The following is a 132,385-nucleotide window of genomic DNA, read 5'->3' as shown; positions in this document are numbered from 1 at the left end:
TGGAAGAATGGTCAAAAATTCTCATAAACACTCCTAAACCTTGAGGACAGCCTCCACAGGAGAGTTGAAGCTATTATAGCTGCAAAGGGTGGTCCGACGACACATTAAACCCTATGGATTAAGATGAGCATTCCTGTGAAGGCAGATGAGCGAACACTTCTGGCAATATAGTGTATGAGCATGGACGAGTAACAGAGCAAATATATCACAGAAAATAAGGAAAAAGCATAATGGAGGCTCATTATGGTTTATTTACTTTGTTTTAACATGCAATATATCTGTCTGGCTAATGATGTAAAAATAAAAAAAAAGATCTTTTCAATGAAGTAAGATGTGCCGTTGGAATCATTCAGTACTGACTGAATGACATCGTACAGTATGATGTGAGCGCGGAGCGTGACCTTAACCATTAGGAAACTTAAGTGCTGGGTTAATGTGATCCTGCCAATAATGTTCATTAAAGAGATGAACAAATTAGTAACGCTCAGTATGAAACATGATCAGAAAGCAAATCTGAAATCAGCACAACCCTGTTCTCATTTGGTGCTCACTGTATGTTTGCAAGCTTTCTGCTAGAGCTTCACGCAGTGCGCCTGAGTGACACCACACCCATAAGTCTGGGTTTGAATGTGTCCATGAGTGATCCACCAAATATCGGGGTATGTGTGAGGCTGTGCGGTATGGCTCCTTTATCAGCAGGTGGTTAATTGCCCCACTTCCTCCCCCTGGTGTAAGAGGAGGTTCTGGCACTGGCTCTGAGTTGAGCAAGCTGTGTGACAGGGCGAGGCGGGACTGAACAGACAGTACTAGGACACTGACAAGACCACCATTAACACTGCAGGAGAGCGTGTAGACAAGCATGATGAATACATTTGTGATCACTGACCTGAATGTTCTCGACTTGTTGCATCTCTTTCACAGCATCTTGATCGCCCAGTGCTTTTGTAATTATCCCGCTAAACTTGGTAGATGTGGAGCAGCCATGCTGTGGCTCTGTCTTTAGAGCCAAGGCTCGCTTCAACCCACATCTCTCTTACCAGATTTGGCACAGGTAGCCTAATCACACCACAGGGTTGCAAACAAACCACCTTGACAGATGTCCAAATTACAAGAAAACAGCATAGCAGGGGAGGCAAACAAATGACCAAAGCAGGGAGGGGAGAGGCTACAGAAAGGCTTGGCTTGCCAGCAGCCATACTGAAATAGCACAGCAGCGTGACTCACGGTGTGTCAATGTCAGGGAGCCAGTTGGGCACACATATTCCTCTTTTTAAGGTGGAACGCCACTGGGACAAGGATGGCGCTTCTGGCAGAGGGGAGCAGTCACTCAACCCCTCAAAGAGCAACGTGAGTGGAATACAGCCAGCACAATCTGGGCCACACACTTTATTCATGACCTCCTGAAACTCAGCAATTAAATGTCCACTCTGACAGTGAAATTGATTTTTTTTTTTGGTCTTTTTCTTTTATACCAATCAGTCTGTATTTGCAGATGTCCTGCAGATCATAAATACACTCTACAGCCCGGCTGGTGTTCGTTAGGCTGTGCAGTAATGGGACCAGAGCTAGCATTGCTTTTAAGGTTTCCAGTCGTCATCCAATTCTAACTGTTGTCTTGTTATGCTGTGAAACTGGCATGATTAGTCCCGCTCTCCAAGCAGTTTTTTTCCCCCTGTTGCTCCAGCACCGCATGCTTTCCTTGTGCCATGCTGCCGAATAAATAATAAAAAGGGAAATGCAAGGATTCCTCCCAGCATCTGTGATTCATCCTCTCAATAAGTAACTCACTAAGGAAAGGGCATATCTACCATCAGAGCGTACTTGAATGGCATTATACACAGCAGGATGAAATCCCATCAGTTATCTGCTATGCTTTCATTCTCATATATTTATGATTTTGAAACTGGTGCAGACAGTATTACCATTATTTTTATGTCTCTTGCATTTGTTATGGCCCTCTGCAACCTGTACTGGCTGTGCAGTGGTACTGCATATCTTTCTGTGGTGCATGGGTTTCATTGCCTAAGGCCTCAGTCATACAGGCCTAGAAACCAGCTGGCAATTCTCTGGAAACCTCCAGTCACTAGAAAAAAAAAATTATAATCTCCAAGAGGTCGGTGAGTGATTGCTGGAGTTTGGTGGCTGGGTGAAATCTATCAGGGGATATACCAAAAACCTCTTTGTGATTGCTTTGGTTGCTGAAGTTGACAGTACTTTGCATGGAAATATGCCAGTTTGTCTGCAAACACTTGTCATTGGCTATCCAAGCAAATAGTGAACATTGAAAAAGTGACTCAAACCACTTACAGAGAACATTCACCTGCAAGGTATTTGGAAACCTTGTACTCCCCACAAACACTCACTTTCTTTGTGATCAATTTCATACTAACAACTGCTAGCAACAAATCAGTGAATCCACATCTTTCTTGGTACCATACGTGCAGTAAATATACATAAATTTCACATAAGCAACTACTAGCAACTTCCTGAAACCACCTCCCACTGCCAACTATTTGAGGAAATGGGATAGATGGTATCAAAATGTAGGGAAAATCTAGATACATTTTGATACTATGATCATGGCCTTGCCACGCTGTCTCTGTTGCTGCTTACACTGATCATCCTCTGGTTGTGTTTTTCTTATGTCTTCCCTGCATTTGAACTTTTATGGAGCTGTGAGCGAGGTCATGACACACTGAAAGAGGATATAAAGCAGAAAGTGGTTTAGAGCAAAAGAGAAAAAAAATAAGATTAGGATTAACTTCAGCCTTAATGATACAAAATCCCTACCTAGGCTGTAATCTGTTAAAGCAGAGCAGGGTTACTACACTGAATAAGCACCATAACTCTCTTCATAACTAGATAGACATAGGTCAGTTCCTTAGCAACATTGTTTTACTCTGATGTGCCCGTGCCTTATTCACACTGTGGGAACTGTATTTAAGAATGAGCACAGCGCTGCTAATACGTTAAGACGATATTAGTGCAGTTTCAAAACATACAATAACTCACTGTGTTATCATAGAATGTAATGCACATTACAGCAATTAACCATAAAGATGATTTACTGGAGATTTACTGGGAATCTTGTGGTATATAACTAATTTTTATAGCAGTCTAAAAGGATGCAGTTCCATCTATGCATCAACTAGTGATACAGTGCACAGCATGAAAACAAAAAAGATGAATCAACCATGAAACAAAAGGCATTCTACAAGTAGAACAAAAGTATTTTATAGATCTATTTATTAGATAAAATTATGGACTCATTTATCAAGCAGGCATCATAAACACAGAACATTTATGCAATGCGATGCTACAGCAATTACAGGCACCACAGACACAGAGAGTGTACCAGTAAATCACTTCCACTGCAAATCTGCATGTGCACAATTATGCAGCATTCTATCAGCAGCCCCAGAGTCTATCTAACTGAGGACGAGTGCCAAAAACCTTATCCTGTCCAGGCAGACACAAAACTTCTCGAGGAATGAAATTAGACAGGTGCGGTTAAATCCACGTGAAACAAGAAAAGCCTTAACAGTCCCGTTTCATTTACAGTACGGCCCCCCTCTGGATTGTTTACCGGCTAACCTGTGAACATGAAAAGGCAGGGCTCCATAAAGAAATCCCACCTATAAAATGGGAAAGTAAACGGGAGTTTGTCGTGTATTTACTGTTCCATCTCTATCTTCACAAGCTGCCCACCCACATACAGCAATGGCGTGCGCACACACACACACACACACACACACACACACACACACACACACACACACACACACACACACACACAGCCTCTAGCAATATGAGCATAAACGCTGGACACCATAATCCAATAAGTTGTGCTTCTTGTGCTAAACCCAGTGAAGTCTGGCACACAGAGAAAGTCCACAGAGACCAGAGTCCCCTAAGCCTCGCTTGCAGGAGTAGGATGGAAACTGTATTCTCTGATAAAGAACTTCAGATCTGTCTCTGCCCTCTTTGCTTCTGTGATAGCTCATTTTCCCCGCACACACTGGGGAATTATGATATAATGATGTACTTTAATCCTGAAATTTCCTTTTCTCTAAAATGACCAATTAAGGGAAATGTTCCTCGAATAACAGCCTCATATAACAACTGTGTTGGAAGGAAGGCTGTTGAGAATGATGTTATGCTGTTGTATCTTCAGTCAGTGGTGTACTAGCCTCCAGGCATACTTGGAAAATCCCAGTGGACCGTTGCATTGGTGGACTGTCAAAAAATCCATAAAGTTTTCACCAGCCCTGTCCGTCTCTTACCGGCCCCCTCTGTGTGTGTGTGCTCCTGCATTCATATGAAATCATCCCTTACTGACCTGACCTGGGCTCATCCCAGCAGATACGACCAGGCCTCAATTTCTTTCATGTGCACCCTTTCCCTGGGTCAAATAAAGAAAAGAAATGTATTCATTTGGGAAAAAAATGCTTTCTGCTGAAATGAATATCATTTGAATGGATTTATATACACATTCTGCAAATGTTTAAAATGAGAAAACAACTGCAATGGCAATTTTCTGTTAAACAGCTAACAGTTTGAGGAGTAAAATTTGCATCCGTTTGATGCTGTTTGCCCTCGTTCCCTGTCACAGCTACAAACGAGTGAACCCGGCTTTGTTCGGTTGCTTGGTAGTAATACAAGCGTGCTTTAGAAAACACAAGACTCATGCAACGATTACACAAGTGCTCATGCATATATTTCACAATTTGGTAGGACACTCTATCCACTGTTATCATCTACAAACTGCTTCTGTGCAACTTAACCTTCCGTATTACAAATTCAATCTTAGACCTGATCTAAAACAAGTTTGGCCTTAGACATTATAACAGCTTAACACACACACACACACACACACACACACACACACACACACACACACACACACACACACGGACATGCCATCAGTGGCAACGAACCATGCAAGACCTGACCATCAGGAGCAATTTGGGGTTCGGTCTCTCGCCCAAGGACACTTTGACATGTGGAAAGGAGGAGCTGCAGATTAAACCCCCAACTCTGTGATTAATGAACAACCTGCTCTAACTCCTAACCAGACAGCCACCCTCTATTAACTTACATGCCTTCAGAGTCTAAAACAAAAGTAATCCCTCATAAATCCACAAATTCTTCTCCTACGCTTTGATTTCAGATCTAATAAGATATTAAGTGTTTATTGGTGATTTTTTTTGGAGGTGTCAGTCTTTGTGCATAGCTGAGCTAACTGACTGCTGGCTTTGGTTTGATATTTATGAGACAGGAAATTACTTACCTACCTACTTTACCACAGACATGAAATAGGTATTACCATAATCCTGTCATCTAATGCTCACCAGCAAAATGCAAATTCCTCACTATCGCTATCACCGTCCTCTGTCACACCAGCCCTCTGTGTGTCCTCTTTCATTCCATCCATGAATCTTCTCTGTAGTCTTCCTCTTTTTTCCCTGCTTGGCAGCTTCATATCCAGCATTGTATGTTTAGTTCATCCACTATCACTCCTCTGCACACGTTCAAACCATCTCAGTCTTGCCTCTCCAACTCTGTCTCCTCTGATGTACTCCTTTCTACCAGTGTTCATTCTGGTCACTGCCAGTTAAAATTGAAACATCTTCAGCTTTGCCACCTGTCTTCTTGTTAGTGCTACCATCTTGTAAACCTTCCCTTTCAGTCTGTCACAAATCACCCAGACTCTCGTTTCCGCCCACTCTCTTTTCTTTACCTTGTCTGGCCACAGATATTTAAACTCATCTATTTTCACTACTTTTACTCCTTCACCTTTCCACTTCTCTCTCTCTCTCTTTCACTGACTGTCATTCCTCTTCCCAGCAATGTATACCTCCAACTCTCGAGGCTCTCTTCTACTTGCTCCCTACTTTCACTACAGATGTCGTCTGCAAACGTCACAGTCCACGGACAATTCTGCCTGACCTCATCTGCCTGTGGTATCTGTCCACCACCACTGCAAACAAGAAAGGGCTCAGAGCAGATTCCAATGACCCGTTCTCAACCTACTCCTACATCCTACTCAACGAACTCTCTTCACTCTTTAGTACATTTCCATCTCTACCCTTAATCACCATAATCTGCTGCACATCCTTTCCAGCTCGATCTCTCTGTGCAGCCAATTAATACAGGTCCATTTCTCCTTCTTTAGTGTCCAGTCTAACATACAACTCACTATATGCCCTTTCATTAGCGTTTGCCACATCTCTCTTTGCTGTATGCCTAGCCTCCCAGCACGTCCTTCTACTTTCTTCATCTACCCGATTATCCCACTTTTCTTTGCTGACCTCTTCCTTTGAAAACTTTCCCGTACTTTGTAATTCCACCAAGTCTCCTTGTCTGCTTGCCTCTGTCTAGAGGATACACCTCAGCTCATCTCCATTTGCATTTGGCCAACAGTAGCACAGTTTCCACTGGTACTCTGTTGGCCAACAGCACCAGAAGTGGTCAGTGTTCATTATGGATAGCAAGAAATTTCCACAATTTCATTGTAAATGTACAATGACAATAAAGGGGATATGCTTCCTGACACAGCCCTCCTCATTTAACCAAGCTTGGGACCAGCACCAGGAGCACACTGGCTTGTGGGACCCACTATGACTGGGTTATCACAAGACATCAGCGCATTAAGCTCTGCATGTGTTCTCCGACTTCATTAAATCCACCAGTGGTACAGTTGTTAGCACTGTCACCTCACAGCAAGAAGGTTCCTGGCTCGAACCCTCTCTGTGCCAGCATGGCTGTGGTCCTGCTTCTTCCTGTATGTGAGGAGGTACACAATGCACTGTCTGAATGTGCAGTTAAAATGTGACTATGTAAATGTTGATCCATTACCAGTCAGAGGTTGGGTTTGGCTTCCTGAATTGAATTGTTTTCAACTAAAACCGATTTAAATGATATCATGAATGATCTACTGTTTCCTGTCTTCTGGTGCTGTATTACATTGCAGTTTGCACATTGTGTAGTTGTCTGAATACAGTTTTTTTTTTTAGTGTATAACTTGTGAATCCTACTAGCGCTAGTGTAAGTGCTGCTCAGTTGTATGCATTTTAAAAGCTCATCTAGGGATGGGCTTTGCAAATGAGTCTAACCTATAAAAGCTGTGGCGTGTGGTGTGGTTCATGTTATCTTATCCCTATACAAATAAATGCTATTAATATCAAAAATCTAGCCTGCAACCACACAACTGATTTAAATGTCTGAAGAATCCTGGATTGATGCAGGTACAGGTTTTTGGAGCTGTTTTCAGAGTAGCTGTGGCTGTTTTGATAATTATGGTGGGAATGACCCAAAACAGTGAAGTTGCACTTTGTAAAATGAAAGCAGTGACCTTAAAGATGCTAACAATGGAAGCCTGGAGAGAAGCCAAGTCCGGTGATAATTCTGTGTTTGTTTAGTTTGTTACACAGAAAGTAACCTTTGCCATTACACATAATGATTTCATCCGTTGCTATTATAAAATATTGATCAGAAGCCTATCCATTTGTCCGCCATGGCCCTTAATCTGAACCAAGCCTAACCCTGGCTCTAACTGATGATCTATAAACGAGCTTGTTAAGAAGAAATGACATATATAGAATGGCCTCACATTACGCTTGTGTGAAGATCAGGACTCTCTCACATACGTGTACACTCCCCCACAGGGCTTTCCAGATGAAAGTGTGATGAGTGAGATTGCCCACTCGGAACTGAGCAGCTCATTTCCGCAGAAAAGAGAGAAAAGAGGGAAAAAAAGTGTTTTGACACCAGCTATTGCTTTTTAAGACACACAGATGCCGAATTGCACACAATTCGATAAAGATTAAGTGAGCTGCACCATCTGGTCTGAGCAGTTTCTCTGTGCTGTTCTGATAAATTAGAAACAACAATGCGGGCTAACAATAAGAGACACAAAAAAATATGGCAAGAAGTTTCTCAAGATGTTAGCTTGTTCTCCAAAGTTACAAAATCAACAACAATGCCTGAAGATAAATATGCAGACACATACACACACAAAAAAATCCCCCCTTCCTAATAGCTGTGCTCTTTGTCATTAATATCAGACTATAGACTATCATCTGCACCACAATTAATAGTCTGGCTGTGTCTTGCTTCAAATAAAGCAGGTTCCGGTAAGAATACGAGCTCTTATTTATTATCTGGCTCTATAAACATTGTTGCAATGAAGTTCAATATCCACTGTGGTGGTGTGATAAAGTACTGTACACTCGCATTTGCATGGGTCGGTCCTCATCAAGAGTTTTAATGAGCGTTTTAATGATTCACGGCACAAAATGAGCTGAGAGGATGTGATAAGGTTATCGACTTATAGAGACGTCCTGTTGAATGTCACAGTGTTTATCCCACTGAAAAACTTTGATCCTTCAACTTTTGCTAATATAGACTCGATAAACGATGCTCAAATTTTAATCTGAGCAAGAAGTTACATACTTTAGGACCCCAGGTACCTTTCAGCTTATAAGTATATGGAGTATTTTTTTTTTTACATTTTTAATTTCGGCTCCATACTACCACAGTGGAATTTAAATCAAACAATCAGGATGCGATTGAAGTGCTGACTTTCAGCTTTAATTCAAGGAGTTTAGCATTCATTTTGCAACAACTGTTTAGGAATTAAAGACGTTTTTATACATCGTCCCCCAGTTTCAGAGGCTCGAAAGTAATCAGAAAAACTAACATTATTTTAAATGTAAGAATTGCTTTTAATACTCCGATGTAAATCCTTTGCAGTCAGTGACTACCTGAAGAATAGCCTACATGGACATCACCAAATGCTGTGTTTCCTCCCTTGAGATCCTCTTCTAGGCCTTTACTCCAGCCATCATTTGCTGCTTGTCTGTGGATCTTTCTGCCTCCAGTTTTGTATTTACTAAATGAAAAGCACGCTCTACTGGGCTGAGTTCAGGTAACTGACTTGGCCATTGAAGAATATCCTATTTTTTTTGTCTTAAGTAACTCTTGGGCTCTTTTGGCTCATTATCCATTTGGATGGTGAAGCACTGTCTGATTTTTCAGCGTGTAGCTGAATCTGAGCAGAGAGTACGGCCACGTACACTTCACAGTTCATCCTCTTACATCAGTCCTCTGTCACATTAGCAGTCAATTGTCCAATTACTTTTGAGGCTCTGAAAATGGGAAATTACGTACAAAAATACCTGTATAATTCCTGTATAATGGTTCATTTTTGTGAAACCCCACTTAACTTATTTAAACATGGGTGCTGTGGTTTATTTTGAGTCAGTCATACATACACAATCTTCTTGGCACAGAGCTCTGAATCTGCAGCAAAAAATAGTTTCCAATAAGAAGTAACATTTAATAGAAAATTGACAGTGCCAAGCAGATTAAGGTAATTATTTGGCCTTTTTAGCTATGCTACAGGCATGGGTGTCTCTTGGTCAATTTGTCAGACAGCAAGTGAATAAATTACAGGAAATAGGGGATCAATGTTAACGAGTTTTGTGATTTTTCTTCTTGTGCCTGGTTATTTCTGCTTTTGGGTAAAATGTCTTAACATGATTTGCCATAAAACTGAGTACAGATCTTTTTATCTGGTCCGTCATCAGATGCAGATTGAATTTTGTCAGATATTTTGTTTAACTTCATGAAAAAAAAGAGTCAACTCTGCTAACCTCAGCTTTGCACACAACAAAAATGTAAATATCACCAGCCAAAAAACATCTATTAAACATCTTCTAATTATTAATAAGACACTTCTGTAAACATGCAGATTAGTTTGCTTGCAGTGGATTACTACATGAGCGTGTTTTAGGTGGTAGCATGTTGGTTTTGAAATTCAAATGCACACTGCACATGTCATATAGATGTTTCCACAATTCCACAAAACTCACAGACACCATAGTCTTCTTTTGGTGCCACTGACATGTGAAACACACATTTCCAGCTACAATCTCTAAGTGAGCTCAGTCTAATTCTCTTCCGGCATGCATGCATGCATTTTTCCAAGCACGGTTTAAAATAAATAAATAAATAAAGTCTGTTTAAAATGTTAAACATTTCCTCCTGGTCAACCAGGCAAAGCTATTTGCTATGACAACACCCGTTGTACATGGCTACATAAATTATCATAACATCACAGAGCTGACTGCACTGAGAATAGGGTGCATGAATATTACAGTCATGTATTTTATTAAAGATATTTACATATTTCATAAGATATTAAAATGGAAATCATGATAATTGCACCCTACCAAAAAAATAATAATTCTTTAACACTGAAGAAATATATTATTTCAAGAACAATCATGGCTCTGAGGCCAACAAAAATATATTCTCATCAGCTAGCCGCTAATGAATTGAAGCTGCAGTAATCACTACACGTGGCGATCTGCAGAGGTTTGCTTCTGTGACACAGGAATGTCACTCACAAGCTGTAGACTAGACTGCAGAAACGCAGAAGCATTACTTCCGATCATTATTGCTACCAGACTGGATGCAAATAAACTACTGAAGTGAAAAGAAGTCATTGTACTCTACGGATGACATACGGTGACATCTCTTTTTGTGCGTGTGACATTTTGAAACAGACCAGAACAAAATCTGTGTTGTCAACTGATGACTGGAGCTCTTTACATGTACCCGAACCAAAAAAGATCAATATTTGAAGCATGTTCTGCCCTTACCAAGAGAATCTAAAAACAGCAGCAGGTAATTTAAATCAGCTCCAAGAGGGTGGGTCTTTGACAACAATGCCTGTGATGCATGATGACTGGGAGTGTTTGATTGGACTGTCACGCCAACGGTTTCAATCGAGACTGCATTCGGAGGATGTATTAACATAGACTTGTGGGTAATGTGCTATGTAGATTCAGGTTGTGGACAAATGGTGAAAAAACAAACCAAAACAAAAAAAACCCATCATCTCATGTCTTCTGTGAAATGCTTTTCTCTGACCTTAATAGAAAACATCAGATCCCTGAGATAAGAGAAAAGATGCTAGGGAGAATTCAATGACCCGTGCTCTTTTACCATGTGGCTGGAATGTAAAATAAAATGGCTGCATTCATATTCATTCTTATTTTCTGCTCCTGCTGAGTTTAACTCTTGCTTTGATTACTGCTTGGCCTGAAGTAAAGTTAATTAGTGATGATCCTAAAGGGTTATAATATGTGAGAACATAACCAGTACAATCTGACTTAAGCTACAGTCCTGCTGACTTTGATCGTTTCAGGGTCACTTGTAGCTTTATAACTTGCACATTATGCAGCAGGATTTCCCAGTGTGATTGATTCATTGTTGAAAGTCCAAAATGTATCAGCATATTAGCAAGTTATAGCGTAAGATGAGAAATGCAATCATTCATATCACATCCATGGCATCAATTTCAAAATCCCGTGTCACCTCGTTCTCACGTTATCGCATTCACAAGATTATCAGAGAACTTGACCTCTTGACATCAAGACCACCGGGATTTGAACTCATCTGAGATCTTTTGTAGATCCACCTTTGGTGTGAATTTGCCTCGTTCTCAACTTATTGCATTCACAAACCTTGGTGTCCCCGCCAACCGCGCACCTGCCCGGTGGGTTGACGACAATACCCCATCAGCCTTTTACAGCTGAGGAGTAAAAAAGTAAGAAATGACATACTCAGGCACCTTTCCTTAGTGTTTAGAGGGGCCAGCCTGTTCTTATCATGGCTGCCACTTTGATGCGGGTCATTTCACATTCTCAGCTGTAGTGGCGTGGGGGTGTCATGCAGGAACAGCAGCACTAATGTGAACCGGGCTAAAGTAAAGACGACATTTTGAAATTCAGGAAAAACTAATTGTAAAATCAGTGAGAAAGAGTTCACATCTCATCCTATAACGACAAATATGAAGGGACCTATGTGGGAATATGTTGGCAAGTTCAGGTGTTTCTTAGCGGGCAGCATGGATTTAATTAGCCTCATTCTAAGTTAATGGTTAAGTTACAAGTTTCAGGCTATAAAAGATAAAAAAAATGGCAATCCATTTGTTTCTGGCATTTTGAAGCTTCAACTTTGGTGTTTTGGAAACTGCCATGCTGCTTTTCTTGGAGCCAGGAGTTACCATATTTGGGTCAGAGTGTTATCTAACAATGCTAGCAAGCTTGGTTAGCAGGATCCATCCACAGAATAAATCGGTGCAATTACCTGACACACATAGTTTGTCAGTAGATAGACTGTCAGTTCTAAGTAAGTTTAAAAAAAAGAACTAGAATTTTACTCCAAGCTACAGCTGCCCAATCGCAACATACTCCTAACTTTAAGCCATAACCCCAAAAAGTTGATTCTGTTCATCTGGACGAAGTGTTTTCAGTGGGAGAAATGTTTCATGACTCATCCAAGTGACTTCTTCAGTCTCAGCCGATTGAAGGTTTCCCCAACCTTATAGTACATTTGCACAATAACTGAAACCAGCTCACTGAATGAACAATGGGCTGTGAGGTCAGTTCCTTGATCATTAATATGCAAATTCTCATGACCATTGATCAACAACCACTGATCAAAGCCCACTGATCAATGGCCATGAAGACCATTCACATAGAGTTGGGGAATGGCTGCGGTCACAGCATCGTAAGATGGCAAAAGATGTACCCTCCTTGATTCAGAGATGGTCTTTCCCTTTTCACATAAATGACCCCCTTGACTCAAACCAGCATTCCTCCCTGTCCAGGATGTGTACATCCTCATCATTGAAAGAGTGTCCATTGACCTGTAAGTGTAAATAGACTGCAGAGTCCTGACGAGTTAGCTCTTCTGTGTTGTGCCATCCACTTTGCCAGAGGTTGTTTGGTTTCCCCGATGTAAAAATCATGGCAATCCTCCTGGCACTTAACAGCTTGCCTCCACCAGTGTGTGAATGTGAGAGTGAATGAATAGTGGAATTGTAATGTGCTTTGAGGGCCTTGAAAAGCGCTATATAAATGCAATCCATTATTATTATTATTACACTATATTACTCTGTTTGTGTCAGCGGACCTGATGCTTGGGGTGGACCAATTTTTGGCACAGCGTGTTTTGGGGTTTAAAAGCCACAGAGACGTGGTATTTAGAAAAAAAAACGAGTCTCAACTGTTCCGATACTCCTGACACATACGGGATCACTACGGGTTTTCGCTTAGGCAGCAGTTGTCCTTCTCTCCTGGATCGGCTGGAGCTTTCTTTAGGTGCCTTCCCAGCTTTGACAAATGTCCAGCTGGGATAACCATATTTATTCGTGTCTTTACTTGTTTGTTGTGAAACTGGAAATTAGCTTTAGAAATGAAAACTGCATTTTTTTGCTACCAGGTAGTTTGATCATTAATTGTGGATAATACGACATGGGAGTCTTTAGGGATTTTCTAATTTTGGCGCCGGCCTTAAGGGACAATTAAAGAAACTGCCGTTTTTTGCCCCAGAGGTTGGCTCCTAATTTAATCTTAAATTAAAATAAAAGCTTGATTTAAACAGACATACTCGTGTGCTACCTGGCTTATTATGTAAAACAAATCTCTATATTAGCCAAAACATATGCTGTCTACAAGTAAAGAGTACAAAAATTCTTATTGTTGTGTTCAGTGACAGTCGATTTTCATTCTGTGGAAGGCTGAGATGTATTTTTGGCCAAAATCAGCAATACCTTAACAGATGGATAATTGGAAGACGCTGTTTACAACCCAGAGGTTTGATTCATAAGCCAAAAAAATGTCACATTAAATACAGGATTATGATGGTACTTCTTTCTATTGTACATATTGTAATACACATCCACTTCTGCTGATGGATCTTTGCTCTAATTAGTCAACAAGCTCTGCTGCAAATGTGGCTTTATTTTTTATGCCACAATGTGAGCTGTGCCAGGCCAATGCTGATGTTGTCACAGCTCTGTGGCTGCCAAGAGAGGTCGATAGTTGCCACAGATTACTTAATGACACTTTATAAACAAGTGAAGAAGAATCTGCTGCAGTGAAAACAAGGAGGGACCTCTGAGTAAAGAACTCCAGTTGATTTAAAGCTGAGGTAGGCAACATATTTTTGTCTCATTGGACAAAAATCTATAATTGTAGCATCCTCAGCTAGAAAGATGGCCAACTTTTAAACTGATGCTCCATAAAGAAGTGCTCTATTCATAAATGCACCATAAGAGCTGAGAAATCAATGAAAGGCTGTCATGATACTGCCCATTTCCACTTTGACACACACACAAAAATTAACTTTATTTGTAGACAATAAACACAGGTAGATTTATACGATAAGCATGAAACTATCTAACAGTATATACTACGAAGTTAATATTGTGAACATTTTATATCTACTAGATACCTTAAACAGGAAGATATGTTATTTAAGTTAGTATTTAATAACTGTTTATTTAATATATAGCCACAAAAGCAAGCAGGCAGCCTGAGACAAGTAGCCAAAGAATGCTATAACATGCCAGCTAACCTTAGCATTATTCTAGCTTCAGTAAGAAAGACCTGGGCTAGGCTAATAACACAGTTTTATATTCAAACAAAACTGCATACTGAAACAAAACTATACTTTTTATACCCACCAAAAACAATCCTTTATTTGCAGCAAGCAAACATTTTGTTCACTTTCCAGCGCTCACGAGGATTTTCACCACAAAACACTTGAATTGTTTGCCCTTGTTTGCCTAGCAAATTAGCTCACTTTGAGGTCTTCAAATAGAATACACAATAAATAAATAAAAATCACCTAAGAAAAAAAAGACCAACATAGACAGCAAATAGGAAATGTTCAAACCTCATAGAAGATAATACGGAAGACACCATCCAGAGTCTTAAGAGCTGCTGTGCACATATTTCAAGGTATATAGCTTGTCAGCTTTGATCAATGACACAGATATCAAATATGAAATGGTTAAACTAGATCAAAAGTAAACGCTGTAATTTGAAAGTCATCTTGGATGATTGTAACTTATGTATGTATTTATGTATCTCCTTCATAAGAAGTGGACCAATCCATGAACATCCTGACACATACAGCAATTATTAACATCTCTATATTTAAAAACAACAACAACAAAAAAAAACCCATTTATTATACATCCCAGTTCTTTTGATTTTAGTATATTATATTACTGGTCTATAATTGCGAAGGGATTTTGTTCAACTCACCACTAAATATAGAATGAAGAATCAGAACTACAGTCCTTAAATATCAGAGACATTGTAGCTTAACAATTAATTCTGGTGAAGCTGAAAGCTTAAGACGCTTTTTATCGACTGTTAGGACGGCCAAAATTTTTATATAAAAACTTTAGAAAACTTTTTCCAAATTAAATTAGTTTTTGAGTGTTGTTCGTCATTTCTATATTATATACAGTGTATACAGATATATAGATCGAGCGATTAATTGAATTTATAGATATATTACTATTAAAGCTGTAATTTGAGGTTAAATGATCAGCCTGTAGGTAAATTTAGGCAACGAAGATGAGAATCTACTAGGATACAATCTGCATTACAATTAAGATCTTAAATTAATGACCTTAGAAATCAGCGTATGTACTATGTCCCATTAATGTCGCTCTTAAAATAACAAGTTAAAGACACATATAAGTGTATATATTTAAGAATTTATAAACAATGATGTTTTTTTTTCTGGCTACACACAGTGGCAAAAAAAATCTTAAGAATAACAAGATAAATGAACCTTATATGTCTGTGCTACACATGAGTGAAGTGCAAAAGTGCTGCTGTTTTATAATAATAACCTTTCATAACATTTTATTAAGAGTGACCTGACCAGAAGAACTAGTTATCTCTGGGTTTGGTTTTCAGGCTTTAGCTCCTTTAAAACCTAATTAGTTGAGTGTATAAAGTAGTAAGGAAAGCACAAAACTCCACATAGGTTAGTGGCGGTTCAGTGGTTTAATAAGGGGACTGTATAGAAGCCTTAGCAGGTCTGGTGGGAGGGGCCTAGTACAAAAGGGGGAGGTGGGGGGAGTTATTTCTGCCTACTGCAGCTTTAAAGTTCAAGTTGTTAAAGGCAGTCAAACTTCATAAGGACAATCCGCTGCCCATTCGTTTCTATGTAACTTGTTTCTTTCCTCCCTTTAACAGCCTTCACTGTGAAGCCTCTGTAGAGATAAAGATGGGCTCGGTAGCTACTTTTTTATCTTTATTAGGATGTTTTAAAGTGTCATGGCACTGTAGTATGCCTCTGCTGCACTAATGCTGCCATCATTCATGCAGTAGCAGAGAAGCCCACAGCACTGAGCTTGAGGGTAAGAGCTAAATACGAACCTTTCCATCAAACACACAGACTAATTTAGTCGACAGGTGTATAGGTGTAGGCCGAAGGTCAGGCCTCACTTTTCCGTATCCCTGCGTCTGTATTAAGCATTCTGTGCTCTAGATTATCCTCATGAGACAATGTTCCCCACACTAAATTGTACTGTACTACAGCGCTGGGGTACAGCTTACACCGTACATATGCAGGAGGCCATAAAGCTCAGCCTAGTTCTGTCTGTAACATGCACAAACATGACTCTGATTATGTTTTTCCCCTAAAAGAGAAGACTGACGATACTGAGGTTGTGCCAACGATAAAGCAGTACTGTACGACTCTATACTTGTGAGGACTTTATCATCCATCCATCCATCTATTGTCTTGTACTTATCCAATTCAGGGTCTTGCAGGGCCTGGAGCCTATCTCAGCTGCCATAGGGTGGAGAGGAGCAGGATACCCCCTGGACAGGACTTTATCATTTAAAAAAAATATAATAAATAACGAGTTAGGCGCTGGCCTTTTTACATAGACCTGTCAGCTTAACTAGTCACTGCATTTGCTGAAAATGTGCATTTGGTATTTGGAATTCTTCAGGGACTTTGGCTAAAATTACTTCCTGCACAGAAAATATTTTTTATTAGAAGCAAAATTTTACAGCTGCCAGGCATTGTTTGCAGCTCTGCTGTCATACTCAGTATGCTGGATTCAGTGAACTTGGAAATTTGAATATGACCTGTTTTCACACAGTTTAATACCTAACCTGCTTCCACATAACCAGTCAGACTGCATTTACTTTCAGCTCCTCTCCTTTCCAGTAACAGTAGCAATGACAGTGAAGGGAAGATGGACAGGCAGGATGTGTACGTATGTCACATATTTTATTTATGATTGTCATTTTTTGTTTTTGTTTGAGTTTTGTTAAGTCAGCTTGTCTGTCAGTCACATAAGCAGCTGCCGTATCACCACGGTCTTGAAAAGGAGGGTTTGAATCATGCGTACGGTGTGTGTGTGTGTGTGTGTGTGTGTGTGTGTGTGTGTGTGTGTGTGTGTGTGTGTGTGTGCTCTCATGCAAGGCTACCTGAAAGTGAAAATTTCTTTCACAATTCTAAGTGACATTTTTTTAGCCCCAAAATGAATCCTCTGTGGCCACTGCTTCTTTATTAGAGTTTCCATGGTGATGTTGGATTTCTCAGGGAACAATAATATGACTAGGCCCGGCGCTTATAAATCTTATACATTTAATTGTTGTTGGCTTTTGGTTGATTTCCCCCGGTGTGGGAGGAAGAACTGGTGGAGAATCAGGGGAAATAAATCAGTGAAACAATGAGGTGACACCTCAAAAGAATGCGCTATATTACTGTTACATCATACAGTCTGTATGTACAGCATGTTAGATACAAAATAATTGAATCTGAGTTCTAAGTATGTGGCAACAAGATGTATAAATACTGCTTCAGACTCTAAATGAAGCAGACGTGTTGTCAAAGGGAAGTGGAAATGCAGCTATAAAGGTCAGGCTGTTAATTGGGTTTCTGCCTGAAATGATTTCCTAATGTTATGTAAACTAAAGCTGCTCTGGGATCACTTTCCATGGATAAGAAAGTAACTCGTAAAACGTAATATACTATACTCCGTGCCTGGAACAACATTTTCACTTCAAGCGTCTCTAATATCAAAACTCACTGCTGGAAAGATTTTACTGTACTGACTAACTGTTTAGTATACATGGGAATGATTAGGAGCACAGATCAGTGCTCATATACAAGTACACTTACCAGTCACTTTATTAGGTACCCTTTGCTAGTACTGGGTTAATTCTTTATACTCCGGTCGGATGTAATGTTTAAACAATGCCCAGTTGGGTCAAAGAGGCTTCCAGGAAAAAATCCCCCAGCAGCCCGAGCTGTTGATACGAGGCAGGATGGAACTATTTTTTCAGGTCGTTTACACCAAATTGTTAGCTCACAATCTGAATGTAACGTCAGAAATCAAGACCCCACCATCGCATCAGGGAACATTTTTCCAGTCTTCTTTCATCTGATTTTGTTGAGCTGCTTGCAGCGTGGTCTTCTGCTACTGCTTCTTTAGACCTGGTTGTAACAAATAGCGGTCTGACTTACTGTCGCCTTCCTATCAGCTTAAAGCAGTCTGCCCATTCTTCTCTGAACTCTAACATCAACAAGGTATTTTCCTCCAGAGAACTGCCCCTGACTGGATATTTGCTCTTTTTTTTAGACCACGCTAGAGATAGTTGTGTGAGGAAATCCTGTTAGATCACCAGTTTGTGAATTACTCAGACCAGCCCATCTACCAACAAGAACCATCCCACATTTAATGTCACTTAAATCACCTTCCTTCTCCATTCAGATGCTCGGTTTGAACTTCAGCAGGTTGTACTGACCATGTCTACATGCCTAAATGAGTTGAGTTGCTTCCATGTGACTGACTGATGAGATATTTATAATCTGTACTTAATAAAGAGGCCGTTAGTCTACACTGTTCAGAGAAGATCACACAATGAATATATCTGTGTCTATATCTGCGAAGAAAGTTTCTACGTCCTACTGCTTCAGGACAAACGGCAGAGAAAATCAAAATTTTGTGATTTTTTTCATTAAATTTCCAGTATATGTTTAAGTTTACATTGAGTGATGAAGCGGAAAGATGAAAGTGAGGGAAAAGATTATGGCAAAAAGTCATTTTCTCTGAAGTTATCTTAAAATTCTTTGCAGCAATTCGCTCAGTAATGTCGTCTTGTTTGAACGAAAAACAGCGTGCCTTTACTGAACGCTGAAAGGTCTCTCTGACTATCACCACTTTCACATGATCACATAAAAAATAAAAAGCAGCAACGAGAGAATTTTTTTTTTGGGGGGGGGGCCTCAAAGCACCTACTGGGACATGTGACAAAAGCTGTTAGGCATTAGTATTGAAATGAATTTTACAGGTGACATACAGTGCACAAAAGGTGAAGTAACAAAGGAATCTAGTTGTGGCACACTAGAGACAGGGCAATTCTGTCTCCCCAGAGTGTGACAACTGCCTTTGAAGCCTTTCATACTTCAGTGACTCTATTTTGGACTGATTGTAATCATTTGAATATATTAGCGTAAAAGTCTCGACATGCTAGCTTAAAGGTCCTGAGCCTTGGTCCTAAATTGCATGTAGGAGTGGATGTGATGCTCGCTGTTTTAAAGGAGAAAGAAATAAAGGAAATTCCCTGTCTGCTGAGCACATTTGTCCAATAAAAGACTTGGATGACTCAATCATCCTTGAAGAAATCCTTTCCACTGGATGGAAGCCTGGCACAAATGCAATAGAAAACACAATATTGAATGAAAGACCCTTTTGCAATGGGACCCTACAGCTGTGGCACCCATTGACATGTTAATATTCTAAACTGCGCGCACTCAGCAGTCATTACTGCATTATCATATGAGTAGCCAATAGTTTCACCGCACTCATCCTCTGGACTTGACCTTGATTTTGAAGTCAAATACACACATTTGAAGCCTCACAGCTGCATTCAGCTGACAAAATATGTCTGCAGAAATCCTAAATGCATTTGCGGTTGTTCCCATTAGACAGTCACCACGACACACACAAATACACAAGGTGAAAGCAGAAACAGCCATGCTATTAAAGATGGTAAATATGCTTAAGGAAAAGAGAAAGAATTTATCAGTCATTTGCATATATAAATAACTTGTAGTTGTTTTTTCATGTCTTTGATTTAATTGAGAAATTCACTTGCTTGCCGAGAGGTGGATTAAAAGATGTCACTTTTTTTCTGCCTGTACCCTCAATATCAAGATCATGCCTGTTTTTAAATACTGGAATTTCCCACCTGGGCCCAACGTAAAAACCTCCCACTGCTTTGTCAAAAGGAAAACAAAGTCGACAAACCAGCACATATTACTATCAGTACTTTCAGACACTCCTTTACTTCCTATAAGAGGTTGCCACAACAGATTTTCAATTTCAGTTCATTTCAGTTTATATAGCACAACATAATCATGACCACAGCCATCATATGGTGCTTTGTATTGTAAGGTAAAGACCCTGCAGTAATACAGAGACGACCCCCTATGAGCAAGCCCTTGGCAACAGTGGGAAGGAAAAAAATCCCTTTAACAAGAACAAACCTCTGGCAGAACCTGGCTCAGGAGGGCTGCACTGTAATTTTACACTGGATTCCCTTCCTGACACAACAACACCATTTATCTAGGCTTTGGACCAGCACTGGGAATACACTAGCTTGTGACTTCTCTGAGACCGGGTTGGTATTTCCTTCTGGTCTCTAACCAGGGAGTTTTTATATGTTCGGCAACCTCTACACCATGTAGCTAACGGTACACAGGTTGATAATGTAGCCACGATCAGTAAAAACACACACCATGTATCTTAGATATGTACAAAACAACAACAATTAAAAACAATGAGATAAAGCCTTAACTATACGAGGTGTCAGCTAACCACCTGATCCTTCAGGAAGTTACATCAGCGATGTAACCCACTACATATGACAGTCTTAATCCTTTGGCTTGTTTAAGGATTAAACAAATGGGATGTTAACTACCGAGCTTTAGCGATGACGTTGGGTGGCGATTGTTACCTTTGGACAAACCAAGGCTAGTTTCCTCATTTTCATTCTTCATGCAAAGTTGAGCTAACTGGCTGCTGGCTGTTGCCTTATATTTACCAGAAAAACACAGGAGTGTTATCAATTTTCTCATCAAACTCTTGGCACGAATGCTAATATGCTATTGCCCAAATTTTGAGTGATTACTTTAAATTACCTCCCTCGAAAATAGAAATCAGGCAGCCAGATAAAAAGAAAATTATGTGTTTGAGGGGATAAAATACCATCACTGCTGCGTTAGGATTAGTGTGCTTACCTTTCAAATAACCAGCATACACCTTGTGCAAAGAGTTACATGCATTACCTTGGAAAAATCCCCAGTGACTGCTGTAAATCAAAACTTCATGACCACCAGGGAGGGGCGAGCAAGTGAGCATTTCTGGCCTTGTTGAGCTGAACTTCACAGAGGTATTAGATATTTAGTATGTAAAGGTTTAGCTTTTTACAGAGTTCACCAGCGAAATGTGATTCTACTTGTGCAATGTTGCTTGAAGCTGAAGCAGCGCATTCCTAGCATCTTTCATCCGCACAGATATCCTCCAATAGCGATCTGAAGGATGCAGGCCGCAGCTCTCTAATCAGTATTCCTTTCTTAGCCACACAACACCAAAACATTTCAAAACACAAGGAATTGCTTTTCATCAATCACTACACGACAAATCAAACACTAATTACAATAGCTGCGGAAATTAGATCAACAAATCGTTTGTCCTGTTCATATTATGTATTTTTTCTTTGTGCGGCCTCACATTTTTCCCACAGGCCCACAAGAAGAAATTCATCATATATGCAAGCTAGAAACCAGATTTATGGATATAAATTCTGTTGGCAGCGTGCCTCGACGCCTGCCTGGAGGATAAGGAAAGTGGATTTTGAGCGATCATAAATCCACATCTAAACAACCTTTGACCTGTCAGAAAGTTTCCACGTATAGCACACGACACATGCGAACGGGCTAATAGCAGATAATAAGAGGGATTCAAGCGTGCATTTACTTCAAAACACAACAGGTGGAAAGAAAAAAAGCAGACAGCAAAAAAAATGTGACAGCTGCGAGGGAGAGACTGTAGGATGCCGTTTTTCAGCGGAATCTCTCGCGTTGGGACGAATACCCCTTTTTATTGCTCATATATGCTAACACTAGTGCTGCCTGTGTGTCTTGCTCAACGTGTGAACATTTGCATGTCTCCTGGCACAGGTTCATTTTTCTGTCAACACAGTAAACAAACCACACACACACACACACACACACACACACACACACACACACACAAAGAGAATACGTAAGGGAGGAGATGGGGAAAAAAGCAGACCAGTGCAGCTGATAGCTTCATAATAGCATAACTGCCTTGACCTGTAACACCCACTGTCCCTCAGTGGCCTGCCTCTATTCTGTCCTTCCTTTCACTGCACCAGAGCTGTATTTTCAAACTGACAGTGAATACATGGTTATATAAAGCAGAGATTCTTAATCTCTTTCTGGTTTCAGGGACCAAAAATGTCTCTTTGTCTCAAAGAATGGCATCGCCTACTTGGGCTCCACTTAAACCAAACCTTTCCGCAGTAAAACAGAGTATAATACTCCTCTCCTCTTTTTTTTTTAAAACAAGATCAGCTATATCCCAGGGACTGACACGGTCCCCCTACCCTCTGTTTGAGGTGTTAACCCAGATACAATCAATGCTGTAGTGCCGGGAGAGGGTGTAAGAGAAGACAGCAGGAAAACGAGACACGTGGAAATATGTCAGCTCCCCCTCGCGTGCAGCTGCAAATCCAATGAGATGTGAAACATCCACATCACAATGCATGGATTTCAAGAGATTTTTTTTTCGCCATGCGCCGCGTCAGATGTCAGCGTTCTCATCACACACACATTTTCTTCTCTCTTTTTTTTCATCAGTTGTCAGTGTTTCTTTTAATTATACAGTCACATAGAATTCCTAGTATCCACATTATTACGTCTTTACACAAACAGTCCATACAATGACAGCGGTAATCAATACAAAATATGTTGAAAGTCAACATTGTTACTTCTTAACACACACACACAAGGCCTTCTGTTGGACCTGACAGATTTGTACAGCTTGGAAAACGTCAGTCCTGAGATTCAGACTCATGGGTATTTAAATACTGTTCATCTGTGTGGCTTTTCTCACAGCAAACCAAATTGCACACATATTTTTTCTCTTTTTTTCTGTAGTCAGGACGGATCCTTTTACAGGAGAAAGAAACATCTAAAGTAAAGAGAACGGCCTCATGCATATGATCTCAGGACAAGATTGTTCTCTGTGATTGCCCCCCACCCTCGTCCATTTTTATGGTAGTGCTACTGCTATACTGTGGGGCCCAATGCAAAAATAATTTAACTGGACAAAAACTATCTGTGAGAATAAGGTGCAGTCCTATTAGTTCATCCCCATAGTACACTCATATACACACATACACTCAAAGGTACTGACATTTATCCAAAATGCTTTACAAGCTATATAATAGTAATAAATAAAAAAACAAAAACAAAACAGTTGCAAGTAAAAAGTGGCTTTGTTGGCTCGTATGTTCTATGGCAATATACTCTGACTAAGAATAAGGTCAGTCTCTCTGTGGAGCTGACTTTCGCGTTAGCAAAGATCCAGTCTTTTTGTAAGGTCAGACACAGCTAACCCGACTGACCCTGCCACTGTTCTTGTGTCAGTCAGGGCGATAATTAACTCTCCAAATATATTTCTCCATTCCAATCTTCTTTTCTCTGCATATAATTATATTGTACTATGCCCCCCAGTATTTTATTCACTGCTGCAGAATCTATCATCTCATATTAGAGATAAAAACCACTTAATCTTTTTTTTTGGAGGGGAAACAAAGCCTATCTACCTCTGCTTAGCAATTGCACTTTATATCTCGTGTTTTAGTGGGCAGCTCAGACCTCGCATTCTATTGATCCTGATATAGTGCACGTGCACGGCCTTGGCTCGTTCACCAAGGAGTCCATTGTCTCCGAGTTTGAGTGGTAGCTCAGATAGTACTCTTGCAACTGAGAGTTAAGGTCCTGTTCCTGCTTGCGGGCCTTTTTTCTGCGCTTATGGTTGACTGAGTGCTGCTGCAGCTGCCTCATGGTGTTGGGGTAGCGCCTCCACGAGACATAAATAACCAGCAGAATCAATGACACTGACAAGAACAGGGCTACGCTGCCCGCAATGATTTTATGGAAAGCCATATGTTCAAACTGTAGCTCAGGGATAAATGATGTAGGTGTTTCGGGGGAATTGTGAACTGTAGAGCTCATAGTTATGGACTCTGTTGTCTCTCTGTCTGTCCTGCCAGGCTGGTCAGGTGAAGCAGTGGATGTCTGTGCAGCCAGGTCTGTAACATCAGAGGGAGACGGGGGAGCTGTGATGTTCACAATTTCAGCTGAACCCCTAATGATGAAAGTGGTCGAGAACACATTTAACATGTCTATGCATACTGAGTGGTTTCTCACTACGTCCACCACTCTTTCGCCCTGCACAGACTTGGGACTGCTGCATATCATGCTGATTTCTTTGGAGTCTTTGAAGGTTCTCAGCCATGTCATGAGAGGGCAGATGCTGGGGCTGCAGTCCCAGGCGTTACCTGCCAGGCTGATGGTGGTCAGCGAAGTCCATGCTGCCACAGCCTCCACAGGCACGCTACTCAGCTTGTTTGATTCGAGGTTCAGTATCTGTAAGTTTGGCATGCACTGGAAAACAGCGGGATCCAAGATTTGGATTTCATTCCCCGAGAGGTCCAGTTTCTGAAGTTTCTGCCAAGTCCACGGCACACCTTGATTGATGAATCGTATGCGGTTCCATTGCAAATAAAGAGCCTGGAGGTTGCTGAGGCGTGGGAAAATAAAGAAATTAATCCTGGTAAATTGATTGTGCTCTAAATGAAGTTCCCTCAACTTGAACAGCCCCAAAAACGCGGTGCGGGTGAGGCTCCGCAAGCGGTTATAACCCAGGTCGAGGAACTCCAGGCTGCGGCAATCCAAAAAAGTACGAACGAGGATCTGTTTCAGTCCATTGGACCTGAAGTGGAGATTCTGTAGCTTGCGCAGCCCGTAGAAATGTCCGGGATGGAGAGACTGCAGCTGATTATAGGATAAGTCCAGATTCCTCAGGTTTGGTATGGCACTGAATGTGTTGTTGTGCAGATGGGATATTTTGTTTGAGCTCAGGATCAGTTCTTTCAGCCTGCGCACCCCGTGGAAAGCTAAAGCATCTATGGCATTGATTGAGTTGTGGTCCAAGTAAAGCCACACAAGCTGACCAAGATGAGCGAAGTGGTACGGCAGCAGAACCTGCAGGTTGTTGTAACGCAGAGACAGACCTTGGCATCCCGTGGTGATGTTTTCTGGAACGTCGTGGAAGATGCCCGACTCACAATAAACGATCTTTCCCTCGCAGCGACAACTCACGGGGCACATCCTCTCCCCCTTGCTGAGCAGCAGCAAAACGGCTGCCTGCAGAAGAAGACATGATAACCGCCAGTCCAACATCACAGAACCTGTTGGGGGTAGAGTGGAGCACAAGCAATCAAAGAGATGACATGGTTTAAGAAAATGCCTGCTCAAGGACGCTCAAATAAGTAAAGGCAAAGAATTCATCCTTCAAACAGGAGATCATGGAGAGAGGAGCAGCTTGAGGTCTGATGTCTCAGACTCCAGACCTGCTTCATGAAGAATTGATAACAGTCTGACGTCAGCTATTTTTAAGGTATGCATATGTGATCATATTCACATAAAGAGAAAAGCAAATAACAGTAATTATTATTAGCTTTTCAAAGACCAGACACGTAAAATCCTCCTCCATCATTAGGTAATAATTAAATAAATAAATAAATAAATAAATAAATAAAAGCAAAATTCAGTTTAGGAACTAAACAGAAATAATAATAATTAATAATAATGATCTGCCATTAAAAACTGATCACTGCCGTCGTCTTGGCTACGAGGAGCCTCAGGAGGGAGAAACTGTGTCACTAAATTGTGAGGAACATAATGACTTACCCATGGTTACCGAGGGAAGGAGTAATCCTCTAGGGGGGGTTAAAAAAAAGAACGATAAGAGACGCGTTAAACTGCTCTCAGTCGCAGTTTATGCGGCTTCAGAGTTGCACATTGAGCATGACTTGAGCAGCAGAAGCAAGTTTTCCGTAGCGGTCCAAACCCCCTGATCCCTGCATGCCGCTCAGAAATAGGACGCCTTCACACCTGGGTCGTACTTGGAGTCGCCACTATAGTCCAGTCGGCTGTGTGCGCAATTACCCATTTGAGCGCCAACAGACTGATGCACAATCCTCCACTCTGTGCTCTCTCTCTCCCCCCCCCTCTCTCTCCCCTCAGAGGCGTAGGCGTCTCCAAACACACATACAGTATATAAACTCACCTCCAGCCACGCATGCCTAAACCAGCTATTAATTAATGAATTAATTAAAGCAAAGTATTAGTATTTTTTATCTATTAATTGCTCGTATTTTTTTTTAACCTGGGTTGAATTAAAAGCTACCTAAAATTAATTCTAAAAATTAGCTTTGAAACCAAGCTTCGCATTTTTTTTAATTTTAGGTATTTTATTTGTATTTATTTATAGTAAGATTTCACCTCGTTTACTTGCACCGGTGTCCTGAGGAGTGCCGAACATGATGATGACAGAGATAACAAACGGGGGCGGGGGTGCGGGTAATCAAAACAACAAACTCTGGGCTGGTGGTGGAGGTGGGGGGCTGTGATCCACATCCACCATTCATTCAGCACTTGCAATCATTCATTCAGGAAAACAGAAAAAAACCCAAGTAGTGACAGAAAACGTGTGATGAGTAGCTTGTCAAAAATGCTAATTATTCTAACAGCTTAAGTGTGATGTTGACACTTTAACGCAGATAAACAGTCAGCACCTCTTGCTGGCTAGAAATGTTCCAGACAGCGGGATTATAAATGGCCTTTATGAAGTGTGCACTCAACAGACGGCAGAGGAACAAAAGGGGAAACAAAACATACTGGAAGTGGGAGGGGATGAGGGTACCTCTAATTTTGTGGTTGTTTCACGCTCATCTTTCATACTCTGCTAAATCTGCTTAGAGCACGCACTCACCTCATTGGACACAACAGCGTGGAAAATGCACAGCAGTCAGAGAGTCTTGAGTTGTAAGGTGTGGTAACAGCAACCCCTTGTGCACGCGGAGGGAAGCGTATGGCTTGCAGAGACCTGGAAATTCACCAGTTCAGCGAAGACTGGAGAGAGATAGGTAACCAACCAGATCACTTGTGGGTAACCAGAGCAAGCTGATGAATTCATATTCATATTTGTAATATTACTGGGAAAGCAATATTTCCTGCCATCCCTGTGGAGCGCATTAAAGAGAAATGTATTTCTGCTCTTTAAAGAGAGGGTTGATTATGTCTATAGTGGCACACTTTGTAATTAAATGTCATTTAAATGCATTTATTCAACTCATAGATTACTTTTCATTTAGGGGGCAAACTGCTTGCTTGACAATTTGTAACATTAAGGTGGAAGAAGTGCCAGTTTCTACATAAATACTATAGAGAAAACGAAACCTGCTCTCAGCTAAGGGTGTGAGCTGTGCTGTTTGTCAGTGATGGTGTCAGCTTCCACAAACAGGTTATCAACCGGAACTCACTTTGTATATGGCAAATGACTCCGTATGCACGCCGACTCCATCTTCTGTATTGACAGTATAATTGTGGATGTCATCAGATGTGACAACCGCTATCTCTTAACTGCCAGTGACAGCAGACGAATCCTCCTCTGGGCCATTTTCAAACCCATTCTCAGAGATCAAAAATGCGAGCCCGCCTTTTCAAAATGATGCTAATAAACAGGATGTTACAGCGTGGAAGATGAAGAAAAGTTGGGCTTTACAGGCATAAGTTTGTGTCTGAACTGACTTGTTAAGAGCCTGCACTGTGCCACATGTGGACTGCACAGCGAGTTGCATGCAGTCACATATTGTTGTCAATATAACGCACATCTGGTGCTCACAGGTGGATGGATTTAATCACCCACTCAGTCAACTTTCTCTGACATTTCACTCTTCTCACTAGGCCACAAATTATCAACCATGTTTATATTCTCAAAATTGCCTCTCATGATAATTTTGTGCCCTTCAGCAGATTGGCAACCTGTCCAGGGTGCACCCCTCATAACTCGTCCTATGACAGATGGGAGGAATTCCCCCCCAAGACCTGGAACTGGATAAGCAGAAGTAGATGGGTAGATGTTTGAATGTAGTTGCCTTCTGTTACAGCATCACATGCATCACAGAGATAACTTGATGGCTAATTTGCCTTTACGTGACTGCTGCTGTACATATTGAAATCCACAGGAGGGAGACTCTGCAGAAAGAAACTGAGTTTCTGTTGTACTTTTCAGGCCTTCTTTTAGTATTTGACAGCTTTTACTGCTATATCTCAAACTGCATTGAAATGAATTTGATGCCCAGGTATTCAGCGGTTGCGCGAAGAGGTAGGCCACAACGTCTCATTGCTCATGCAAACAAATGACTCTCAGTCACTCTAAAGCAGCAGGTTCATTAAAATTTTATTTGCACGTAAGGTTTAAACAACTATATAGCACTTTTATCGCAATTGGGAACAAAATGAAAAAGGTAAACAGTACACAGTGGAAAAACAAACATCTAAGTGACTGAGATCCTCAACTGCTCATTATTTACAGACATTTTCTCATTTTATCTTTTTTATTTGTTTAGAGAATACATACTCGAAATAGAATCTGGTCCTGCCAACCCTGACAAATACAGATATTGAGCATATTGTCATTTGAGACATGCCTGAAAAGCTGTAAAGCTCAGCCGCAATCCCGCCAAATCAGCTAACCTCGATGCTTGGCCACATCTGGTGATGGCTCAGCTGATGCCCTTCAGCACATCCAGCCAGAAAATTTTAACTGCTTTAGCCTGTCCACGTATGCAAACTTCTTTGCAACCTGTCTCCACCATTCATACCAGTCATATTGCCAAATATAGACCACATATTGAAATACCAAGCTTCTTTTACTGAAATATCTTGTTTTAAAATGGTCACCCTGGTTTTACTCTATGATTAAGTATATGAGGAAGAATTGCTGTTGTAGGGAGATCAGCTGTTCGGCTGGCCTCTACAGGTCCCTGATAAGATGATAAACAGGAACAGAGTCACTGTTTCTCCTCACTGACTGGATTTGCTTTGTCGCATCACCTACAATAACACAAATCATTTGTGAGCTAGAGCACAGCCCTTTGTTTTCTTTTATATTTATATTAATACTTTATAAAACAGCGAAGCCTGTTGCCTACTCAAGTTGTCTTTTCAGTCCCCAGTTGGAAGTAGGACCGTTACATTGTCGGCTTTTTTTGTTGTGGTTGTTGATGATAGGGAATCCTTGTTGCCCAGCTGTCTCGTGTGTGCAGAGCTTTTCTATGTACGCTGCATTATGTATGAGGAAATACACAAATGAAAGCAACATAAACCATTTTTAAAAGCAGCACCTTGATATTTGCGGTGCAAGGAAAGGCTCATTTGGAACATTATGGTTGTTTGACTCAGGATTCGAATGCACAAGCCCATTACCATCATCTCTATAATGCATTACCAACCGATCCTCACAGGCCTCCTCGCAGAAGGAGAAGTTTATCTTATGCATGAGAGCAGAGTTTGAAAAGGTAGACTTAGAATATAGAGAGATGCTTTAATGATCTTTTGCTGGAGAAACGAAGCCGAAGAGTTTTGTTTTAAGCATTTTAACGACTGTTTAACCAGCTTCCCCGCCCCCTCGTTAAATGCATCAGTGTTACAGCTGCTGACGTTTCAGCTTGAGAAAGATGTAAAAGTGAGTATAAGCCCAGGTGAGATGAATGACTTTGCAACTTCAAATCAGCACGTAACTTCAAAACTGTTAATGAAAAGTGGCTGCACGATGGTGCGACCAGTGAGCTGTGTTAGGATGAGGATCGGTTTTGGAGGAATCAGCTTTCGTATACAGCAATCAGTCGGCACACGCTCTCTCTGGTGTATTAAATGGCAGAAACAAGCATGCTGTTTGAGTCACAGGAGCAGCAGGGGGTAGAGTGGCAGATGTTTTGGGACCAGGCTTCTTTCTCAGAAATATTTACTTGCTGCTAGGATGTTTTTTTAATGTTCAGGAGGTAATTAAAACTTCAAATTTAGAAGTCAGGGTCAGCGCAAATTAAATCTGTTTGAATCTGCTTTGTGCTAATTATTTTACTATACATTTCTAAATCCCGTTTCAGTGGGATTCATTATGCTGCAAAAAAGCAGTTCCGCCCATGCTCTATTATTCAGGGTTCAGTCAGTCACAGACAGTCATTAAAGTTTCATAGTAAGCAGTTTGGTGGCTGAGGCATTTGCAAAGTGAGGTGAGTGCATATACCTTTTTGTTGTTTATGCCCCTGCTCTCTGTGCTGTTTAAAGTCAAAAGAAAGCCATTCTTCTGGTCTCTTATGGTGTTAACTTGTTCCCGATGACTCCTGAGGTGCCATTATCCAGCAGCAGAGAAACCCACGTGATTGTCTCAGTTTGGCAAGCAGATGGATTTCAGCTTGAAAGCAAGAATAAGCACAAAGCAAACATGCAAGTGAGAAAGGCTTAAAGGAGTTGAGGTAGACTCGTTCCTTTCAGTGTAAAAGTTGCCTATAAATGTACTGTGAAACTCAATTATTCCTTGCATATGCCAGTTCTCGCAGATTCCAGAAAAAGCTGAATGAAATGTGAAAGTGGGTCATGTTAGATTTGTTCAACAACATAAATAAGAAGTGATGCACAGACCACAGGGGATTTAAAGGAACCCGGCTTGGGATGGTTATACAGCAGGGACGTGCTGTGATTTAAAAAAAATAAAAAATAGGGATAGGAATACAGGATATAACAGCTTTTTCCACCATAAACATCAAAATTTCTTCCTATTCCATACATCCATATGTGGAAAAAACTTTTGAGATGTTTGTGTATGAGGACAAAAGAGACCCCAAGGGGATCGACCTCACAGACCAACTAGAACGGTGCGGTACATTTCACCTCAGACACGTGCAGTTTTACTCTGGATTTAAATTACTTGACACGAAAGTGGGCCACCAACAATGGGGAGAGATCTTGTGATATTATATTGCTAATATTACTCTTCTCCACTTTATTTCCATCCACCATAAAATAGATATTAAAAATCAATGTGTCTTTTAATTTTGTCTTTATAATGTATAGAAGTGAATAAATGGATGACAGGGAATCACTCTTTTCATGTCCTTACTGCTTCTCTTAGCAGACTTTCATGGCCAATCTCAAGGGATAGACGTAGTTCCACATTCTTATTCATGCACTGCAGTCTGCTAAGAAAACAATGTTCCTAATCTTAAAGTTACTGTACACTCATTGGCCACTTTGTTAGCTAACAACTGCTTGTTAATACAAATATCTAATAAACCAATTGCATGGCAACAACTTGATGCATTTAGGCATGCAGACATGGGGAAGATGACCTGCTAACTGCAAACTGAATGGGATGATGAAGGTTGTTGGTGCCTGGCTGTTGGCTGGTTGGAGTTTTCCAGAAAGTGCTGATATGTTGGGATTTTCCCTCACAACCATCCCTAGAGTTTACAGAGGATGGTCTGAGAAGAGAAGATATCCAGTGAGTGGCAGTTCTCTGGGAAAAATGTCTCGTTGATGACTGAGGTCAGAGGAGAATGACTGCTTCGAGCTGATAGGAAGGCAACAGTAACTCAAATAACCACTTGTTACAACCAACAGATGCAGAAGAGAATCTCTGAACACACAAAATGTCTCAATTTCTGCTGTGACATTTGGATGGTAGGGTCAGAATTAGGCATAAACAACATAAAAACATGTATCCGTCCTGCCTTATATCAACTGTTCTGGCTGCTAGTGGTGGTGTAATACTGTTTGGGATATTTTTCTGGCATACTTTGGTGCCAAATATGCATTGTTAAAACATACAGCCTGTCTGAGTATTGTTGCCCGTGTCCATCCCTTTATAACCACAGTCATCTCCAGCAGAACAACATGTCACAAAGCTCAGATCATCTCAAACTGGTATTTTGAACACTGTACTCAAATGGCCTCCATAGTCACCAGATCTCAATCCAATAGAGAACATTTGAGATTCACATCATTCACAACAGGAGATTCACATCATGTATGTGCAACTGTGTGATGCTGTCATGTCAATATGGACTAAAATCTCATGCACCACCTTATTTAAAAGATTGCAACTGTAAAAAAGATATAACTAATACAGTGACCAGTTAGAGTACGTCTAAAACCTCCAAGAAGCAGACTTCATATAAGCTGAAAGGATATATTTGCTCTTATTATGCACAATATATATTCAAGATAAATACATTTAAGTAAATCCAAGAGCATAAAAACTATATAACAGAAAAAGTTGGTAATCCATAATAAAAAAAGCACCAAGTCTGAACATTACTGGTGTGTAAAAAATGCATACACACAAAAGTTTTTGATTTAAGTTTATTTCCATCCTTTTAAATTCAAATTACTGCAAAACTGGGTCAGTGCTGCTGCACTAATCAAATAAATAGAACCACTGCTGTCACAAATCATTCCCCAGATAACAAACCCTACGTATAACCCTGCTTTACACGTGTACACGTTCGAGAGCTGTCTGCTTATATTACTGTTTTGCACCACACGGTGTTACACGTCTGCTTAAGAATACATAAACATTTCAGAAATGAAAGTTTGGAAGCACCATCAGATGGTTCTAAACACACAGATGATTGTGAGGTGACTGCACAGCACACTGAAGGGTAAAAGCTCTGCTACCGTCACTGCCACTCCTTCAGTTACATATGTGCCCATGCCAGAGAAAGTGATTGTGTATGTGTGTGTGTGTGTGTCTTTAGATTAATGCCCTGCCCTTCACCTCCAGTTAGCTTATCGATCTAACACTGGAAATTAAATCAGTGACTGATGGCGAAGTGCTACATGCATCCGTTTTATTTTAGTTTAAGCAATTTCTTTGTCACAAACTATTTGTGATTTGAGCTCAAATATTCATTAATGTCCATTACTGGTAATTACGCTGCTCATTAAGTGCAGGGGCAGAGGGACCCATTAGAAATGATGACTTTGACCCGGACTCAAAGTCCCATTATGAAGCCTTGAGAGCATCCTTTGTTTACGCATGATGTATTTCAGTATCACTACCAATAAAGAGTTCCTAGTGAGCTCCTACTTAATTTTTTACACTTTTTCTTGCTCATAAATGTATCATAAGACTAAAAGAGAGCATTTGGAATGCTAATGTAGCAAATGTCAACAAAACCTTCATTGCAAAATACATTAATTCAGAAAATAAATAACAAAAGTGATATGGAGATTGAGAAATGTTTAACAGATATGATCTAAAACCTGCATCCTACCTGTACAAGGCAGACTGCAGGCTGCATGTGTGATTTATTTTACCACCAACTCCTTAACAACTTCTTAACAAGCTGACCTTTTTGTTACAGGCCCACCTGCCGAAGTCCTAATTAAAAACCCACATTAACAGATTTTGCCAATAGACCCTTCGATGCAGGCTCAGATAGAGTAAAACTCACTGCATAATTCCACTTAATTACCGGTGAGGAAAACAATCTGTGCGTGGACTTCGCCAAAATAATGAAGTTTGCGTTTGAGGTCCTCGCATTTTCCTTGGATATTTATCCCAGAACCCCTCCTGCTCCTCCGTCCTCTGTTTCTTAATCATCTACTTGAAAGAAACACACGTGGCGAACCTCAAAATATGTGCAGACTTACAAAGAAAACTAAGTAGTATAAAGGTTTAAATTAACTACCTCCAGCGGCCAAATGGTTCTTAAATAGCAATAATATTCAAGCAAAAGATAATGGAATATTAAACAGGACTGTGCTGTATAATGACTGCCTCTGCCTATGCCTCTTAAGATTCATATGTGCCCCCCAAAAAAGAGAAAGAAAATCAGGGCATTAAAGTTACATAATATTTCTTCGCTCATTATAATCTTAAATTTGGTGGGGTTTAATTCTAATGAACGCACATCTTGCGGCACATCTTCACAAATATCCACACAAAAAGCTAACAGGCTTCCCATTCCCTCTATAATTGATATGCAGGCTGCGTTTGTGATAACAATGAAGTCTACTTTAGGTTTTTCCGGTTGCGGAGTGCCACTCTGCGACCAGAAGAGGGCATCTCAAGTCCTGAAACCGAGCACCGGCGAGCTCCGTAATAATCTAACACCAACATCATTCCTGTTGCTGTACAATTGATTTATTTTTAATGCGACGGTTAACGGCTCTAATCCACAGCAGCCTGCTTCTTTCCCCCCCCCACTCTCTCTCCACTGTCCACGCCTGAAGCGGGATATAACCAACTTATCGGCTTTGGACCACAGTTTATCCCTCTCAGATTTCTTCACTTGGTCGTTTTCCAGTGTTTTTTCTCCCCGTCTCTCTCGCTCTGCCACTTAACCTAGATTCAACAATTGGCGACTCGGTGTTTAGACTGTTTTTTTAATAGCCTCCCACGACAGGCGCTAAACTGTCACTCTCTCATGAGGATACGAGCTTGAGCGCATCCATCCGAGGGCTTTCGGGAGAAAAAAAAATACGCGTTATCGAGCTGATGTTGTGCGGTAATGTAGGAAACTACAGACAGGGAGGCTGATGCACACCTTTTGGAGCTGCTCTTATCTCCGACAGGTGTGCGATTGCAAGTAGAGCGGATCCGGCTTCGGCGCAAAGTGTCCGTTTTATCCGCGCAGACGGGCGTCCTGGTTAAGTGTCCAACTATTTGGGCAAAACGCCGAGTGCGTCTAAACATGTGCACCGGAGACGCATGCAACAGAGATCCCTGAGCAAGAGGAAGAGCCGACACCGAGCAAATATGGGTATGTATAGCCAAAATCTGTTCCGCAGGGTGCTTAAAGGGTTCATTCCTGCGCAGTCTTTTTTGTCTTTTGCCTAACTACAATTCACTTAGAGCTGGTGTCGCTGGCGTCTGTGCCCCCCCTGCGGTTTATGACTGATGACTGCAGGCAGGGGAATCCGAAAGGAGGCTTTTCTCTCAGCAACTGTTTGTCACATTGTGCATCATGCGTGTGGTTTATCAATCACCTTTCCAAGAGCATGACTTTGGCTGAACATAAGTGTGTGTGTGTGTGTGTGTGTGTGTGTGTGTGTGTGTGTGTGTGTGTGTGTGCGCGCGCCATGAATGCTCCAGTGCAAATTAAGTAGGCAGGAAAATCCCCCCCTGCAAATGTCTCAGAACATATTCAGTTGCTCGACTCAAAAATTGTGCACATTCTATTTTCCTCTCTTTTATTCCCTTCTAGTCCGTGTAGTCTACATGGTTCTGTGTGATACATGTTCTGTACTCATAAACCTCTCACTTTCCTGTGTGTCTGCAGGACTTTTTGTGCTTTTCAGATGGCTTGTGTTCACTGTGGTGGTGCCCTCCTGGCTGCTTGCTGTTCCAAGCGGCATCCGTGAGCGTCCCTGCCCCCAGAGCTGTCGATGTGATGGGAAAATAATATACTGCGAGTCCAATGCCTTCCGTGACGTGCCAAACAACGTGTCTGTCGGCACACAGGGCCTGTCTTTGCGTTATAACAGCCTGGTGAGCCTTAGAGCCCACCAGTTTGCGGGCCTCAGTCAACTAGTTTGGCTCTATCTTGACCACAACTACATCAATGCCGTGGATGGCCAGGCTTTCCACGGGATAAGGAGGCTCAAAGAACTGATTCTCAGCTCCAATAAGATCACGCAGCTGAAAAACAACACTTTCCACGACGTCCCGAATTTGCGTAACCTAGACCTTTCCTACAACAAACTGCAGGTCCTCCAGCCTAATCAGTTCTGGGGTTTACGGAAGCTACTCAGTTTACACTTGAGGTCAAACTCCCTAAAAACAGTCCCGATGCGCGTTTTCCTCGACTGCCGTAACCTGGAGTTCCTCGATATTGGCTACAACAGGTTGAGAAGCCTCACACGTAATGCCTTTGCGGGACTCCTGAAGCTCATCGAGCTCCATTTGGAGCACAACCAGTTTTCTAAGATAAATTTCGCTCATTTCCCTCGCCTGACTAACCTGCGGGCTCTCTATCTGCAGTGGAACCGCATCAAACTGCTAACGCAGGGCCTGCCATGGATGTGGACTTCCTTGCAGAAGTTGGACCTCTCAGGAAATGAGCTCCAAGTGTTGGATCCAAGCACATTTCAATGCCTGCCTAACCTTCAGACTCTCAACCTGGACTCCAACAAGCTCACTAATGTCTCTCAGCAGACAGTGGATGCTTGGATCTCCCTCACAACCATCAGTTTGGCCGGTAATTTGTGGTACTGTAACCCCAACGTTTGCCCTCTGGTGTCCTGGCTCAAAGCCTTCAAGGGTAACAAGGAGTTTACAATGATATGTACCAGCCCTAAGGAGGCACAAGGAGAGAAAGTTACAGATGTGGTGGAGACCTACAACATCTGTACTGCAACTCCGACCCCTATCCCCTCAACGACATTGCCCCTCACAACGGCGTTTCAGCCTGAGCTGAAACCTCTCCCCACGCAGTCTGCGGTGGATAAAAAGCTAACCTGGAACAGGACAGCCTCTCCAACTCCTTCCGAGGCCTCCCCCACTATCCCATTACCAGACACCGAGTATGTGTCCTTCCACAAGATCATAGCCGGTAGCGTGGCCCTCTTCTTATCTGTGGCTATAATTCTGCTGGTTATCTATGTGTCGTGGAAGCGCTATCCCAGCAGCATCAAACAGCTTCAGCAGCGCTCTGCGGTTAAGAAGCGCCAGAAAAAGGCACGGGAGACCGAGCGCTCCTTTAATTCACCACTGCAAGAGTACTATGTGGACTACAAGCCTTCACACTCAGAGACTATGGATGTGCTGGTTAATGGGACAGGACCTTACACATACACCATCTCAGGCTCCAGGGAATGTGAGGTATGACCGTTGCCCTCCAAAAATCCATTTCCACTGCGAGGCATAAGAGGTAAATTTTCTAATGATCTGCAGGGTGAAAAAAAATTGTTTTCTCCTCTGCTTCTGTCTGTAATAGGATAAGGACGCAAAGGGCAGTGCATGGTGACTTGTTTTGCATTATGCTGGGTTTGTTCAGTTCCATTCGATTACCCAGCTGTTGTTTTGAGTCATGCAATATTATTGCTAAAATATGATACCCATTAGCTGCGAGTGCAGCGGCAGCTCCTCCTCATTGGTAACTTACAGTAAGATGCATTACACGCAAAGTGGCTCCATCTTTCACTCCTGACACAAAACATCTCATTGATGAATCTGTGTATTCTCAGACTTTTTATTTTCCCAAAACTGCTTGCCGTCCTGAACGAACCGGTGTAAACCGATTGGATCAAGTCACTGTGCAGATGGTCCTCTCCTATCCTGTGTGCTTGCTGCCACAGCTGTAGCGGCAAACGTGCAAATCGTGTGAGTCTTGATGTTTGTTTGCGAATGTCTGAAGTGTGCCAATATTTACAATCACACCAGCTGATTGTAAATCTCATTTTCTTTGCTTTTTTCGCCCCTAGCCTTTAGCAATTGTGTGCTTAGGTTTTTTTCCTCATTAGTTTAACTTACAAAGTTCAAACAGTCACCACAGGCTGGGGAACACTATGAAGGCCTGCAGCCAAATAAAAGATAAATTATGCATTTGGGCTTGCATTTTTCCCGGTTTTTGTGTAACGCTGCAGGAGGGGACTGCATTATGCTACTTTTGTTTAATCTCAGCATTATAAAGAAACTGTTTACTCCTGTGAAACTTTTACTCATGGAATTGGCTTTAAAATTCTTGCACTAAAACCAGACTTCCTCCACGTGACAGATTGTGAGCCCCCTGCGTGGCACTAAGGGATCGAGACAGAAAGGCTAATCAATTTGCTCGTGTTTAATTAGGCACTTTTTTTGCCCATGTATTCTTTATTTTCTCTCCAAATGCTCTGTATCTGTCTTCTTTTGTCCAGCAGCTTTTCTTTTTTCTTCTTTTTCATTTGGCAGTGTGGTTAAGTGTGATTAACAGAACATGTTGTGCTGGGAAAGATGTGGAGTCGCTGGAATCTTTGCGAGCACCTTTTTGTCAGAATAACCAGACATGCTGTTTAGTACGGGAGACATCTTTCTTCTCCGTTGTCTGTGTCAGCGCAGCTCAGAGACAAAGTTTTATCTCGCTGCAGCACAGCTCATTTTCTATACTCTACATACACCATGTAAAGCATTTTATAAGATGTTTCATGTCAGTGGATTGTGCTGTAGCACCAGTTAGGTTCTTGCTGTGCCCTTTACTCAAGTCACTGTAAAAAGGCCTGCACACATATGTTTCATTGTTTTCAGAAATGTCACTTGGTACAAGGTGCGCGGGTAGCTAAATCAGCTCTTTGTCAGATTATCTGTGGCAGAGCATTTCTCAAGCGCAAGGGAAGCTGGAGGTGAGATGGTCGGCTTATCAATCTTGTAGCTTTCATGTGCGAATGTGGCGTGGGAGCATTAAATGGCAGACCTAATGGGGCTTCTGCTAGCTGGAATAACTAATAGCCCATCAGAGGTAAGGAGCCGAGACTTCCCTCAGCTTTGTTATTCCTTGCCCTCTACAGCTCAAGGGAGCAGCATGAGTTGTTAAAAATGTAATGGGATTTTTTTTCTTTTCCATTTTTTTGTTACCTCTGTGCGTGTTACATTTCATGCCAAACACAGCAATGCAATGTAAGAACACATGCTAGAGCCGGACACCTGTGAAACCACCTGCAGGTTTGTCGTGCTTGTTTAAGTTGCTGTAAAAATGTGCCCACTAGATCGTCGTGTGCATTAGCTATGAACGTTGCTGCCATCGTGCTCATCAATAGTGTCTTGGGCTATTTGCATCACAGTGCAGGCAAAGTCTCTTCTGACACACGAGAATTCATTTTTCAGTTTTTATTAAGAGCCACAGAGTGCAAAGTGGCAAGTGAGATGAACGTGGGAGAGATGCTGTAAAAGGCTGCCCGAGGGCTCAAACCTTCTTCTCAGGAGTGTATTGTAAACGCCAGAATCCGCTGCACTCCCCGCACATTATTTTAGCTATTCCAGATAGCAAGCACTTAAGCTATTAGCTGCATTTTCAATTAGGAGAAAGAGCTTTGTAATTGAAGCCTGTTATCTTCTGCACATGCCCAGACCAACAGACGTGGAGTTAATTTGTTTCTATAGATTTACTCCAGCACAGCTCAGCAGGTTGGCTTCGACACTGCGAACTGAACTCGCAGGCTGTGAATTTTGATGAACACTTTGAACCGTGCGATTCTGTGGTCTTCCTGTGGCACACTATTTAAAAATTTAAAAAAATAAATAAAAACCCTCTCTCTTCCTTGTATGCTATCCACTTCTGAGCTCATAGAGCAGCTGCAGTGGTAGCTGTCCACCCACAGATAATCCCCTGCAAAGTTATTTCAGAAAATATTATGGTGAGAATCCCACCGTCTCAGCCAAAGGCAATTCTTGTACTAGGGTGGAATCTGCAAGCCTTAATAAGGTGAGGAGATCCTGCTCAGAGATAATTAATGTGGCCTGTGAAAAAGGCGAGTGAAGTGAGGAAAAAGAACTTGCCGGTGCGACGGACTGACACCACTGTTGTCCAAAAGACAAGCCTAAATAATTACTTTTAAAAATCAACTAATTTTCCAGCTGGCAGGGTTTGTCAACATTCTGATGCGTTCGAGGCCAGCACAAGCTTCATTCATGCATGAAGTTGTTCCTTTTTCCTTTCCTCGCATTTGCAGTTAGAGTGTCCCCCTCCTGGTTATATTAAAAACTAATGGCTCCTGTGGACCTAATCAGTGTTTTCCTGGGACGAACTCTGTATCTGGGGGCGCATTTTGTTCAGCAAACATTTGTTTAATTTGTGGACACCATAATACGAGCCTGGCCTTCGAAATGTCAGAAATAAGTATCAAGCATGATGGATGATAAACATACACTGTCTCTACTTGCCAAGATGGCAGCTTGCACTTCATCTCTGCGTAAATGCACAGAAGGCTGGCTGCCGTCAAGTGAAGAGAGTTTTGACAGTCTTTGGTATTTGTTTCCAAATAAAGGCTACAGACATCAGTAAAATGGACCAGTAAAAAAAAAGTGTGTGTCATTTTTTTTAACACATCACTTAGCAAACTACAGGTGCAAGAAATCCTTTGGATTCCTGCATTGATTAGTCATGAAATAAGGTGTTCACTTCATCTAAGTCACAGTTACAGACAAATGAAATTTGACTACTTAACTAATATGACTGGAACGCTTTTCCTGTCTTTATTGAACACACAGAAAAATCCTCTACAGTGTTGGGTGAAAAAGTGAGTGTGCAGAGGTTCATTTAGCAATAACAAGTTCCATTAGACCTTTGTGATTAATGCTGATGAGAGTTGCTCCACAGTGAGGATGACGTTGGGTGATTCCACCTGTTTTAAAAACTGTTTCAGTTCATCTGATTACACGGCCCTATTCAAGTCATGCGTACTTGGGGACACAGTGTCTTAATTTTACAGCGTCTTCTTTAAAAATCCTTAATTTTGTTGATCCATACAATCACACATGCAGCCAAAAAAAGTTTCAACTTTTGTGTTATTTGTCCAGACAACAAAAAGTGTGTAACAAACTACAGCTTTGTAGATCAGTGGTTTCATTCTGTGGTGTGTTTCATTCTTATTCAGTGTTTTTCCTATAGTGGACACATGAATAAAGACCTTGCCACTTGTAAACAATTCTGCAGGTGCTTTGCTTTTAACCTTAGATCTCTTTTCACATCTTTCAGGATTGCATGTTGTGCTCTTGCTGTGATCTTTGCAGGACCCTTAGCGAGAGCCAAAAAAGTCCTGACTTTCCTCCATTATCTAGACAATTTGTCTGTCTGTGGATTGATGACCACCCAGGTCTTTAGAATTGGTTTTGTAACCTTTTAACGGCTTCGTGCATCTTTATAATGCTTCTTCTAAGATCCACTGAAAGTTGTTGTGATCGAGGAACAGCTCACACCAACCAGTCTGTCTTCAGTGCAGACTTTGTCAGTAAGCAGTCTTAGAATGGCCATATTTTTAGAGATAGGAACCTCCACAACCCACACTTCAAATCCAATCTCCTTAATGGAAGTGGAGGAGTCATTAATAACGAGGTTACTTATTGTTTCTAGTGAATTATTCCCGAATGTGTTCCTTAAAGACTTTGATTTTGTGCGTTATTAGTTTAGTCAAATTGTGTTTGTTTATAATTGTGATTTAGATGAAGATCAGGCCATATTTAGTGAGTAATCAATGCATACATTATTATAATCCTAAGGGATAAAGAACTTTGAGGGTTTACATCAGTGAGTGCACACCCGACTGTGCACACTGATCTAAACCTCTCACACAATAGACAACACAATACAACACTGAAAAATAAGGCACGTGCAGTATAGCAAATGAAATGTGTTTTGGGGGGGGGTCTTTTCCTTAAAAAAAAGTCTCTTTATGCCATTAATTTTTATTTTGCTCAGTTGTCTTCTTGTTTGGTAGAATTGAAAATTACTGTACCTGCAAGACTGGGTGGCAATGATCCACGGACACACAGAAGTACACTGCTTCGCTTTTATCATACCTGATGATTTTGTGAAAAATGGACTCCAGTCAGCTCCATTAAAACTCAACTGCAGCAAAATGCAGGAAGAAACAGACTATTAAGTGAATTGGCTGTAATGGCTATTATACAACATAATTTTTCAGTGGCCTGTGGTGATGTTAAAAAAAGAAAGAAAGACTTCTGTGTATGATCAAGAATATTAAGCAGATTTGAGGTGTTACATTTTAATACTGTATACATATACACATTGCATGTTTATCTCGTGTGCATATAAGGAATATAATTACATATAATTCTATAAAAATACATAGGGTTTTTAAATTTTTTAAAAATATTTTTATTGCTAAGATAAGACAAATTAATTGCATTGAAACACAACAGAATACAAATATTTTCATGTTTAAAGGATACTTGACATCAGGGAGCTTCATAATATGGATGGTACCGCTGCATACGCTTTCATTTTCATATTTCAGAATGATCTCCGAACATTGTTTCTGTCATAGTCTGAGTCACTTGTAGTTTCGCTGTGCTTAAAGCAATAAGGTTAGCAAGCAGATGTAGACTTTCTCTATCATGCTTCTACCCTTTCAGGCTGCGTACAGGCAGCCCTACTTTATTATTGAAGGCTGTTAGGACTGTGCAGTGTGAGCTCAGGATGAAAAAGGGTACAGTGGCTTTTAATCTTTGTTACATTTAATAGTCTCCTAAAATCAAGCTGGAACTAAACACCAGTGTTTTTTCTTAAAAAGTAATGCTTTACCTTACTTAATTACTCCCCGGCGAAAAAAAAAATGTGTTACACTTCTCATTACTTTACTTTCATGTTACTCCATAAGATGGTCTGAAATACACTGTCACATAATCACTAGTTAACAATATAACCCTTAGGCTACAGTCCCACACACTGACACAAATCTCTTTCCTAATGAGGACATACATACGACCTTTCTTTCAATGTTTCAGCATTTGAACACAAAGCCGACAACACAAAGAAAAGTTGAAAACCAGCTCAAAGAGAGACTTTAAAGAAAGCTCCACTGACATTCTACTATAGGAACACGCACAGGCTTCAATCCTACAAGCTTGACTGCCCCTCACTGCCTTTGTTACCTGCTGAAGGTCAGGCTCTGGCTGCTATGCAATGCATGACATTACTGTGTTACGAAAAATATAATGTGATTACAGTAACAGTAATCAGTAAACAATAAAAGTTACAGTAATATAAAGTACTAGTCAGAGCTATTCCAGATCAACCAAACCTTCTCATTTAATGTACTGTGTGGTGGTGTGATTGAGAGACCGTATCGCCTGCGGGAAGAAGCTCCTCCTCAGTCTCTCTGTGTTGGTCTTCAGGGAGCGGAATCGCTTTCCTGACCTCAACAGAGAGAACAGTCCGTTGTTGGGATGGCTGAGGTCCTTCACGATCTTCCTGGCCTTGGTCCAGCACCGCCTGCTGTAGATTGAGTGCAGGTCAGGGAGCTCGGAGCGGATGGTGCGCTCAGCTGACCGCACAACCCTCTGTAGAGCTCATCTGTCCTGCATGGTGCTGTTCCCGAACCAGGTTAAGATGTTTCCCGCCAGGATGCTCTCTATGGTGCACGAGTAAAAGTTCCTGAGCACCTTGGAGGGCAGTTGGAAGTCTCTCAAGCGTCTGAGGTGGTAGAGACGCCGACGGGCCTTTTTCACCACGGTGTTGATGTGACAGGACCATGACAGGTCCTGCGTGATGTGAACTCCGAGGTATTTGAAGCTGTCCGCTCTCTCCACTGGGCACTCGTTGATGACGGGGGGTCTGGTAGTTCCTCTCCTGCTTAGTGCTGAAGTCCACTATCAGCTCCTTTGTCTTACTGACGTTTAGAAGGAGGTTGTTCCTCTGGCACCAGTTCTCCAGATTCCTAATCTCCTTCAGGTAGGCCGTCTCGTTGTTATCAGAGATCAGGCCCACCACAACGGTGTCGTCAGCAAACTTGATGATGGTGGTGGAGCTGGTAGTGGCCACATGGTCATATGTGTACAAAGAGTACAGCAGGGGGCTCAGAACACACCCCTGGGGGGCTCCAGTGCTGAGAGTGGTGGAGGCTGAGACATGTCCGCCCGCCCATCCTTACTGCCTGTGGTCTGCCAGTTAGGAAGTTGGAGATCCACTGACACATAGATGAGCTGAGTCCCAGATGCTCCAGCTTGGTGGTGAGGTGGAGGGAATTATGGTATTAAATGCAGAGCTGTAGTCTATGAAGAGCATTTTAACATAATTCCCCCTTCTAGTGTCCAAGTCAGTGAGTGATGTGTGGAGGAGATGAGAGATGGCATCGTCTGTGGAACGATTTGGACGGTAAGCGAACTGTAGTGGGTCCAGTGTGTCTGGTAGTGAAGAAATGATGAAGTCTCTGACCAGGCGTTCAAAGCACTTCATCACTACTGAGGTGAGGGCTACAGGGCGATAGTCATTGAGAGAAGCAGGGTGGGGTTTCTTCGGGACAGGAACAATGATGGACTCTTTAAAGCATGTGGGGATGACCGACTGAGATAAAGAGATGTTGAATATCTCAGTGAACACAGGAGCTAGCTGGTATGTGCAGTCTCTGAGGATACGACCTGGGATGCCGTCGGGTCCTGCTGCGAGATGTGTCTGCTACTGGAATTCTGTGTGGCATTTATCTGGCCTCTAATCTGAGGTGCTGTTAACTTTCTGAGGCTGGTGACTCGGATGAATTTATCCTCGGCAGCAGAGGTGACTCTTAGTCTTCCTTTCCTGGGGCGGTTCTCATGTGAGACAGTTTTGTCGTAGTGCTTGATGGTTTTTGCAACTGCACTTGGGAACACATTCAAAGTTTTAGACTGACTGACCTTCAGTCCTTAAAGTAATGATGGACTCTCGTTTCTCTTTACTTAGCTGATTGGTTCTTGCCATAATAGGAAATCTAACAGTTGTCAAATAGGGCTGTCAGCTGTGTACCAGCCTGACTTCTGCACAACACAACTAATGGTCCCAACCATTAAGAAGGTAAGAAAATCCACAAATGAACCCTGACAAGGCACAGCTGTGAATCTACAATATAAAAATCTTTAGAGTTATTTATCAATTTTTTCTTTGTAACATAATTCCATATATCTTGCTTCATATATTTGATGTTTTCTGTTTGTTTCTACAATGTAGATATAAAAAAAACCCAAGAATTTATAATATAGATGAAAATATAGATGTTAATAATGGTAAATAATCTATGTATGGCAATGTTTGTGCAAACTTTTGTTCAGATTGGCCCACCTGTTAAGGTGAGAGTACATACAGACTTATATAGATACACTACAATCATTATAGCAAAGAAGGTAAGGTGTCAGATATCTATAAATGAAACAAAGTAAATACAGATCATTTTTAATTTTTCTTTTGCTAAAAAGACTATACCAGACTACATATTTACATATACATATATTTCCAAACTCTGGATGCTTGACAAACGTAGAGTCCCAACAAATAATACTCAGTGTTTATGCTAAACCAAGCCATCATCAAAACAAATGTCTGCCTAAAACGTTAAAAGCATTTCTCAAACGAACCCGTTCTTACTTCACTGTTAGCTGCAAACGTACCTCATTCTGCATTTACTTAGAGACTTCATACCAGCCTCAAATATGCAGCATATCCCACCTCGTTCCAGTCAAGGTTGTGATTTCAAACCGAGTTACAATGTTGCAGTGGGATTCATTAGCAAAAATGCACATAATCAGACCTCAGACTTATCTTTAGTAAAGCACCTCTCAGGCTGCTGTGTGTGTGGGGTGAGATCTCCAAATAAACATACTCTGCGATATGTATGATTCAGACTTTTGACAGATGTTCCTCTTGGAGGTGTGATGTCTGCTCGGGTGAGGAGGTGGAATACATTACAAAAAAAAAAAGAAGAATACTTAGCAGCAAGTCGAGGCAACGTGAGATCTGTGTAATAATAGCTTGCAGTCTAACATGGACTGTTAAAATGAATACGGCAGTTGTGTTGTTTCATAATTAATCTTAGCATCTCTTCTTTCATCCGATTGATGTTTTCGTGATTTTATTACTCTCATTATGATGTGCTAATAGCACATGTCTCAGCCAGCTAATAGCTTAAGCTGGCACAAGCGGAAAATATGGTGTTCCTCCTCCACGCTCCAACACAGACAATATTGAATTTCACTCTGGGTTAGATGTACTTATTTACAGAACACATGCGACGAACTGCTGTTTGTGTCTCTGGCTAATCATTAAAGATCCCTGCAAAAGCTTTAAAGCCAGAGAAGTGGGAGTCTCCTCTGAGCCCACATCGTTCTGCCGAGGAAAACTAAATGAAAGCCATCATTTTGTTGACCTTCACACCTTCATTTTTAATTGAGGCCAGCGCTGATTGACAACATCATTAATTGTGATATGCACTTGATATTACATGATAACCTAGTCCTTCATTTAACCCTAAGATGAAATGTCTTGTGTGAGCAAATTGGTTGATTTGGTACTACTTTGGCATGACTGAGACGTATGTTGTAATGAAACAAAGAATGGGAAGTTTTGAAATGGAATTAGAAGCCCCCCTTTTTTTGCACAAACTAATTTGGGAGTAAATGAAAAGACCACAGAGATAAATCAGACTAATTCATCCCTCCCCATCACACAATCTCCAGTGGTCCTCCCCTCCTGGAGCCACACACAAACCATGATGAATATTTAATGCGATATTAAACTTCTTCTTTTTTTTTTTTGTTCAAGACCATTTTTTCCATTAAGTAGTGATTAATTAGAAGTATGTTTTGATCAGAGGAGTCTCTTTCCATGGAGGCAGAGGATCTTGCGCCTCCTCCTCTGCTTTTGAGATTCATGGGGGAGCCCAAAATATAAACGAGTAATTGGTTGGAAAAAGAATATTACTAAATCTTAACATCATTTCTAACATATTTCCCCTCTCTTCTCTGGAAAGAAAAAATCCATTATTGCAACTCTGATTAAAATTCTTCAACAGCAAAACCTGCAGGGCAGGAAAAAGGTGAAAGATCAGTCTGTGTGAAGAGTTGGTGGGTGGCGGAGGAGGAAAAACAGGCTCCTGTTGATGCTCCCTAAGGCCGCGCCTCTTATATCAATTTAATGTACTTTGTCTTTTTTTTAATGCTCACGCTGTTGTTGACCAAATGAATGTTTCAAATAAACAATTTCACATTCTTTTTTTTAAATTATTCACGATTTTTGTGTTAAATTCATGCTGTTACATAGTGGATGCTGCTATACATGTTCTAATATACAGCCTACTGTGTGTTTTTGTGTGTGTTTCTCTAAGATACAGTATCTTGTACGCCACTGTGTTGCTACCTCACCCACCCAAAATAACAAATTCCTGTAATAAAATAATAGCAGAGTCAATTTCTTGTGAGCAAAGCTCTTTCTCAGCTAAAGTCTTACTGACAGAATAACATAATTTGTCATTTCTTTTTTTTTGTTGTTGTTGCTTTCTTTGTACTTCACTTGTACCCCACGCATAAGCCCGAGCTGTGTCCTTCTGTCTTTGAGTGTTGTGTGCTGGGTTATTCTTTACGCTTCCTTGCTGGCTACAGCTGAGGCATTGCATTTGTGGCTCATCCGTCTGTGTCATTCTCTTGAACACCTTGAGGGTTTCTTTAAATTTGGAACAAACGTCCTGTTGGACTCGAGGGTGATCTGTTTAGAATTGGGTGGTGAAAGGTAACTGTGACCCAACAAAACAATGTTTTTGTCTACAAAATATGCTAATTGTGAACTCATTTTTCATCAAATATCTAACAGAATTTAAAAAAAAAAGGCATTTCCTGTCCACAAGATCAAAGGTCACCTTTTCCGTGATATTATGATGTTGAATAAAATGGCACAGCTCTGGATTAGACGACTTGCCTCACTGTACAGCCAACACCCATTCCAGACTTTCATCCTGGGGAGGCTGTGGCTCAGGAGGTAGAGCCGGTCACCTACTAATTGGGCAAGACGCTAACCTCAAGTTGCTCTCTCCAATGGTGTGAATGTTACATAGAAAGCACTTACATAGAAAAAAAAGTGCTAGTATGAATGGGTGAATGAGGCAAGTTGTAGAAAAGCACTTTGAGTGCTCAGTTGGAGTAAAAAAGCGCTTTATAACAACCAGTCCATTTACCAAGAAGGATTCACACTGTGCAGTTCTGTCATTGTAAGAGTGCTAACTGGCTGCTGTCTGTTGATTCATATTCAGTACAGGTGTGGCAGATAAATCCTCCTCAAAAACATCTCTGTGTCTGAAAAATTACTTAATCAGGCGCTCTGTCCGAGTGTTTTTGTTCTGACACGGTCAATTTCATCTGGATGTGATCAACATAGTTCAGCTATCTGGGTTTATTATGAGGTGTAGCATTAGCTGCTTTAGTTAAAATTGATTTCTTAGTCAATTTGAGTCTAACTGTGCGTGAAAGTGTTTACTATGCTCGTCATCTTAGCTTAGCTTGTTAGCTGTCAGCTTTTGCTAGCAAAACGAAGCTAAAGCATTTCTGTAATTTACCTAGTATTCGTTTCTTCCAGTGTTATCAGTCCCATCCACTAGCTGCTTACATGCTTCATGATCCAGCAAACCTCTTCGCACACCATTTACACATTTGTTCTCAGTGTAAACCAGTTGTAATCCTGTGTCTATTAACAGCACCGATCAGTAGCACAATGTTGTTTTGGTGCCTCGGCTGTAGTCATGCTCCGGTGTTTCATCAGAGGACAATCATTTTTCTTGCAAGGCCAGCCTAATAAACCGAAGGCTGTGTCTCTTTTCAGCCTTATCTGAGCAATTAATACAAACGCCTTGAAGGATTTACTTCCTAAAGTAGGTGTAATACTCTGGTATTGAGGAATGTACTTTTCTTTTCAGGACTCATTTTGTTTGAACTCTTTCATGTGCTTCAACGTTTCCACATTGCTATAACTCCAGGGGGGTACATCTAGTTTTGGTGTCAGACACTGTGAAAGATTGGCCCACAATTTTACACAGGCATTCAACAATCCATCATAAAAGAGAAATTCATTTTAGAAGAAGCAGAGAAACCAATTTCTCCAGTTGACAGCCGCCTCAATAGACCACAATGCAATGCAGCGTCATGACAAGTCATGTCTTGTTTTTTATTATTTTTATTTTTACTCTCCACCTACCTACTGCAGCTGAATCAAGCAACCTGACCCTCAACTCCCTGGCGCTCGTCAAAAGGCATACAGGGAAATGCAGGAAATCACTAGCTGATGTCAAAGCAGATGTGGCAATTTGAGGGAAGTTCGGTACCCGAAAGACAATTTACATCAGATCTGCGCTTCTGGCATCCACAAAACATTACAGACTGATGATACATATCAGTGTAAGTCTATCCAAGGGTGGATTTTTCCATCAAGTCTTCAGTCTGAGTCAGAGTTGAGGAACAAAAGAACTACTTGAATTCCCAAGGAGTCCAGATCAATGTCTCTTTTCAAAGAAAAAAAAAGTATTTGCACATATCAGTAAACTTCTAATAACTTCTCAAAAAATCTGAATCCCATATCGAGTGTCCTATTATCATGGCGTATCTATCAATCAGCAATCACACGCCCTGGATTCCCTCAGTTTAAGCTTCTCCTCACTCAGTCAGCGACACTTCTGCTTTAATAGGATTTGACAGCTTATCTAGCACTTTATGAAAAGTCGGGCACCGCAGAGAGAATGAATAATATAACATGAAAATATTAGACATAACATTTTATGCCGTTTTATGGTCACAGCAGCCACGTTAATTTTTCATCGCAGCTTGAAGCAGTTACTGCGTGTTTAGCCCTTCATTTTATTATGATTCATTTAATTAGAGCTATTAAGACAGTTTGACGGAGACGCTGTAGTTCTGCCTTCTGTGTCACTTTGATTCCCTTGAAAAGAATTTGAAAGTGATATTTAAAAGAGAATGAAATGATGAAATGTTGACTAGGCACATTAGTGCTTGCCCTTGTAAGTTGTTGGACTGCAATTTGTATCTCCACGCTTCTCTGTAGAGTGACACTACAGTTTCTTTCATCATTTCTCCTCAGAAGAATTTTGATGTAACGTTCACGTCTACCTCAAAAATAGTGTTTTCCCAGAAACGAAAACCTCTACATCGTGTAGCTACAGCATACCAGTATGTTCTCACTCTGTCTGATGGGACACGGTGTGTCAGTCAGCACAAACTGAAAATGATGCCACACTTCTGCCATCTTCCTCACTTATAGTGAAATATAAATATCAGAACACTCACAGTGGCTGTGCTGATGTTCAGCAGGTAGGTTTGTCGTGTTTACCGCCTGAGTTACTGTTGCGTTTAATGCATATATGTACGCAGTTTTTAGCCAAAGCTAGTTAGTGAAAACAAAAAAAAAGAACAAGATCCAAGAGTCATTAAAATTAATTAGCAGGGTTAAGGTATGAAGACACGCTCCCTAGCAAGCAAGTCAAACTTTATTCATACAACACATTTCAGTGTGCTGTGCAAAGCATGAGCTGCCACACACTACATACTAAGTAATATCTAAGTACAAATAAGTAAGATAGATTCTATTAGATAGAAATTGTTAAATAATTAGGACTACAATAAGATCATACAACCTGTAGGTCCAAAAGATAAACAAAATAATTCAAATAAATTTATGCTGAAGCGCCAAATCACAACAGCAGTTGCCTCAAGGTGCTTTATATTGTAAATTAAAGAACCCAGTTTGAGCAAGCACTTGGTAACAGTGGGAAGGGAAAATGTCCTTTTAACAGGAAGAAACCTCTGGCAGAACCAGGCTCAGGGTGGAGTAGCTATCTGCTGCCACCGGCTGTGGATGAGGGAAGGACAGCAGGGTAAAAGACACACTGTGGAGGTGAACCAGAGATTAATAATAAGTATTGATTAAATGCAGAGTTCAAACATAAGAAAAGTTATGGTATCTGGACTTAATGCAAGCCATCATGAGGAGGGATATCTGCATTTTATTTACATTTTAATTGCAACCCAACATAAAAGTTTCACTAAAAAAACAGGAATGTCATTTGACCTATTAGGGGCCCTTCTAAAGATGGAAATTAAGCACTTTTAACCATTGGTTGTTTTGGTTCTTTGAAACGTGACTTCCCAAGCAAGGGGTGGACCTACCCAAGGATAAAAAGACAGAGCAAGCTAACTTGTTAATCACAGGTTAGCCACAGACTAAAGAACAGTCTCATTTATTATCTATTTCTGTCCAAATGGAAGAAACAAAAGTAACATCACACTAGATTCAGTAAGACTTTAAAACCCATTGAAAAAGTGTTTACTTGTCGAGGATGCGGTGTTCTCTGACCATATGCCTATTTTATGTGATATTGTTCTTTTTAATCCTGTTCTTAAGCTTGCTGTACCTGCTCGATGTTATCGTGCTTTTGGCTCAGATACTGCCGAGCGGTTTTCCATATTGTTTGACCAATTTATTTCTTATCCTCCTGAGTTGTCCACCTCAGATGGATTAGTTTCTTGTTTGGATTCTGCTTGTAAATCTGTCCTCGACGCTGTCACTCCTTTTATATTCAGACAATGCAAGCCAAAGGCTAGTCCTTGGCTAACTGATTTTACCAGAGCCGCTAGAAAAGAATGTAGAAGATGTGAAAGACAGTGGAAAAAAGATAGGCTGTGCGTCTCTATGGAAGCTCTTAAGACTAGCTGGAAAGTCTATCAGAGAGCAGTAAAGGCTGCCAAGCACTCCTATTTTTCTCAACTTATTGCTGCCAGCTCGCATAACCCTCATGTTCTATATAACACTATAAATTCTGTACTTAATCCGGAAGGCTATATTCTTTTGCACTCTTCTGCGGTTATGTGCAATAAGTTTCTTAATTATTTTGTGGATAAGGTTGCTAGTTTGAGACTCTACCTATTGCTGACCCAGCCATGCATGGTTCTTGCTCAAGTCTGTTCTCTGCTTTTCTACCAATTGTTTTATCTGATTTAGAGAAACTTGTGTTGAATGCTAAACCGTGTGGCTCTCCAAATGACGTTGTTCCTCCCCGTTTTCTTAAAAAGGTATATCCTATCATCGGACCACATATTCTGAACATTATTAATACTAGTCTTTTGTCTGGTCAAGTACCTAGGGAATTTAAGCATGCAGTCATACATCCTTTACTTAAGAAACCAGGCTTAGACAGTTCAGTCATATCAAATTTTAGACCCATCTCTAAGCTTCCCTTTCTTAGTAAGATTCTGGAAAGAATTGTTTATACTCAGTTGATAGACTACTTGAATGACTCTAAATTGTCAGAAATCTTTCAGTCCGGCTTTAAGCCATTCCACAGCACGGAGACAGCCCTCGTAAAAGTTATGAATGACATCCTGATAGCGACAGACCGTGGTAAATATGCAGTGCTGGTCTTGTTGGACATGACAGCTGCATTTGACACTGTGGATCACGATTTGCTGATCTCCCGCCTACAGCACTGTGTGGGAATTTCTGGTTCGGCACTTTTGTGGTTAAAGTCCTATCTTTTAAATAGGACCTTTTGTGTTAAGTTGGGGTCGGCTTCATCCTCTGTGGCCCCTCTGCTTTGGGGTGTGCCACAGGGATCTATTCTTGGGGCGTTATTGTTTTCATTGTACCTCTTGCCTCTTGGCGCGATTTTCCGAAAGCATAAAGTGCCATTCCATCTATACGCAGATGACTGCCAGCTCTACTTACCTTTTAGTCATTCTGATAGTCTCCCAACTGGACCTCTGCTTGACTGCCTTACTGATGTCAAAGCATGGATGGCAAAAAACGTTTTAAATTTTAATGATCGGAAGACTGAAGCTATTTTATTTGGCCCAAATCGTTCTTCTCATACTCTGGATGTTGATCTTGCAGCTTTGACTTCCCAACTAAAGAGTTCGATCACAAATCTCGGAGTTAAAATTGATTCTGCACTCACCTTTGATGACCATGTAAACGGGGTGGTAAAATTAGCATTTTATCACCTCAGGCGTTTATCAAAGGTTAAGCCCTTTCTTTCCAAGCGTGACTTGGAAAGCGTTATTCATGCCTTTATTACCTCACGTTTAGATTATTGTAATTCTCTTTTAACAGGGGTTGGGCAGGGCACTTTATCACACTTGCAATTAGTGTAAAATGCTGCGGCACGATTTTTAACTGGCAGAAGAAAATTTGATCACATCACTCCGATTTTGGCCTCTTTACACTGGCTTCCAATTGAATTCAGGATCCGTTTTAAAGTCCTTTTATTGGCTTTTAAATCTCTAAGTGGTCTGGCACCTGTTTATTTGTCTGACTTGTTGAAGCCCCACGTCCCCACTCGTTCCCTTCGGTCAGCTGAGCAGTTGCTGCTTTCGGTCCCAAAGTCACGGCTGAAACTTAGAGGAGACCGAGCGTTCTCTGTTGCCGCGCCGATGCTTTGGAATAACCTTCCTCTCCATATTAGACAGGCTGCATCAGTGCCAGTTTTTAAGTCTTTATTAAAAACCTACTTTTATTCCCTGGCTTTTAACTCTGTGGGTAACTGATATTTTTATTGTTTTTTAACTTTATTGCTATGTCTGGTTTTATTACTATGTGCATATTAGTACTGTACAGCACTTTGGTCTACCAGGTGTGTTTTTAAAGTGCTATATAAATAAATAAATGATGATGATGATGATGATACTGAGGTCATGAATGAAATGGAACGATTTTCTCATAGACTGCTACCTCCTGCTGGCCATGGGAAAGAATGCTAGTTTAAAGCACCTCTGCTTTGCTTCACTTTTCAGACCCACACGTATATAAACACACACAGATACATCTCTTACATAAGGTGTATCAGCACACTGCTAGAGTGGGCGTAGCATGTCTGTATAGAGCAGGGGAGCAAGAACCAGCCTTATTAAACAAATCAAACTTTTGATCAAACTCATATGAAATTTTGCCGAAGCGCACAGCTGTTGGAGCACATGGAACAAATTGACTCAAGGAATGAAATGTGTCAGATTTCATTTCGTGTGTAATATTGATGTTAAATGCTATGGAGATGTTTAAATATTTGCTGCCGTATAATCTGCTTTGACATGTATTGTGAACAGGTGGAGGGAACGGAGGGATTCATCTCTCCGTTTTCACTCTGGCTGCCAATGCTTCTTTTCAAATCAAACAAATGGGTCAGCCCTTTGTTCCGGCAGAATATTTTTACTTGCCTTATCTAAAAGGGATATAATACACTCTGATCAGCGGGCTGTTTCAGCACTCTAAATTTAAAATGCTTTCTGGATTTGTGTAGGCAGACAGCAGTCAAACATTAACCAAAAAAAAAAAATTTACTCCATGCTGGGCAAAATTGTAGTTAATTTTGGTCATTCACAGAAACGAAAAAACAACGCTGTCTACACAATGCAGGATGTGGGGCAGATATTCCTGTTGGGATTACGTGTGCTCCGAGTGAACAGAATTTAAACATACCTCAGCTGATTTCTGGATTTCTTTTCTTTCAGTTCGACATTCCCCAGGTACCTTACTCCATGTTTTTGTACCGTGTTTTTTTTTTACCAACATCCTTTCCCAGCTATGTTTCTCCATACAGCGAAAAGTAAACAAGCCAAACTTAAAGTAGGAAGACAAACTGACAGAAAGAACTTATACTTTTATAAAATTATATAGGCTGAAACTGCAAGGCCATGTGCTGGAAAACAAAATAAAGGCAATAAACTGGGAAAAAGCGTAATTAGCCAGTTTCCTTGGAGATGAGCCAGTTTTTCCATGCCAATAAATTCAGCAATCAAATTAACTTGTGAACGACACATTGACATAAAAATTCAATTCTGTTGTAACGTAGGTAGATGGGAGAGATTATGAGAAGAATATTTAGAGCCAGTGGAACTTGGTTTCTAAAGTGAAGCCATCATTTATGCCAATCAGCCAACGAACTGAATGCAATTAATGGAACTAATTCAGTTTTGTCAAATGAGCCAATTTAAAGAAGGAAAGCTGAACAATGTTATCTCCTTGTCCACTTTCTGAAAATGTTGAGCTGATTTTGTACAGCCAGTTTGTGTCCATGCACAGAAAACCTATTTGCTAGTTCATTTAAACTCATCTACTTTGGTAGACGGCTAAAAATGTTGTATTATGACAAAAAAGGTTGAAAGATCACCAGATGTCCATTGTTTGTGCCTTTGACGGAGTGTGTTTTACGCCCAAACCACAATCCTTTCCTAAATACAAGTTTAAAGTGACAAGAATGGAAAATAGTTGAGGCCATCATGTAGCATCCCCTACATGTTTTCTGATGTAGGACTTTAGGTACTCAACAGTCCTGGATGCTGCTTGCTGTTTTCCTTATTTCATCATGTGCTAAATGTTTACAGTTGGTGAAATGTCTGGACTGCAGGTAGGTGAGTTCCTGGACTCTTCTCCTACAAAGCCATGCTGCTGTAATAGCTGCAGTATGAGCTTTAGCATTGTCTTGGTGAAATATGCAAGGTCTTCCCTGAAAAAGACGCCATCTGGTTTGTAAATCTGTTGCTCTAAAGCTCCATAGGCACTAGTGCACTTTCATACCTTTAGCAATGCAGGCATTTGTAGTGAGGGCTGATAAAAAGTCGGATGCTCCCTCTCCTCTTTAATGCAGGAGAAGTGGTGTTCATCTTATGCAAAAAAAAAAAGAAAGAAAAAAGAGTCAAATTTCTATTTGTCTGACCACAGGACACGTTTCCACTTTACCTCAGTCCACTTTAAATGAGCTTTGGCCCAGAGAAGACATTTCTGGATCATGTTCACACACGACTTCTTTGCACGAAAGAGCTTTAACCTGCCGCCTTGTAGATGACACGGTGAACTATGTTCACAGACTGTGATCTCTGGAAGTGTTCCTGAGCCCATGCAGTGATTTCCATGCCAGGATCATGCTGTTTTTAATGCAGTGCCCCCGAGGGCTCGAAGATCACAGGCATCCAATATTGAATTTTAGCCTTGTCTCTTGCACAGAGTTTTCTCCAGATTCCCTGGATTTTTCATGATATTATGCACTGTAAATGATGAGATATTCAAAATCTTCACAATTTTGTAGACACAATTTTGGGGGAATTGATGAACATCTGCTCATCTTTATTTTTGACTCTAACTCTCTAAATTCTCTAATCACATTACTGACCTGTTGCCAATTATCCTAATTAGTTCAAAACGTCCCTCCAGCTGATTCTTTTTAGTACTACTTACTCTTTTTGCACTGGCCCATTTCTTTTTAGAGATCTGTTGCTTCCATCAAATTCAAACTAAGCTACTATTTTCCTTGAAACAGTACATGTTCCCATTTGATGTGTTTTCAATGCTTGATTGTGAATAAAGTCATTGCATGTAATTGGCTATACATTCTAGCAAAAGAATGAATAATAACAGAAGTAAACAGCAACATAAGACACAGCTATGTCTAAAATTGTGATCTAAATGTGTGAAAGTCCTGTCCTACTGAGGTTTGTTTCTGATCCATTATCACGCAGGCCATCGACATGATTTTATGTGGCATTACCATAAATTCAATAGCTGCTGATTATAAACTGCTCAGGAAGTGTCCTTAACCTCTTTTATAAATGATACATATATTAATACAAATCATTCAGTGACCATGGTAACACATATGGCTGTCAGCATGTGAGCACGTGGATTCACTCAGATCAATCAAGACAGTCAAAGGTTGTTAAAACGGTCGTGAGCGTGCATCCTGCTCTGTTCACTTTGATAACTTCATCAGCTCCAGTCAGCAAAGCAGCCGCATGGAGATCCTCTGTGCATGGAAATCCTCTATGTGCTCACCTCATTTTCTTCTAATTATTTAGTTTTATCAGTTCAATTGTTGCTCACAATGAGTTACTCATGAGCTCCTAGTATCACCATGGAACACAAATTAGAGCCTTCCAGTGCTGCATGATCCGCTTTCAAACCATTTTATTACCGGTCAGCATTACAGCAGCTGTTATAATGTTATGATGGTTATAATGTGATTTTGAAATGTTTCTGAACGCCTTGGAAATATTTTGCTGGCCTCTCTCCCCTGCTGGAGCCAGCGTTCTTTGTTCTCTGGAAAATACCAGCGCTGGAAAGCACTCCGATTTCTAGGCTATTGTACCAGAGTGAACCCCAAACATGTTTGTGGCTACACTTTGTTTGGATTCTCCATTCAGTAGCAGCTGCTGTCTCATGTCCAGCATTGTATATGTCCTCCAGTTAGAGAAAGATCGTTGTTTGGGTTCACCATAAGAAAACAGAAGCTTCTCCATCAAGGCTAAAATGAGGCCCACTGTAGTTAAAAGTAGATTTTGGGCAGTCGTTGCTTCCGACAGATTTACTCCTCCTCATGTAGCAAATAGATTCAAACTCCAGAGTAAAGAACAAAGCGCAGGGCTATGTGTTCTGCAGAGCATCCTTAGTACAGATAGATCTGTAGAGTTTAACCCCGGAGGACGGGCGTTTTTATCAATTTGAGATCAGGACTTATTGATCCTGCATGCCCGTACATGCTTGACATTACTGAAGACTCCCTGTTTTTGGTGACTCTCGTATCTTCGTCAATCCCTATTTCCATAGGTGCGAGCTCACAGCTGTAGCAGAATGGAGAGGTCATGCGCTTCTCTTGCTCCTGAGGCTTTTCGTCCCCCCCTTTCTTTCCACCCACCTGTCAAACAGCTTTTCTCCTCTGTAATAGTCTGACTGTATTGCACAGACACTGCCCTCAGTTGCAGTGGATTTCCAGCATTTTTCATTTTTTCCTTTTTGCCCAAATTTGACGGTGTACGGCCAAAATGTAATGAAACAAAAATGACCACATTTAAATGACAAGTGTAGCCCTCCATATTAAAGCGGCTTAATTCAATCTCAAATGTTTTGCTAAGGATGATGGAAACTATTTTCCTGCATAGCATTTTTCTTAGTACAATTTAGTGGTAATGTTTTTTTTTTCTTTTCTCCAGTTTGCCCATACAGCACTACGTTTTGTAAAATAGCTCTTTATGTTCTAACTTGACATTTCAGTGCCACAACATGCTTGAAAAAGTTGAGAAATAGACTCCATGAATTTAGATGTCTCGAGTGAGCCGAAAACAAGGCTGCTGATATGAATCGTTATGAGCGGCAGCATTTAGTCCAATCTGCTTCACGTCGACCCACATGTCAGAGAGATGCACAATTCGCATTCATGCTGCCTTCATCTCTCTCCAGAGCACAGTCACACACACACACACACACACACACACACACACACACACACACTGACAATGTATAACTCATCAAGAGCTGCGGAGATGGCAGCAGTCACATCTGACTGCAAAGTCAAGAAACGTTTTTATTTTTTCATTTCATTGTGGAAATTCTGAACAAACGCTATATTATGTGCTGTCTGTCAGCAGTTTCCGAGTCAGGCGACTGGTGTGTTTTTTTTTAAAGAACAAAAACATTTAGTGCAAACCCAAGGTCCGTGGAGCAGCCCCTAAAGCTTGTTTGTTGGCAGAAGGGCAAAATGACAACCCATCAAGTTAGGTTTGTTTGCTAAATGGAAAGATTTTTCTTGGCCCTTTAATTTCTCTCTTGTTTAAGAATGTATTTCATTTTTATAACTGGCTGCACTCAAGGAAAGGCTTCATCAACCAGTTATTACCTGGTAACGTTAAAATGCTGAGCAAAAGTCTTGAGCTACTCCTCATTTCTTCATATTTTGCTTCCAAGCACCCAGATTTTCTTCTTATTCTTTAAAATAGCCTTGAGCAACAGTTTTCCAGGCTTTTTGAAGGTCTTTCAAAGTTTTATTTTGGATATTTTCTCCTTTTTCAATCATTTTCAGTCAATTTCTTGCACCTGAACATTTTCACATGAATGTTTACTTTGTTTTCTACTGTTTGTTAAGCCACTCTCCTATTAGTCATTTAGGCATACTAAAGACACCAAATGCAAGCAGATAACTTTAAGAGCCAAGTTTAAATCAAATCTTTAAGCATTTTGTTACTTTCCAGTGAGTGTCTAAAGCCATCTGTAAAACACGGTGGAGGCTCTGTCATGGTTTGGGTCTGCATTTCAACTGGTGGTGTGGGAGATCTTGTCAAAGCTAATGGAATATTACCCAGAAAAGTACCATCAGATTTTGATCCACCATGCAATACCATTTGGAAAGCATCTAATTGGCAACAGCTTCATTTGTCAGCATGACAATTATTTCAAACACTGCCAATGCAGTAAAATCAAATCTGGATAGAAAAACATACAGTGGAATACTGTCAGTGATTGATCAGCCTCTTCAGATCCTGGATCTCAGCATTATTGAAGCAGTGTGGGATCATCTTGATGGAGAACGGAACAAAAAGAAGTCGACATCCAAAGAAGAGCTTTGCAATGTCCTGAAGATGTGTCATTTTTTAGGCACAAGCTGCCAAAGAGAATTCAGGCTGTGTTAAAGAATACACGCGGTCATACCAAATATTGACTTCCAAGCTCTTTAAAATTGTACAAACTCGGATTTTATATATTGCAGTGTGTGCAATATTTCATTAAATTGCTATGTCTGCTTCCCATTTTTCTGGGAAAACTTAAAGAAGTGAGGGCTGGCTCAAGACTTTTGTATAGTACTGTACAGCTGCAGCAAGGGCCACTTTAAAACCCATACATACAAATTATCTTTCAGCCGTTCTGCTGTCTCAGGACTTGGGTTAGTGTACATTTTGTGGTGATGGTTCTAATATTACATTATTTAAAGTGGACTACTTAATAGCGTCCTGAATTTTTGAGCAATTGTACAGACAAGAACACTCTGACTGTAGTGGTTTGAGTGAGAAACTGCAGAAAAGAATATTCTGAAGTTGAACTTCCTGATATTTCAAAATTACTTCCATTAATCATAAGCCAACAACCATGGGCTCTATTTGCAAGAATCAATGGTGCAGTTTATAAGGTCTTTAAAAAACCTCAGCTGGTCCATGCAACATGGTGGAGCAGGAGCAGAACACTGAGCTCTGCTCACATCATTGAACTTCTCACCCTATTATGCAAAGCAGGCTGAGCCGTTCTGCAAAGGAATGCCATTGGTAATGGCGAGGTTTAAGTCCCTGATAGCTGAGAGTGAGGCTTGAGCTTTATTTGTAGCTCTGCAATTTCTTTAAGTCAGCGGTGACTCAACAGTTTTTGACCACAGTCATTAACCTAACCAGCTGCTCTTAATGATGATAATATTACCAGACATTTAGAGGACTCGTTTCAAAGAGGAACTAAAATGTGGATTTATTTTATTTATTTTTTTGGCTTTTTATACTCTTGGTGAATGAGCTCCAGTTCTTTGTGGATCAATAAGTTATTAGCAATAAATAGAACATAAGATACAAAAAAATACAAGACGCATTTTTCACTCTCATGCCTCGATCCTCCTCCAGAAACATTTCTGCTGGTGAGGTGAAGTGTGTTATTGCTTTCGTAAAACAAAAAAAAAAACAAGGCACTCTTCGAGGTCAGCTGGGCTCACCATGCTGGTTTATGCAATTACACATCTTTAATTTGCTTAGCGTAGCAACTTGTTTGCATTTAATTTGCTGTTTCATATTACAGCACAGTTGTTGTGCCTAAACACATGCCTACTCACACATTTAGCAGAAATGAGGCTGCATGAGAATCCAATTAAGGCACCTTTTCCCCTCGTCCAGTTGTGCTTTTGCTTGAGTGTGTAATGACAGAATTACTGAACCTTCTACGCACATTGTTGGATAGATTTTTAATAGGGCTCTATGAAGGGGGTAGAAAACACTGTGTATCTTTGTGGTTTTGGTAAAACTAACCCAGTGTCACAATTTGGTGCTGGATGAGGAGCTAGATGAGGAATCAAAAGCAGGACTCTTAAACATGGAGAAGACGGATTCAAAAAGGCAGAATTATTGCGCTGTTGACACTTGAAACATAAACTCATGAACTAGAAACTAAGAACTTAAACACTAGGGAAACTAGAAAACTAGGTGCCAAGTAATTTGGAAACACACAGCACATGGAGTGGTACGACACAACAAAGGGCAAAGGAAAACACAGGGCTTAAATGCACAGGCAAGACAACGAGAGGATGGGGAACAGGTGGGAACACCGCTGGGACAAATCTGACATAACAAGACAAAGGAAGCAAAGCAGAATACACTGACATAAGTCAACGACTATCAAAATAAAACAGGAGGCATGACATCATGTAGATGCAGACTTGACACGGAAACACGACAGACTCTGAGACAGAGGAAATACAAAAGCAAACGAAAACATGGGAACAGACTAAACATAGGCTAAACACTAAGGGAGAGAGGACTAAGATTACCGAGAACTAAAGAAACCCAAACACATGAAAAAATATTCAAAGAATCTAATTCCAGAAGCTGAAACACAAATAGTGGGTCGCAGACCAAGTACCGTGACACCCATCTTCTACTTAATGCAATCTATTTGGAATGTTATCATATGTGTCCATCAATGACCTCAGTGGACATACCCTATCAGAGCAGAGAATAACCTACTGCAAATGTTCACATTTTGTAAAGTTAATGTATGTTTATCCAGCTGTCAGCTCTCACAGGCCAAACCCTGGAGAGATCACCAGTCAATCGCAGGGCTAACACAGAGAGATAGACCTGTGTTAGCACTGGTTCACACCAGTGAACCAGTTAGATTTTTTTTTAGATTCACCTGCTACCTTAACATTCATGTCTTTGGAGTGAATAAAGAAGCTTGAGTACCCTGCGATACTGCACGCAGGCACAGGGAGAACATGCAGCCTTCACACGGAAAAGCCCCAGCGGGTTCCTACTGTGAGGTGATGGTGCTAATTACTTAACCACTGTGCCTGTATAGATGGATGGATAGATTCTAGTATATTTTGTCTATATAGTGATAAAATCAGAACACACTAGAGCTTTACACAGACTCTTATTCCTTTTATTCATTTACTTCACCAGGCAACTCTAACTATATAATTAGTCTGGAGAGACATGGAAGCACACTACAACTTGACCAGGTGGCTGACACATCGTCACAACTGTTAGGTGATAACTGTCATTTCCAATAACTGAATGAAGATTTCAATAGCTTGTAATGATGCTGTAATAGGTGTAATAAGATGAAACAAGAAGGTAATAATATGCAAATAGCAATTTATTATCACCTGATTAGCAAAGTAATTTCTCAAAATAGATGATGACTGAGAACTTTCACAGACGAATGTCCAAATAATGATCTTCTGAGTAATATTACATTGAAATATATGTAATTACGTGATAACAGGGGATAATAATGCAGAAACAAATATATGTCTGTGAGGCAAAACAATTACTAATAGTATCAAAATATTATAGTAATAATATTAACCTCCTGACCATTAAATTGTAATATCTGTGCATTTGTATATACAAACTTGTGGTAGTAACCTCATAATTATAAGTTAATGTTGTTTGCTTTAACCGTGGCTCCATAGTAGAGTGGTTTACACTGTTGCCTTACACATGAAAGCTCCCCAGTTTGATGCTGGAAGGAGACTTAGATCCCATTGGGGGCTGCGTCAGGAAAGGCATCTGGTGTAAAACTCTGACAAATCACATATAATGAGCCATCTGCTGTGGTGACCCCATGTGAATAAGGGAGCAGCCAAAAGAAGCTTCATTGATTGATGCTTTGACATATTAGGATACTGTTATCATATTATAATACTGGAGTGATTCCTGCATTATGTCCTTAGCATTCGTCTTTGTTTGAAGGTAACTGGGTAAACATTATATGTAATGTGTGACTTATTTCCTGGAACCACCTGAATATGTGGTAGTTTCATACCAGGAATCAGGGCTGCAACATACAAAAATCCCTGTTTCTGTCTAATTCCATATCATTGACATATTAAAGCAAACTCAATTATGAGGCGTGTAATTAAGAGATGATAACTTGCTATTTCCATACAGAAATAGTTGGAATATTCACAGAGTAACATGGAGCGCTGTCTTTTGTCCCGTCTTCCTCCCCTAACCTTGAACTGGTCATGGCAGATGGCCGCCCCTCACTGAGCCTTGTTCTGCTTGAGGTTTCTTCCTGGTAAAAGGGAGTTTTTCATTCCCACTGTCACCAAGTGCTTGTCATATGCCGTGGGAGTGTCTGGTCGGGTGTGGTCCAGGTTCCTGTTGTCCATTCCCTGGGGTGGAGTTGGCCAGCTCATCACCTGCTTCCAATTTCCAGGCCTCCATCTAGAGGGTTTTTAAGCCAGGGCTGCCTGCCACTCCTCGCCAGTTTGTCCTCCTACCACCCGTGATAAACTTGGCCTCCTCTGTGCTCGGACTCTGTGTGCCTGGATCGTGGGTTAATGTGTTCTTCGTCTCCTGTGTTCTCCAGATTCATCACCCGTCGTGCTCATCAGCAGTGCTGGTTCTGTTTCCATCCCGTTCTCCAGTCTGCCTAGAACCCTAGGACTACACACTCACCTTCTCCTCAGCCTGCCCTCCAGCCCGTACTTCAACTCCCCTGACACCTTGGAACCTGGACCAGCTTTCCCACACTCTCAACCATCCCTGGGACACTCCCACAGCAACCCCTTCCCCGCCTAATAGCCGGTGTTTTCAAGTAAGCACAAGACTCTCCACTAGTACCACTCACCTCTGTCCTTTAATTGTTTCCCATTCAGTAAAACCCTGTGTTTGCAGAAGTTCCCGCCCGTGTTCTCTTTGTGTTCAAAGTCTGTTTCGCCGCCCTCGGGCCTCCCTCAGTTCCTGCGAATAATTTCTGTTAGACCCAGTCTTGTTTAAGTTCCTTTTCCTTTCAATAAATTGTATATAGTTCGAGCAATTGAGTCTGCTCTTGAGTCCACTGCATCCTTGTTTGTGACAGTGCTTGCTAAAAAGGGGTTGTCTGATTGTTGGGGTTTTTCTCTGTGTTACTGTAGGGTCTTTAGCGTACAATATAGTCCATTGAGGTGACTGCTGTTGTGATTTGGTGCCATATAAATAAGATTTAATTGAAATTATTGTTATCTCCTTGTTTCCATATTATTACTACATTATTCCTAGCCTGTAATAGGAAGTGCTGCCAACATTTTAAATATATTCATACCAATATGTATTTTGTTGAAATATATATTCTTATATTCGATTATTAATAACATAATTATAGCACAATGAAGGAACATTGGGAATTTAATGTCTTGCTAACCACTGTACGCATCATAATTGACATTAACAGGGTTTGTGTGGGTACAGTATTAATCATCCGCACCTACATTTGCCTCAGTGTCTGATCTTTAAGAGCATTGTATGGAATAAACAACACATCTACAGTACATTCACATTGCTAGCACTATTCTTTTTGCCTTTAACCTCTGACATCGTGCTGTTTAACAGCACAACATGTGGCATGCCTCATTATGTAAATTGTTTCCACGGTCACTAATAGTGTCTTTTCTTTGCAACAATAAACTTAGTGCACGTACACATACATGTAAATGCTTGGCTGAAATTATACGCTTCCTACGTTACACACATGAATGTCATTGCATACACATCTTTGTCACACATACACAGAACCCAGGTTAGACACATTGATGACTCTCACACTGTAGGTGTGAGCGAGCATGACTAAGTGTGTGTCTGCAGTGGGCTGCTGTTTGTCCGCACTTCTTTTCAGCCTTCCGCCCAAAGCACACTGGGACAGGCTCCAGCCACTGGACACGGATGAGACTTACAATGCAGCACAATGAAAACAGATGTTTACTGTCGCTGTGAAATGGTAGTGATGTCCAAGCTGTACAATGCAATGTTGAGGAGTAAAACATGGACAGGGGAGAGCAGTGTGGCACAGATATAAATTAATGTTGATAAATCACTGAGTCTAACCTTGATTGATGCACAGTGGAATGCAGCTAAAAAGGTAACTGGGCAGATTCACTAAATGGTTGAAATACGTAAAAAGAGATTTTGGTGTGCACCACTGTGTGCTGCTCAGTGCTTTGTACATGAAATTGGCTTTATAAGGTTGGTGGTGATCGATCTGAAGATGAATAGAAACCGAAATGGTAGCCAAATGTCTGCTCTGTCTGAGAAAGCGAAGATGAAAACATTTGTGTACTGTGTCCATCATCTCCTGCCGTGCCCACGCTTCTTCACACAGCTCAGTCATGAAAGTGAAGCGCGGCCAGCAGAAAAAAAGAAACTGTACCTCTTTGTTAATGGGGCTTTTCTTTGAACTGAGCTAGCAGAATTTACTTGAGATCGTCGGAATGGTGTATCTGAGGATATAGCCTTAAGTTCCATTTGAATAATATATAAGCCACATAAAAGGTTGATGACAATGTCAGGTGTAAATGGGGTACGTCTGTCTGCACAGCTGAGGAGAAAGGAATCTGTTGCTGACACCAAAATATTCATCAGAGATTCAACTGATGGTGATAAAGCTTTAGGCTTGGCTTTTATACAACAGGACTCGAGAAAAGATGAGTCAGTCCACTTCTTTTGTATTTTTCACCTTTGCTAAACATACTGGAGCTCATGAAGAGCCAAGAGCGCTGGGCTAATTAGTCTTTTTGAAATGATTGATATGAAGGTTGTGGACACATGCCAAATGAGTAAAGCCTAGGATGACTCATGAGCTTGGATTTTGCCTTTAAGTTTTATGCATTGTTGCACAGTACAAAGATGTGAGATACTCAAACAAACTGTTTTTGACTTCACAGAGTCCTCGATGGCATGCAGGGCTTACTTTATTATGATGGCTCATGCAGAGATAAACAGAGTGTGGAATTTTATATATATGTGTATATAGTGATTCTCCGTTAAGACAGTCTGGGGGAGTTTGTTAAATAAAAATGTCTATGCATTTATCATATTAAGGCAAGTTAGCCCAGAAATAAAGCCAGTTGCGTTCTGTTATTTTTCCACATATAAATGAATAAATTCATTTTGCAGACCTGTGTGCCCTCTGCAAGATGGCACTAAATACAAAATCGACCTTGAAAAATTAAAATCTCAAACTTTGTAATGACATTTTTTACAGTACTGTGTGAAAAATTTCATACAAAAAAGGAAATAGGTGCAGTGATTTACTGAAATATGCAAACATAAGGTTACTTGTAATTTCTTTAAGCAGTCTTCAGGAATAGTTCTGCTGGCTACTTGAAGGACATTCAAAGCTTTTCTTTAGATTTTTGACTGCCTTCTGTTTCATTCTCTGCCAACATTATCCCACACTGCCTCAATAATGTTGAGCACTGGGCTCCGGGGAGACCAATCCATGACCGCATTCAGAATTCCATCAGTTTTGACAATGCAGCCCCAAACCATGATACCTGTCCTGACCACCTCTGTACACACTGATGACAATTTCAACTACATCCGACCTGTTGATATTTATTTTTAGTCCAGTTCTTGTGTGATGCAGCGTACCTCAGCTTGACCATTTCTGGTCTCAAGTGAACTGTAGATCAGCCAGATGCATCTCTCAGATCCCGTATAAGGTTTCTTCTGGATTTTTTCCAATTTCTAAGGACAGGACTGTCAAATATTTTTCATCTGCTCTAGATAGTTTTCAGCCCTGTCACTTTTACTTTTATCTACCAAGTGTCCAGTTTCCTTAACATTTTTTAAAGGGCACACTCCACACCATGCTGATATATTCCAAGCTTTTGATTAATTTTCAAAGAAAAACTTTGAGAGACATTCAGAAAACCTGGAGAACTACTCCTCAGGACCACTTTAAAAAAAATTATAAGACAGTCTGACTCCTCGGAAGCCAAATATAAAGAAATGAAGGGGGGGATGAACTTTTGCACAGTACTGTGGATTATATAACAGTTTTCTGTGCAGTCTGGTATTAAATATAACAAATGATTTTAAGATGAAATTTAGTTTAATAAGCCTTCATTGACCATTGAGTGTTATTGGTTTAATGAGCTGGTCAGTGGTAAAGTGACTGCTGTGGACATATGAACAGATATTGTGAAATTATCTTGGTTTAGATGAAGTCTAACATAGGAATTTACATAGCATGTAGTGACATACAGTAGCAAAAACATCCGGGACTCAGACCTTTTTGAGTTAAATTTGGCCGCTGTCATCTTCGACCAGTAGCTGCTCTGCTACAAACACTCCTGCTACTAGGAATTTCTGTTGTAACCACCTGGACATGCACATTTGCACTTGATTACTGGAAGTCTCAAATGTGTCATGTCTCCACCATAATTTGTGTTTCAGCAAAAAAGAAAAAAACTGCTAGGAGACAAATTTGGCAAGTGGGGTGTGAAGTGATCGACAGTCATGCTCCTGCTGGTGCTGCTGACCTGGTCCTTCTCCTTCAGGCTTAGGCATGGTAAACTCTTAACTAAAGCCTGCTGTTTAGTCCGTGGTTTGTATCCAGAGATCCAGCTTTCATTAGCAGTGGCCGTGGCAACAAGAAAGTTGGGTTGGTCTGATACAGAAGTACATGTTTAATGTCTGGACTAGTTTGGGAGCCATTTGTGACATCTTAAATGCACATACAGATGATATTGTGGAGAAATCATTCAAAGATACATCTGGTAAGGTTTTTGTCTCTGAGGTCCGAGAATTTCTCCAGTGCAACTTGTGGTCTAAAGCAACATCTCCCTCTCCTCATATTCAACCGCTTGTGGCAGATGGCTGCCCCTCCCTGGTTCTGCCAGATGTTTCTTCCTATTAAAAAGGAGTTTTTCCTTGTCACTGTTGCCAAGTGCTAGCTCACAGGGGGTCATCTGATTGTTGGGTCTTTATCTTAAGATATAAAGCACCTTAAAGCAACTGCTGCTGTGATTTGATGCTAGATAAATAAAACGTGAAATTACACCTAACAATGTTTTAGGTTGTAACCTGGAGAAGCTGGGTTATGAACTTTTTTACACATATTGTATTTCCTTGTCAGTGAGGCAGTTTGACACTTAAAGTGAATAATTCCAATGCAAAAGCAAAGTTTGGCCAAGGTAGTTAGAGTGCTGTGCTGGGAATTCTCTAGAAGCTGTCTCCTTCAGTTGTCATTGTTCTGTTGCTATATTTATTCCAGCACTGAGTCTGAATGGAGGCAGTTATAGGGTTTGCCACCTCTGTGTGATTACTTAAACACAACATTCAGCTTAGTCCGCTCTCCATTCTGCAGTTTTCCTCAGTGCTGTAGAGCATTTTATCGTCTTTACGCTCTGTTCTTTTGGGGTATTTGAAGCTTGCACCTAGCTTTAATTTTTTTGGTCCATGCTCTGCCTCTTGCATGAACCTGATTTGCTTCTCTGTACATATATAATACTCCAAAAGTTACAGCTGGAAATATTTTAAAAGGAAAGTATTTCCTTACATGTAGTAAAATACTCCCTTGCTTTAGATACTAGCTTTTCGTGTGCGACTTACTATAAGCACTTGTACTACTACTCGTGTAACATCTGGGCAGCTTGTTTCTCAAACCAGTAATCTCTTCTTAGTGCTTCTTGAGCATCTTTACATGTGCTCTGCTCCGTGTTAATCACTGTGCACATATCATTTGTTTACACCAACATACATACATATGTATTGAGCAGGCTCGATGACCAAACAAGTGTACTGTATGGTCAATATAAGCTTCACAGTCGACACTGTGCAGAGGAGATGACAGGATAATTACAGGTATGTACGGTTTGCTGATAGCACAGTGGGAAAGGTCAAGGGGTCAGCAGATCAATAGATTTCTTTCTGTCAGCCATGTGAATATTCATAACAAGGTCAGAGGTGATCATTTGTTCACACAGTGAAAGCAGTAAATCAGTGGATCAAAGAATCATCTTTAATTCATTCTTTCGTTATCTGATTCACAATTCCCTTCATTTCCCTCGCGGATAATGCATCAGATAAACATGCAAATGATCACTAGTTTGCATGCACATATTTAGGTAATTTTTTTTGTCCAGTATCGGACATCCTAAAATCTTTTATTTCAATAAAACATTTAACCTTATCCCATTAGGCTGTACTCCTTCCTTTTCTTAGCTATTTACTGTATACTCTCCGATTCTCTGATTTTATTTGGTGTATCTGGTTAGCCTTTCTAAGGTACACAGGGAAAAGAAAACATTTCAGAGAGGCCTTTTTTCCCAGGGTAAGGACTAACAATCTCACTGCCCTATAAAATGAGATCTGTGCCCTTATTTGCACCAAGGCCCCACAGCACAATCTCACCACGAGGAGAGAAAACGCCACAAGGCTGGCAGATCGCATCCATGGGCAAGAGGTTCAATTACTTCAGTTGTCATGGAGCAATAAATGACAAATTAAGTGGCTGGCACTGAACACTGCTTGAAGGAGGCTGTGTCAGAATTCTAATGTCAGCTGTGTCTGACAGTGGGTAAAGAGATAGACAGCGAGAAAGAAAAAAACCTTAAAGTTTGGCAAAGGAGAAAAACAGACAACTGTTTTTCAGCAGGATAGATTCTCCTTGACCTTGATTCACAATATTAGGCGTGTTGGCTGCTTGAAAGATGGTTCATGGATGTTTTAATTGCTTTTTAAAAGACCTTCGTGTTATTTATAGGTCCAGTAAACAGCAGGGTGTATTGTTTGGCTGTGTTCATTTAGTCTAACATCTTTATCTGATTATATCCTTTTCAGATGCCCGTGATCTTTGCTACGACAGACTGGAACAGGCATTGTAATCCTGTAATTAATAGAGTCTGCATAGAGAATTTAGACACCGGCCTAATGCAAGTTCTCTGTAGTGCCAGTTTTCATCACGCTGCAAATCTCAATAACTCTAAAGCCACACTAGCAGCATTGTGAAGCTTTAATGAACGTACACACTGAGAAACAAAATCTGTGGATATTAAATGGAGACATTGTGCCACTCTCCGTGTGTTACTACTGTTAGGTGATACATGTAAAGATTGGCCTAATGGCCGTGTTGTATGAAGCAGACATGAAAGCAGCCCACATTACTTCATTAGATGTCAATGCAAAACAGAAGACGTTGTCTTCATAGTGTATTAATGGATGACAGAGAGTATATATATATATATGGAGATGTAGGTGACCCACACCTACCCCACATTTGCCTTATTGGTTCAAGAGAAGGAAAAGAAACACCCCCTTTGTGATATTCTACTGCTAGCTATGAACTACAAGCCAAGTACGTGTTTATATGAGTTATTGCAAATTACCTTCAACTATGCTACACTTAGCAGCAAGCACCTGACCAAACAGCAAATGTGAGATCATGATCTACTTTCTTTGAAACTGCTGAACCCTCAACCTTTGGCAACCACTTTTGATCACAAGGCAACTGCATAGGTCAACATGGGTTGATTGGAATCGCTCTCAGATTAGCAAAGGCTTGCCATCCAATTTATAAATGCAGATAGACTGCCAACTCACTGCAATGAGTCTGAGTCATTTTGCTGCAATGGGGGCAACTTGTCTGTTTGCAGTACAGGAACTGACTCAACTCGTAGCCAACTGGTTACATTCTGGTTATTTTCCTTTGTAAAAGCAAGGCTGCCTGCAAAGCGCTTGTGTCAACAGCTACGTGATGAAGTTGTATCTGAAGGTGAATTTCCATTTAATGTGATGTAGATGGCAATGGCTTTGCAATGGATTTTCAACAGATGGCAGCAGATTTGCAAGTTAACTGAACTGTATCATAAACAGATTACATGCAAACCAATGTGACCTAATTCAGTCAGAAACTGGTGGCAACCTGACTCTGTTTTATCGGGATTTAATTGGTGTTTTATCACACCAAAGTTGCGCAGACCTGGTGCCCATTTTTGAAGCAACCATTTCAAACCCAACAAGCCGGCCGGTTCAGTGCACACAGCTCCAATAAATTTTGTTTGCACTGCAGCCTCCAATCACTGTTTCTCTAGTGCAGGGGTGCTCACACTTTTTCCACATGTGAGCTACTTATAAAATGACCAAGTCAAAATGATCTACCCACTACAAAAATCCAAAACATATACTTATTTATAAATATATTGAGGATTCTTTATATCTACTATGTATATACATGCATAACCGCAATATCCAATATTTCACAACACAATTAACTATGTAAATTTTTTGTCATTACCTGAGTTTACTCTGATGACTTGCACTGAATTGAATCAGCCAGGGATGCATAGTCCGGACAGTAGCTGCTGACGGCCAGGTTTAAGAGAAAAAACCGAGAGCTAAAAATTGGAGTTAACTCGCTGACTAGCTTGTCAGTTTTACTACACTTCGCGCCGCTGTTTGCGCATGCGCAGCGACCTAAGCGTCAGAAAAAAATCTGATGTCATCTGACTGGCTTCCCTGTATCAATCAAGTGACGGGATGGATGATAGGCTGGCATCTATTTTTTTAATGCCATGCGATCTACCAATACTACCTTTGCGATCGACTGGTCGATCGCGATCGACGTATTGAGCACCCCTGCTCTAGTGTGTAGCATTAGCTGTTAAATGCTAAAGACTTAACATTTCTATTGCCTTCCATCAGGTAACATTGGGTTAAATTTGTTTAGTCAGTGTTCTACTTCAGTAGAACTTGATTGTTCTACTTGAAATGTCATTTGCATTTAGACAAACAGAAACGGCTAAAATCTGGTTTATAAATATTGGCTGAAGGATTTAACTGAAGTGGCCATCTAAACAGTTCATTCAATAATACAATGAAGTGAATGTAATAATTTAATAGATTAGTCTAAATATAGGCTTTAGTCAGACAGACTGGACAATATCTTCAGAGGTGTGAAAAAATGTTTGCCCCCTTTCAGAATTCCTATTTTTTTCTTTGTACGTTTGTCAACATTAGACAAAGATAACACAAGTAAACAAAATGCAGTTTCTAAATGAAGGTATTTATGATTAAGGGAAAAGAAATCCAAATCTATATGGCCCTGTCTAAAAAAAGTGATTGCCCCCTAAACCTAATAACTGGTCGGGCCACCCTTAGCAGCAAAAACTGCAAACAAGTGTTTGTGATAACTGGCAATGAGTCTTTTACTGTGCAGGAATTTTGGCCCACTCATCTTTGCAGAATTGTTTTAATTCAGCCACATTGGAGGGTTTTCAAGCATGAACCGCCTTTTTGTTTTAGTAGACAGCAGAATTCATGGTTCCATTTACCACACAGAATTTCTTTTTTCAGTTTACAGACTTACTTGAATCACCTTCAATATAAGACATTGTTCACAGCGGCTTTAATACTCGGCCGAACCGACAGGTCTGCCATCCACACTGCCGAGCCACTGGCTTGCCCGAATATAAGGTTTTTTATACTAAAGTACCATCGGAAGTTTTGAAATTAATTTGATTGCTAAACACAGCGGATTAATGGTCAACCTTTAATCTGCTTAGTTTTTATTCCCCATTTTGAGCAGAGGTAAATAATCAAATGACTGAGACCAAACTGAACCACTAGGTCTTGTAATCAATTACATTTTCTGTCTTCAACCAGCTGGGCTTAAAGGAGGGGGGTGGGGCAAAACGAAAAAACATAAAATCATTTTATATCTCTCCAGGATACAGACAGACCCCGCTGGCATCCTTTACACCCACCTTTCCTTCATCTTATCGCTGAATTTAAATGTATGTTGTTCGGAAAACATTGAGGTTGCTGACCTCTACTCCCTCGCTCCCTTCATTCTCTCCCCTCGCTCTTCTTATGTGATTTATTACTGGCCGTCCTGCTGGGTACATTGCATCCTGCTCAGCAGATAGACAGTGTAACTGAGTCATGCTGCAGCAGTTTTGTCAGGGTAACAAAACATTTGCACTGGGACTGTGAACTTACATCCCCAAGGTGACCTCCAGGGACATCCTGTTGGGCTACTCAAGGTGACAGCTGAGCACTTGAAGCACACTGAGCAGAAAGGGAATGCGCTGCAGTAAAATGAAGGAGGGCATCACGCGGATGAGATTCATTCATCTTAATAAAGAGGACCATCAAAGTGATGTGGCTGCAGAGCTCCTAGTTAGACAAGGGAAGAAAGGCAGGGAGACAGAGAGAGGAGGGAAGAGAAGCAGACAGGGCTATGGGTAAGGCTTTCCAGCTGTAAACACAATGTTCTTTCCCCGGCATCATTCCCCTGAATAGAACAGTACCTACCTGTTGGCAGCATACTGGCAGAAAAGCTCGTTTTTGCTGAAGTGCTGCAAAGCACATTTTAATTTGACACCCCAAATGCTTGGTAGCACAATTATTCTTTTAAGTGAAAATCTGTCACACTTTCATAAAAATAAACGTGTTTTGCTACTCCACATCAGTGGCTGACATACAGTAGCACAGCAGCGATTCAAAGAAGAGTCGAATCACAAAGGCTGTTACATTCCTGTTTTAAACACCCACGTCTGTGGGGTCTTTCCCATAAGATATCTTCTGGCATACAGGGAATGATGCATTTTATGCTGCCAGCAGTGTCTCTGTAATAAATACCGGGTATTTATCTCAAGCAGGGAACAAACTGGGAAAATTGCATCGCCTACAGATGCTACGGCTACACTCAAGTTCATCATAAAATAGAAAGGCAAAGACGTCACTTATTGATTGACAAGTAATCTCCTGTAAAAACAAAAGCAGAGTGACAGCTTGAGTGGTTTTCCTTACAAGAGTGATAGCATGCAGAGAAAAGTGTACCGCATCACCTCCTACCTCTTCATGCAACCAGCTGCTTCCCCCTCCTGCAATATTTAAGACTGATCTGCTGACAAAAAAGCTCCAAATATCTCTATATTTTCATGTAGACGGGCTCTTTTTTCGTAGGCTTGTTTGTGTTTTGACAGAAATCTGGTCGTTTAGCCCCGTAGAGGAATATGCCTAATATTCCAAAAGCTGTCTTGTGTGTCTACATGACCAATTTAAAGCCAAATTAATTTTGGTTGATGGTCCTTTTTTAGGGGCTTTTATTTGATGGGGCAATGTAGAGTAGACAGGAAAGTAGGGAGAGGGGGTGATTTACATTTGAGCCCAGACTACTGCAGTAAGGACCACAGCGTTCAGTGCAGCAGAAAAGAGTGTGAAGTAGATTAAAAAATTTAATTTGACATCTTTCATTTTGAATGTGTTCTATTTACACTGTAATAATAGCATTTGGGTCTGGCTTGGAAATGGGTGAGCTACAACATTCATATTGTGCATATTACTTTGTGCATGTGGGGTTGTGTTAAAATCATTGTGCATGCATGTCACGGTAAGTAGAGTTAGTACAGTTGGTCTTACGCTGGGATTTTTTACACAGGTTTTATTGCATTTTCTAATACACACTTAAAGGTCACTAATGAGGTTACACTGTCTTTACAAGAGAAGCCCACCGACTGTGACTAACATTTTCAGAACCACTTTACTGTACACAATAAAAACAAAAACTTGGTGGCAGCAGGATATTATCTTTTTTATTTCATGCAGCCTTCATGATAAAATCTGGTGCTTCTGCTGTCATGGTTAAAAACAAAGTACACAGGACTTAAGTATGCAGGCATTTATAAAAATTTTAAAAAAAGTACGTAAATCCTACAAGGTCCTAAAATGAATACAACTTCAGATGAACAACAATGCATGACACATTACAGTGTGTCATTATTTAATATCATTTATCAAATACACCCTATGCATCATCTGGCAGAACTACGTTTTGCAGCAATATCTTGATCATTTTCTGTATGACTTTATCAGTAGCTCACATTGGTGTGAAGAAATCCAGGTGCATTCTTCTTTACTGTATTAGTTCAGTTCATTGAGGTTTGCAGGAATTCACTTATACTATCTCTGTTTCATGGACATTGTTCCAGAAGCCTTGTGGTTTTGTTCAGTTTCAACTTTGCAAATCTAAGTACTCTCTCATGTTCTTTTTAGAGGGAAAGGCTTGTTCCAAGTAAGCCGTACTTTTTTAGTCTTTTTATAATTGTCTAACTGTCATTAGCTGTAATGTTTAACATGCTAACTGAGGCCTATAGGGTCTGAGATGTAGCTCTTGGGTTACACAGTCTTGGGTTTTCTCTTTACATCTTTACAATACAAAGTGTCTTGTACAGCATGACTTACATTGTGATTTGGTGATATATAAAAAACAAATGTAAATGAACAGGATGCTATTTGAACCTTAAGCCTCAGGCTGCATAGTCAGATGGCTGATTGCATGTTTCCTGCTGTTGATTGATCTCCCTTTATAGGACAAACCATTTATAACCATTCAATACAGTTTGTAGCTGGGGAAGTGAAAGAATGGATGGATATTTTTGGTAGACCCTAAATTTTACCATTTTTTCTGAGTCATGATTCATTTGCGTAAACATATGCATAAATTCTTTAGCTGGCACATGGGGAAAAATATCAAATGTTTAACAATTATCTGTATAACAATAGTCGCTCCTGTTTCTGTTGTAATTTGGACAAAACAGGCACAAAGTTCTCTGAAGTGGATGAATCATGATACCAAAAAAGAAAATCGTAATAAATCCAGATTTCAGAAGAGCTGTAGAGAAACCTTACTCAAATGACACCCACATTCCAGATGTGCCAGTTCGTGTTGTTTACTATCTTGCATGATACATGCAGTATGCCAACAAAAAGAAATATTGAAAAAGGAGAGAAAAGATGGTTCAGGGGGGTTGAAGTTATGTGAAGAAGCTTGCCTGATCATTTTATGAAACCTTTATTCTTATAAAAAGAGACAGCAAACAAACAGAAACCTGTTTAGAAACAAACTGTCTTGTTTATATGTGGAATAAAAGCAACTCTGTTACAGAGGATTGATCATTTTGAAATCCGAAACAGATAATAGTCAGCCCATCGGCCGGCTAAGATGAGATGCAGGTTTCAGAGGTCACACTTCTGTCTTGCTCTGCACTTACAGATTTATTTTTATGTATTTATTTTTTATTTTTCAAACTCTTCAGTCTTCACCCTTAAGTGACAGCAGTGCTCCCTCTGGAGCCACAAAGGGCTTTCGAAAGTTTTTATTTCCACATAATGCAGTAGTGCTTTCAAAGACCTGTAACCAGACTTTGATGTGTAAAATCAGCGGCTATCTCCTCCAAGCTTACGGTACTTTCATCTGCCGTACAGAAATAGAAGAGTTAAATAAAACAAACTACAAACACCATGCGTCACTAGAGCCATAAAGACTGATGCTCATCACAGGGACCGCTATATATTATGTTATTTTATCTCTACCGCAGTCAACAATCACATGTTTATCAGGTGAAGACAGTTTAATGAGAGTGCAGTTATCGCTGCTGTGTGCAGCTGCATGCATGGACAGCATTTGTAATATCCCGGGCTTTTAGGGGAGTGGCATGAGCAGCACCAGAGACACGGCATTAAAACAAAAACCAATCTTTGGGATCATTGCCGTGGAAAAGACAGTTTGAGACTTCTGAAAGTGGGGCAGAACAGTCCGTTTGTTTGACAGGAAGAAGAAAGACGCTGTAATGCGATTCCATGCAACAGCTATTCTATCACAGAGCTGGCCTCGTGCCTCTTTGCTTCACTTGTATCCTTTAGCAATTTTCACTTCTCATCGACGCAGATGAATCTCTGCTGGGCCTTCAACCCGATCATCGTAGTGCAGATTGTTCCTCTGTGGAAATATCACAGGAGGCCAACAGCTGGCTGTAGTTCATTTTTTGTCACTTCACTTTTTCAGCCACATCATTATTGAACAAGTCTGTTCAAGTTCAGAGGAGATTTCAGACTGTAGCACTTAAACAGATGGCAGTCCTCTAGGCCTTTTCTGCTGAAACAAAAGACTGACAGAGATAAACCTAAATGTAATATCTTTTTCCTGCAGTTTTCTTTTTGCAATCAGTTGTTTCCCTCTGCACAAGTTGGTTCTCCAGCCAAGAATGAGGCGTATTTAGAGCAGTGGAAATCTGTGTGTTTTTGTGTGTCTCCTTCGGTGTATCCTTCCTTAAAGATTTGATATTAGTGTGAAACTTAAGCGGATATTCACACAATGACCCAGCACATAAACTATCATGTGTGGCATACAGAGACCCGCATGCAATGGCACATAATCTTCCACAGCATTAAGAGTTAGACATACAGCCTATCCTGTAGAGTTATCACCATGGAAACTGGACAGAAGTGAAAAGCCTATACTACGGTGGATGGAGCAATGGCATGACAACATCCTAGGCCCTACTCTGTGACATACACAATATGGAAAAGCTTTATCTGCCAGCCTCTAAGAAATGCAAATCACTGGCCATCTTTCCACTTTAGCATCCTTTATTTTACTTCAACCTCAGCACTACAGAGTCTATGCAGATTAACCTGAGCTCTCAGAAGGGGTCAGTCAGGTATTTAAAAAGGGTGAGAGCGGTAAGAGTAATAAAAATTCATAAAAGATTCTTCAGAAATCCTGTTAAGCTCTATATATCAAAAGCTAATGATTATTACCTTGTTCAGACTTTGAGCTCTCATGGTTGAATGCTTCAAGAAAGTCAGCTTTCAAAGTATATGCTTAAATCGCCGCAGCAACATTTTCTTGGTAACCACTGACTAACAAAAAAATCCATGTCTTATCAAACCAGCTGTCTATTTTGTGCTACTGCACTGGCTGCCCAAAATCTAGGAGCTTCTTTTCCTCTGCCTTTCTGTACTTTCGAAAAAAAATATATACTAAAGCCACTACAGGGATTTAGATTGGCAATGGATGAAATGACTGTGGAGGCCCATTGTTTTGGTTACAGCCCTCAACTTGACTTTGCCACCTTTGGTAGTGTATGTGTGCAGCAAACATTTTGTCAAACATCCAAATAACAGTTTAGGCTCTAAGTGAAGCTAAAGCATTTTGACAGCGTGCCACCAGTAATATAGTGGAATGTGCATAATTTAGAAACCTATGAGTAATAACGCTATGTTTACAAGAGCCTCCGTCACAGAGGCCTAGACACAGGTAGGAGACAGCCAGGCAAGCATCTGTTGCTAGGGAAAAATGAGCATTCCCCACCTGGTTGCGACTAGTTAATGGAAGTTAGCTGTGCAATCAATTGCTAAAGCAGGCCTAAAGACTGGTCAGTGACATCTCTCCACCCATCCACCCCGCTAATACCAGTCGCTGGTGAAAAACGATTTCCACTTCTCGTTTGCGATGCACTTTTTCAAGTTTCAGTGTGGTTAGTTAGCAAGTTTTTGCAGAAAGGCCTTTGTCTTCCATGCAAAATTCAAGCATCCAGGGGAACTTGCTAGCGATCAAAGCAATCACAAGCAGGTGTTTGGTGCAGTACCCTTTTTGCTACTGATTGCACACACAGCCAGTAACCTCCGGGAGCCTGACTGGCGTTCTTCCGAGCTCCTTAGACCCTGACCTGGATGCCTAAGAACCTACACAGACTGTTTTGAGAATACATATTTTTTTCAAGAGACTGGAGGTAGCAGCCATTGTGATTGAGGCCTTTTAAAGTGTGCCACCTGTAATATAGTAAAATGTGGATTATTTAGAAGACTAGCCTGTTGATGCTAGCTAACATAAATATACAATTTTATATAACATTTTAGCTAGCTAGAGGCATCTTGTTAAAATTTAGGATCTCGGTTTCATGTTGTGATAAGTTCGGCTGACAGTTTTTGCATGCAGTTAATGGGGTTTTCATAGCATTTCTTTCTTTTTTTGCTGTTTCCACTGACTCCTGGCCAGGAAATGTCATGTAATTGAATTTGGCAGCATGTTTCCTTGATTGACAGGTGTTCATGCCTCCTGCTTAGCCATGGTGGTTGCTAGCTGTATTCCTCACATATCCCACAATAATTTTCCAAATTCTGGCAATCTGAAAACCAGCCTGAAAAAGGATCCCTCTATCATATAGTGATTTCTGGCAAATATAAAATGTGCCTATGGTCATTTGTTTAAACAATCAGAATCTTCAAATGCAGAACTTCCAGCGTGCGGCTCATTTTCTAAATATAGTCCAGGAGAAAAATGTAACAGGAACAGTTTGCTCGAGACTAATTACTTGCCTTATGGTATTTGTCAGTATTTTCCATAATTAGCGGATAGCTTGTTAGCTCGTCTGCTTCATGCTGTTGTGTCTCCCTGACGATTCCAACATAAACTGGAAAGAACAGAGTACCATTGCAGAGGGAAAAAAGCCACCAGGAGGATTATAGAAGGGATGATTTTTTTGCTTTTAGTTAGTCTGATGTAGGCCCCAAACCAAGGCTGAGTTTAGGTCTATACCGATCCCTCTTTTAATCCTTAACCCCAACCCCTGTCTTCTCTGTATGCGTTTAACTCTAATCCCCAAATTAACCTCAAGCCCAAACCTTCACTTATCCTTTTTACAGAAGTTACGGCTGAGCTCTGTGGCTTGTTACTAAATGCAGTTGCTTAATTGGACTATCGGTATAAGATGTGAGCAAATTACCATATCTCTTATGTCCTGCAGTTCTTGCATATCAGCAGATTCCCATGGAGTTAAGATGTTTTAAATAAGTGGAAGGCAGGACTTAACTGTACACACTGTATCTGTGCAATCTTTCAATCAAACAAAATTTGGCCCAGCTTCTCTGCAGCAGCCATCCGCACAGTCAGTGAGCATTCAGTCTGAACCAAGGTGACTGTAATATTGCCATTGAATACACTAGTCTTTTATATGTTTCTTTAACTTACTAAATTATCTGTGCTTTGCAGCATTAGCTCTGCTTTTCACCCGGCCAAGGCAAGGCTGATAAACTATAGATCCATCAGACAATGAAATAGCTCGGCCATGCAGCACTGAATCATCTTTCTTTAAGAATTACTGACTGTATGCATTTCCTGACAAACTTCTTTTTCTTTTGTTGATATGGAGCTTTTTCTAATTTTAGTTACCTCCCTTGCTTGTTTTGTTATTTCTCCAAGATATATCTTATATATGAAAATGGACTTTCTTTAGAAAACTGCCATCACGCTTTAAGCGGATATTTGCAAATGTTATTTTTTGATACAGAGTAACATTAGCAGTGTCCACCATGCACTCTTGATTGCACTAACTGATGGAAAAGCAGCTCCTATAAATCAGGGGTTCTGTTTTCACCCAGTCTGGACATGACCACAGAGTCCTGATGCTTTACTTTGTTAACCAGCTATGCTGCTACAGTAGGTGCTAAATTCCTCTGTCTGCACTTTGATGTCGGGAAGAACTTATAGAGATTTATGACAAAAACATATGAAAGTAGACCAAATCAATCAAATTTCCACCATCAAGACTAACTTCCCCATGCATCCATTCTCCAGAAAAAAAAGAAAAAATAATTATTGAAAGTAATCATAGATGTTTTATGTTCATTTTAACTGATGAGAAAGCCTATTGCATTTGCTTTAATTATCACTAGACTGCATTAAAAATTTAGAGACCTGTCTCGCTGAATTAAGTCCAAAGCAATTAAAAGAAATTTGTATATATACCCCAGCAAATCCAACATGGTCTCTATTTTTTCAATTTAAATAATACCAGCTCTGACTTGTGGCAATTATACATACAAAAAAAAAAAAAAAAAAAAACAGCAGTTGGAGTTTCTTGTTGCAAATGATATCCATTAGAGGGTCTGGCATGCTAACAAGAAGGTTTACTTTAGGCCTTTGTTCAAATGGCGAGAAAACCCTCTGCTGTGATTTTTCTTTCCCTCTCACAGCAGTGTATAGCCTTTAATACATGTTACAGGATAAAAGCAGAGTTTATCCTTACTGCATGTGTGATATCAGCTACATAAATTAAATACGAATCTTTAGCAATATCTTATTACACTATATGATGCATCACAGTTTCAAGTAAAGAGGTGTGACCTTAGAAGTGAAATGATTTTTTTTTTTATTATTATCATTTTAGAACTGGGTTTTTTTAATGGCTGTTTTGACAAGCAGCATCAGTACATACTGAATGTGTGTGCTTGAAAGAGTGTGTGTGTGTGTGTGTGTGTGTGTGTGTGTGTGTGTGTGTGTGTGTGTGTGTGTGTGTGTACTTAGGAAAGTGTGTGGGAGTGTAAAGAGAGAGAAAAACAGTCAACGGGGGAGAATGAACCAAACAGTGTAGCACACATCCCTGCTTAGTGCATGCCTCTCGATGAATATGGATTCATCTATGCATCTACATTTTCTTGGCTTCCATATTCAGGTTACTTATATCTACATATATCAGAAAAGACTACGAAGTGACTCATAAATTGTCCCTCCAGTAAATAACAGTAAATCTCAGCAGGCATTGCCAACATTGATGAGCAGAAAATGGGATGAGCAGCATTAGGAGGAGATAAATCCCCACATCTGAAGGATTATGGTTATTTTGACAAATGCAAAATGCTTTTCAAATAGAAATGTAATTACATGGTCAATATTAAAGTCAGCAGAAGATGATCTTTCTGGAATTCTAGCACACGCAGTATCAAATTGTAAAACTATTAGTTGCCTCTCAGATGGAGGTCAACGTCTGGTCTCCTTATTGCTACTAAACCCCTATATGGAGGATGCTAACCGCCTGCTATCTTGTTCAATATATGTTGCATGATTTATGAAATGAAACATTCTCCAAGGACAATTTAGCTTCTGTCTCTTGTATGCACATTTCTGACCTTCATAACAATGCATTTCCTCTGCTGTACCGTATGTCCCGCTTAATTAAGCTTACTGACTACTTGTTATCAGCTTCATGTCGGCAATGCTCATCCTGAAATTATTTTTCAGTTCATCAACAATCAGGGAAGGGGGGTCTTATGGCCATTAGGATGCCATTCAGCAGCCTTGGGTGTGCAGCCTAATAGACAGCAATGATAATAGAGGCTTGTCTGTGCTCTCTCACCGCAGCGTTGACCACTGAGTGAATTATCCAGCTGACAGAGAGCAGCAGCACAGCTCGGGCGGCGGATGTTGTTAATATGCCAATGAGAGCTCATGCCTCCCGTGCCAGTCTGAGGCATGCTGGCATGGTGCAGCTGCCTATCACGCAAATGGGAATTATTTAGCTGCAGCTTGACCTACATTCAGAGCAGTGCAAAAGGGGGACCACCTATGCGAATGTTTTCATTAGCATCACAAAGCTAATCGCTCAGGAATTAGAATTAATTGCTGTGTACTGTTCAGATCACTGGCCTCTTTAGCATCTGCTGCAAAGTGTTTTCGAGTGGGTCAGCGGAGCGCTCTACTGGAGAACTGTGACATTTGTAATGCAGCACCAAAATCACGAGAAAGTCTGAAGTTACACTGAAAGGTTATGATGCTAGGAGGCTGCTTAGAGTCAGGACAATGCTTTGAGAAATTGAAGCTCCTGGCTACAGCTAGCTTAGATGAGCATGAAGACTTGTATAAGGGGGAAGTCTTTAAAGCCCACTGTTATAGCTGGTTTCGTCCATACAAAAATCAAATGTTACACACTGTTTCCAGTCTTGGGATTAACTTTAATCAGAAATTTAGTAGACAAAATCCTCTGAATCTTCTTAAATAGGTTTTTTTTTTTTGCATTTACTAGTTTGAATTTTTTTACTAGCTATTATTATTCTTATTATCATTATTATTATTTTTACTATCTTGTGGCACTTGTTTGCTTCACGCCTGTATTAAAAGCCCAGACATGTATGTTAATTTTGTTTTGTTCATTTTTCCTGTTTTCACTTCCTCGAGGCATTGTAAAACCTACACAGGTGTTTTCATTTTCTCATTTGAGCACATTGAGTTGACTTATAATGAAATGCGCTATACAGATAAAGTTTTCATTACCATTATCAATTTATTATATTTATTTTCATCATATCACGAAAGTAGTCAGAGGGCAAAAATAACCAAAGAAATTAATATTAGATAAATATATTTATTCTTCTCTGCAAGACACATATTCATTCCACGAGACAAAATAAGCAGTTACAGGCATTATTGGCCTCACTGTTTAAGCACATACAAGTACATAACAATAGACATGTAATGGCAACAATGTACGTGTAACGCAAGTTCAGTGTTCATTCTGAGAGCAATTACTACACAAAACTTATATAATTAGTAAGAAGACGATTCACAGACACATGCAAATGTACTGATAATGTTTGAGATCAGCTGCTATACATAATACATTTAATTTGTAAGGACTAGAGTGCCAAAAAAATTCTAAAAGCTTTTTAGATTTTGACAATTCTGGTACTCTAGATTAAACTGACCATGTAGGAGGAGTTGTGGAACAGACATACACACACTCTGATTATCATAGTAATATTATTATTATCATTGTATATTTTGCTGTCCAACATATAGTAGATTTGACCTTAAACACTATGGATTATAGCAAGGAACAGACAGTCTTCTATCTGAATTGAAGCAGGAAAGAAAAAAGGGCTTTTTTAAATCAACTACACTCAACAAAAATATAAACGCAACACCTTTGTTACTGCTCCCATTCCCCATGGGATGGACGTAGAGACCTAAAATTCATTCCAGATACACAATATAACCATCCCTCCCAAACAGTGGTCACAAATCTGTCCAAATGTGTGGTAGTGGGCACATCTGCTATATTGAGATAATCCATCCCACCTCACAGGTGTGCCACATCAGGATGCTGATCTGACATCATGAGTAGTGCACAGGTGTACCTCAGACTGCCCACAACAAAAGGCCACCCTGGAATGTGCAGTTTTTTGCGGTATTGGGGGTCTGGGGACCCAGAACCGGTCAGTATCTGGTGTGACCACCATTTGCCTCATGCAGTGCAACACATCGTCGCATGGAGTCTATCAGATTGTCAATTGTGGCCTGTGGAATGTTGGTCCACTCCACTTCAATGGCTGTGCGAGGTTGTTGGATATTCGTGGGAACTGGTACACGCTGTCGTATACGCCGGTCAAGCACATCCCGAACATGTTCAATGGGTGACATGTCCGGTGAGTATGCTGGCCATGCAAGAACTGGGACATTCTCAGCTGCCATCTGCCCTGAACAATGTGAACCATGATTCATCCATGAAGCGCACACCTCTCCAACGTGCCAGACGCCATCGAATGTGAGCATTTGCCCACACAAGTCTGTTACGGCGACGAGCTGGAGTCAGGTCAAGACCCCGATGAGGACGACGGGCATGCAGTTGAGCGTCCCTGAGACGGTTTCTGACAGTTTGTGCAGAAATTGTTTAGTTGTGCAAACCAATTGTTCCAGCAGCTGTCTGGGTGGCTGGTCTCAGACGATCTTGGAGGTGAACCTGCTGGATGTGGAGGTCCTGGGCTGGTGTGGTTACACGAGGTCTGCGGTTGTGAGGCCGGTTGGATGTGCTGCCATATTCTCTGAAACGCCTGTGGAGACGGCTTATGGTTGAGAAATGAACATTCAATGCACGGGCGACAGATCTGGTTGACATTCCTGCTGTCAGCATGCCAATTGCACGCTCCCTCATTGCTTGTGGCATCTGTGGCATTTTGCTGTGAGACAAAACTGCACATTCCAGGGTGGCCTTTTGTTATGGGCAGTCTGAGGTACACCTGTGCACTACTCATGATGTCAGATCAGCATCCTGATGTGGCACACCTGTGAGGTGGGATGGATTATCTCAATATAGCAGATGTGCCCACTACCACACATTTGGACAGATTTGTGACCACTGTTTGGGAGGGATGGTTATATTGTGTATCTGGAATGAATTTTAGGTCTCTACGTCCATCCCATGGGGAATGGGAGCAGTAACAAAGGTGTTGCGTTTATATTTTTGTTGAGTGTACATTCATAATACTGTATTTCCAAGAACCATATTCCTGATGTTTCTTTGAAAACTGTAGCTATTCCAAATATTGTGGCATCTGTGTAATCCACTCTACATTTCATTAGCCAGACAGTGCTAACTGTACAAAAGCACTAGATGTCACAGAGACAACTTAATACCACACACAGAGCAGTCTTGGGAGAAAACGGCCCAGGTAGTGAATAATTTTTCATATTGCTTGAGGTGAGGATTTTAGTACTCATGTTTTGCACACACAGACTGTGGAAAAACCACACAGTCATTTATTTTCCCCAACTTTCCGTTTAGGTAATTTCTCCGTGTTTTGTTACTTTGTCGTTTAGGTTTTTTGTCGTCTCCGTCTCATCCAACAATTTCATTTTCTCTCTTATCTGAAGTGTTAACCACTGCTCTTTTTTGTGTTATCAACACTCAATACCCAGTACACAACGCCACACAACTAAACAGAAAGAAAAGAAAAGAACCTAAGAAAAAAAGGCATTATTGTTTATTCTAATAGCTGTCACCACTTCAAGCCCAGAGCAATTCCCACAACAGTTGAGAAGATAATTTCTTAACACTTTAAACTCTAGAGGTTTTCAGTGATAAACAATGAATCATAGCTGAGAGGAAGATGTGGGGGGAAAAAATTGAAAATAAATATGGGATGTAATAACCCGAGGTATAAATGTACCTCCGTACAATATAAACAGCAAAAAGTACCTGAATTAAAGGTGTAGTTGAGGTAACGGCCTCTGCGGAGGACACTTGTCGTGTTCGCTTCTCCTGAAATTCACTTCGGGGTAAATAGGTCAAGCTGCAGTTTAAACAGTTAACATAAAGTGAAGACAAGATCAGGCTGATGCCAGATGTCCGCTCTATTACCTTGGCCGGTAGCCAGTGACTCACTGAATAACGGCGTACACTTGTCAGGAGGAAACAGAGCTATTCTTAGATGGCTATTGTAATCAAGAGATTTGAATTCATTTTATATTTTTCTGCTTTTGTAGCGCACAGCTAGATTGGAAGGGACTTTAGGACCCATTAAAGTTAGGAAAGGTGACGATCATTCCTCAGGCGAAATCCAGCTATATGCAGCTCTGTTGGCAAATATCCAAGCAGAGGTAGCCAATGACTCACCTCTCTAAGAGCTCCAACTGTAACAGCCAGCGTTTCCCCAATATTCCTGATTAAACCTGAATGCTAAGTCAGCTTAGATCGCCAAAAAGGGTTTTACTCTTTTCCTCTGTGTAAAGACATGAAACTGATCCTGTTTTAGATCAGCGCTTCGGCAATGCAGATATTAAAGATCGCCAGTGAAGAGCAGGGAGAGGGTTCTGTGCTCTGTGGAAATGGAGCTCGATGTTCCGCTGACCTCAGAAATGTTCTGTTTAAACACAAAACAGCATTTATCCCAATCTTAATGACCGCCAGCTGCAGCAGCTTCATCAGACCTATGAAGGGAGATGACATTAAGTTAAGTGACTTTGTTTTGACATTTTGTATTTTAGTTATTATTGGACGCTATTATCCACAGAAGCTGACAATGGGTGAAAGAAAAGCTGTTGTCTTTAACAAAAACAGCGGAAGAGAAAAAAAATCAGCTGGTTAATTTAAAGTGGCGTTAGACAACTTCCCCCGCACTGCTCCCCCACGCGCCACTGTCATAAAGTGACTGAAAACAGAGGCAGGTTTTTTTGTTTTTTCCTTTGATGTAGTAGAAGCTATATCAACTGAATATCAAGTCTTCTAGCTTCCTCTATTGAATGAATGGCTGTATGAGATTCACATTTTCAGGTTTTGCCACTTTCCCTCTCTGTCTTATTTGCCTTCCTTTTTTCGTTGCATGTTAAATTCAAATGTTACTGCAGTTGGTCTGATGCCTAACATTTTAGCAACATGGAGAAAGCTATTGTTAGCTACTGGGGAACAAAGCAGTACCTCTTCTGCTTAGGCAATTAAACCTTCTTGTTTCTGGGAGACTTTTTACCAAGCACCAATTCCTCAGTGAAAATTCTGTTTAGGCCTCAGTTACACCAGCCTAGAGCCTGGTTGACGTCCCCCTGGAACCATGATTGCCACAGTCACCCATAGTTTGCATGACTTTGTCTTGACTGCAAGCATTTGCTAATTAACCATGGAGCAGTAGTAAAACTTAAAAGTGCAACAAAAATCAAAAAAGGAAAATATTTTCTTCCAAAGTAAAACTCTTACTGCTGAAACCAACAGGCTTTTCAGTTTCACTATAGTTTTGTAAGCAGGTAAGTATTTGCAGACAGGCTTTTTTTCTTTTAGTGTTGCATGGTATAACTCTTTGGGACTACAGTAAGCAACTTAATGCAACCGCTTGCCAATCAGTTGGGGAATACATATTTCATCAGCTGATGAAGGTTTCACTGCACCACTGTGGCTTTAACAGCTGATTTCACAGTGCCTGCCAGTAGCCTCCAACAACCACTCACAGTCAGGGAAAACTAACATTTTCCTAGCAAATGGTGGTTTCTGAAGCAGTTGCCAAATGGTCTCCAGGCTTGTGTGACTGAAGCCTTCTGTAGCCTGTTAAAACCCAGATTGCATTAGGCTGTAGCCATTCACTCTGCAGTCAACATTTATTTCATAACGACAAGTTAAAGCCAAACTGCCCATTTAGACGCCAGTACATTGTACACAGATAGTGACCTTTGAGTTAGAGGACAGCTGTTTGCGTGGCTCACAGCATGGTTAGTCATTTCACCTGTTTTGTTCAGACTGAAATATCTCAGGAGCATTTCCTGATTTCTTTCTGGTTTTGAACAGTCTGTACGATACTGGAGAGTTTGTCATGATATGTGGTATAGACATTAATTTTCCCAAAATACAGATTGGAAAATCTTTGTTGACCGCTCTAAACTTTAATTGCACCATTAGGTCAGATTACCAGTTTGCCATTTCGTTGCTTTATGGCCAGATACATGTAATAGTACTCCAATAACCTCTGTGTTTACTGCCAAGTAATACATGTTAACTAACATGATAAACTAAACAGATAAACAGTGAGTTTTAATCCTGCAAAAGCCCAGAGAGGGTAATCAAATACATATATGCCGAGCAGGTGTGTAGCATTAGTGTAGCATTTTTTCATTTTAGCTCACAACCATGAGCACAAATGATTAGATATTTTTCACTTTGATCACTAACAATGGTTAGTGATAAGCTTTCAGTGTCACAGATTTTATTCAAAGTGGACATCCTGCATTGAATTTCTCTTGCTTCACCGCTGCCTGAGAGAATATATGCCTTAATGTTTTGCATTGTTTTAACACATGGCGCTTTATGGGCTCGTGCAGCCGCTTAGTCTTGTTGAAGAGTTCATATGAGAGGGTGCCAAAATATAGGGTAGAGTGAAAGATATTCAGTAAAAATCATTAGGGTGATTCATACTGTAAGTGCAAAATCCAAGCCTCCACTACTTGACGTGTCACATCTCACTACTTCACTCACTGTTTCAGTGAAAACTATTCTCAATGATGAGTGTTTAACAGTAACAAACGGTTCTGCTGAGCTTAACTGTGCAGTGTCTGTAGAACGCCCACTATAAGGATTCATAGATGAACTGTATAGCATGTTAATGTGTGGCTTTATTTCTACTTTTTACAAGACAAAAGCTGTAGCTATTCCTGATGGTCATTGAAAAAATACTGTGGAGGGTTTTAATAGAAAAAAATGGAGCCCGTGAAATGGAAATCGTAGCCGGATTTCTTGGCATTTCATCCCACGAATAGAAACTTAGTGAGTGCTCTTTATATAAGCTATAGTAGGTGACAGTGTGAGTGAAGTGCTGGAAAAGGCTGCAAATGATTAAAGTGTTTGAGGAGGTGGCAATAAATAACAGGGGAAAGGTTCAAATGCAGCGTGGTTGTTTTGAAATTGTTGTGGGTTTGTTGTAATGTATGTGTTTATTGTAATATGCCTATGTGTTGGGTGGCATATAATTACCTATGTCTATGGTTTTCACTGAGGCATCTCCACACTTGCTGTACCACGCTGGACCCTCTGGTCAAACAGAAAAATGAATCTGACTTTGGCACCATTTGAATAATCAGTACATTTTATATCCAGCCCACAAAGATGCAACTTTAAAACTCTGTATAAAGATTGACTTGCAAACACATACCAAAAATTAGACTGTAGACAGTGAATAAATAATTCTATCTGTATGACAAAAGAGGAGTCTCTCTCAATGCTTAGGTTTGCATTTTTCTTTTAACTATTTGCATTTCCCATTGAATGTCACAAATCCTTCACAAGCCTCAAACTGTTTTAGAGGTCATAAGAAGATTTTGGGGTGGCTGTGGCATCTCGAAGGAGATAGAGCGAGCCCTCCACTAATTGAAAGATCCCGAGGTCCTCAGTGTGTATGTCGAAGTGTCATTGGGCAAGATACTCAGCAGCCCTCAGAGTCTCATAGGTGTCTGTGAGAGAGCAGTGCATGAATGTGCGTGGAAATGGCTGAGTGTGGCTTGTAGTGTAAAGCACCACGTAGTGAGAAAGACTGAAGAAGCACTGTGTAAATGGTGCCCATTTACCATTTCTCTTTCAGGTCTTTTTGTGATATCTGAACTACTGATGCTGTTAACAATGATGAGACCTATATGATTATAGCACTATTCCTTTCTAAAGGTGTATTTATTTTGTAATTACAGATCTGTACAGGTCCCTGGTGGATAGGCGCAAAGGCCAAGAAAGCCTTTTATAGTCTCTGCAACTGCAGCTCAGTTTGTTTTATGGTACCTTTGGATTTCATGTGGAATTAACTGGTGAAGTTAAACATAGGAGGCAAGAAAGTGTTGTAGAGGCAAAGGTTGTGGGTGCTCTGCCAATTACTTCTGCAAAGAAGGAAAGGGCTATTGGTTTGACCAGCTAACCAGGAAAAATTTATATCCACTTCACTGCTTACGTGTTTGACTTTTACTATTGTAATAATTGGAGAAACAAGTTCACGGTGTAGCCTTTCTCCTTTGGCAGTCTGTACCGAGAACTCACAGATCCGGTTCCCCCGCATTTACCTCATTTTGCATTCAGAGCATTGTTGTTCATGAATTTTTTATCGAGTCCTCTATGTAGTGTGCAAAGTTCAGCTGTTGAATTAGACAATGGAGTGTTTTCAACTAATCTTCCCATTAGAGTGGAGAACAAACCGAGTCATATCATTTCCGAAAAGGAAAACATAACCTTTAGAAAGCCGTTATTTGAAATTTAAGGGTCTGAATGGTGACGGCACTATGAATCTTGACCCAACGAGATAAAGAGGAACCTATCTGAAAGCCATTTCTGCATCAAATCAGCTTTCAGCAAATCCTTTTGTGATCCAATAAAATAATCCAAGACAGTATATTTTACAATAGATGTACTGCCCACAACTAAGATTACAGCGAATTGGGATTTTTCTCACAAGGACTTTGAATATATTCTCCATTCTTTATCCTACACATGAGGAAAGATTACATTGTAATGATTGATAATGTGATTTTATTCCTGAGGATATTGTGAAAGTCAATGAAAAAAAAATGGTGTTATGTATGTTTACATGACTCTAGGTTTAGAGGAAGTATTAAAGCTGAAAAGTTGTTCTGCGCGTGTTCTTTCTGTTGTTATGTGAATGTTTCTGTAGACTGTACAATCACATACAGTGGGGGAAATAATTATTGATTATTATAAATACATACTGAATTATAATAGCATCAAACAGTTGTCACCTTCTTAAGAAACTTCTTGCTGATGGTGTTGTGCAGGTCTATAATCTATAATCCTTGACAGCTCTTTGGTTTTACCCATAATGGTGGAGCTGTTGGTGACGCTGTGTACAGCCATGCTGTATATAAATGATGTAAATATAATGAGTTGAGATCAAGAGTATCTGTAATTTATTGATTGATTGTAATTGAAGTGTCATATGAGCCAATCTGTCAGAGAGTTTTGGTTGGATTGTTGGGAATCAAATACTTATTTCACTCATTGACGCTTCCTGTTAAATCCAGAATTGAATTCAAAATTCTGCTCCTCACATACAAGGTCTTAAATAATCAGGCCCCATCTTATCTTAATGACCTTGTAGTACCATATCACCCTATTAGAGCACTTCGCTCTCGCTCTGCAGGCCTACTTGTTGTTCCTAGAGTATTTAAAAGTAGAATGGGAGGGAGAGCCTTCAGTTTTCAGGCCCCTCTTCTGTGGAACCAGCTTCCAGTTTGGATTTGGGAGACAGACACTATCTCTACTTTTAAGATTAGGCTTAAAACTTTCCTTTTTGCTAAAGCATATAGTTAGGGCTGGACCAGGTGACCCTGAATCCTCCCTTAGTTATGCTGCAATAGACGTAGGCTGCCGGGGATTCACATGATGCATTGAGTTTTTCCTTTCCAGTCACCTTTCTCGCTCACTATGTATTAACAGACCTCTCTGCATTGAATCATATCTGTTATTAACCTCTGTCTCTCTTCCACAGCATGTCTTTTATCCTGTCTTCCTTCTCTCACCCCAACCGGTCGCAGCAGATGGCCGCCCCTCCCTGAGCCTGGTTCTGCCGGAGGTTTCTTCCTGTTAAAAGGGAGTTTTTCCTTCCCACTGTCACCAAAGTGCTTGCTCATAGGGGGTCATATGATTGTTGGGTTTTTCTCTGTATCTATGAAGCGCCTTGAGGAGACTTTTGTTGTGATTTGGCGCTATATAAATAAAATTGAATTGAATTAAAATAAAAGTACCATAAAAATTATTTCTTTTGATCGTTTTTACAATTACAAATTCAGCAGGGGATCAAATAATTATTCCTCCCCACTGTGTGTGTGTGTATATATATATATATATATATATATATATATATATATATATATATATATGTATATATATATATATACATATATATATATATGTATATATATATATATATATATATATACATATATATATATATATATATATATATATATATATATATATATATATATATATATATATATGAATATACATTAGGATATTAATATCAATATTGCACAGGCTGTGATGCAGCTTTATCTCGTTTAATTGACAGAATTCAGACCGCGGTAGCACGTAAAGCGAAGAGGGGTCTTTGAATCAGCAAAGTGCTTGTAATGTAATAAGCACTCTCTTCTAAATGGAGCCTTGACTCCATTTAAAAGAGGGCAGAAAATATGTGTGCACTCTTGCTTAAGGCTTTCATCTTGCATATAAATCACTCCTGAAAGTGGGTGTTTGAGCGCCACAGATTTCAGGTCTTGGGGCGCATGCTGTATTATCGGCCAAGGCTGCATTAATGACAGAGCTGTGCCATGGCACCATGAAGTAAATTAAGCCAATTCCAAATATTCTAAGGATTTTTTTCTAGCTGTTTTAAAAGCCTTACCCTTACGTGTGCTTCTTCTTTCCCTCTACTTTCTGTTTCTGTCTAGGTACCGCGGCAGCTGAGTGCTCTGACATTGTACAGGTGTGAGCAGTCTGTTCTGGATTACTGCCATACCCACCTGTCACTGCACCTCAATGTGGGCATGGAGCCCTCCACTCAGGCGCAGGGAGGTCCAGGGCCAGCATTGTACCAACCCAGCCTAATGGCTGCCCTCCCCTCAAAGCCTGTGCTGCCTTGCCCCCAGACCCACTCCCACCACCACTGAGCTGTGCACACCACGAGGCTCTGTCTCCAAACTACTGTACGTCAGCTGCACATAATCACAGAACTGCTCATACGAAATGAAAGGCTGTGTGGGAGGAAGCTGGGACTGGTAAAGAAGCAAAGGAGACAATTAATTTACTGCAGAGCATCCTGGAACCAGGGTAATGAAAATGAAAATATTTCTCAGTGGAAATAAAGGGGAGCAGCAGTTTTGATTAGTGAGCTTCTGACCTACCTGACCCTCAATGTCCTCAATTAGCAAAGGAGGCTGAACTTCAGCATGACTTTCTGCATTCTGCTTTGCCTCTTGGGGAGTATTAAAGATAATAATTTCATGATTTGTTAATCTTATTAAACATATTTCCTTGACTTCTCATAACGTGGACACCCCTCTGCTGTGCAGGTAAAGTAATCAAAATGCAAAACGTTGTAAACAGAGCAGGGGGAAACAGCATGATAAGCAACTGAGTAGCTGAACAAACGAAAGCTCGACCAAGCTGAAAGGGTTTCTACTGTTTTGTTTTGTTTTTTTCTTTTTTCTGATCATGCTGTCAGCCAGAGGTCTCTCTCAAACTCAAGTCCCTGTAGCTTTTTTCATTTCGAGAAATGAGCCTCTCCAATGAAATTACCCAAGACAAGAGAAACAAGTCCGAAAATAGCGGACAGTAATTGTTTTATAAAATGTACAGCCCACACATCTTGCTGGCAGTCAGTATAGTTTACATGGTGACTTTTGAATTGCTTAATGATTTGTGATGTTGATCACGTTCTTATTCATTTGAGAAATAAACAGAGGAAAAATAAACACCAAGTACAGAGCTTGGTGCACTGGGACGTTCAGATGTTTACTTTTCATCCTTCATTTAAATCACTTATGTGGCTAATGGTTTTTGGTTTTTATAATGTGTTATTCAGCCAATTATCTGATTGTACACTTGCATATCTACACGTGTGCTTTTTACAAAATGCTACAATATAATATATGGCAAATAAACTGTGCTAAATGACCGGAAACAGTGTCATTCATCAAGTTCAGCGGTATCAACCCAAACAACTGTCTACTGTACTTTGCCAGCTGTGTAGGTGGTTTAAACTGCAGAGCACAGTGCACAGCACAGGCAGGACTGTCTGATAATGATGTGTGTTTGGTTTTTGCCTTATTGATCAAGACCCTGATGGTAACTTCTCTTGCTTTTCTTCTTCTGTGACTGTGTGGTATCTGATGTGATACAGTAAGCTCGACTCGCTGAACTCATACACTTCTAGGCTATTTTACTTTCAGGGAAGGAAAACGTGTACAGATCACCCAATTAATATCCTGAATATTGTTCAACGCAGCAGTTCTATGTTCTTAACATAGACACAGTTTACGATGAAATTGGTAAAAGGTTATTGTGATATAAAAGTATACATTTGTTTTTCTGCTGGGAATTGACCGTTAGCTAAACCTGTCCAGTAAACAACAATTGTCAAATAATAGTTTATCTACAATAACTATGTGCAGCAGACCTGCTGAGCTTTGGTTTTCTGCACATTTTGAACTGCTAACCAGCGAAATCAACACTCACCATTTAAGGAGATTATTAAGTATATGATGTGAATGATAGCATGCCCAGCTTACGGCAATAAGCAGTTATGATACAGTTGTAATAGTAACACAGTTTTACCTTTGAGGCCAATGAAAATTAGTTAACTAAACTGTTTGGGGTTTAGCGTCCCACAACTAGGCAAGCTCACTACACAAGTCCCCAGAAGTTGGTCCTGAATACTGATTCAGCATATTGTAGAGTAATATTAGGAGCTCAGTCCTGCTACACGTCTGATTGATTTAATTAAATCTACGTAAATAGCTAGCTATACCAACAGGCAAAAGAAGTAAGACTAAAGAGTTAAATAAACACAGGAGGGGGCGCTTAATATAATATTATAACAGTATATGGACAAAGGTTTTGGGGAGACATGCTTCAATTTATTAATTCGGGTGTTTCCAGAATTTTATACAGGTGTATAAAATCAAGCGCCTAGCTATGCAAATCATAGCTAGGTGCAAATCATTTGTGAAACAATAGATTTTTTTTTTAAATCCTCACTGATCTCAAGCATGGAGCTGTAATTGGATGCTGCCATTGCAAAAAGTCAGTGTCCAAATATTTCTGGCACAACTTCACCTGCTTCCAAGGTGCATTGAGAAGGACAAAGATCTGGTGGCGTGAAGACTCCAGCGACACTTGAAGCACTATGGAACAACTTTATTAGCTGACCAACGCTTTTCGGCTTGTGGCCTTCATCAGGGTCATTACAAAATACTAAACAGTTTGTGTTTAAATAAAGAAAGAAATCCAAGTGAACCAACCACACAGAAACAAGCTGACCAATCAGCATTTAAGAGGGTGGTACTAGCCAAGGCATTCTTATTACCGACACATAACATACTGACGATTTGTCACGTCCCTATGATACGCGGCGGATTGCGGATGAAATCCCATAGAATGAAGCTTCCAGCCGTGTATTCCAGCCCTAAACCTAACCTTAATCCTAACCATAACAATAATTGTGTTAAATGGTAAATATGGTAAATGACCTGTATTTGTATAGCGCTTTTATTAGTCCCGCCTAGAGACCCCAAAGCGCTTTACACATCCACCCATTCACACACACTGGAGACAAGCTGGTGGAGGCAAGCTACAGTAGCCACAGCTTCCCTGGGGCAGACTGACAGAAGCAGTCAGTCTTCTGCCATCGGCCCTTCTGGCTAATGGCGCGATATGTGTCTTGCCCAAGGACACAACGACCGAGACTGTCCGAGCCGGGGCCGAATACAAGGCGAACTCAGAACTCATGAGCCACGATCGCCCCGTGTTAGATAGAGTTTTCCAACGCGATTCATGATGAGAAAGTAAAATAAATGTACATGTGTAGATTGAGTCCAAACGATTCTCATGTTTCCTCCTGTTTCCTAACGCATAACATAGGAATATGTTGGGTGACCAAACGGGTAACATACCGATGATTTGTCACATAGCGTAATATGTTACACTTTGGGAACAAGAACGTGTTGTACTGGCTGACTGGTTGGCTCTGGTTCAACTTTCAAAAAATGATTTAAAAAAAATTATTAACTCCATAATAAAAAATTTGAACTAGTTAACAGCAATTATCATTACAATAAAAGGTTTTTGGTTTCTTGGTTTTTCAGTGGGGATAGGTTAATTGAAAAATTTAAATTGCCCATAGGTGTAAATGCTGGAGTGAATGTGAGTGCGAATGGTTGTCTGTCCTTGTGTGTTAGCCTTGCGACAGACTGGCGACCTGTCCAGGGTGTACCACCGCCTCATGACAGCTGGGATAGGGTCCAGCCCCCCCCCCCCGCGACCCTGGAAAGGATAAGCGGAAGCGAATGGATGGATGGATGGATGTTTTTTTTTAAAGGTCTTTGAAAATCTAATTAAGAACATAAAGCAAAATAGTGTAACTCGCAGAAACTCATTAATAGACCTGCATTCATACCTGTAGGAAATAAACTCTTTAAACAAAATATCCAGAATGCTTCATGGTGAGCTTTATTTTTTATTGGCATTGACGCCATGAAGCCCAGTCAAAGAGGTGATAAAATTAACTTCATCAGGAAAAAGAGAGATCTAGTTAGGACCTTTGAGAATGAACTACTTTTGGATATGTGGGGTGATTTTCAGTCCAGAGTCAGCCAGTACCACCCCCTTAAATGCTGGTTGGTCAGCTTGTTTATGTGTGATTGGTTCACTTGGATTTCTTTATTTATTTAAACACAAACTGTATTTTGTAATGACCCTGAAAAAGGCCACAAGCTGAAACACGTTGGTCAGCTAATAAAGTTGTTCCATAGTGCTTCAAGTTTCACTGGAGCCACCAAAAAGTCACTTGTATGAAATTCTTTCCCTCCTACAGATTTCACAAGTGGTATTATTGCAGAGTTACAAAGTGGGGTTGCCAAGTGCTGAGCTGCATACTGTGTAAAGGTCTCCAACACTATGCTTACTCCAGAGTTACAACCCTCCTCTGACATTAACATCAGCATAAAAGTTGTGTACCAGGAGCTTCGTGATATGGCTGTTCATGTTTATGTGTACAAGGTAGCTCTGTGCATTTGTCCACATAGTGTATATGTATATTTTGGTTTCCTTTATTTGAGTTAAAGAAAAATTCTTAAGTTTAAAGTATGATGTTGACTATGTTTGAACTGCATCTAAATTATCTTTTAAGAAACTCATCAAAATAATATATAGCTATTAAATTTTTACTAAAGTAGTTAGCTAGCAGCAGCTATGAAGATCTGTTTATTTTAGCTGGCCAAGCCATTGCTTGCAGGGGCATCTTGTGTGCATTCATGTGAAATTAAGAACCCAGTGATTGAAAAATAACAGCGATGATTTAACAGTAGATTAGCCCCTAAACTCTAATGCAACAGTAATGGATGGGGATAGGGTTTAGCAAACGGTCAATTGTTGAGAGGCTTTTTGCAATATTGATTTTTAAAAAAAAACTGTTTTTGAACATGTGACATCACAGATTAAATTGTACTGAGAAAATTTATATTTATTATACATTTTGTTTTCGATGTGTTTGAATAGAAATGTCCAGGGATGTACAATATTCTGTCATTATCAATACTGTATCCATCTCCAGTCATGCATTAGCTGTACTCTAAATATTTTAACGCTGATTGTATAAAACAAGTCATCTGGCATCATGAAGAACAAATGAATGACGCATTGATTGTGTACAGCGGCACATGTGTATGTCCGATTTTCAACAGTTCCTCAATAACAGACATTTTGATCATGCTCTGCCTGGTGTTCCTCTGTTTAAAGACAGAAAGAAAGAAAGAAAGAAAGAAAAAAGAAAGAAAGAAAGAAAGAAAGAAAGAAAGAAAGAAAGAAAGAAAGAAAGAAAGAAAGAAAGAAAGAAAGAAAGAAAGAAAGAAAAATAAAGCAGGCAGTGCAGAAGATATATCTGCTTATGACAACAGGCTCTGACACACGACAGATTCATGCTGCTTGAGGATTTATTGCTCTGTAGCCGTGCACACGGAACAGTTTAATGACGCTGATAGACTGCATATACTGCACTCGCTTCAAGTGTTCAGAAAAGCGTTGAGAGAATCAGGACATTGAGGAGCAGTAGATGCAACACAATAGCATCAAACCTAAGCGTTTGCATGGATTTACACTAACAGGCTGATGACTCATCATACTTCAACCACCACTGACAAACACCTCTGGAGCAGCTCTGTCTCTACGACTTTACCCGCAAACTAGGAAGATAATTATCACACACATCACATCTTAAATCAACTGTGTGACTCACAGAAAGGGAAAAGAGCAATACACAATATTTTAAAGTTTGGAGTGTTTAGAACTAGGAGGGTTGATAGATGATTTTTACAGGTCACAAGAAGATTAAGGCATGTGGAAAAAGAACCAAAACAAAAATCTTTTTCTAATATAGAAATGTTGTCATCTGAAACCTTGAAATGATTAAACTTTTAATAAAGTATTGACTGAAATAGGCTGAAAACAGAAACACTCAACTGTTCCCAATTTTGTGCATGCACACCGAAGCCAGAAGGCCACTAGACAAAATCATTCTTTTTTAAAAGGACAATGCCGATGCTTTCACTGTACAGGAACAACAACCACGCGCTCCTTGCAGATGCTGACTGGCTTAATTTCTCGGAAATGAAAAGTGCCAAGGCGATCATAACATTTTTGTTTTTGTTACTTACTTTTATCGGATTGGACAACACGTGCGTCCTTCTGACAATCTGTTGGCACTTTCTTGAAAAGCAGGCACAAGCTATCTTCTCACCCCTTCTGAGCTGTCAGAGTGAGGTAGACAATGCAACACTTTATAGTATATGGGCTTAAAATCCCTTCATCCCTCATCCCATTCCATTGATTTCATCCAGCGATCATATTTCCGGGGGATCAGGATGGCGTCGAGGGAGATTTCCACATTTACAATTCTCATAAAAGCACACTAAAGTAAAGGGTAGAGAGAGTGTAAAAAGTTACGATAGCTTCTTCATTCAATCTATTTTTTATACTGGTTTTTAAAATCGCCCCAAATAGCTCTGTCGACTTGTTTACTCAGATGTTCTGAAATCAAATAAAATTGGGCCAGATGTTTTTGCTTTTGGCATATTCTAACCTAAATTCTTCTCGTGGATTCCAAGTGGTTGCTGCAACACAACAGATTAGAGAAAAATTTACCTTTTCAAACTGTAACAGATGCACAGATCATCTCAAAGTTGCACAGTCAAAAGGTATACATGCTTTTGTTTGTGGCTGTTCTCCAGGTGTATTTCTCCTCCAAAAGGGCTTCGTCTCACCCACCAGTTTAGGATATGTTTGAAGTGTTGAAGGATTTGGGGTCAAACTGAAGTTTCTGTCTGTCTTCAGCCGCTTGCACGTTGCCCCGTCATTTAAGAATTGTGTTGCAACTGCTGGCGGGCAATGCAGCTGTGAAAGCTCTTGATTTCCCCGGGGAGTTACATTGCTGCTACGCTCACAGTTTGAGGTTACCTTTACCATTTCAGAAGCTCAATATGACACTGGTATTTTTTTTTAACAAAATGCCAAATCACAAGGCAATTGACTACGTTCCTGATGCATTTTATGGTCAAAAGGCATAGCCACTAATGCTTCCAAGAACTAGCAGTATTGTTTGTCACATTGTTTGTTTAAGTTGCCTAAATACTAATTAAAAATCTTTGAGTTGGACATAATTATGCCTTGTAAAGGTAGCTGCCTTTTACCTTAGCTACTCCTGAACTCATTTTATCCACTGCACAAATATAAGGTGTTAAACTAGTACAGCATATTTGTTTTAGTTTAAGTCTTGCTAAATCATGACTCTGGATTCAAATTGGATGCAAAGTTTTTATTAGCTTTTAGCATCTGGACAGTTCAATTGGACACCTGCGACCTAAGTATTTGTTTGTTGTTCTCAGTGAATGCACCAGTGTTAAACGGGAGTTGAAAACAGCAACAGCTGAGCCTCAGCTAAAGAGCTTGGAGGTATCAGGTTATGCGTATAAACAACAAGAGCCAGAAGATGGGATAAATAGCTTATCAGTGAGAACACTGCAGATGTCATTTTAAATATGAATTGTCTTTGAATGAATAGGGAAAAACAGACAAAATAGAATTTAGTGATAGGCTGGTGGCCTGAGTGTGGAGGATCAATGCAAGTCAGCAGAGGAAAACCACAATATAATGCAGCTAAAGCTGCCCATAATGCAAAATGTAAAAGTGAGAGAAAGATGAAGACAGAGGCAGCTTGTGGGAATATGAAAGTGATGTATGTATGTATCAAAATAGTAATACTCCTGATCCAGCCCTTCTGTTAGCTAAATGTAATGTACAAATACTATTATTATGTATAAATAGGAAAACTATACCAAAATTAGATGTGCAAATTAACATATTTTAATTTATATGCACATAACATATGATATTTTCTTGGTGAGTGGCCATGGTACAAACCACACTTAACAGAACTTCTAATAAACCTACACTGTATGGACAAAGGTATTGGGCTACCTACACAATGTAGGTACCTGTACATGCATCTAAACCCATGCCATGAAGCTCACAGTGTACAATGTTAATGTCAGAGGAGGTTTCAAACAGTAGAGCGTTGGAGATATAACAGGGCTTGATACTTCAGTGGCTGATTTGCTGGGTTCCTAAATGCTTCCACTTTGCACAGTCCAATTACTTGTTGCAATGGCAGCATCCTATGAAAGCAGCACAGTCAAATTCAGTGAACTCTTTAGAATGAGTTATTTTTCCAAAAATGTTTGTAAAGACAGACCGTGGGGATACATACTTGATTTTATACATCTGTAGAATGGTCCAGAAAATTCCTGAATTTAAAGATTAAGAGATGTGACCCAATACTTTTGTCCATCTAGTATGCTTGTAATGTGCACAACTATTGGCTATGATAATAAAACAGATATTGTGTGAGCAGCAGTAATTTTTCAGTGTCTTTCAACCCTCTGCTACTTTTGATGAAACTACAACTCCTTCCTCCTGTTCTCCCCAGCCTAAATCCTCCACCCACTCAAATCTTTTCTGCATTGTCCCTTACCCACTCTGGCCTTGTTATGCAGAGAGAAGAGACCAAATCCTAATAAAAAATGCATTTTCATCACTCGAAATAATGCTACGCAATTCACATGAGGATGTCGGCATTATTGGTCGAGGCTTTAATATCTAAATCCAATATGCAACATAGGCTTTTCCTTGATTCAACAGATTTCCTGCACAGAACAGGGCTTCAGCCGAAGCCCAAGTGGGAAAAAGACACACTGATGCACTAAAGACGGGGTTAATGCAGGAGGACGCCTGAGTGGAAGCGCATTTGGTGACACTGGTGATTGAAATGCACGACGTCCTTAAAAAATGTCAGTAAACAATGAAATTAAATTTAAAAATCTCAAGCTGTAGCCACAGCTGTTCTAGTCACTGAAAGCCAGGATAATACATAGTCAATTGCTCCTATTTAAATAGTTTCAGACTAGTTTCAGGTCTCCCTCAATGCCACATTCAGCAGTGAAAATACGAATCAATTATGGTAAATAGACCCATAGTTAAGCTGGTATTGTGCTGTGTGCTTTGTATTAAAGGCTGACTGCCACTCACTTTACCAGACACATGCTCTCCTTAGGATTATACTGGCAGTATGTGAATGTGAGAAATCTCCATCAAGTTCATAAATGTGTGTAATCTAGTTTCACATTTAGCTGTAGTTCAGATGAAAGACAATTAGGCCAGCTTTTTCTCTACATTCTGCATACTAGTGAAATCTACACTCGCTCAAAATTACCGGTTCAATGCAGGCAAGTGACTACTGGGACAAAGTTATACTCTTATTCCTAAACTTGCACTTACCCTTTTTGCTGATCGGGGCTTTTAAAGAATTGGCAGCATGCTACAAGCCTGTCTCATTTTGCTAGAGAAGTACTGAATAATGTGGGAACACAGCCTGCCTTAGCAGGTTAATGTCATTGCATGCTGCTGCCTTTTACCTACTGGAAGGACTGATGAAGTGGCTTGTAGAAGTACTTGAAAATCCAACTTGACCGCACAAATCAAACATAAACCAAGTTAGTTTTGCTTGTAATCTTAACCTTAAACTACTTCTGTGAGGCAGCTTCTTTGTTCTCAATCTACATTTTTGTAAATGGCTACAATATCTTTAAGTGTGGCAGATTGTGTCACCAGAAAATAAAATGATTCTGTCAACGTATAATATTCCTGTTAGTGAAATGGTGGTTTGTGACCAGAGTATGGACTGCTCAATCTGCCACAACCAGGCAGTGGCCAGGCTTACTGTCTCCTTCACTCTCTCATTCACCAACTCCCATTCACTCCTTGTCGGTGGCGCGTCTCAGCTCCCAGTCCAACTGCCGTGTCACGCAGTCAGGCACAGAGAGACCAGCAGGCTACCAAACTAATCTTTGCAGGGAGCAGAGTGAACCTGACTGAACAGTTCGTGTAAGGGAACAAAACGTTCATGAAGGAAGACGTCAGTTTAGTGGAAGGAATTCCCAAGAGTACTGGATGGAAGCTGGAGGCATTCGTTTAGCTACAGTAAATGGAAAGAAACCATTATGAAGCATTTTGTATTAATTATTTAGAGCTTTAATGGTGCATCTTTGTGACCATATTGTGTCTTAGTATGTTGCATTTCTGATTAGTCTCCCTTGCATAATAATTACACTGGTCACCATGCTCTGCTTGGTGCACAGATTGGTATTTGTACAGAGGAAAAAGGTTGCTAGGCAATCCACTGAGATCTAAGAAAAGGTCTGTATGAGATGTGGCGAAGACAGAGAGCTGGCAGTTGCTGGGTAAATTGCAAGTAGACAATCAAAGTCATATCACACTGAGCTCAGGAGCAGAATGAGAGGAGCAAGCCGCTGAATGAAGCTGTTTACCTCCTGTCCTCGCGCACAGCAGCAACTGGTTGACATAATCAGGTAACCTGAGCAATTAAGTACACTCCATAAGAATATCAGTGACCGTCTTCTTTATTTAGGAAAAAAAATAGAGTTTTTACCGCTTTCAGGATATGGTCTGATTACTTCCATGACGGACATAGTTAGAAAGGGCTTAGGATGTGGCTTTGAGCAAACAGCTTTGATTTTTGAGTGAGACAAGAGAAGGAAGTGGCATAATTGGGTTCACACTCTGTGGAGACTGGCTGACTCCCAGACCCCCCACCCCACCCCATCTCCTGAGCATCTGAAAAACACCCAGAATAAATAATGGCCTGTTGATGAAACAGTGCAAAAGTCTTACACCTGACCAAGTTCGCCCCACTGACATGGCACAAAAAGGGCCAGATTGAATTCAGCCTGTCTTTCAACTTAATACACAGGTGTAGCTGGGTGCCCTGTGGGGGACGGTGGGATTTATGGCTGGGAAGACTGTAGCTGTCATGTCCCTGCAGCAGCAGCACCACCACCACCACTGCTCAGCATCTCTGCCAAGGCGCAGTTTACTCTGCCAGCACTAGCCTTGCATCCCAATGAGCTGCATGCAGGAAATGGCTAATGTTACAGCCTCTCATCATGTATCCTGGGATATGAGCTCAATTAACTCAACATAAGCACTGTCAATGGGGATCAAAACAGATACAGGCCTCGTATTCCATAATTACAGTTTATGTAACAAACTGGGAGCCAAAAAAAAGAAAGAAAGCGGCACAGGACCTGTGTGATTGATAGCTTTGATGTACAATTTCTTTGTTTCACACCTCTCCTTTTTGCCTGTAATCCATCTTTAAGTGACTATACATAGGGGCCGGGGCATTCAGGGTGATCTCGAGGAGCCGGGAATAAAACCAGAGGAAGCTCCATCAATTTTAGCTTGCTACACTGATTTACATCTCACTGGCAGAAGGCAATTCATGACTTGTGGAAAATCCGGTGTTTTCCTCCCATTTTTCCACATGACTGGGAATCTATCATGGCAGATCTAATCAGGAACTTCAAGAACAGTTATGGAAGGTTCTCTTCTGATCACGTTCAATCGAAAATTTGTGCATTTAATCACAATTAGGGAGGGAAGAAGAAGAAGAAGTAAAAGGGAATATCTGTTGCTGTAAAAGCTGTATTGACAATTTTAGGTCATATGAGATTTGGCACTGGAAGGCCTTTGTAACCAGGCAGGATTTCACTCATGACTTATCTCTTCCACCTGACAGGAGGGAAATCCATCAGAAAGTGTCTGCGATCAGCATTGTTTTAAGCTGTTCTGTATTTAAGCTTTTGTCCCTTTGAAACCAGAACCATGTCTTTGTGTATTCAACAAGCTAACAACACATTTTCCAACTATTATGTTGAAGAGAGCTGCACAATTAATCTAAAACCGCCTGGATATATAAAAAAGAACTGCCAACGAGCCAGCGCGGCTGTAGATTATTCTTTTAATTGCTGTTAAGTCCGGCCGTTCCAGCTATTGGTTTGTCTTCAGCGCCGTCCCGAGAACACGAATGTTGCATCGCTGAGTAGAAATTAGCTCCCCTTAAAGAGAGACTGTTTAAACGTTGTTTTCTCATCCGTCTTTAGATGCCGGAGCATGTTGTTTGCTTGTAAAGCCCAGGGGCATTGTGTGTACTGCAATGAACTGATTTATTAAATTGTTTGCCTCGGAGCAGCCACAAATATCCCCCATATTACAGGGGAGCTGGAGACTGTTGACTGGTGCATCGGTGCCACAAAATGATAAATTGCATCAAGAGCAGCCAAGAAAGATCCCTCACACATACACACTAGCTGCCCCACCCCTCTCCACGACACAGGAGCCCAGACACTTTTGATTCTGCATGACCGTACATAGAGGGCTTAAAGAGTTTCTTGTCAGTTGAAAGAGATAAAAAAAAAATGATAAAGGGACAGGAAGTGTCATAAGAATGGTTCTTTTTAACCGTTATTCCTGTCACATGTGCCTACTGTAGACTATATAGGAGATTCTTTGTCTCTCTCTCTCTCTCTCTCTCCCTGTCAGACACTCACACACACAAACAGAAGATGTAAATTATCTGACAAATGTCTGGGAAAATTTCACATTTTCACAAAGACAGCCTATTAAATCTTACATGTCGTCTGTTTTCTGTAAGTAATCGTTTCATATAACACAGGTTCTCCTGATGCTACCAGAAGAAAGCTGCAGCTGTCCTGGGGTGTCTGCTACTGAGCAGTTGTTTTTATTTATTTTTATTTTTTTGCAGTATAGTGGGCCATATTGTCCTGCCGGCGGAGGCAACTGCCTTGGGAGAGTATTGTTGCCACAGGGGAGGGACATGAGGGGGCGTCAGTGTGCATCAATCTTTAGGCAGGTGGTACATGTCATAATGAGATGATCATTATTATTGATATTGTCTAATTCTTTTTAGGTGTTGCAATCAGTGTATGTGTAAGTAAAGTGTAAGGTTCTTTTTTTCTATTTCACTACAACACAGAGGGAAATGTTGCATTTGTGCACTCCACTATTCACTTGCACTATTATAGCACCAGTATGCACTGGTAGAGAAAAACTACATAATACATATTGTAGTATATCCACCACACATGCAGATTATTGTACAATTAGTACATTTTACTAACAATACACACTTTTACTTGGGAACAATTTTTTTAAAGCAGGACATGAAATAGTGTTTGTATTTCTGTAACAGCTGTTAAATTACAGAGGATGTCAATGCATCAGCTAACACTTTTAATTTGACTTTTTAATTGCAAGATATTGATTTAGTTAACAAAAGCAAATTTAATGATCTATTTTTTAATAAAGCGACTGTATCATTTAATTGAAAAAAAAGTGCTTTATAACAACGTGGTGAGAAGAATTATGGTGGAGCCATATGTTGGTCTTCTCTAGTGAGAAGGAGGGAGAGAACATGTTCGTTTTACTTGACAGGTTTCTGTGCTGCTGTGTGTAAAATGCAGAAAATATGGATGCTGTCAGTGTGTCCTAGTTCTATAGTGCATGGTTTTTGTGTACAGTGTACACAGCACAGCTACCACACCGCGGCTAGTCGACTGTTTATGTAGCTGGCTTACAAAAAATATCAACGTGCTCATTTCACATGAACAGAAAATAGTGCATTGCATGCATTGATTGATGTCAAACTGGAACTTTAGAAAGACAGCATAAATTTATAGGATTTTTATTCACTGTGCTTTCTAATTATTTCCTTAACAAAAGTGGGTGAAGTAACTTCGAGTCTGGCATTTTGGCCGTCGCCATGGTGTTTACTTGGTGCCAGAAGGGATCATCTAGGAGGAGGGGGTGGATTGCAAAGTTATCGGCTAACTTGGTGAGCAAGATGTATTCATAGATGACACATACCTGCTAATTAGTGTCTCTTCTTCTTGTTTCAACTGCCCCCTTTAGGGGTCGCCACAGTGGATCATCTGCCACTATCTAACTAATCTCCAGCTTTCTCTGTCAAACCAACTACTCCTACTCTCCCTCACTACATTCAATCAGTCTTCTCTGTAGTCTTCCATCTTCAGCATCCTTTGCCCAATACATGCACTATCCCTCCACTATCTTTACTATGTAAAGAATCCCTTTCACTCTTGCTGCTGCCCTACACTAGTCTCCACCTTACTTGCACTCTCTTTTTCACCTCTCTTGTGCACTGTCTGTTGATTTGGATGGTTGACCCCAGGTATTTAAACTCATCCACTTTCATAACCCTTACTACTTGCAGCATCACAGTTATGCCTGCCCCCTTCTCATTCACACACTTGTATTCTGTCTGGCTTCTACTGACCTCATTCCTCTTCTCTCCTGAGCAAACCTCCACCTCTCCAGGCTCACTCCACCTGCTCCCTACTCTCACTACAGAACCTGCTAATTAGTGTCTACATATAAGAACTATTTTATAGAATTTCACTAAAATAAAAAAAAGTATAGACTTCTTGGACAGCCTGGATGGATACAATTACCACATAGCAAGTAATCTTGTGTGTCTGAGTTCCAAGTTAGTGACTCAAATTAGCTGAGGTGACAGGTAACAGACAGCTGGCAGCTACAGCCACCTTCATCAGCACCGGCTTGACACTCAAAGTGGCCACACCCTTAATAAGTCATAACTTTAAGCTGTGATGCAGTTCAAACGGATCAGGTCTCCCTGATATAAGGCAGTAAACATGTTTATATCTGCTCTAAAGTTGGGCATTTGAACACTGGACTTTATAGTGAATAACTACAAATAAGATTTCTTGTTTCCAGCGACTTTGTGAAGCTCCTTTATTGCTTCCATTTATTTCAATTTTGGGACAATGTCCCAAATTCTGGCACTTTTTACTTATTTACAGATTAGGGCAACATTTTTAGCCCCGTGTGAAATGATTTGTTAACAGAGCAAGGGACATAGCATTCAACATAGCATTTCCAAATATACTAGTTTGGATATATTATTTCTATTCATACAATAACAGAATTATAATAATTATTTTTATTATTATTATTTTTTACCAGGATCAGTATTATCAGCCCCCTAAAAACAGACTTTTTATTGAGACATAGCACAAACCAGTGCTGTGCAAGGATGCGCTTTAACTTTATAATGCTCAAAGCTTGTATAATCAAGTTAAACTGAGGGTTACCGTCCAATTTACACACCATATAAACGCTTCAACAAAGGTTTGAACTGTCACTTGAGAAAGCATCATGCCCAAAACAAAAGAAATCAGTTTAGACTGATTGAATTGTTTAGACTGAAGAAGAATTGTTGATGCTCACAAAGCAAGAAATGGACTGTGATAACAAACAAAGTAACAAAGTAACATTTCCAAGTGTCATGCTGGGAGGGAGAAGTATCATCAAGAAAGAGAGCCACACAGAACAGAACAAGTGTGGCAGAGGTAGGAAGCATTTCAAGCATTTCTGTGAAGAAAATTAGTTAGAGATGTGTCTAAAGACCCAGAGCAACTTGCCAAGACTCTGGTGATTCACTTAGCAAAGCTGGGAATTGTAGTCTCAAAGAAGACGATCACTAGAATTCTGCACAGGAATGGACTGCAAGGGTGCAGACCAAGAAAAACACCACTTCTGCAGAAGAGACGCCTGCAAGTCAGACTGAAGTATGCTAAGGACAAGCTGGCCACACAGGTGCTGCTTGTGTTTGGAGAAAGACTGGGAGAGGCGTACAACCCAAAGAACACAGTCCCCACTGTGAAACATGGTGGTGGGAGTATTACGCAGAGATGTGATGATGCTTCAGTGTATCGGAAACTGGGAATCTTGTCAAGGAGGAAGGAACCATGAAGAAAAAAAGATATGTGAAGACCGAAAGAAAAACCAGCCAGCAGCAACACTGAGTCTGGTTCATCGTGTTGTCATTACATTATAACATTGCTGACTGGCCTCCACAAAGCTTCCATTGAAGACTTTCATTGAAAATATGTGGGGTGAACTGAAGAACTAGATCCATGCCCAAAGACCTTCAGAGAGTGTCCAGCAAAAAGAAAACACAACATTAAGGGTGCTAATAATTTGCTGTGTTAACATTTTTTATACAAAAATTTATTTTTCTGTGTAAGTAAAATAATGTAAGCATCCAAAACAAAGCTAGGATTTTTTGGGAAAGCTGTGTTAACAATTCCTTGCTCTTTTTAGCAGCACTTGATTTTTTTTCATTTTTTTATGAGGTGGGCTAATAATTCTGTTTGTTTTCTACGCTGGACAGTTTATAAATTTAAAGTTGCGACTTCTCAATTATTCAAAACCTGTTTAGACTCAGCACATGGTTCTGATTTGGTTTTGAAAACAGCTTGTTCCTGGGTTTTGGGTTAGACTTGCGATCAATTAAAAATAACACAGAATTAAATCAAAATTATGTGTGCATGTATATGTATTGTCAGCATGAGCCTTTTGTAGTGCCTGAAGAAGAGATCTGTGGATGTGCGAACTGCACTGCACGAATCAGCATCAAAGATGTCAGAAAATCTCAAGGATTACCAATGTGTGTCCATAACAAACCCAGTAACTGTGAAATACTATGTTTGCTCAGGTGGCTGTTAAACCAATGTGTTCCTCTCACAAGCATACACTTAAAAAAACGTATACTGGGTAACACTACATATTTTCTTATTTGAAATATGAAATGAACTCTTTTTAAACAATGGAAACCTGCATTCTTTGCTATCAGAGGAAGAAAATCAAGGCTGTCAGTCCTTCTCAAGTCCTGTTACATTGTATCATCTATTAAAATGTTCCTACACACCACAGAACCTCTCACACCTGTCAGCTCCAGAGATCACCCACACATTCTCTGCGCTTGTCAGTCTACCCTGAGTAACAGCTCATCAGCTACCAGGATACACGGACAACTACTACTCCTCAAACACGCACAGATTCACTGCCTCCGCCTCCACCGCCAACCAGACCTATGCACATCCATCATAATTATGCACAGCAGGAATTCAAATAGCTTGCCTTACTTCAGAGCAGAGGAACACTGGACCAATTTCCCTCTACTTTATGCGGCACAAACAAGACATGGAAATCTATTTTGGTTATGTTTGTTTATTGGAAATGCTTTAGTTAATTTGAAAAATATGAAAGAAAATGTATTTGTGCTTCCCGTGGTTCCTTTATCCATTTTCTCAAGCATCGAATGTAAAAATAAAATGAAATTTGAATTACTTGGAGCCTATATTCAGATACCATGCAAACCCATCTCCACTATGTTTCTGTCATAACCTGTGTGCAATAAGTCACCTTTTCTGTGACATTTTTCACTCATCTAAAGAACGGCTTCAAGCTGTGCCTCCCTGCCAGCATCATATCCACTTTCTCAATTGCATCCGAGACTCAGTTGACCTATGGGCAATATACATTAATCTCCAACTGGTGCCACGCAGGCTTGTGTGGCCTCTCCCTGGGTGTACGTTATAGGGGTTGGAAGTAAGGAAAGCAGAATAAAGAGAAAGACGGATGCAGAGTAAAGGAAGAATCAGCATTGCTGTGCAGAAAATAGGCCACACTCTCTGCTCCGGTCTGTGTTTGCTGAACAGTTTCATTTCTTTTAGAATCCATTTACTTAATTACAGCCCATTTGGACTGAAAATGAACAAATGATTTGATTTACAGACTTCATAGGCCACCCTCTTCAGCTGGTTAAAGGGCCCTATGTTTTCCCAGTCGGGCTGAGTGTGTTTATGTTTCATGTGTTTTGCACATGGCCTTGAATATACAGCTCTGTTTTACTGCAGGGGATAACAGGATCAGCCTAGTGTAGACTAAACGTAGCTCTGTAAAATTAAATCCGTTTGGACTGTGCAGTTTATGCGTTTGGCTACTGTGACTACAGTTCTGCGTTCAAGCCTTAGGGTGACAAATTTGGCCACAGTGCATCACAGAAAACAGCCAGTAATGAAAAAACAGATTATTGCGTTTTTCTTCAAGATGGGATTATTCTCAATCTAAATTACTGCTGATCCACGTTGATGACGTGATGCACGAGATGCAAATTTCAGTAAATGAGAATGCTTTAGATAAGGTCATGCACTTCTATGCCACAACAGACATAAATAAAATAAAGGAAAATGCACACTTGATGTAACCTTAGGGACAAGGAGGGAACAGAGAAGGAAGGAAAGTGGGGAATCGTAAACGTGAATCACAAATCATAAAGTTTTAACTCCTTGAAAGTGGAAGGTTGGATGAAACTCGGGGGAGATTAAGTGAGATTAAAAATGCTTAATACCTGGCAGCTCATCATCGGGCAGCTTTCCATGAAGCTGTGACACGAAAGGTGACATTGACACAAAGAGCAGAGCTGTGGATGACACTCATGGAGTGTCATGGAGGAGCAGGGCTTTTTTTTTTCTTTTAAGTCGCTGCAAAAGTGGCTATTAAAGAGCAAATATGTTGATTATTCAACTGCTTTCCTTCAAAAATACACTTCTAAGTCTTAGCTGATGTATTTGGTTCGAGCTAGTGTTTTTACACAATTGTGGAGTGTTCTCACTTAAAACTTAGTTGTTTTATGAATGCTTGGTGAAACCTGTAATACCAGCTATACTTCAAATGTGTCACTGATCTCAGTGGGTTGCACAGTACCTTCACACAGTGTAAATGCAGCCTCTATATCTTACGGTTTCATTGAATTGGCCGCAGCAAGCCCATGTTCAATTTCCTCTCGCAGTAATGTTCCCTTGAATTAAATGGGTTGGTGAAATTGCGAATATAGGAAACCATTTTGGAGAGATAAAATTATTTTGGTACAGTGAGAGCAAAGTGAGTATCCTCTTCTAAGTGATTTCAGGGGTACAAAAATCAATAGCTCTCTAGTTGCATTTCTGCCAAGTTGATGGAGGTGGTTGAGTGCAGGTGCAAAGATAGATCAAGTTGGAAATCAATCAAATCCGAAACATTCCATTTGAAAGATGAGAAATGTAGGGCACTGAAGTGAGCAAGAGTCAATTTTTGAAACTCTAAAGGTTGAGTCGTGTTGGAAAAGCGTGTGCCACCTTGTCTAGCAGGGTAGGGAGGTTACATTTTAAGTCACAGGTTAAGTTCCATATCATTTGTTGTATCCAGGAGAATTCTTCAACAAAATTAAATATTTGTTTGTGTGTTAATGTGATACTGAGGCATTTTTAGGACTATGATGGGTTTTGGAGATGTGTTTAAGTGTAAATCAACCAGTTGCTAAACTGCCACACATAGAAATGTAATTTTTTTTTTCTCCCAGAAGTCGCAAAACAGATTGCTTTTTCTCCTCTTCTTTTTTTCTGTTTGTTTTGATGTATTTCATCCCAGAATATTGCCTTACACTGTGCTGATTTCCTTTATCACTAGACGTGACCTTTCAGTGGGTTGAGAAAAACACCAGCACTTACCTGTGAAATGTCACAGTACTATCCTGGATGTCTTTGTAATTGTATTTTGGGGAGGAAAACAAACAAAAAAAAGTAGAAGTATGGTAAGCTCAGAAGTGAAGTAACTTGCAGGGTAGCAGTAAGTTTTGTTATGCGTGTTCACACGTACCACACTGTTCAAAAGACTTGAGCAACCCCTAATTTCTTTGTTTTGTTTTTTTGCTTCAACGAGCCAGACTTTTCAGTATTTTTTTCTAAATGGTCTTTAAAAAATAATTCTGGAAATCGGCTGCTTTTTCCGAGGAATGTTTTTTCTTTGTTAAGCCACTTAAAATTGAATCTTACTTCAAGCATAAAAAAGGCACAGTACCTGACTCAAAGCATGAACCGATATTGTGCCTACACATAACAGACAACTTAGCAACAAACCAATTTTAAACTGTATCTTTAGGTACGTTGATTCTAGCAGCTGGTCATCAAAAACATGGATAGAAAAATAGTCTGACAGGTGGAGAAGTGGATGACAAAAGAAGAAGTGACAGGCCTAAAAATTATGTACAGCAGGTGAACACTATCTGAAAATCATGTTCTTAAGAAATAGGAGGGAAGAAACCCAGCAAAGACCTGACACAGGACCTGGGAGACTCTGAACCCTAAGTTAGCCCATTTACTGTTTGCCAAAGCCTCATCAGAAATGGTCTCAGTGTAAGTGTGGCTGAGGGGAAATAGGGAGAAAATGCCGAGATATGCTAAATTACACATAATTACACAATTGCACTGAATCAGTGGAAACAGGAGTTATGGGGGGATTAATCCAATTTAGAAATTTCTGGCTTAAATAATTGTAAATATATTTAAGGAGTAGGTCTCGTGCAGTTTGGGGGAAACAATGATAAGTAATATAATAAGTCGCTTTTTGAGCTCCAGTAGATTTTTCTTTGTGTACAGGCTGTGATCAGCTGACCTGTGATGCTACTTCAATATACACTGCTATTTCTGGATTTAGCAAGCTGAATTCAACAAGAGCTAAGCAGGTGTCTAAAAGTCTAAAAGGTAAGTGAATCTAATCAGCATCACTACCTTAAATATAAACTATTGTGTGGAAAAAAAAAACCTCTCCCTCTTCTGTAGTGCTAGCTAGATGCTTAAGTACTATGACTGCAGCTTTATTTAGATCTGCACTATGAACACATCACAAAGAGAAGGGAGAAAAGGATGTGCTGAAGGTGTAAGTGGGCTGTGAGATGTCAGTGACGGCATGAAAGCTGCAACACACAAAAATCGTACTCATTTGACAAGAGACTATCAGATTTAATTGCTCAATAACTGAAAGTGCTGGATCATGCCAACTTTAACACCTGTTTGTAGCCATTTCTGTCCATGTGGGATACACAAAATATGAAAATTGTGTCCATTTACATAAATCAATAGAAAAAATGGGCTTTGAAAAAAAATCAGAAGAACAAAATATAAATTCCCTTTGATATGTTGCGCTTCTTGCCAAATCTACATGTTAAACATTTCCTAACATTTAAAAACCATCAAAAATGCACTTTCAGTTCTGGTACTGCAGGCCTGTACGTGTCTGTTTACGTCCCTCTGTGAAAGTACACCAGCAGTTTCTAAAATACTCAGACTAGCCCATCTGGCACCATTAACCATGCCACATTCAGAGTCACTTAAATCACCTTCCTTCCCCATTCTGATGCTCAGTTTGAACCTCAGCAGGTTGTCTTCAATGCCTAAATGGGCAGAGTTGCTTCCATGTGATTGGCTGATTAGATATTAGGACTAATGAGCAGCTGAACAGGTGTACCTAATAAGGTGGCCAATGGGATATAAATGAGACTCTTGTTGTCATGATGAGATACTTTGACACTGAACAGAGGGGAATTTACACTAATGAATAAAAACATAATTACATTTATGGATTTTGTAACATCACAAACCGACCTATTATAATGTTCAGAAATCAGAAATACAGAAGTTGTAACATTTAAAAAGATCAGTAAGCCCAGTTATGAGAAACAATAAACAGAGCAGGACACAATGTGTCTATAAGTGCTGTTTAAATACATGTTTGAATCAATCAGTTTAAATGACATGATTCAATGTTATGTGGCCAGTTTGTTTTTAGTCCTAACAAAGGTCTGTGCCTGATGTCGGGCATCACCACTTACTTCCTGAGGTCAGAGATACTGAACCGTTATGTACATGACAGCAACGAATAGCTGTTTGTGGGGGTAGCTATAATTGCACCGATAGGAATCATTACCTGTCCTTCCCAGGTGAGATTATCAAGTCAATGGTCTTGAACTAATGACCAGAACATTGAGCACAGACTTCTGCGAGCTGCTCCTTGCCTGTGCGGCACAGAGAATATCAGTCTCGGAGCACCAATGAGCCTTTTCTGCAGCTTACGGCTGCAAAGGTATGATGACATTAACAGCATCTCTAACAACAGAAAGTGGAAAATAATGACTCAGTTAAATTTTTAATCATCAAGACGCATTCTTTTTTATCATTTGTTTTATAAAAGGTTAGGCATGTATATGGATTAGAAATTTTTAGAGAAAGAAATAAAGTGAAATGTTTCCTTTAATCATAGGAGAATAAAGACTCTGCAGTCCCACTAAGCTCTGCAAAACACTTTAACATGTGACCTAATGGGCAAAGTTAGGAAACAGGTGGTGAAACATATTGAGAATTTTCTACCTAAGAGCCGCACACTGACTTAAGGACTAAAGTGACAAAGTGAATATTGGACCTATATTTGCCGTATGTGGAAGCCTGTAGGCGCCATTTAAAAAAAATGAAGTATATGTCATAATAACTGGATTCTTATAATTCTGACCTGGCGTCTCATCAGTGTTACTATTGCATAGTTAACAACATAAATAACATTAAGCATACACTAAATTTCAAAATTATAGTTTTCTGTCTTCCAACAATTATGTGTGCATCTTATAATAATGACTTACTGCCTCATAATTACAAATTAGACTCTATTTTGAGATACTATATCATATTAATGAGAAGCTTTTTAATAAGTCTGGCACAATATCTCATAATTAAGATTTAATTACAATTTACAATTTTTAAATGCAGATTTCAACTAGATGACAAGTGGACAAACAATTAAAAGCACATTAGCTAATCTATAATAATCTAATCTATAATCTATCAATATATCTATCAGGTGCATGGATGGATGGATGGATGGATGGATAAATCAGAATCAGAATCAGAATCAGAATACTTTATTCATCCCGAGGGAAATAAAACAGTTCAATTCAATTCAGTTTTATTTAAACAGCCCCAAATCCCAACAATAGGCACCTCATGGCATTTTATATTCTAAGGTTGACCCTACAATAATACATACAGAGAAAAACCCCAAATCATATGACCCCCCTATGAGCAAGCACTTGGGCAACAGTGGGAAGGAAAAACTCCTTAACAGGAAGAAACCCTCTGGCAGAACCAGGCTCAGGGAGGGGCAGCCATCTGCTGCGACCAGTTGGTGTGAGAGAAGGAAGACAGAATAAAAGATTAAAAACAATATGATTCAGTACGGAGAGGTCTATTAACACATAGTGAGTGAGAAAGGTGACTGAAGAAGAGATACTTAATGTATCATGGGGGGGCACTCCCCAGCAGCCTACACCTACACCCATAACTAAGGGAGGATTCAGGGTCACCTGATTCAGCCCTAACTATATGCTTTAGCAGAAAAGAAAGTTTTAAGCCTAATCTTAAAAGCAGAGATAGTGTCTGTCTCCCGAATCCAAACTGGAAGCTGGTTCCATAGAAGAGGGGCCTGAAAACTGAAGCACTCTCCCTCCCATTCTACTTTTAAATACTCTAGGAACAACAAGTAAGTACCAGAGCGAAGTGCTCTAATGGGGTGATATAAGGTCATTAAGATAAGATGGGGCCTGATTATTCAAGATCTTCTGGGTGAAAAGCAGGATTTTGAATTCAATTCTGGATTTAACAGGAAGCCAATGAAGGGAAGCCAATATAGGAAAAATCTGCTCTCTCTTTCTAGTCCCTGTCAGCACTCTTGCTGCAGCATTTTGAATTAACTGAAGGTTGTTCAGGGAGTTTTTTGGACATCCTGATATTAATGAATTACAGCCTAGAAGTAATAAATGCATGAACTAGTTTTTCAGCGTCACTCTGAGACAGGATATTTCTAATTTTAGAGATACTGCACAAAGAAAGCAGAGAGGTTTTTTTGCCTGCTAAAAGTTGTTAACAGATTTGTAAAAGTTTTTCTTTCCCACTGTGGCTTACTCATAATGAGGCGACTGATTGTAGGGGTCTTGTTTGTAATTTAGCATGGTCCTTACCTAACAATATAAAGCATCTTGAGGAAAATCTGATTTGGCGCCATCTAATTTGAATTGAAATAAATATGTAAAACAGGCTCTGGTAGGTAGAGGCTCTGTCATGGTTTGGGAGTGCATTTCAGTGAATGGTGTTGGGGATCTTGTCAACATTGGTGGAATTATGAACTAGATTTTCATCATGACAGTGATCCCCAAAACACCGTCATTGCTGTAAAAGCATACCTATACAGAAAAACACACAGTGAAACACTATCAATCAAGAATCGGCAGTGTGGGATCATCTTGACAGAGAACAGAACAAAAGGCAGCCAACATCCAAAGAAGAGCTTTGAAATGTCCTCGAAAAAACCTGGAGAACTACTCCTCAAGACTACTCAAAGAAATGACAAGAACTCCTGCCCAAGAGAGTTCAGGCTGTCCTGAAGAATGAAGGTGGTCATACCAAATATTGACCTGCAAGCTCTGTAAAACTGTATACACTCTGTTTTCACCTCCAATACTGTAATTACATGTATATTTGCACATGTTTCAATAAATCTCTGCAATTAATTCCTAGCAGGGTGCAACTGGAGATCTTTGCAGAGTGCTTTATATATCACTTCACATTTTAAACCTTGAGTTTTATTGTGATGCTATATAAAAGCTTGTTGTACAGGGGGAAAAAACCCAAAGTAAGTAAATTCATAATACAAAATTCCCAGTGGATAGTTCTCTCCCTTTTAGACATCAGAAAATCTAATAAAAACTGTCAGTGTTAGTACTGCACCTAAACAACTTTTGTACTTACTTTGAAGGCACTGAAAGCACTGCATTAGCTTTAAAAAGAAAAAATGGAGGATTCAAGTTTATTCAGTCTTGCACATCTATGTGCTGTCTACCAGTGACTTAATGCTTTTAAGCACATTTGCTAATGGACTGTTGTTTAAATTAGACATTGCTCTTTCCTTTAGATATGCTTTAAGATGCTTTATAAAAAAAATTCCTTAAATATCATCTTACATGTTAGACTATCCAAAGCCCTCACCCATGGTGCCTGGTTTCATGAAGGAGTCCGATGTATGATGGATGATATGAAAGATACAAAAGAGCAGCTTTTGTATCTGGTAAGGCTTTAATAGCGCCACATCTGCTCACCTCAAAATAAGAGCAAACCATAATCTCACACCTGCTGTTTGCCTTTGCTCAACTGCACTGGCAGATAAGTCTCATGGACTGGCACACAAAATCCACACATCTAGGCATTCACGCATACACACAAACTGTCAGTGTGAATCCAGACAAACATCTGGAACTAACGCTGAAGGAGAGTTTCTCTGATTTGATTGAATTATTTCTGCTTCCGAGAAGAACTCGGTAGACATGTTAGAGAGGGGTGGAGAGAAGGGAGTCAACTCGGCATCTGCAATACATCACCCTGAAGCAGGAGTACATGAAGTGTAGCTGTCCTGCTTTTGAGGGCTAAAATAAATATCGTGTTTCCAAAGCAATCCTGTTAGCACTGCCGAACTCCACTCAAGATTGGCAGACGTGCAGACTGGTCTCAAAAGCAGTTTGAGGATTACCCAGCTCGAGCCTTATAGGGACCGCACTTGCCTGGCTGCTGCGTTTTGGCCAAGGCCGAGGATTTCATATTCAGAGAGGGAAAACATGTCAGTCTGTTCACAACAGCAAAACAACTGTGGCTTGTGATATTCTCAAACGAAAATCTTTGTGGCGCTTGCCACACACATTAAACGCCGATATGATGAAAGACCGAAGAATAGCAGCAACTCCATACAGCACGAGCAACATGTGCCATCCAATTGTAGTTAACACTCTGGGGGCTCGCAGTCTCACATGGCTTCTGAAGGCTGTCAGTGTTTGATATTTACCAGTATGTTTACATCTGTTCCTCTTGTCTGTGTGGGTATTAGAAGTTTGTGTGTGTGTGAGCAGCTTGAGTCCCACTTTTCATTTAACCGCCTTTGCCCACATGTTGTTCAATCTAGCTTGGTGTTGCCCAGAGAGGGGCAATAAGTGGTTCAAAAAGCAGTCAATATCGCGTCCAAGGCTTAGGTTGACTCATTCTCTCCCTCTCTTTTTTTTTTAAAGTTCTTCCAGCACTGCTGAACATCGCAACTTTAAGTCATTAAAGGTAAAATGCGGCTGATGAATTATTTCCGTCTCATCGGCTTGCACGGCATTCATCAGAAAGCAGAATGCATTAAAGCTAATTGAGCATTTTTGCCATTTGGGCTGTATTAATTGAAAAGCCATCACTGCCAGCCATGCACCAAATGACCACATTAACTGTCAACATTATGTTTGACATCCTCCTAGATGAAGTAGTGCTTGGGAGCTCTCAGTGGGCTCTTAGAAACACCACGCGAGGGAGAGGAGCCATGCTTAGCCTGTGTGTAGGTGTTTAGGTCCAAAGTCCAAGAACAAATTGCAGCTTCTTTGCGTCACTGGCGCTAATCGCCGGTGGATTGATTTGCCGTGTCATCCAGGATCTGTCTCTGTGCTTGCGATGAAGCAGCACAAACCTTCGTGATGGGTTGTTTGTTCAAATGGCATCAAAACAGAAAATAGAAAACAAGCCCTCTAGTCTATTTAAAGACGAGCGCTTACAAGCTGGTATTCTCTGTTTGCACCTCATTTCTGTTTGCGTTCTATCTATCGTGTCATATCTCGTGCCCGCAGGATGTTTTCACCTTTGTTGTTCCTCGGGTCTTACCCTGCTCGAGCATTTGAGCTTGTGTTTCAGATACGGTAGCCTGGGGAATAAAATGCAGATCCCTGTCTCCTCTGGAACTCTGGGCACTCAGTCATGCACAGCTTGTGCAGTGTGACACATGACGACAGGAGTACTTAATTTTAACATAAAGGTATATGCCAGATCCTTCCAGATACTCTTTGACTTGAGTATTTGTTCAAGGATTCTTTGGCATTCTGCTTTGCTGTGTGCACTGGAGGCAGAATAGCTGAAACGCTCTATTTAGAATTGCTTACTTTCTTTTCTTTCTTTCTTTTTTTAATGCTTGAAAATGAAATCAAGATGAATAAGCATCCAGACAAGAATTTCTTGACAAACAGCAAAAAGCAAGTAAATCTTTAAGAATAAAATGCAATTGTTATTATAAGTCATAGCACATTAAACTGGAGCTGCCAAATATCCCCAGAGAACCCTTCATCTGAATAGGCCTCAGAGACCCGAGTTCGTGCCTCTGATTAGGCTTTCTCTGCTGAACCTAATTTCAAGTTGGCTTCGCTGGTAATGGTGAACAGTAACAAGAAGAAATGGTGCTAATATTGTACATCGAGGTAGAGAACGTGAAGGAGGAAACATTGCCCTAAATTATCAGCAAGTGAAAGGCTTTAAAAATTAAACAAACAATTGCCACTCCTTGCATTCATTTTAAAAGCAGCAGTTCAATTCAGTTTTATTTATAAGACATCAAATCACAACAGTCGCCTGAAGGCACTTTATATTGTAAGATAAAGACCCTAGAGTAATACAAACAAAAACACCAACAATCAGATGACAGTCAGGCGCTCAGTGACAAGGGGAAGGAAAAACTCCCTTATTACAGGAAGAAACTTACAGCAGAACAACTTGATTTGAAGAAGACCTGACTATAAGCTTGATCAAAACGGAAAGTTTTAAGCCTAATCTTAATATTAGAGATGGTGCCTGACTCCTGACTCCTGAATCCAAACTGAAGGCTGGTTCCACAGGAGAGGGCCTGAAAGCTGAAGGCTCTGTCCCCTCATCTACTTTTAAGTAACCTACCTACCGCAGGTAAGCCAGTGGTCTGAGACTGAAGTGGTCTATTGGGGTGATATGATACTATGAGGTCTTTAAATCAAGATGGGGCATACACTTGGAACACTTGGTATTCCCAGATGGTCTCCAGTGCAAGTACTAACCAAGCCTGACCCTTCTTAGCTTCAGAGAAAGGATTAATATCTCCTTCATAACTCTGTTTTTATTTATGCTAAAGATCCAGCATGTTTTGTGCTTGCAGGCATCAGTTACACTAGAGTTCAACTGATTTAAAAAGGAAAAAATTGTGAATGTAGTCTTTACTTTCTTACACATCCAGTATTTAGTATTTGATATTGATTACGTGTCAGTTGACTGTGCAGAATGTGAATGAGGCTGTGTATAATAAGAAAAGTTTTTAAGGTTGCCACTTGGGCTTATGGTCCTGCAAATGTACTGTTTTCAGTTTTATTAGCTTCATTAGTCTAATTTCCTGACACAGCAGTCAGCTGCTTTTTTCTGACCTATGCCAACTGGCCGGCTCCAAACAGCAGGCGCTGATCAGGATCATCCCTGACCTTACACTCGCCCGTGACTCATACTAATAGCTTAACTTGCATGATTTATTGTGTTCTTTAATGCCAGATAAAGCTGATGAATAAATTAAAAAAATTTAAAAAAAATTTAAAAAAACAGGAGGATGCCATCGTGGGCTAATAGACTTGCTTAAAACTTCAGAAACATAGAGGTCCACAGACAATTTTCCAACAGCCAGATTGTAATCCTATTATATCAGGCACTCTGCTCAGACAAATGAAATCATCTGCTGCAACTGGAGGGAGGCCAAGTTTACATAAATAAATTAGGAAACAGATTCACTTCCACCCCCTTCAGTGATTGCACCTGGATTCCCTAAACAGAAAACAGCATAATTTAACTGATAAGGGCCTCTAAATAAATTGCACCCAAATTATATTTGAATCAGAAGGGTCTTTATGTTTTGTCCCTTAAAACTTTGCAACGTTCTATTTATTGTATGCAGAAAGTAATTCAGAGAAAGATGTTCTTTAAAATTAATCATGCAAATTTATACATTTTGAGCTGCAATTACTCCAAGTAGCCTCGGGATTTGCTGCAACATTACTTGAACATACACAAGCGACAGACAGCTCTGAGCAGAGCACTTAACTTTGTTTGAAGCACTAATTATTGAAAAGGGGTATTTTGCTCCAGAACAAATACCCTTGAGGCCAAAATCCACAGACTGTACATGAAACATCACTCAGTGGGTTGTGAAGTCCTGTTCTAAAGCTTCGACAGTTTGTCTGTTGCCGTCTTAGTTTATTGAAACCAGATGTGATGTATAGTGTGAGGCTGGAACTGACTGAGAAACAGATGGACACTGCACACTCATACTGTAGTGGCTATATGTTGCCAGTCACAGTCACATTCTAAATGGAAGCAAATTTTACCAAATGAACACAACACAGTATTTGATATGTATGAAACGAGTAGACCATAAACTCTTTAGGAAACTATTTATTCAGTCATAAATCAAATGAGCTGTGGAGTTATTTTCTTCTGCACAATCTGACTTCCTTTTGTCATCAGTGGAGTTAAGAACCCCACTGGCATGTCTGCATTTTCAGATTTAGAGGCTATGCATCACTTAAATCTAACCTATACTGAGCAAGTTCTTCTAATCTAACTAGAAAAATTTTAAAACTCACCAGACGGTACATAAAACATGTATGCTGCCACAGCACTATCACCCATTGGTTTGTGACTTTACCTCTTTGGCTGTTGCCATCTAGATTTTCAGTAGCCAGAAGCGACCAGATTTAAACTTAAAGGTAGCCTTCTAAACTACCAGCTGCTTACCAAGCTGCATTTGTAACCTTTCTGGCTGAAATGCACAGACGCAGAAACCTGCTACTGTCACAGTCTGGCTGAAGCAGACTGTGTGGAGTGAGGAGGTGGACCCAAGTGCAGACAAACAAAGCGTGGAAGCAAACTTCATATTAACTGAAAGCGAGCAGTTTATTAAAGGCTGGTTTTAAACATGCCAAACAAGGGGCAAAGGCAAAACTAATCTAAACTGGGTGAACTAAGGATAAACATAAGAAACTCTGAACACGAATATAAAGATCTGGCATGAAAAACATTAAACATGACAAGGTGGCACGAACACCTGTGAACATGACATGGCAGGACAGCAGATGATCGGATGAGGAACGAATGAAAACACACAGACTAAATGGACACAGGAGGTGATCAGGGCAAGTGGAAACACATGGGGAAACAGCTGACTGGAATGAACATTGGACACCAGACCTTTTCAAAATAAAACAGGACACATAATGAGACGCAGAAACACCACAAGCTTGATAACATAGGACATGCAGACTTGAAACACATGAAGGGTGAGGGAGACTTAAACACAGGGGTTGAAGACAGAAGGGAATCTAACAAACAATGAACTATAACGGCAACCTAGGCATAATAAAAATGAACTTAGATCACCTAATGAACTTCAACATAAACCATAAACATCAAAATATATTAAAATTTAAAATGCTGGGTGGGTCAAATGACCCAGGATTGTGACAACTACTTAGCACCAAGAAACTGACTAAGAAAATACAAAACTGTAACACAGACTTCTCGGACAGTCTGTGCACATTATTTGTCAGAAGCATATCAACAAAAACACCTCATACCAACTGTCAAGCACGGTGATGGAGGGGTGACGACTTGGGACCTGAGCACCTTGCAGTCACTGGGTTGACCATGAACTGCTCTGCATGCAAAAGATATTTGAGTCAAATATGAAATGTGATTTGTCTGTCAGCCAGTCATGTGACAGGCCAATGATCCCAAGCACAGCAGCAAATCTACAGCAGAATAGCTAAAAAAGAAAAGAATCGAGGTCTTTCAATTAGGCCTGCAGAGTCCATCGTGCAATGTTGTTCATAAACAAATGTCAGCAAATCTCAATCCAGTTAAGTAAAGAAGAGTGGGCCAAAATTCCTCCACAATGATGTAAGAGTCTTGTAGAAACTTTATTTTTAACATAACTGTTTGTACCAGCACATCTGTTAATCTAAGGGGCCACACAGCGCTAAACCTTACAAAATACAGACGAGTATCCCCCACCCCCAAAATAAAATGTGCTAATGTTAAATGGCCTGTATTTGTATAGCGCTTTTCTAGTCCTTAAGGACCCCAAAGCGCTTTACACTACATTCAGTCATTCACACACACACATTCACACACTGGCGATAGCAAGCTACATTGTAGCCACAGCTGCCCTGGGGCGCACTGACAGAGGCGAGGCTGCCGGACACTGGAGCCACTGGGCCCTCTGACCACCACCAGTAGGCAAACATGGGGTTAGTATCTTGCCCAAGGATATTTGGCATGCAGCCGGGAGGCAGCCTGGGATCGAACCACCGACTTCTGATTAGTGGCTGACCTGCTCTGCCACCTGAGCTACAGCCACCCTAATGTTGAAACACTAAGCTTTAAAGAACAAATATTTGGCTCTAGATGATTTAGTAAAAAAACAAAGCAAAAAAATCCCAGCAAAGATAATGGATAAATTAGTGAAATAGTCAAATTAATAGAATCCCTAGATAAATAGTTGAAACAAATATATAAAGATTTAGACAACTAAAAAAGTATTGAAAAACTGATAATGAATAAATTGCTGAATGCTCAGGATAGCTGACCTGAGCTCTATTAAAAATCTGTAATTCTATCCACTTTAAATCCAAAATGTTAGAAAACCTTACCTCACAGTAACATTACGTATGTGAATGGGGTTCCAATCTCACAAAATAGATCCACGTTGATGCACGGCATTAATCAGCACGCACACTCTTGCAAAGTGTCAAAGAGGGAGTACATAACAATGTCTGAAAGAGTTAATTAGTTTGAGCTTTAAGGTAGCTGCCTGTTTCAACGGCGAGCTGTCGCAGCTGAGGCCCTTTAAGTGAGGATGGAGGGCTCGGGTTGTTTGATCACTTGTTATCCAGGTGCACTGCTACAAGGTTGCTGCGTTATTGCATCTCGCCTAATTATGTAAAGTCAAAACCAAAGTCTTTTCACTTCTGAATTCATTAGGGTTGACAAGGACCCTTCCCTGTTGCTATTGTCGGTAAAGTGACACTATAAAAATTCCGGGACTGTATAACAACTACAATCCCTGTAGTCTTGTCTTGCTGAGCTTTGTTCAAAGACCTTGGAAGTCAGTGAATGCCCTTGATGGCAGGGTATCTGGCCAGCTTTGGAAAGAAAATAAAGTTTGCTCAGTTACTTTGCTGAGTTTCTCTTTTATTTTTCAACTTTTACAGAATAGCTACCAGTTAGCCACGTTAACACATTTACATGTCTCTAGCTGTATAAGCGTAAGTCCTTGGAGAGATGAGTAGGTGTGCAATGATAGGCTCTGCTAGCCAAAATTGCCAGTTATATATACAGAACAAGCTAAATCGATAAGTGCAAATTTGAATTAAGATAAAAAGGGAAACATTTCATTATTCTGGGGCTGAACAGATGAAATGTTGAATCAAAAAACAGGAATTAAAAAGAGGGCTTCACTGACACTGAGAATTCCCAGAAGACAAGAAAATTAAAGATCTTTCATCAAAGCCTGAGATGACAGCGCTGTATCATTCACTTCTGGGTGTGCCTTTTTTTTCCCTGCAGGAACCCCAGACTAATGCTTATCTGCAGGTCTACAGTGAAATGCTTGAGTTTTCTCCATTTATTTAATCTCATTATTTAGAGCGCCCATGGAGAACAATTTTTAACAATGAAGGAAGAAAAACGCAGCTCCTTTTATAGTCCCTCGTAGCACTGGCAGTTTTCCTAAATTCAGAAGTGGATTTCATCTGCAGCGTAAACACTGTTGTAACTGAAGCACTTGTTTTGTTCCATTGTCCTGCAACAGCCAACTATATCAAATGTGAAGTAATGATCCCAAGTGTATTACATTTTAATGGTGTTATTACAGAATAAGAGTACAATTAGTTCATCAGCAGAAGGAGGAGATAATTTCCAGCAGCTCAGCTCCATTTAATGGCAGTCTCAGGGATGCTGGCACAGCAGAAAAAGACCGTGGATGGCATTTCGAAGTATAAACAGCTGCTTTACATATATGTTGTGACTGAGTAGGCAATTTACCTAAGGAGTCGCAGAAAAAACTGATGTAGGAAAAAACTGAACCATAGTGATTATCTAAAAGGACAATGTATCTACTTCTTAATTCATAAAAAGTGTGGTAATATGTCATTTAAAAATGACTCCTAATCTTTAAATGTATTTAAGAATATCGATTACAAATACAGTAAGCATTTCTGCAGCCAGTCTTAACAACCCATTATGCACTGTAATAAAAAAGGGAAGTTGGTTGAGATCAGATGATATATGGCTTCAGTAACCCCCATCCCATGACATCAATTATTCGTTGACACTTTCACGGTTGTTGGACAATCCTTAATGAAATCCAGTGGGTCATCCTGGAGACTGGACAGGTGAGACAGTATGTTATCTTGACATAAGTCATTTCACAGATGAACACGATGATGTCGGAAGACTCAAGCTGGGAAATATTCCAAAGTTTTTATCTGTAGCACACGACACTTTTCACCGCTGGAAATAATCTGTTTGGTTTAGTGTGCCCCCTGGGTAGAGTGTGCAGGTGGCAGCGCAAATAATGCCCGTTCGCGTGCTGTGAATTCACTGAAAAATTACCTACGCTATTCATACATGGGTGCTGTTGAGCATAACAAAAACTTGCATTCGGAAGCTGGCAGTTTGAAGAGTTTGAAGATCATTTAATGTTTGATTCAGCTGCGTGGACATCTGCATTCTTACAAAATCAGACAGTGTTAGTCTAGGATGGCAGTAATGTGTGAAAATGTGTATAAAGACGAGATAAACATTGTTGATAGCTACAGTTTTTCCATCATGGTTTTTTTCACCAGCAAGGAGATCATCCTTATGAAATTTCATAGAGCATTACTCAGTGTTTTTATTTATTTATTTTTCTTCTGACAGCCTGACCTTACATAAACTACTGTCTTGCCAGTCACACATACAGACAAACACACAGATAGATAAACAGCTTTTTATGTTTTTTATTACCCTTTATATAACCCTGCCTTACCTTTTATGGTTTTCTTATTGACAGAAAAACCTTTTATCAAAGATGTGTTGTACCCAGAGGAGCCACTTGCCACCAGGCAATTGCTTGGGGGCCCAGACCAGTGGGTAGCCCCAGAGGGTTGACAGACTTCAAAAAGCAGCAGTGGAAATGGGCAAGGTTTGCAGTGACAGTAGAGGAGGCCTGATCTCCCTAAAGGGGCCCAACCTGACTCCACTTGCTCCCATTGCATGTGGTGTACACAATCCTGTTTAAGTAAACCTAATGGAAACAAGGAAAGACACTTTGAAATAATGAGGCTTTATCCTTTTGGGAGTGAAAAAGAAAGAAGAAGAATTTTTTTCCATTAAACATTTTGCAATTTTTATCATATTTTTATAACATAATGGTGATGAACTGGTTAGAGAGGCCCCCTTGTGAATTGAATTGAACCATGAATTGAATAAGATGTGGTGCTGCTCTTTTTTAGAGCATTTTATTAAAGGTATCTTGCAAATAATAAAAGTCGCTTTGCAGTTAACTGTATTAAAAGCCCACTCAAGATCATAATTTTGTATATGTTTCTTATGGTTTACTAATGTAGGCTGTTTTTTATTTGCCTGTTTCTGTTTTTAGATGCTTCAGTGGAGTACAGTGTTTATCTGGTTAAATGCTTGTTTAGGAAGAAAAGCTTCAATTTTAAATGTAAAGAAAAGTACATGAATGCTATGAGTGTCATTCTGTCATTTCAAATCAAAATAAAGACTGAGCTGAAGTCCAGCTGTGAGAATCTTGACAAAGCTTGAATTGCTTGACTTTCACATTCCTGAAAGAGATTAGCATCAGTGCCTGAGCTGCTATGGTTGCATATAAGAATGCCTCGTGTTTACTTCTCCTACTGCTTTTAAAATTGCAAGACAGGGGATACTAATCTGACTCAAAGTTCTTTTATTACCACGAAGCATCTTGTAGCCCTTTGATGTTACTGCCTTGTTCCTGTCTCCTCTTAAAAATGATAAATGGTTTTGCAATGTATTATATAAATTACCTTGAGTATTATGAGACAGGGAGAGAGCAGATCTGTGGGTGGGAGCTGGATAAAGGTGTCCTTGAGGTATTTCATGCAAGAAAGATTCACAGTGAATTAAAACAAAGTAGACTACTCCAAATAGCAGTTATGCTTCCAATGATTTTCCCGCACTTTGTCTCATGACTCATTTCCAGAAACTTCTACGAATACTTGAAATGTAGAAATAGGCTGTTTTGTAGGCTTTTATCCTTTGAAAGAGCAGATAAATATGAAAAAGGTCTTGCCTTGGTCTTTAACCATCATTAGAAGCTAAGAACAATCAAAACTCAACATCTTCGTACTTTATGAACTTTATGAACTTTATGAAAGAAAGTCCCTGGAAAATATTTGGCTTTGCGCTATGATAAAAATGTGTTATCATCGGGGGTTAAAGAGGGCCAGAATCCTCCTGGAGCAGCGATCTGGCACTTTCAGTTCATGTGTAATTAAATTTGATAAGCACGTTAAGGCATATTACTGCTGAATGAGTTAATTTTTCCTGTGCTGAGCCTGGTATTGCTTCCAGTATCTCCACACTGAGATACTTGTTCAAAAATAAGAAAATAAGACACCCCGCAGCCTGCTTACGCCATCATTACACACTTTTTATCCTCACACCTGTGATGCAAATTCTTATTTAAATGCAATTTAAATAAGAATTTAACAAATGTCCGGAAATGTGTACAATTTGTCACAAAATGTGTATGTCAGCTAAATGTACAGTCGTTATATTTACCAGGAAAAGAAATTTAATGTGTGACACAGATAAATGGTGGAAAATGTAAGAAAGAGAGGACAGGAGATTAAGGAGAAAGGTTATTTTTAGAGGCAAGGAGCGCTCAGCAAGTGAAATTTTATAGACAGGAAATTTAACTTTCATGTGCAACATCCTCATTTATTTTAAAGTTTTAAAATCAGATATTGGATCTCTTCATGATGTTTTGCTGGATTATATTTTAGTGACAAGTCTTGAAAACAAATTCTAGTTTTCTTTAGTTTGCAGTAGTGTGGCAAAGTTTACAGTGACACACTGTGCTTGACTGAATACATCTAGGGACTGTTACTATGTTATATCAAGGGTAGAAGACGTCGATTTATTTATAAGGTGATGCTGATTAGATTCACTCACAGATGAACGTGTTTGGCAGTAATCAGGCCTGGGCGAAATTGAACTCAGCTTTCCAAAGATGTGATAAAACACAGTTAATTTATGCTACAACTTTTTTTCCCCTTAATAATAAACACCTTTATTTAGAAACAGAATTTTTGTTTACTTGTGTTATCTTTGTCTAATATTTAAAATTTGTTTAATGATCTGAAACATTTAAGTGTGACAAACATACAAAAGAATAAAAAAAATCAGGAAGGGGCAAACACTTCTTCACACCACTGTATTTCTAACTTCCACACCCTGGATTATATAAAGCTCGTATAAAAGGTAGACTTATATGAGTGAATCTAATCAGCATGAATGAAGCCCTGAATATAAATTGATGTCTTCTACCCTTGATGTAACCTAGTAACAGTACCGTAGTACACAAACATTTTTTCACACCAATGTATATCTCGCCTAACATCTGCTCATTCTTTTTAATTATTCTTTTCCCCACACTACCAGTATGCCCAGTCTTTACCCACCTACCCAGTCCCCACTCTGGTCATTAGTCCATTTATCTAAATCCAGTTACTTGGTAACCTTCAGAAAACACACACACACACACACACACACACGTATATATATTTATATATAGTAGGCAACTGTGACAAGTCATGAATTTCAACTCAAACTGGTTTAAACTGTGGTTTTGATTATTTTTAAATGGGTAGGGATAACTCTCTCGTTTCTACATACTACATATCAACCAGCTACCACACTTTTTAACTCGTCCTTGATAAACTTTTTTTTTCTTTGTAACTTCTTAAATGGTAAATGGTGAAAGAAAGTAAAACAAATGATATAGGCTGTAAATTTATAGAAAGTCGTTAAAAGGCTATTTTAAATGTCTATTTATTTACCCTACCTGATGTATTATGATTTACCATAATATGCTCATGTTTATCATTAATACCCTCTTGGTCTTGTTTACCTTTGCTGTGTCTGTTCTACCTTTGTTATAAACTAACTACGTGATTCTGCCAAGAACTAGATGTTACAATCCCTGATAATGCATTGCTTCAAATGTCTGTGAAGGTTCTCAGTCATCCAGGTCATCGTAGTCTAAGGAGCCTGGTCTTTGAGCTACTTAAAGAAGTCCAAACGCTTTTCTTTCCAAGCTCCTTAGACCATTGCTTCAAATTTAGAAAGTCTTGAGGGATGGCTGTAATGAGGAAAGGCAGCCCAGACTTTCAGTCTTTTCCCCAAGCTAATGCGCCATTTTTTTCCTTCCTTGGTCAGGTTTAGGGATTAGAGATCTGATCTAGATTATCATATTAAAATTTGGGACACATCGTCAGTAGTTGACCTTGGATTCATCGGGTGTTTCGGCCATTATCACTAGACACCCTCAACCAAGGAGGCCCTGCTCATATGGGAATTAGTCATACGAATAGAATATACAGTGTGTCTCTGGGTGAGATTTCCTTTTCATTTATTTTTGTTTTGCACTTACAGAACTTTAATTAGTATATTTTATGCTATGTGAAAAGACAGTATTTGCAGTTCATATTCCTTGTGTTATATTTTTGTCAATCAGAGTTTCTAGTATTGCGTTGAAAACAGTAAAAACCTCATCAACTGTCATTTTTCCAGTATAATCGGTGCCAAATTGCATATGCTGTGGTTTACACGTTTGCCTAACAAGTGAAACATCCCCAGTTCGATACTAGGAGGAGACACAAATCCCTTTGGGGTGTCACCCTGTGTAAAAATCTGCCAAATCAGACATGCACAGCTACCTGCTGTGGCAACCCCATGTGAATAAAGGAGGAGCCAAAAATCACTTTTTTGTTCTTTCAAGGTAACTGTGAGAAACTGATAGAATTTATAAAGATTTAGCGAACACCAGTGACAAACAAAATGACATCATGTCATCAGGCATCTGTCATAGTCCCCCGTGTCCTTTCCAGTGTGAATCCACTATCTCTGTTTCTCTCCTCTACTTGCTCAATTTTCCTCTCTCTATCATGAGTGTGGTTGACTGCGCTCCCAGAAGTGGGCGTAGCTGTCCAGCATGCCTGCTGCCGCACCTGTGTCTCATTTGTCATTCACCTGCAGTATTTAAACCTCGCTCTCCTCTCCACTCATTGCTAGACTGTTGAACCACACAGTGCAGTAGTATTGCACAAGCCTCTTAGCTCATAAATGGTTTGCAGCACGTCTGCTAACCTTACCTGCCTACTTACAGTACCTCCCCTGTCCTCATTTGATGCAAATTCCCTCTCAGTGTGTCAGCTTGCTAAAGCCTGTGGAAGTCGCATTCAAACATACAGGAAGGTGGATTTGAAGAAATCTTGACTTCACTTTATTGGAATTTTTGAATTTAACATTCCCTAAACTGAATACATGAACTAACTGCAAATACTTACCTGTTGTGTAATCATGCAGATCTTCACTGAAATCGTTTTTTGAACTTTTCTCCAGCTCATCCAACTGAGTCTTCTAAGTAAACCACAACAGAATCCCTGTAAAAATGAGAGCATCCCAGCTGTAAATAGGTTTATATATTTATGCTTCAAAAGCCAATACTCAGAACCCCGCTGTCCTGATCAAATAGGGTTTAACGATGTGTGGATGTTTAATCTTGATTCACAACTAACTGGTCAATGCAAAGCAATTAGTTTTTTTTTTCCTGCTTAAAAATGTCTGAACTTTCAGTAGATTTCAGTCAGCCATCTAAGTTTATAGCTCAGTCACGAACAGTGGCAACTGTTACAAGATATTTTCGTGGTATGAAAGCACCCACTCACACACACACACACACACACACACACCCACACAAACACACACAGATACACAAACGAGGACAAACAAAACAGGCTCAGAAAACCAAACACATTTTCCGGAGAAGGAAATCCACAAACACACACAAACAACTGACATGTCTCTCCCTGTGGATACCTGACGTGATGAAACAGGACCAAATGCACTGCTGCAGACTTCACTCTGCCTTTCAAGCCTATATTTCAGCACTATGGACAGTACTTTAGTACCACGGACAAAGGAAGTCAAGGAAGCGCTCAAGGTCCATTCAAAGAAAGTAAATCCCTGCAAAGAGGCTGAAATAGGTGGTTATTGCATACATGGAGAGCTGGGTGTCACTTACGGTCCAGTGAGCCGAGTGCCCTCTCACTGTAGGTCAGTAAGATTCAGGTAAGTTTTGTGTCTCTTCCCAGATCCATTAAACCATCAAGTTTCTCCCATATTTTTTCTTTCATTCATATCAATTTTTTGTGTGTGGAAATGACACAATCTAAAGGAAATCTGCAAAGGTGTAAAAATGAGGAAAGAAAGTAATAGATACACCAATGGTTTTAATTTCTGAGCTTCCCATATGAAGTGATAAAACCTAATATTCACTGAGTGTTCGTGGAATATATTTTTATTCAGTCTCCTCAGTGTGTTATTAATGTACAAGTCAAACACCCTCAAGAAATCATAGAGGGCATGACCACGTCTTAGATGAGAAAAGGGAGAGGGAAAAACTTGCAATAAAATCGAAGTAAATCCCTCTGATGCCATTTGGCAGACGGTTGCTTGATATACCTCAGGCTGGATATTAAAAATCTCAGATGGGCTGTCCAACTGACAACTTAATCCATTTAGAGACACTGAGTAAGCAGCAGGAAGCTGAGTCAGGGTCAGTGTACACAGAGGTCTGTCATTTCTCACACAAGGCACAATAAGTTTAGCTTGCTAATCTATTCCACACGCTTACCAATTGCACAAAAGCAGCGGCTTGTTTTGATAGCAAAGCGATTTAAAGGTGTTATGGCATGAAAGCCTGGTAAGGCTCGAGGTTACACAGGTTCTTACAAGGAGGAAAAGCCACAGCATGCCATCAAAAAAAAAAAAAAAAAAACAGACAACGAGCAACTTCATGTGAGAATATGTTATGCAAAATCGTTGAATGGTGAAGAGCAGACACGATATGACCTTTTGAAAACAGAGCAGTTCAATATGTTAATTAAGGCCATGTTCAAAGCTAGCACCAGATTGCCAGTGGGGCACGGCAGTCTTGGTGACTTTCTTTTTAGCATCCTGAGGAAAATGGAGGAAGGTGAAAATGGAATACAGTGCAGTGGCTCTGATATAGATGACATGTCATCAGAAATGACTTGCATTAATGAAGAGGGGGAAAAAATGACAGCCAAAGTAACATCCTTCTCTGTGTTGTAGTGATTTAAATGATGTTTTTCAGCCACGAGAGATAGCATAAAACTAACTTTATACTCAAAGCTTCTCAGTATACAGGGAGTGCAGAATTATTAGGCAAATGAGTATTTTGTCCACATCATCCTCTTCATGCATGTTGTCTTACTGCAAGCTGTATAGGCTCGAAAGCCTACTACCAATTAAGCATATTAGGTGATGTGTATCTCTGTAATGAGAAGGGGTGTGGTCTAATGACATCAACACCCTATATCAGGTGTGCATAATTATTAGGCAACGTCCTTTCCTTTGGCAAAATGGGTCAAAAGAAGGACTTGAAAGGCTCAGAAAAGTCAAAAATAGTGAGATATCTTGCAAAGGGATGCAGCAGTCTCAAAATTGCAAAGCTTCTGAAGCGTGATCATCGAACAATCAAGCGTTTCATTCAAAATAGTCAACAGGGCCAGAAGCGTGTGGAAAAACCAAGGCGCAAAATAACTGCCCATGAACTGAGAAAAGTCAAGCGTGCAGCTGCCAAGATGCCACTTGCCACCAGTTTGGCCATATTTCAGAGCTGCAACATCACTGGAGTGCCCAAAAGCACAAGGTGTGCAATACTCAGAGACATGGCCAAGGTAAGAAAGGCTGAAAGACGACCACCACTGAACAAGACACACAAGCTGAAACGTCAAGACTGGGCCAAGAAATATCTCAAGACTGATTTTTCTAAGGTTTTATGGACTGATGAAATGAGAGTGAGTCTTGATGAGTGTCCTTGCAAAGAAAGGTGGCTATATTGGTCGCTGATTTGTTTTTGTTTTGTTTTTGAATGTCAGAAATGTATATTTGTGAATGTGGAGATGTTATATTGGTTTCACTGGTAAAAATAAGTAATTGAAATGGGTATATATTTGTTTTTTGTTAAGTTGCCTAATAATTATGCACAGTAATAGTCACCTGCACACACAGATATCCCCCTAAAATAGCTAAAAGTAAAAACAAACTAAAAACTACTTCCAAAAACATTCAGCTTTAATATT

General features: G+C 40.2%; 2 protein-coding genes across 9 annotated transcripts; one reads left to right on the top strand and one right to left on the bottom strand.

The window, feature by feature from the left end:
• Positions 1-22,773: 22,773 nt before the first annotated feature.
• lrrtm4l2 (leucine rich repeat transmembrane neuronal 4 like 2) lies at positions 22,774-26,153 on the bottom strand. Of its 2 annotated transcripts, none has more exons than XM_085293701.1 (2): positions 25,912-26,153; positions 22,774-25,409 (listed from the first exon to the last, which is right to left on the bottom strand). In XM_085293701.1, the coding sequence occupies exons 1-2, from the start codon at positions 25,913-25,915 to the stop codon at positions 23,806-23,808; spliced, it is 1,608 nt and encodes a 535-aa protein (XP_085149827.1). In that variant the 5' UTR covers positions 25,916-26,153; the 3' UTR covers positions 22,774-23,805. The 2 variants fall into 2 exon arrangements, with proteins under 2 accessions (XP_085149827.1, XP_085149828.1); XM_085293702.1 differs by having other exon boundaries at positions 22,774-25,365.
• An 8,083-nt stretch (positions 26,154-34,236) lies between these two features.
• On the top strand, positions 34,237-96,648 carry LOC146562179 (leucine-rich repeat transmembrane neuronal protein 4). Of its 7 annotated transcripts, none has more exons than XR_014894629.1 (4): positions 34,237-34,832; positions 35,352-36,892; positions 62,904-63,131; positions 91,611-91,732. XR_014894629.1 is itself a non-coding variant. In XM_085293697.1 (3 exons), exons 1-3 carry the CDS (start codon positions 34,781-34,783, stop codon positions 91,827-91,829), a joined length of 1,812 nt encoding a protein of 603 aa, XP_085149823.1. In that variant the 5' UTR covers positions 34,237-34,780; the 3' UTR covers positions 91,830-96,648. The 7 variants fall into 7 exon arrangements, 4 of the variants coding, with proteins under 4 accessions (XP_085149823.1, XP_085149825.1, XP_085149826.1 ...); XR_014894628.1 differs by lacking the exon at positions 91,611-91,732 and adding an exon at positions 90,650-90,986; XR_014894630.1 differs by lacking the exon at positions 91,611-91,732 and adding an exon at positions 90,650-90,986 and having other exon boundaries at positions 35,352-36,941.
• The last annotated feature ends 35,737 nt before the right edge of the window (positions 96,649-132,385 follow it).

This window comes from Mchenga conophoros, linkage group LG12 (genome assembly GCF_057382185.1).
Source record: "Mchenga conophoros isolate Kocher_MC1m ecotype Shallow Benthic linkage group LG12, M_conophoros_male_GT1.1, whole genome shotgun sequence".
Classification (NCBI taxonomy): domain Eukaryota; kingdom Metazoa; phylum Chordata; class Actinopteri; order Cichliformes; family Cichlidae; genus Mchenga; species Mchenga conophoros.
The sequence above is the reverse complement of the archived record's forward strand: the minus strand, read 5'-3'. Positions and strand labels throughout refer to the sequence as shown.

Coding starts and splice junctions, on each gene's coding strand:
- LOC146562179 (XM_085293697.1), top strand. CDS start 34,781: ATGCAACAGAGATCCCTGAGCAAGAGGAAGAGCCGACACCGAGCAAAT. Junction 34,833..35,351: donor CCGACACCGAGCAAATATGG/GTATGTATAGCC, acceptor GTGTGTCTGCAG/GACTTTTTGTGCTTTTCAGA. Junction 36,893..91,610: donor CAGGCTCCAGGGAATGTGAG/GTATGACCGTTG, acceptor GTTTCTGTCTAG/GTACCGCGGCAGCTGAGTGC.